We start from the raw sequence: 144,179 nt of genomic DNA on the forward strand, positions 1-144,179 counted from the left end.
TTTCTTGTTTCGGCCATATCTTCCTTGTTCGAACTCGGATTTGCGAACTGTTTGCGCCTACGAACTCGTATCGAGACGATCTACAACTTTTATTAAAATCATCAGTCCAAATTCAGACTTCATATTTCTGTAAAATTCATCAAAGTACGAGCAAGTAACATATTTCACAAGATAAAACAATTTAAGCACAAAACAATCATCCAACACTCAATTTCCTATAAAATTGACATCATATGAACACTAAAAACCATGGAAACATGAGTGCTATCACCCTCCCCTCTTCAACAGTCACAAGCTCAGAACTCCGGCGACACAGTCCCCTGCTGCACCTCCGTTGTTCTTTGCCAGCCGCCGTCACTATCGCCCACAAGCCGCCGTCACCGCCACCCCCATTTCCTTCTCTCTTCAATTTTCGGCAACAACCATCTTCTTTCGGCTTCGGCGATGACCAGTCCTTCGCTACCATCAAGCTCACCACCAACTCATGTATCTTCCATAGCACCACAATCAAGATCTTCTATGATCTCTCCGCGGCCAGCTACGAGGCCGGCCCAGAGCCCGGCTACTACGTCGCCTCGGCCCAGATTTAATTTAGACAAGAGAAGGGGGCTTGGTTTTGATAGAGGATTTGGGGTTTAGAGAGGAATAACGAGAGGAGACTGAGACGGACGGGAGGCGGCACTCCCAGCTGGGCACGACCTCGTCGAAGCCGTCCGCGGGTAGTGGCAGTTGATTCGGACAGTGGTGGGGTTGACGATTTACAGTGAATATGAAGGCAAAGCATTGGGATTTTTGGAGGAGAGATGAAGAAGAATAGGAAGAGTGACAAATGCAGTGTGGTGAGAGGGCCCTACGTAAAATGCTAAATGCTATTTAAAATTAAAACTCACGAATTGGATGTGATTAAGAAAAAAAATAAGGGAATATTTAAAAGGTTAATTTTTTGTGGATCACACTATTTATCTATCAAAAAGTGAATTTCTTAATCTCCGTGCCGAAAGCAATTGAGCCTATTGGGCTAGGACGGAGAGAGTATTTACCAAGTAAAAAGAAAAGATTCATTAGTATTTACTGTCAAACTACATAATTAGAAATTTGAAAATAATAGTTCAATAAAGACACATTTGTGGCTCCTACATTTCAAGAATTGTCGATTTTCTTCTTTATTTTCCTTGCACAATGTTGTCCTACCTTTTCCTTTTATTGTTTTTGCTTTCTTCACCCTTCTCTTATATATTCAGGTAATTATCACATTGAATAGTAAAAAAAATACAAAATAAAATCTTAACATAGTCATTTGGTATAACTCTTCATATGAAAACTTGTGAATACTTGCCTACAGAATGATCATTTTCTAACATTCAAAACACAACACAATACGGTGACATCTAAGATCTTATTTTTAAATATTCAAGAATAACATAAAAACGGTTTATGTGGCAAAAAGTTAGAGAAGAAACTCACACCAGATTCTTTCTCCACGGTTAATACAAAATGAAAATAAAATTTTATAAAAAGAAAAAGAAAAAAAAAACCTAACGAACCATTGAAAGCACAGGAAAGCAGACTAAGGGCCGAGCCTCATCAAAATCTCTTGACGAAAAACCCAATGGAAAAAATCTTCAAGAGAAAAAAGAGTGCTCGTCTATACCATGACACCAAAAGAACAAGCAATAAAAACAAAAATCACGCGATGGGGGAGTGGAGATACTTCAAGAGCTCCGGCCTAACCATCGCCCCCAAGCATCCCCGGCCTCCACCGCGCCCAAAGAGAAAACACAACGAACCCAAAACAAAACGTTGTCCCGTCTCCCATTCTTCCCGAAGTCCAAAATTTGCCAAGCGTGAGCCATCAAAATAAACTCGTCGTCGATCTCATTATGCCAGATGTCCAAAATCTACCAAGCATGAGCCATCAAAAGAAACTCGACGTCGATTGGGGTCGACAACCCCCCAACCACGGAGCAACCAGAAGGGTTCGTCCTCCAGAGTCTCATCCCCGAGCGCACCCATAAGCAGCAAAATAACCCTAGAGTCACCCCATCTCTAACCACCTTGATCTGAACCATGACAACCAGCCCGCCAACTGAAACCCAAAAACTATACAAGCATCGCCGAGAACAAGACCCAGCCAAGCCTAGCAGCCCGATCGCTTCAATCTCCCTCATCCCGAAGAAAAGCCGCAGCCTCTGCTCAGAAACGAAGCTATGATGAGCAACAAGCGAGTTCCCAATATGCACAGTAGGCAAAACTGCACCAACGATGATAAACAAAACCAACCCCCACCTGTTCGAAGAAATGCCCCACCCAGAAAAAAAGGCGCAAAGAAAGCCACCAATATCAGAGGACAGATACAAGATATAAGCCATCCCCTAGAAATAACCACATCCATGACCATCCAGGAAGGAATAAAATCCAACGCCAAAGGCCAGATCATCAAATGGCGCCAAGTAATAGACACACGCACTCAACGCCAATTGTTCGAAGCTCGATGCTTCCTCCAATTCCGGAGCAACCAACGGAACCTGACCCTCCGAGGCCCAGCCAATAGCTCACCAGTAGACTGAAAAAGACCCCAATGAACGTTCCAAACAACTACACCGGTCCACTCCAGAGGCCAACCCTCTAACCAGCTATGCCTCCAAAACCATGCAAGCTCCGTACCGCCGAAGCTAAGTAACCATGCGAATATGACTGTGAGTAGACATGTCAAGACGAGCAACATTTTTTATAACGTCAATTTCATGAGGCCACTAGCCTTCAGTTTGGTCATGATTAGCCATAATAATATTAGCCACTTATTCCCCTCTCTATATATGTGAGTAACATGCAGGTGAAAATTTTGAAGCAGATCAAAGACACTCTTCCAAAGAGCAATGAACCTCCACGGAACACTCTTGGAACGAGATTGAAGTAAACTTACAATATAAGTCGAATCAGACTCAATTCATAAAGAAGTCCAGCCCCTCACAAACGCAATCTTCGCAGCCATGATTACCGCTAACAGTTCAGCTTCAAAGGCATATCTTAAACCACCTTTATAATGAAAACATCTACGAATTGATTTATGCTTAATTTACTCTATTTTTTAGGGTTTATACGTGCGTGTTTAAAGATAATCTTCTGGAATTTGGTGCGTTTATGGTGTATTCTATGCTTTGCAGGAGATTTAGGCTTTCAAGATGAAAGGATGCAATTTTGGAGAACTTTGGATGAATTTGGCGTTTTCTAGGTGTTCTGGTCTTCAGAGAAGAGAAATCACCATTCCTCTGGCGTCAGAGGAATCGACGCGCCAGAGGAATCAAAAGCCAGTCCAGAGAAATCCGCGAATACCAGAGGAGCCGACATCTCCAGAGCAGAGAAGTCATGCCAGAGTAGTCGCGCCAGAGAAATCAACATGTCAGAGAAGTCGCGCCAGAGAAATCAACATGCCAGCGAAGTCATCACCAGAGGATTCACTTCCCCGCTGCCAGAGCGGAGAGAGGCCAGAGCGGAAGACATTCCGCTGGCGACCCATTCCGCTGACGAAGTACCAGAGATATCACTCATTCCTCTGGCGATACCATTCCTCTGGCGATAGCAGAGAATTCACTGTTCCTCTGGCGAATGCCAGAGAGATCATCATTCAACTGGCAAACCATTTCTCTGGCGAGGTCAGGGAAATCATCCATTCCTCTGACGAGAGCTGCGAAGTTGGCGAGAGTAGGAGTGTTTTCCAGAAGCGCGCATCCAGCTGGAGAGTTGCCTTATTTCACACGATTCTATTACCTTCAGAATTCTACTTTGCATGGCAACTTCCATGGTGATCCAAAGGAAATTTGAAGCTTATAAATAGGTCCTCTTTTGACCTATTCGACAGACCCTAACACCCGAACATTCATATTTTAGTTTTATAGTTTTAGAATAGTTTAGCTTTCCAATTTTCAAGGCTTGGATCAAGATTGAAGATTCAAGCCGCTATTTCAGTTTTTATTCGGTTTTTATATAATTCAGTTTTTACAATTGCATTCTCTTTAATTATGTTTATGTTTTATTTTATTATGTCTGGCTAGTTTACTTTAGCTAATTCTAGGGTTTGTAAATAGTTGATTGAATTTATGTGATTTATTTGTTAATACCTTTGTGCCTTCCAGTTTATGATTCATAATTCCTGGTGCTTAATTTCTTGTGAATTATCTGATCAATAGTTTGCATGTTTAGCTATTCGGTTTGAGACCTAGCGGAGATAACTGTTTAGCGGATTCAGGAATGTATGATATGATTTTAACCTTGAGACCTAGCGGAGATAGGTGGATCATAGGGAGCTATTCTTAGGAGCTATTGGGAGTTAGTAGATTTTCTTGAGACCTAACGGAGATAGGGAATTTACTAATCTACGATCGTTGCTGCTCTAGCGAGAGTAATTGATTAATTAAGTGATTTCTCATCATAACTGGATTAAACTGGTACATAGGATTAATAGATTTATTGCGTAGATTTAATTGATGAATTTACTACCCTAGGATCAGTTGTCTTTTAATACTTGAATTTTCCTACGTGATTTTAATTATTGTTATTAGTGTTTTAGTTTAAGTTAATTAAACTTTCCTTCTTTCGTTTGCCTGAATATTACTAGAGTTTAATTAGGATTACTTAGAGTGATTCGTTATAATAGTCCCTGTGGATACGATACTCGGTTACTTGTTATTTGTGCTACAATTGCACCGTGTTAGTTGCGGTAATTTGTTGCTAATAATTTAGTGATCAACTTTTTGGCGCTGTTGCCGGGGAAGTGTTTCTATGCCAGATTTCTGGTGGTCTTCATGTTCCAGCGCGGCCGTTTTCCTCGCTGCACTTTTCCACGCTGCACATGTCCAGCGGAGCCACTCACTTCGCTGCCCCGTTAAGCGCTGCTCTGCCAGCGATATACTTATCCGCGCTGCTCTGCCAGCGATACACTCACTTCGCTGCTCTGTTCAGCGCAGCCACTCTTTACTCTGCCGAGGCCGCAAAAACACAAACCTCATTTCGCCACCTCTCACGATGGTTCAGTGTTCCAATGCCAATAATCAGGGACGTTTTCTATACTCTTTGTATTTCTTTTATGCCCTGAGGACATGGCATACTTTAAGTGTGGGGGGGTGTTTTGGAGCTTATATTTTTCAAAATTGGGCGAAATTGATTTTTCTATGCTTAGTTTTTGGTCTCGAATCTTGCTAATTTTTATAAATTTGTGGAAGAGAGGATGGTTTTCGATGTGAATTTCGGGTTTGTGAATGAATGGGGGATATTCTTATTTTACTTTTAATATATGCTTCTTGATTGTGCAAAGAACGATGAGTTTTGTTGCAATACTTTTGTAAGTTAGTAAAACGTGATTTGTCCGGTAGATGCTAGAAGGAGTGTTGTCATTGTGATTGCCTACGATCGTATCTTATCTGTGAAAATGTTGGACGAATTGCCAACTCTAAAAATTGCCAGCTCTGAAACATCTGGCCTGTTCTGAAATGTGATAGCTCTGAGTCTCTGCTCCTCTAGTCTAACTATGAGCATGGGAAACCACATGAAAAGACTTTGGATTACATCCAAATGGTTTTATTTCATGAATTATGGCTCAACTGTCGAAATCTCAAGCACACAAAGTGTGAAAATTGGTGATATTGATTATAAAGGCGATCACATTAGGGAATTCACTTCTAGCGGAGAATTGGGTCTGATCGATTTACTTGCATTACTCTTTTGTTGCTTCTTAAACTTTGAGTTACTTGCATGATTGAGAGATGTGTGTTGACTGTAAAGTTTTGAATTGACTTTGTGAATGTTTGGATGGAAATTTACATTGTTGAAATCAATTTCTTCCTAGGATTCATATAGATTTTGCTTGAGGACAAGCAAAAGACTAAGTGTGGGGGAGTTGATTTATGCTTAATTTACTCTATTTTTGAGGGTTTATACGTGCGTGTTTAAAGATAATCTTCTGGAATTTGGTGCGTTTATGGTGTATTCTATGCTTTGCAGGAGATTTAGGCTTTTAAGATGAAAGGATGCAATTTTGGAGAACTTTGGATGAATTTGGCGTTTTCTAGGTGTTCTGGTCTTCAGAGAAGAGAAATCACCATTCCTCTGGCGTCAGAGGAATCGACGCGCCAGAGGAATCAAAAGCCAGTCCAGAGAAATCCGCGAATACCAGAGGAGCCGACATCTCCAGAGCAGAGAAGTCATGCCAGAGTAGTCGCGCCAGAGAAATTAACATGTCAGAGAAGTCGCGCCAGAGAAATCAACATGCCAGCGAAGTCATCACCAGAGGATTCACTTCCCCGCTGCCAGAGCGGAGGGAGGCCAGAGCGGAAGACATTCCGCTGGCGACCCATTCCGCTGACGAAGTACCAGAGATATCACTCATTCCTCTGGCGATACCATTCCTCTGGCGATAGCAGAGAATTCACTATTCCTCTGGCGAATGCCAGAGAGATCATCATTCAGCTGGCAAACCATTTCTCTGGCGAGGTCAGGGAAATCATCCATTCCTCTGACGAGAGCTGCGAAGTTGGCGAGAGTAGGAGTGTTTTCCAGAAGCGCGCATCCAGCTGGAGAGTTGCCTTATTTCACACGATTCTATTACCTTTAGAATTCTACTTTGCATGGCAACTTCCATGGTGATCCAAAGGAAATTTGAAGCTTATAAATAGGTCCTCTTTTGACCTATTCGACAGACCCTAACACCCGAACATTCATATTTTAGTTTTATAGTTTTAGAATAGTTTAGCTTTCCAATTTTCAAGGCTTGGATCAAGATTGAAGATTCAAGCCGCTATTTCAGTTTTTATTCGGTTTTTATATAATTCAGTTTTTACAATTGCATTCTCTTTAATTATGTTTATGTTTTATTTTATTATGTCTGGCTAGTTTACTTTAGCTAATTCTAGGGTTTGTAAATAGTTGATTGAATTTATGTGATTTATTTGTTAATACCTTTGTGCCTTCCAGTTTATGATTCATAATTCCTGGTGCTTAATTTCTTGTGAATTATCTGATCAATAGTTTGCATGTTTAGCTATTCGGTTTGAGACCTAGCGGAGATAACTGTTTAGCGGATTCAGGAATGTATGATATGATTTTAACCTTGAGACCTAGCGGAGATAGGTGGATCATAGGGAGCTATTCTTAGGAGCTATTGGGAGTTAGTAGATTTTCTTGAGACCTAACGGAGATAGGGAATTTACTAATCTACGATCGTTGCTGCTCTAGCGAGAGTAATTGATTAATTAAGTGATTTCTCATCATAACTGGATTAAACTGGTACATAGGATTAATAGATTTATTGCGTAGATTTAATTGATGAATTTACTACCCTAGGATCAGTTGTCTTTTAATACTTGAATTTTCCTACGTGATTTTAATTATTGTTATTAGTGTTTTAGTTTAAGTTAATTAAACTTTCCTTCTTTCGTTTGCCTGAATATTACTAGAGTTTAATTAGGATTACTTAGAGTGATTCGTTATAATAGTCCCTGTGGATACGATACTCGGTTACTTGTTATTTGTGCTACAATTGCACCGTGTTAGTTGCGGTAATTTGTTGCTAATAATTTAGTGATCACGAATCCAACTCCAATGATCTCTAAACACCCCACCGGCAGCAATAAGACCATGAGCCCCCAAGGCCGACCCGTCCGTATTAACTTTAATCCAGGGAGCCGGAGGAGACCACCAATGAACCGAAATAAAATCAGGAGGAGGTGCAACTATCCCCTTAACACCAATTGCCTGCAAGATGGTGTAATCCGACCACACATTGTGCATGTGGCCAAGATGCTTGAAATTGGCATCCATCTCCAAAAACGCCGCCTTGACCGTATGAAGAACCTGCTTATAATAAAAATTCTTGTTATAAAAAATGCAACTATTACGTTGCTTCCAGATTGTCCATATCATGGTAATCACCCCCCGTCTTCCAAAAATGACTAAGCTGAAAGTTCAGATCATAATTCCAGGCAGCAACCAAGAAACTATGAATATCCAAGTTGTCACTAGCATGCGAGAAACCGAACCAACCGGAAAATTTGGCCTAGGCCAAATGCACCACACGACACAACCAAAAAACATGGTCCGCGATTTTTGCCGCATTCCAACAAATAGGGCAAAAATTAGGCATCACCAAACCCTGCCTAATAAGGCGATCATAAGTGGGCATACGATTATGAAGCACACGCCAGCAAACCAGAGAGGGACGGACAGGAATGAACTGTTCCCAAATCCAAGAACCCCATAGGACTTTTGGGAAACTAAGGCAATTTGATGAGCAAAAGTAAGAGCCGAATAGACCATACCCTGAGGCAAAGGCTTCCAGAAACGTGTATCAGAGTCAACACCAATAGGAAGCAGTAAAATATCACAGACCACCATCGGGTAAGAGTTGACGAAGTCCTAAGTAAAGTGCCAAATACCGTCAAAGAAATAATCAGCCACAGTCTGGTCAAGAGAACCCGCTATGTAAAAAGGAACCCCACACTTGTCCACCAAATGATATCCAAGCCAGTCATCTAACCAGAAGAGAGTACAAGAGCCAGCTCCAATGTAACTGTAAGAGTTCAACAAAAGCTCCCCAATTTCCTCACGCAGGCCAAGCCAAACCGAAGAGGGAGCATCACAATTATTTCCCATACAACACTGAGTAAGATATCTGTTCTTCATAAGACTATAGCCAAAATCCTTCCCCTCAATGATTTTCCAAGCCATCTTCATGAGAAAGCACTTATTCATAATAGTAAAAGAGCAAACACCTAGACCACCCTCAGCCTTAATAGCACAGGTTCTAGCCCAACTAACAAAGCATGACGACTTTTTGCCAATATCGCCCATCCAACGGAAATTACGACATTTAGAATTGACTCAACCTAAACACTACTCTAGATTGACTCGCAATAGTACGAGATCTATTGTAACGTGTAAGCTAACCCAAGTCGATCTCACAAGGAAAGTCTTTAAGGGATTTTAATTGTATCGTACGAAAAAGCAATAAAAGAAAGCAGTAAAGAGTTTGATTATTAATCTAGAACTGAAACTTAAAAACTGAATTAAAACCGAATTGTAAAATTACTAGGCGAATTAAATTATTATCCCTAGGCAAAATTTAAACAACTTAAATTAAACCTAACTTAAGAAATTAAATACTTGTAAATTAAAAACCAACTAATCTAGGCATAAAACTAAAGTGCATAATTTAAATTGCATAATAAAAAAGGAAGCATAAACGTGAACTAAAAACGTAAACATGATTAAACAAAAGAAATTGAATTGAAATATGAAATACCGTAAACGTCTTGAATGTGTAATTGTGTCACGCAATCACAATCCAAGAATAAAAACTAAACAAAACTAAATTAAAACCTAATTAAAAACAATGAAAATCGACAACTATGAAAGCAAGTAAATCCTAAGTTTTCGGCTGCCAAGGGAAAGATGATCTCAAGGAAGGACGAAAATTAGGGCAAGGAAGAAGTGTTTTCAATGAAAAACTAAGCCCTATTTATAAACTTCAAATCCTTCTTGATCACCATGAAAGTTGCCATGCAAAGTAGAACTCTAAAGGCAACAAAATCGTGCAAGATAAGGCAACTCTCCAGCTGGATGCGGCTCTGGAAAACACTCCTACTCTTGCCGAATTCGCAGCTCTGAAAAAGGGCAGTGCAGAGCTGATAGTCAGCTCTGGCAGTCAAGGCAGAGCTGGAAGTCAGCTCTGGAAATTAGCTCTGGCGAGAGTAACTCAGCTCTGGAAGGCGAACTCTGGTGCGTCAGCTCGGGAAAGGTAGTCAGCTCTGGCGAGATGGGCAGAGCTGAAAAGTCCAGAGCTGAAAAGTCAGCTCTGGCGAGAATGGGCAGAGCTGAAAAGTCAGCTCTGGAGTGTTTACTCTGGAATTTTAGCGATGGAGCGTTGACTCTGGAAATTCAGCTCTAGCATAGCTGGCGTTGACTCTGGCAGTACAGAGCTGAAAAGTCAGCTCTGGCACTTAGCTCTACTCTGCTCAGGAGATGTCTGCTCTGCTATGGAGATGTATGCTCTGGAGATGTTGGCTCTGCTCTGGCGAGCGGGCCTTCAGCTCTGGCGAGCGGGCCTTCAACTCTGGCGCGGGCTTTTAGCTCTGCAGTCCAGAGTATGCACATAAACACGATTCTTAGCCCAAAATCTCCAAAATTTGTACTCTTCCATCTATAAAACTTAAATCTCCTGCAAAGCATCAAACAAACCATAAAACGCACCAATTTCCAGAAGATTATCTTAAAATAAGCTCATACAAACCCCAAAATTTAGAACAATTAAGCATAAATCAAGAATCTAGCTCTTTCAACAGCGAACAAGGCCAACGATAAACCATCGTAGAATGGTGAGAGAACTACGAATCACCGAATTGATAAGGCAGAGCCGCCCAGCCATGGAAAGTTGCATACCTTTCCATCTAGCAAATTTGTTGATAATGCGATCATGAGTAGTGCGAAGATGAAGAGCTCTAACCTTGCCACGAAAAATGGGCACACCAAGATAAGTGAAGGGCAGGGACCCATTCGAAAGAGGCAATACACAAGCAACTTGACTCTTCACATTCGTCGGACTGAATATCTTACCCGAAATAAAGCCATAGTACTCCGGAATATTGTGAATAGTCTAAGCATTAGATCCTGTGGATTTACAGAAAATTAAAATGTCATTTGTATAAAATAAGTGTGTGGGAAAAGGATCTCTCTGCTAATCTGCATCGAAACCAAATGCCCAGAGCTAACACAATTATAACTAACAGAGCACTCAGCGCATCCTCCGCAATCCCAAAAAGAATGAGGGATAGCGGATCACCTTGATGTTGGATTTGTATACTGAAAGCAAGAACTTTTATGCTTGTATACAATGATTCCTGAGTTCACTATCTAATATCCTATCTAAATTGTTCATAATTGCATATGTATGTCCAATTATCTCTATATAAGTAGATTATATGGTGTGTTGTAGATCACAGAAGACCATATAATTGGAATAACCTTATAAGATATAAAATTGATCACAACCGAGATGACTCTAGGACGAGTTTTTGGTTTAGGCTGCAGTATAGATGGAAGTAGTTTGTCTTGGCTACTTGTCTATACTGGTGCGTGTAAACGTATTGATAGGATCACAGTGAGATGTATTATTCTGTCTGACCTAAGTGAAGAATCAAGATCTCGGTGACTTAATGAGACCTAAATCCTAATAAGATTTCAGGTGTATACATGAATTTGTGTATCACTTTGACTTACTGTGGGTGAGAGTTACATATTAACTTGAGTACTCTGTATCTTGGGTAATAACAATTTATATATGAAATTTGGTAATCTGTATTAGGTGATCGTATCTGGTATAGGATGATAACATCCCCTTAAGGAGCTCAAAATGTTTATTACACTAAACCCTGCAGGTTGATTAAGTTCAGGTGCAATAATAAGGTTGAGTGGTACTACTTAAGGATTAATAAGAAATTAAGTAATATAAGATATCAGAAGCTTTAATTAATTAATGGATGTTGGATATCTTAAATACGGGGGTTCGATAAGTCTAAATACAAGCCCCGACTCATCATTGGCGATAAAGGGGTAAGTCAATATTGATTCTCTAGTGGAATGAATTAATATTTATGAATTAATTGCGATCTGGGCTGATCATAAGAATTAATTCATTTGAGGCCCATCTTTATTCATTGTATTTGATCCATGGGCTGGCCCAAAGACTCCTGAGCCCAGAAGGAAAAAAATAGCCTAACTTATAAGTCTGGCCCGTATCCTGTATTTATAATTATAAATACACAGCAACTCTTAGAACAGAATAAGATTTACGTAATTTCAGATTACAAAAATTAGGTTTTCTGTGAGAGTTGAGCGGGGACTATTGAGTGGGTGTTTTCTCCAGGGAATCCTCGAAGATCGCCGTCCATCCGACGTCGGGAATTGAGCGGGATATAGTCCAAAAGATCAGAGCTGAGAGTCAGATTATCGCAGGAAATCAAGTTCTGGCAGTCTCCGAAAAAAAATCATAACTTCCTGTACATAGCTCGGATTAAGGCAAAATAGATGTCCACGGAAAGCTCTCTCAAAGACGAAGAAGTCGTAGTTCTGGGAAAAATACGATTGGAGGACGTTTGAGGCTTCAAACGAAGGGCTGAAATTGGCTGACCTGTTCAGCGACGAATTGATAAATTGTTAGGAATTCTTCAGGTATTTCTAAACTCCTCGGTGCAGTATTTAAATTAATAGGAGCATGCTAGGTTTAATCGATGTATGGTGAATTAAGATAATCCAAGAGACGATCCTCGGGCGAATTGAGTATTAATTAAGTTTAATATTCCTACACTTGACGCATCCCTTTGGAACACTCAAAATAGCCATAGAGAGCTCCATTGTAGAGAATGGAAAGTCTAGCAAACTTAAGAATCACGTCAATCAACGGGGGCTATAGCCACTCACAGAAAGCACATTAATCAAGAAGTCCTAACGCAAAGTATCAAAGGCTTTGGTGATATCAATCTTACAAGCCATATTCTTACCCCCGCTAGTCCATCTCATGCAATTAACACCTTCAGAACCTAACATGATGTAGTCGTGAATCGAGCGCCCACTAATAAACTCAAATTGATTGGGTGACATATACTGAACGGCCACGATACTAAGCCGTGTAGCAATAACTTTCGAAATAATCTTGAAAAGAAAATTCGAAAGAACAGTCGGGCGAAGATTAGCGACAGTGACAACCACCTTCTTCTTCGCAATGAGAATAAGCGTTTTAGAATTACAACCCATAGGGAGATAAGAACGCACAAAGAACGTTGTCATAGCCCTCCAAATATCTTTCTTGATAATAGCCCAACAATTTTGAAAAAACTTGCCAGAGAAAACCATCACGACCAGGAGAATTGTGCGGCTCCATCTGAAAAATAGCTGCAGTAATTTTTTCCTCATCCAGGATGCGGGACAGCATAGCGTTAGAATGATCCGAAACAACATGATCGAGAACCGCCTCAACAACAGCAATACCGACCTGAGAGTGATTGGAATCCGTGAACAGAGACGTAAAGTAGTCCACAATATGGCTACCAATGACATCCAGATCAAAACTCGTCTCGCCATCAATGTCCAGATGCAAAATAATATACGGCTTCTTCTTATACTTGAGCATATTATGGAAGAAAGTAGAATTCCTATCACCATCATGAAGCCAAGTCACGCGGCTCTTCTGCTGCAAAAGCGCCCTTTTACGAGGCCATATTAAACTTGGCATGTGTCAGCACCTCTCTGTCAAACAAATCATCCGTGTAACCCTCCGAGGTAATCTCCTATTGAATATCCAAAAGCTCTTGCTGCGAATCGATGATCAAAGAATCCACATTACCAGAAGTATCTTTATTACAGCTACGAATATCCTTTCTCAGTCTCTTAAGCTAAGCCATCACCATGTAAATCGGACAGGAAAAAAGAGCCTCCATCGACCAAGAACTCTCCACCATACTCTGGAAATCTGGATGCATCGTCCACATATCCAGAAATCTATAAAAATGACTCCCATTATGGGGAGCAAGCTTGCAAACCAAAACAATAGGACAATGATCCGACGTTAATCTGGGCAACACCTGAGTATAAACCAAATGCCAAAAGGAGGCAAACCTCTCTGAAAAAAGAGCACGATCTAGCCTGGATTTCACATGAGAAGGCATGAAACGCCGGCTAGACCAAGTATAAAAAAGTTCCATAGTGGGAGACTCAATGCAACTGGTGGCATCAATGAAATCACAAAACTCTTGTCAAGTAGAAGAGTTGGGAAGATAATCACTGCTTCGCTCGTGCGCGCGCTTCACCGCATTAAAATCTCCCATGATCATATAATTGCTCGCATAATCATTAATAATAGGCTGCGGCGCGATAAATGATAGATCGAACCATGCACCACATCGACACGGAAAGTATAGTGCCACCAAGCTCAATTGACAATAGCAACCTGGTCCGAATCAAAGACAACATAGTATTAACGTCAGGGTGGGTAAAAATCCAACTGTTTGAACAGATATTGATTCTCTTAATCTGAAAACAAGAAATAAGAGTAAGGGACTTCCAAAAACTCGCCGGAGTTTTATGAAAGGCAGACTTAGGCTCAATGATACCAATAACTAAAGGAGAGAAGGCGCGACAATGCTCCTTCAAAATGCTTTAGACTCGTCCGTAAGACCACGGACGTTCCAAACAAAAAAATTCATCACAATAAACATCGTTTTGTGGCTGGGGTGTACCCAAGCTCCACTTCGTCCGCCTAACTCTTAGTAGCAATCTTAGACATCACCCGAGCACTCGAAGAACCATCATTGGAAATGAGATAATCCTGCGGGTTTTGACCCTCTTCTCATGCCTGATAGAGGCGCTCTTTAATCACTTCCACATAATTTAGATTTGGTTCATGGCCTAGAGATCTACGTTGCACGACATAAGCGCCCTTGATGCTGTCGTCTCCTTGAACCATCGACTTGCGGCCTTGTTCTGTCTTAGGAGGACGTCCTCTTTTTTTTTAGCATGAGGCACCACCTCCTTACCTTTATTGCTCACAATATTAATTGCTCGTTGCACCTTGATCGAATTTTACATACGGTTAGCTCTCAAATATAACTTATCTGCCGAAGTATTAACTCCCTTAGTATCGCTTCTCTGCTGTGTCTCTGAAACACTAGGAGTTTCGTGATATTCCCTTTTTTTAACAACATCAGAGCGGGTCTACGTTCCTGTAGACTCGTGTTTTAAAAGAAAATTTGCTTTCAAAAAATTAAATGATCCTAGTCATTCGAAACTCATGTGCTGCATCGACTCCAGGTATGTGTTTTAATCGTTCAAGTATATGGCAGTTATGATGTACTACATGACATATTTTGTTTTATGCTTTTATGTTCTAGTACTATTATGTTTAGCTTCGTTAGAAATATGTGTAATTGTGAATTGATTAGATGGCACGAATGAGGTATGATTAGAAATTTCGAGGACGAAAATATTTTTAAGTGGGATAGGTTGTAACACCCCAAATATTTAGATTTATTATAGAGAGTTAATTTCTAGTATTTTCTTTTATAGCTTATTTTTTTTCTTAATAATTACATGATACATATAGATATGCACCATTAATTTTATTATTATTATTATTATTATTATTATTATTATTATTATTATTATTATTATTATTATTATTATTATTATTATTATTATTATTATTAATGATTCCTAATAGGACTAGAACTCTTTAAAAACTAGTATAAATATGAAATCTATTTTTCAAACCCTAAAAAAAACACACACACACACACGCACGCAAGAATTTTCGGCAGAAGCAATTTTTTTCTTTGAAGTTCTTTTCCACTAATCTGTCGCTTGATTCAGGTAATAGTTTTTGCTGCTTTTCATTTTATTTTACTTAGGTAGAAAGTTTTATTTTTATGAATTACGTAATGACAAATTAGATTTAATTATTTAGTTTAGTTAGTGCTTTTGTTCTATTTATTTATAGTTCTTTTTGACTTTGTCGGTAATAGTTAGTATAGGATTGTTTATAGTTTTTTAAAACTTATTACATTTCTTTAACTATAAAAGTTGATCAGAATAACTTTTAAATTTTTTTGTTTTGTCGTGTTCAAAGTTTATTAACTATTTTTTTTACTAAAGGAAATATTTTAGTTGCTTTTAATCTATGAATTAGATTAATAGTCTTCAATACACTGAGTCAGACGATTTTTCTAACTATTAGTTTAGTTTTAAAACTTTGACATGTTTATTGCTTTGGTTAGTTTTTTTTAAGATTTTATTCATTTATTTCATTTGTTAATTAAAATTTTAATAAAGAATTTTAGTTTAAGTTATTATAGGATTTTATTGAAACCTTTTATCTATTTAATTAGGTGCGGTGTAACAAGGATCCTTATTCCGATTTTGATTGAATTTATAAGCTTCGACATTAAGGTGAGGGATTATATGCTTGTTGTTATATTCATGTATGTTTGAATATGCTTTTAGTTCATGTTTGATTATACTTGCCCCGCCATGTAGAAATACATGTTCAGAATATCATGTTCAAGTACATGATCAGAAACGCAGAATATCATGTTCAAGTACATGATCAGAACGTAGAATATCATGTTCAAGTACATGATCAGAAATTCAGAATATCATGTTCAAGTACATGATCAGAAACACTCAGAATTTAGAATATGTGTATGACAATGTGAATTATTTGCATGTTTATGCGTACGTGAATATTTGCATGGTTTCTCACTGAGTATATTTTCAATATGCTCACCCCTTATCTTTTCAGTTTTGCAGTTTTGGAGTTGAGGCGGCCATGGAAGTCGAGAATGACTAGAGATTTAGTATTTTCATAGAAATTTAAGTTGAACATGTCACTTTCTTTTAGTTTATCTTTTTCTTTCATGTTACTACTTTAGTTTTGACAAGTTGAATTTAAATTGGTTTAAACTTTTATAATTCAAGAAATTTTATTTTATCTATTAGTTTTTCAAGGATTTTATATTGAAAAGTTTATGAAAATTGGGGTGTTACATAGTGGTCACAATACCTAAATCTTCCTCTCCCGATTCAAAATCCGATTTGCCATCTGCTACTTGCCCATCCGAGAGGAGCCCCTCATCGTCCACCCTCTCTACCACCGGAACAGTGATGGCCTAAAGGAGATCTGGCCCCAAAAGCTCTTGATTATCTAGTTCATCATTAGAGTCCAGATTGGCCAAAACACCAAAAGCATTTTCCTGGAATTAAACTTTTTTTAAGTGTGCTATCAAGATTTCCTTAATCAAATTTAATTTCAACTAATCCTAAAATATCTACTTTATTATTCAAGATGTGATCCAATAAAGTCCTTTGTTTCTTGACCTTGTAAATCCATACCATGTCATTTAATTTTTTTAATAAATTATATATATAAATAAAGAAATTGTAAAGATCACACCTAATTAACTCGAACCTAAAATCTCAGGTCTTAAATATCAACCACCTACAACTATATAGCCTATATCAAGTTACGCGTAACACATCAGTTAATTTTTATTTATTTTTGATAAATTACATAAATAAATAAAGAAATTCAAAGACCGCACATCAACAAACACTCGAACCCAAAACCTTTGCCTCGAATGTTAACACCTTACCGTTTGGCCAATACATGCACACACAGTACATCGTTTAATTTCGATGTCAGCTTCGAAAAGACTAGTTCTTTTGAAATCCAAGCCAACATAAAAATTCACTCCACAACGGGAAAAGAAAAAAAAAATGGGCGGTGAAGAAAATGTACAACCACCGCACAACCGGGGCGGCGGTGGTCACCACTTCCCGGTGGGTTCCATAGTCGAAGTACGGGTCAACGAGGAAAACATGGGATGCGTCTATTTCTCCGCCACCGTGGTCCCGCCGCCACTCTTCTCCAGAAAAAGCAGCACCAAAAATCCGGGGGAAACACTATACGTCAAATACCAAAATTCCGTGGCCCGCAAAAACGGGTCGGATCCGCTACACGAGTACGTCGACGTCTCGTCCGTGCGGCCCGCGCTGCCGCTGCTGCAGAAGGCCGCCGCCAAGCGTTTAGAGCTCAACGACGTCGTCGACGCGTTCCACAACAACAGGTGGTGTGAGGGCGTCGTCAGCCGCGTGGTGGGCGGCGGCGAGAGGTTCGTGGTGATGTTCGAAAACCCTTCCGACGAGCTCGAGTTCGGGCCCTCCGCGCTGCGGGCCCACTGGGACTGGGCTGATGGGGTTTGGGCCGGGCCGAAGAGAAAGGGTAAAATTGGAAATCCGGCGTTTGAGGCTGGTGCGAAGGTGGAGATTTGGCTTAAGGGTGCTTGGTTTCCGGCGGCGGTTGTTCGGGATTTGGGGAATGGAGCTTATTTGGTGGAATTCAAGGATATAAATGGCGGGAGCGTTGAAGCTGAAGTCGATTCTCTGCACGTTAGGCCTTGCCCTCCCAATTTTAGAGAAAGAAAGTTTGAGAATGGGGAAAAAGTGGGTGGGTTCTTCGATTGTGGGTGGTGGAGTGGATTGATCAAGGAGAAGGTTGATAGGAATGCATACATTGTGTTTTTTGAGCACACGAATTTGAATAGACTGTTGCGACTGCCGGAACTGAGGCCGCATATGGATTGGAGGGATGGCAAATGGTTCGTCGGCACATCGAAATCAGAGGGTGCTCTGGAAAAGCAAAATCCCCAAATCGAACATGCAAATCAAGAAACTGAATTACAAATTGTTGAAGATGATGTTGTTGATCAAGAGCGGCGCTCGAACCAGAAAGAGGATCATATACGGCGGAGGACTCCATCGCCCATTGATGACTTAACTCTGCGGCAATTTACATCAAACTCTAAAAGAAGAAGAAAATCGCGTGCTCTGAAAAAGCACAAGCCCCCAAGTGATGATGCAAATCATGAAATTGAGCAGAGTATCAAGCCCCCAAATGAGAATGCGAATCAAGAAATTGAAAAGGTTATTAGCAGCCATGAATTTGATCAAGAATCGATCAATGAGAATGCAAATCAAGAGATTGAAAAGATTATTGGCAGCCATCCAAATGTGACTGCTAATCAAGATATTGAAAAGATTATCGGCAGCCAAGAATTGAATCAAGTATCGAGCGAGCAGCAGGGATGGCCCTTTACGAAGCGCAGCGTAGTTTGGGAATTCGTGGACTCGATGGAAGTGTTCAGAAAGATGCCGCAGAGGCCACATTTTGAGCCCCTGCGCTCGTGCAAGGAGCACGAGCGCGAGGGGCGGGCCATAGGCTGCATGGTGACCTTCTCCAACTTGGTCGAGACGGCTCGTAGCTTGAAGTTGAGCGACCCCAAAAGCCTCGTGGACGAGCTATATGAGACGCTGCTCGACCTGGAGGGGCAGGGCTTTGAAGCAGGGGCGGTGCGGGAGCTTGTGGTGAAGCTCGTGGCGGCCAAGGAGGAGGAGCAGAGGCTTGTGGATCAGGCAAAGAGGATCAAGGATGAGATTGAGGAGCGCCGGTGCAGGAAGAGCAAGATCGAGGGCGAGATGCGGGAGATCAACGAGCATATCAGGAAGCTGCGGGAGAAGCTCGGGCTCTCGGAAACCGCGAGAGCCAAGGAGGTTGAAGGGATTGCGGATCTGCAGGCTGGACTGGAGGAGTCTCAGCAGAAGATTGAGTGTTTGAGGTGTGGTATTGAAGGCGTGGCTGCTTCTGTTTTTCACTTGTAATAGATAGGGAGTGGGTGTTTTTTGGCTTGGTTTAGAATAGTTCGAAAACTCCTATGTTGCCGTAAGCTGGAGATGTGGCGTTTTTGGATGTCATTTGCCTTATGAAACCAAGCTTTGTTCTAACAAGTTAGATTATGTTTAGCATCTGTGTTTGGATATAGTGTAACTAATAAAAGAGTCGGTCTACTGTGAGATCGGTCTTAACCATGAGACCGGATGAGATGGAGAGGGCATGATTGCCAGCAATAGGGCACCGGTGCGGCACAGGGTATGGGACCGACCGCAGCCCATGGTGGCCGTGCTTGACAGCGCGATCGCAGCTTTGGCGAAGCCGTGACCACGGCCCAGGGCGCCGCCGCAGGGTGCGGAGAATTGTGGCACAAATTGTCGTGAAAAAAGATAATATAAAAATATTATTTTTATTCATATCAATTACTTTTTTCTTATGACAATAATTAGTTGAGCAAATAAACTAAAAGTACAAGTTTTTGTGGAAAAAAAGAAAAAATTACGGTGAAAAAAGGTTAAGTTTGACACACATTATCTATCCTTATATCGATTCTTATTTTTTTTTCAGCATAACAATAAATATTTTAAATTATCTGTATTTTTCAACTAGTATGTGGCTCGCGCTTAGCCTCCGACCCGCTTTGACCGTCTAACTCATACACTAAGTCTAACTCAAGTTTTTGTCTAAATAAAATTATCGTAAATAATAATATAGTAAATAATAGGGTTAATAGCCGGAAAATACACGAACTATTTTCAAATTTGCATATTGCACATCACCTTTAAAATTAGATCCAGAATACACCACCTTTTAGTTTTGTTGCAAATTGCACACGGCGAAAATTTTGGCAACTCTTAAGTTTGACCGACGATGACATGGACAACCGCGTGGCTTTTTTTACACGCTGGCAAGCCACGTAAGCAAAACGACGTCCTTTTGATAATTTGAACAATTAAAAAAAATAAAAAAAAAATCTTTGCTTTTTCGGCGAGCCACTCCAAAATCCGGCGAGCCATTCCACCACCACAAGCCATTCCAGAATCCGGCGAGCCACTCCAGAAACCACCGCAAACACCGTTTTTCCCCAAATTTACAGTACCCATCATTCATCATCCCCAAATTCAGAGCTTATTCCCAGTACCCATCATTCATCATCCTCAAATCTAAATCAGCGGCGGCACGGAAATAGCAGTGCAGCGGCGAAGGCTAGCCTCGATGGTAATCGGTGTGCGCGCGTCTTGTGGTGAGGAGGGCGGAGGCGAGCGGCGACGAACTGGAGTGGTGGTGGTGAACTAAGGCAGGTGGTGAACCCTAGTTCGCGCGCCGCCTCCACCCAGTTCGCGCCGCCTCACCTCCGCCATAACCACCACCACAAATCTCTAGATTTCCAAATAACTACCACCAAATCAACAACTCAAGCGCCCACCTAGTCTCCCTCCCCCCTGCAATTCTAATTTGGGGGTCCGACAGAGCCCAAATTTTCCCAAACGGAGCTCAAAATAGAGCCCCAAAATCGAAATCGATGGTGGTCGGTGTGCGCACGTCTTGTGGTGAGGAGGGCAGAGGCGAGCGGCGGCCGACGAGGAGGGAGGCGCTGGAGTGGTGGAGGTGAACTGAGGGAGGCGGCGCTGGAGTGAGGGAGTTGGCGACGAGGAGGCAGTGCTGAAGTGAGGGAGGCGCTGGAGTGAGGGAGGAAGCGCTGGAGTAAGGGAAAAGATGAATTAGGGCTGACTCACTCAAAACGATTTTTCCTTTTTTTTTTTAATTGATACTCACTCAAAACGACGTCGTTTTGAATGCCGGAGAGTCCACGTTTGAAAATTCCGGTGCCACGTCAACACCGATCAAGGTGATGGTCAACGCGTGTGCAATTTGCAACAAAATTAAAAGGTGATGTATTCTGGATCTAATTTTAAAGGTGATGTGCAATATGCAAATTTGAAAATAGTTCGTGTATTTTCCGGCTATTAACCCTAAATAATAATATAGGAAATGTGAGATTGGTTATCCATTTAGGTGTTTGATATGTAAGATAAAATTTTAAGATAATTAATATTTTTATTTGGTAAAAAGATATAACTATAAATTAAATAAGAAAATTACAATCTATATATAAATTTTAATAGTAAATTATTTAAAAAACAGAAAAGTTTTGTCATCTCTTTAATATTCAAGTTATTATAGACAAGCTCGGATGATTAAATTGATACAAATGAAATTGGTATGATAGATTTAATAAGTTTTAAAGTTTAAAGGAAAATCGATCAAATAAATAAAGATTGATATATATATATATATATATATATAGGGAGAGGTTTAAATAAGAACCACTAAATAAAATTAGAACGGAGAACCATTTTAAGCCATTCGATCATCAAGATCTACGGTGGATGCATCATCTTGGTGGATGAATGCAGATCCTGGGTTCGAATCATGAGGGGAGCAAAATTTTTATTATTTTCGGATGCATTAAATTGAATAGCGAATGCATTAATTTATAGAGTGAATTTTTAAAATGGCCACTTTCATATTGTAAAGATAAAAAATGTCCACTAAAATAAAAAACTTAAAAAATGTCCACTGTTACCAAAATACCCTTCCACATTAAAAATTAAAAAAATGTCCACTTTACATCACCCCTTTAAAAAATCCCGCAATTCACAACCAGTGTGAATTCACAACCAAAAAAGTTTGGTTGTGAATTCACACTGGTTGTGAATTGAGAATTCACAACCAGTCGAATTCACAACCAGAATTTTTTGTTTGTGAATTCACAACTAGTGGAATTCACAGCCAAAATTTAATTCACAACCAGTCGAATTCACAACTAGAATTTTTTGGTTGTGAATTCACAACAAACGAATTAACAGCCAAAATTTAATTCACAACCATATCTATGTTGGTTGTGAATTCACAATCAGTCGAATTCACAACCAGAATTTAATTCACAACTAGAATTTATTTTGGTTGTGAATTCAAGTAGTTGTGAATTTGAGTTTTTAAAGTTTGAATTCACAACTAAAATTAGAATTTATTTTGATTGTGAATTCGAGTTTTAGTTGTGAATTAATAGACGTGGTTGTGAATTCATAGATGTGGTTGTGAATTTATAGATTTGATTGTGAATTTAAAAATATCAAGTTATAAATTCATAGATCTAAATGTGAATTCAAAAACATTAAAATGTGAATTCAAGAAATTATCAATAAATATCATATCACAATATCATATCTCTGATATGGCTTATGCTGCCGTGAATTCTATTCTCTATACAACAGACCACCTTTTAACCATGAAAAGTGGAGGGTGCCCACTATCAACCAACATTAACATAAAAAAGTAAAAATAATCGAGTGCTATTTTTATGAATAAGATTGATGAAGCACGCAACAATATTGAATCTCTCTAATTCATATTATCTCAATCTTCAACCAACGAATCAGAGACGAAGCACGCAACACTGAATCACAATCTCTCTAATTCATATTCATCTAGATCTGCTGCCCTTTTCCAGTGATGATCTCTGCCAACAGCTCCATGATTCGCAGATGCCTTGGCCACACTCTCCAGAGGGAAATTCAGATGTGTTTTTGGACCTATGATTCACAAAGCCGCCTTATTATATGCCAACGCTGCTTCCTCCGCCGTTTCAAACGTCCCCAGCCAAACCCTCGCTCCTTTCCTACTCGAATCCCTTATCTCCGCCGCGTACTTTCCCCCACGGCCGTCGTCTTACGCCTCTGTAATCCCTATTTGAAAGCCACGGTGGCTCCGACGAAACCCTAGCTCCGGTAGCGAGGACAACGCCACTTCAGATCTAGGGTTTCCGCAGCAAAACCCCCTAGCTCCGTCGCCTCCGGTGTCCCTTCTCTTCCGAAGTCCGACAAGGCCCGCCACCTGGGTGCCGACGGAGAGAATCGATCGGCGCGTCGGTAGCTCGAGCAGCGGCAGGCTCGCTCACGCCGATTCCCACACCGCCTGTGATTTCCTCTTTGAGAAATCTCAAGAGCAGCAATGGCGGTTTCCAGATTAGGCGGAGGAGCGGTGGCGCAGATGAAGATCTCGTAGGCGGTGGCGCGGAGGTCGGCATTGAGAGTGTGGCGGCGGGGTGAAGTAGGAGGTGGCGGAGGAAGGGAGAGGTGACGGCGGTGGCGGATCCGATATCTGCATCCGGAACCGCCTCGTCAAGCAGGCGGCGTAGGCGTACCTCCAGCCGATGTCCACCTCCCCCGGCTCTGCCGACGGTGGCTTTCTCCGCCGCATCTGCCCGCGCCTCGCCGCCTTGTTTGACCTGCTCCGCCGCAGCGTCGCTCGAGAAAGAGAGATGAGATAGAGTGGAGAGAGAGATGAGAGAGAAGAGAATGGGGGAGAGAATGCGTAGAGAGAGAAAGATGAGAGAGAGAATGAGAGAAAAATGGTTAATTTTTATGTTTTTAATGTTAAGGGTATTTCCGTCTTTTCAATCAAAAAGTGGACAGTTTTTATTATTTTTATCTTAGTGGACAATTTTTATCTTTACAATATGAAAGTGGATAGTTTTATATATTAACTCTAATTTATATAGCAGATGCATTGATTTTAATGGTTCTTATGTTCTCACGATAAGTGTGGTTCTCATTATAACCACACCCTATATATATATATATATAGGGTGTGGTTATAATGAGAACCACACTTATCGTGAGAACATAAGAACCATTAAAATCAATGCATCTGCTATATAAATTAATGCATTCGCTATTCAATTTAATGCATCCGAAAATAATAAAAATTTTGCTCCCTTCAGGATTCGAACCCAGGATCTGCATTCATCCACCAAGATGATGCATCCACCGTAGATCTTGATGATCGAATGGCTTAAAATGGTTCTCCGTTCTAATTTTATTTAGTGGTTCTTATTTGAACCTCTCCCTATATATAGGGTGTGGTTATAATGAGAACCACACTTATCGTGAGAACATAAGAACCATTAAAATCAATGCATCTGCTATATAAATTAATGCATTCGCTATTCAATTTAATGCATCCGAAAATAATAAAAATTTTATGTTATATATATATATATATAACATTCGAATTATTTGAAATTCTGCTGAGGTTCTTTTTTTTTTCTTTTTATTTAAGTGGGGGCAATGCATAACACGCGCCTCCCTTTTTTTTGGATGTTTGATGTTTGGTGGACGAAGGCAGTATAATTCACGTGTCTGCGTAGAATCTCATACATTATATATTTGAATTTATCTTAAATACTACTCCCTCCGTCCCATTAATAAAGACATAGGTCTTTTGGGCACGGAGATTAAGACGAGGTAGTTTAAGGAATTAAGTGTTGTGGTGTGTATTTGATTAGGGCCTTAACTCTCAACTCTCTCTCTCTCATTTCTCGGACTGGGTTTGCCCACCACCACCGACCACCGACCACCACCGCCGCCGCCGCCGCCCACCCCCACCACCACCGATTCCCTATGCTATGCTGCCGAAAATGGAGCCCAGAAAATCAAACTAGAAATTGCAAATTTTCCAAAAAAAATTAGCACAAAAAACTGATTCAAAATTAGCATCAAAACAACACAACCAAAAAAACCAGAAATTGCGAATCCATGAAAATCGAACGACGCCTCCGCCGCCTCACCGCTACGGCCGCCGGAGAAGGAGAAGAGAGGGGGATGGGCGGCGGTTTCAGACGCGCACGCATCTCGAGTGACGTCTCCGCCGCCTCAGAACCAGATCTGCGACTCTCTTCCTCTCTCAAATCGAACCTAGAAATTGAGGGTAGTGGTTTGGCGGATCTGGGTTTTTGAAAGGAGACCAGAGCCGCGTGGTGGTGGCTGTTCGGTCGGAGAAGGCGGCAGAGGTCGAGAGAGAGATGAGCCAGAGACCGAGAGGGGAAGAGAGAGGAGTCGGACAGAGAGAGATGCGAGGGGAAGAAGAAAGGCGGTCGCGGCGCGGCCCCAGAGCCGCCGTCGGCTGGAGAAGGAGAAGCAGGCGGCGGCGGAGAAGGAGAAGAGAGGGGGAGGGGTGCCGCGCTGTTCGGCGGGGCTAGGGCTAGGTCTCGGCCTTCTGCCCCCGTCAGTGGTCGGAGAGGCGAGGGGTGCTCGGCGGTGGTCGGAGGCTCGCCGGAGAAGCTGGATTGAGAGAGAGAGAGACGAGAGAGTGAGAGAGGCGGAGAGGCGGATTGTGAGAGAGAGAGAGAGACGAGAGAGTGAGAGAGGCGGTGAGAGAGTGCAATTAATTAGTGTATCTTATGCCCTAATTATTTCCTTTTTTGGAAGTGAGTCTTTATTATTGGGACACCCCAATAAGGAAAGTGGGTCTTCAATAATGGGACGGAGGGAGTAATTTTTTTCAATTCTTATTCATATATTTTAATTTTTATTTATTTATAATTCTCAAACTTTCTTTAATTAATTTAAGAGTACAGACTTTTTCTTTTTGAAATCTCACATTTTTTTTTCTTATGAAATTTTATAGATTGGAAACCAAAACAAAAATATATTTATGTGTTTAAATAATTAACGAGTATTTGATGTGGAGTAAAGAACATTTCAGCGCTGATTATTTTATTTACTCTCGAATATTAAATTAAATCTGATTATAACGAAATAATGATAATCAAGATCTAAAGAGCATGTGAATCCAAGATACATCTTTATTCTTTAATATAGGCAAATGTGAAAGAGAAGAATTTAGGGTGTTTTGGTTGAGGTGACAGTGAAGAAGTTAAGGTATCATGGCATAGGCGAGAAGAGGGGAGAGTCTACACTACACCAAGTTTTTTACACTCCATACTAAGATGATGACACGTGTTTTGTTCAAGCAAACCCATTTTATTTTTATTTCTTTTACTCATTCAGACCGGTTTTATAAAGTAGCCGGTTTTTTTATTTTTGTTTTGTATACCACTCTTCACAATACCCAAAGTTGTATTTAGATTGTCCAATAAAAATCAAACACGCAAATATACTACTGTTGCATGCATTGTTTAAGCCTTTTTGACATGATTAATTAATTTATTTTTTGAATGTATGAATTTTGAATTTTAATTTACAGTTTGATTACACTACATTCATTTCTTTAACTTCATACACCTATGAAGTTAAAGAAATTGTAATTTATAATAAACTTTATTTATAATGTTGGTTATTTTATAATAAAGTTCGTTATTAATAAAAATATATATTTATTATTAAGAAAAATGTTTTACTTAATTTTAAGAAAAACCAAAAGTAATATTTGATATGACAAAAATAATAGTACTTTTTATTCGAATAAGTTATATTTCTATTAAGTAATATTTGATATTTATTACTCCCTCCGTCCACGAAATGAGTACCCATTTGAGGGTGGCACGGGTTTTAAGAAATTGATTAAGTGTGTGTAAGTGGAATAAGGGACCCACTTTTATTGTGAGTGAGATGTGTGGGGTACACTTACCAAAAAAGGAAATGGGTACTCATTTGGTGGACGGACCAAAAAGGAAATATGGGTACTCATTTCGTGGACGGAGGGAGTATTTGATATGAGCAAAAGTAATATTTGATACGAGCAAAAGTAATTTGTTGTTAAAAAACTCATATTTCTGTTAAATAATACTCCGATATGAGCAAAATTAATATTTTATATGAGCAAATATAATATTTGTTACTCCCTCCGTCCCGCGAGTCTTGACACGTTTGGGTTCGGCACGGGAATTAAAGAGTTGTAGATTAGTGTTTTAAGTGTGTAATTAATAAAGTATAAAATTGATAAAGTATGAGAGAGAAAGTAATAAAAGTGATAAAGTATGGGAGAGAATATAATAAATGTGATAAAGTAGGAGAGAGAAGGTAATAATTATTACCAAAAAAGGAAACGTGTCAAGATTCGTGAGACGGAGGGAGTATTAGATAAGTTAATTTTCGATTCGTTTACAACCCTAAGCAGGAGGAGGGCACCAATAAGGGGAAACAATTGAACAAATGATAAATGTGGCAAGTGAGGGAAAACCGAAGGAGAAGGGATGATTTATGTGATGAAAAATGAAGGAGGGAGAAATGAGGGAAAATTGAGCAAAAAAGTAAGAGGGATTTTTTTCGTTTAGGGCGGGAAGTGATTTCCTTAAGGGGGAAACGAACTTTTTCATGTCATCATGAGTTTTTGTACCTCGACTATTTGAAAAAAAATTCACCGAAAACGATAATTATAGAGATATTATATGATACAAAACATTAGTGGAAAATATTAATGATATAATATATTAAAATAATCTATCAATAAAAAATAAAAAATATTGTCAGGTAATATATTAATAAAAAATATTAGTAAAAATATTAATGGTGTGATATTAAGATAATATATTAATTAAATAATTAATGCAAAATATTTTCAGATAATATATTAATAGGAGTAATAAATATTAGTGAAAAATATTATGATACTAGTGCAAATACAAATGAAATAAGATTAGTGCAAATAGGGCTGTCGATCGGTTCGGGTTCGGTTACCCGTACCCGAATTTTCGGTTACCCGAACCCGAAATTGCAAAATTTCAATAACCGTTCCCGAACCGTTTTAGGTGTTCGGTTACCCAATAACCGCTTCGGTTAACCAATTGGGTTATTTGGATATCCGAAATACCCATTTAAAAAATCCAAAACAAATCCAAAGCAATTCCAAAGCAATTAGTTCGTTTCAGATAAGCAATTCAGTCAAATTAAAGATATATGGACTATATAATAATATTGGTTGGATTAGCTCCATCATGTTGTTTATAATTTAGTCTAAGAGACGGAAATTGAGAACAAATAAAAAACAAAATTTTCCTTGGTATAATCATTTGTGTCCTATGTTGCTTCATTTAGCTCCATCGGAATAATTCTTTTCTGAACTATAGAATAGAAGTAATAAACCATAGAAAAATGTTCACAAGAATCACAACATAACTACATATCTACATACAAAAGGAAGCATTAAATTGGGCTTTAATTGGGCGTTAATTAGCTGATACAAGATGAAGACTTATCGGGCGGCGGACGGACAGCAAAGTGGCTGGCGGCGTGGCGGAGCAGCGGTCATGTGACATCTACACAGTTAATTCATCTTAATTCTTAGTTATATAATATGAGAATCGTACTTTAAAATAAGATTAGTGCATGGGAATGCAAGTGGGATTTTGAAACCGAAATAAGATTAGTGCAAATGCAATTGGAGTTTATGAAATCAAAGTTCGATTATTGGGAAATCAATTGAAGATTACTAAATTATAGTAAATATTAGTTGGAGATCAATTGGGAGTTTTGAAATCGAAGTAAGATTAGTGGGAAATCAATTAGGGATTATGAAATCGAAGTAAGATTAGTGCAAATATAATTGTGTGTGCAATCGTGTATGGTACTGTGTAGTCAACTGTGTAAGTTATTGTGTCCCCTACCGTGTATGTCTCGTATAGTTGTTTTGACTCGTTTATTCGAGTCCCAAATGTATGGTCGGACACTAATTAGTATTAATTTTATATAAATATAAAAATAAACACGGGATGCAAATGCTAGTTGGTCTCATAATCAACAATAAATAATTATATTTTCTTAAGTAATCTTTTAAAAATGTAAGCCAAATGTGATAATATTTTAAAATACTAAATTAATTATTAAAACTAACTAAATATATAATCATAATAAATACAAAATGACTAATTTGACCCAATTAATTATGACCATTTAGCACTACAATTCTGTAAAATGTGTCTGACAGAGAGAATTTATATATGGGCGGTCATATAATGCTCCTTTTCTGACGGTCGGACAGGTGTCCTTGCATGTTTTCATTTCGTAATTTTCGGTTTAATTGATAAGTACAAATCCGACCGTGAGAATTTTCTCTAAAATGTGTCCGACCGAAAGATTTTATAGATGGGCGCACAAATCATGCTCCAATATTTTGTGCGGTCATACTGGTCTTATTTAAGTGGTAAACACTATTAACTAAGAGGAGATATATAAAGTTTTATAATAATAGTATTTTATTTGTTTGTGAATGAACCATGTATTTTTTTATTATTATGCGAATACGAGAAACTCCTATTACATTTCAAATTAACTATATCAAATGTGATAATCTCCTATTCCATTTCAAAATAATAAATCAAATGTGATAATCTCCTATTCGATTTCAAATTAACTAACTCAAATGTGCTAGTCTCCTATTCCATTTCAAAATAATAAATCAAATGTGATAATCTCCTATTCGATTTCAAAAGTACTAACTCAAATGTGCTAGCCTCCTATTCGATTTCAAAAGAACTAACTCAAATGTGATAATCTCCTATTTGATTCTTAGGATTCTCACTTGAATTAGTGGAATATTAGATTGATTCTTAGGATTCTCACTTGAATTAGTGGAATATTAGATTGGTTCTTAGTATTCTCACTTGAATTAGTGGAATATTAGATTGATTCTTAGGATTCTCACTTGAATTAGTGGAATATTAGATTGATTCTTCTTAGGATTCTCACTTGAATTAGTGGAATATTAGATTGATTCTTAGTATTCTTAGTTAATTGGCTTAAATTTAACTCTTTAAATCATTCATTTCTTTTTCCACATTTTCTACTTGACCCTATGATAACACTCATGTTTCCATGATTTTTAGTGTTCATATTATGTTAATTTTATAGGGAATTGAGTGTTTGATGATTGTTTTGTGCTTAAATTGCTTTATCTTGTGAATTATGTTACTTGCTCGAACTTTGATGGATTTTACAGGATTTTCTAGATGGAATTTGGAAATATTGTCAGAAATGGAAGTTGTAGTTCGTCTCAAGAGGAGTTCGTGAGCGCAAACGGTTCATAAATCGGAGTTCGAACGAGAAAGTTATGGCCAAAACAAGAAAGTCGCGCGCAGTAGTGAATAGTGTCCGACGGGAATTTCCGAATTTTCGGGAATTTTCGGAATTTTCGGATTTTGTCAGTATTTTTTAGTTCTACACTGTATTTATCTCATGTGCTTATATATAGGTCCTTTCCCTGACCTATTAGACACATCTCTTTACCTCTTTTCTCCATCTTTTCAGTTTTAGACTTAGACTTTTATTGTTTTCATAGATTAGCTTTATTTTCCTACAAGATTCAAGCTGTCATTCAACATTCTTTCGGATTTTATCTATTTTATTTATTTTAATTGCTTTCTTTTTATTTATGTTTATGATTTATTTTAGTATGTCTAGCTAGTTCGTTAATATGAACCTAAGGTTTGTACATAGCTGATTAATTATGTGTTTATGATTTATTGATATCAATTTGCCTTCCAACTTGTGATTCATGATTTATGGTGCTTATTTTCTTGTGAATTATTTGGCCAATAATTTACATGTTTAGCTGTTCAGTTTGAGTCTTGAATGCGATAATTGTTCAGCCGATTCAGGAATGCATGATATAGTGTTAGCCTTAAGTGATATAGTTTGATTTTCTTTGATGATTTGAGCATAATTGGAACTAATTTGCATAATTCTAGAGTGATTTTAACCTTGACTTTTGGACGTTGAATAAAACTGTGAGATTTTGAGCCATAACTGTTTATCATACACAGTTTATTCTTTGTTGTGAGTTTTGTCATGCATATGTAGTGATCTTCTAGAACTTGCCATGGTTTCTGTGTCGAGGTTGCTGTTGTGCCCAGGATTAGGAGATGATTTTAGGCCATCTTTTGTGTTTTGGCCATAACTTTCTCGTCCGAACTCTGATTTACGAACCGTTTGCGCTCACGAACTCGTATCGAGACGAACTACAACTTCTATTTCAGACAAGTTTTCCAAATTCGAACTCAATATTTCTGTAAAAATCATCAAAGTACGACCAAGTAACATATTTCACAAGATAAAGCAATTTAAGCACAAAACAATCATCCAACACTCAATTTCCTATAAAATTAACATCATATGAACATTAAAAACCATGGAAACATGAGTGTTATCAGTAAGTAAATGATTCACTAGTTATTTCAAGAATATCAAATTATAAATATAAGTTTTAAACTTATATTTGAGATGTAAGTAAGTGCTTCACTTGTTATTTCAAGTATGATTAGGGTAAATTAAATTGAGATTCTCAAATTCGAGTATGATTAGTGGAAATTCAATTGGGGATTCTCAAATTCAAGTATGATTAGTTGAAATTCAATAGGGGATTCTCAAATTCAAGTATGATTAGAAGAATTTCAATTGGGGATTCTCAAATTCAAGTATAATTAGTGGAAATTCAATTGGGGATTCTCAAATTCAAGTATGATTAGTTGAAATTCAATTAAGGATTCTCAAATTCAAGTATGATTAGTGAAAATTCAATTGGGGATTCTCAAAATCAAGTATGATTAGTGGAAATTCAATTGGGGATTCTCAAATTGAAGTGTGATTCTCTATTGGATTCTCCACTAATCAAGTTCAAATTTTAGATTCTCTATTGGATTATCCACTAATCAAGTTCAAATTTGTGATTCTCAACTAGATTCTCCACTAATCAAGTTCAAATTTGAGATTCTCAACTAGATTCTCCACTAATCAAGTTCAAATTTGAGATTCTCTATTGGATTCTCCACTAATCAAGTTCAAATTTGAGATTCTCTATTGGATTCTCCATTAATCAAGTTCAAATTGAGAACCCCCAATTGAAGTTCAACTAATCATTCTAATTAGTTACACAATTGACTACACGGTTAGGTGACATCTACACAGTTAGTTACACGGTTATGTCATTCTACTGTGTAAGATATTGTGTCCCCTACTGTGTATGTTCCGTATAGCTGTTTGATTCGTTTGAGCAATTGACGTGGATGGATACCCTAAAATAATTATAAGTATACATCGTTAAAGTTGATGATTACGATAAACAATTACAAGTATGAATTGTGCATCAATTATTAATAATTATACTATTACCTATATCTCCACTAATATATTGAAGATATTTATTGAAGCAAGATTAACTCTTTCAAATACTTACAACTTCAAATTAAAGTATAATACGTGTTTATTACTACATTATGGTTAATAGTCTCGGGGCATAGATATGAGATTTCCCCCAATTAGATGGCAAAATAAGGAAATTATTAAAGTCCACAAAAAAATCATTATTCATAAATGATTTTTAAAAACATATTAAGTGCCTAGAAGATGTAAAATACCTTCTATCTAATTTACACCCATTATTACCTTCTATGTCCTACTTTATCGCTTTATTGTTTTCTCTCTAATTGCGTGTTCTCAACTCAAAAGATGGGGACCGACCGTCGATGGATCAATGCAAAAATTGATTGTCTGCAGTTTTATAGGTAACAACTTAAGGAAAAATTATCACTTATTAAAATATAAACTTTTAATATATTAAAATTTTAAATTATTACATCTTGCTTATTTAATTTTTCTTTTTTGTATATTATACATCAAATTAAAGGTAATTTCATGATCTTTTATTCAAGATGTATATTGCAGATTTTATCTAAAATATAATTTCATGAAAATGAGAAAATATGCTTTATCAAAAAAATGAAAGAAATCAAAAATTTAAACCGAATTTACAAAAATAGCAACTAAAGTTGGGCGATTTTTCCCCTTGAATCACAATTTTTGGTAGTTTATTTGACATGGATTATACATAATTTTTTTTAATTTTCAACTATATCTTTCTAATTGAATTAAATTATATTTACTTTGCTTTTTTTATATATAAAGATTATTTTTTATTTTATTCAACTTTGTTGAGTGTCGGGGTGATGGGCGTCAACACTCCTTATAAGGTGTCAACACTCCTTATAAGGTGGTGGGCGTCCCTTGTTGTAATGAGTGATACTATTCTCACAATTATATCTATTTATATAAATTTTTAATATTTATTTTCAATCTCACTATTAACTTATACGTACTCCCTCCGCCCCGTAGAGTTTGTGGCGTTTTTTTTTAGCACGGGAATTAAGAAGTTGTAGATTAGTGTTTTAAGTGGTAGTATAAAAGTGATAAAGTAGGAGATAGAATGTAATAAGGGTGCAATTAATTTTATAAATTAGTGCTTTAAATTACTTAATTTTTATTAAAAAATGAAATGACTTAAGTTCGGTGGGACAATCTAAAAATGAATACACCTTAAATTTGATGGGGACGGAGGGAGTAATTATTTTTGCACTATACTATAGTTCATGCAATTTCGTCTGTAAAGTGAAAAGCTTTCATATCAAGATACACAAATACATTGCGTAACACAAAATAAATTTCTTATTTGAAAAGGTTGTTCAAAAATTAAAATTAGGTGTGTAAGAATGATTTACAGTACATACAGTCATTCTAGATTTTCGTGTAAAGATGTTATTGGCCGGACAAGCAACATACCACTTTGATTATTGTGAAGAGTGGTATGCAAAACAAACAATCAAAAAAACCGGCTGAACTATAAAACCGGACCGAGTTAGTACATAATTCAAAAAAGTGATGGTTTGGTCAACCAGGACACGTGTAGTAATCCTAACATGGGAGTGTAAAAAACTGGGTGTAGGATAGACTTTCCCCGAGAGGAGCTAGGATAAGATGTCAAGACAATGATCGATTGGTCCGCATCAGGACACCGCTGACGTTAGAGGCGAGAGACACACATAGATTAACAAGCCAGCTCTGATGGAGATGCGGACAAAAGTAGTTAGTCAGTTAGCAAAAGTAATTTAGTTAGATTGATAGTGACATGAAGAAATTCATGCATTGTGATTTTTAGAGATTTCCTATTTTATCCCCTTTGTGTTTCGCTATATATAGCTCAATCATTTAATATGTAAGGTTACGCTATCATAAATACACAAAAAATACTCTCTTTCAACAATTCTTGAGGATTTTTATGAAGTTTACTGCACATAGGTCATCTACGTTTCTTAATTTATAAATATTAAAGTTGAGCGTTGGTAGTTAACACCAATTGGCGTTGTCTGCGAGAAATAATGAGTTAAAGCGTTAGTATTTGGGTGATTTATATGTTCTTATAGATTCGATTACATGATTGCTGGTGTTATTTTTCTTATGCCTTATTTATGTGCTTCTTAGCTCTTTCTTCTTTCTAGAATTTACCCTTCACTTATGGAATAAGTGTGTTATACCTAGTCGATTAGCTTTTCATTTAGGGATTGAACATAATCTGTTTTTGTTACCTGAAATGTAGATGTTTAAGTGGATATTTTCTAAACTATGTCTTAATATGTATTTGTGATTTCATAATCATGTTTTTCTTTGAAAGCCACACGCTTAATATAGCTTCTAATTGAGAATCTTCACACTTGGTATGTATTTTTTTTAGCGGATCTTATGTTGATTATAATGTTTGCAGTTACCATCTGGGTTTTTTGGATTCAGAGATATCACGGTACATTTGCTTTTTCTGGGTTTATTTTCCAATAAACAGGGTATATTCCATGAAGTTCTTATTATCGGATTTTAGGCGTGTGGGAGAACAAAGAAGTCCGTACTTTTAATCGAAATCATTTTTTTTATTCGTGTTTATGGATTTCTCCACGTGTTTAAATGTTCATGGGGAATCTCCATAAACTTCAATATGTCTTCGGGGCTGCGGTCATAAGTGTTATTCCATAATTTTAATTAGAGGGAAGTGAGATGGAGTGTACCAATATCAATCGGGACTTGGCAAAAGATTTCAAGAAAGAAATATCGAACTTGAACGACAGAGCTGCTTCAATGTCTATGACCTCTAATGTGATCACATAAGAGGTTCCCTAATCTTAAGGCACATGAATTATGCAGTTCTGAATCTCTTGGTTAATAGAGTTTTAATTCTGCTACAAGGATTTCTTCCCTCATTGTGAGGTCTTGCTTTTGTAATTTTGCCACTATTGGAAGTATTTAATCATTGTTTCTTGTATTATATTCTGAAGATGTTTCTTGCAGTTTCTATTGTGTTCTTATGTACTAATGATTGCTTCTTACTATGTATTCCTTTTTTTTTTTTTTTTTTTTTTTTAAATAATAGTGAATATGTTCTAATTTGTTTGTAGAGTACACGTATGAATAGGATTGAATTAGTATTGTCTATCTTTTGAACATGCTTTTCAAGTTTTGCAAAAAAGAAGCATTAGAAGAGAATTTCTACCAAGAAATAAGGCGTTTTGATCAAGGCATGTATGCATCTTTGAATCCGGCCTCAGAGAGGTAACTTTGCCTTTCCATTCATTCCTGCATCTTGAACTATATCTCCTTGAGGCCAAATGGTACACAAGTCTGTTCGTTCTTGTGCTACTCGTCTGAGGAGACTATTTTACCGGCAGAGCACATTTCATCTATCCTTGCAGCATCAATTTCAAGCGTTTCTCTACTGATCTCACTCAACTGGTCCATTTGAGGTATATAGCACTTTCTTGCAACTTCAAGATTGTACCTGCGACAGAATCCAACCTATGGAACATTCAAACTCTAGTTGTTGAGTCGTCTTCACGCACGCTTGAAATCGAAGATGACATTGAACTTTGTTTTTTTTTTTTACAATTATTTTGATACTTCATGCGTCTTCTGCAAAATCACGTTCATGAATTTTTTTTTTTGATGAAATTACATTATAAATAGGAAAAATTGCACCAAAATACACAAACTTTGCCAAAAATCCAAATTTAACGCAAACTTAGGATTTTACATTTTAATACACCAATTTAATAAGTTGTTCAATTTTGACACATTTTTCAATTCCGACGACCGGCATTCTGACGTGGACGCCGGAATGCCAATGTCGCAGCCACGTCACACACCCACTCTCTCTCACTCTCTACACGTCACCTCCCCCCCTCCCCCCGTCGGACCCTCCCCCTCCCCAGAACCGCGTCGCACCACCGCCGCCGAGCCCAGCCTCCCGCCGTCAACCACGACTTGGACTGCGACGCTGCTGGATCAGGCGACGGCGACAGTTGTTGCCAAAAGAGGCCGTGCTGGTGGCGATGGAAAATAAGTGCGGCGGAACCGAGGAAAGGCCGCAGCGGTGGTTGTTCCCGATCGGATCTGAGAGAGAAGCCTTGATGTCCTTGGAAAATCACAGAACCCTACCGGAAAAGATGCGTCCCCTCCCTGATTTCGTGGGTCTTCGATTCAGAGGTTATTCTAGCCGATTCGACGATGGAATTAGGGGATCCAGAACATGGTGCCGACGGAGACGAACTCCAATGCTAAAGCACTACGGCGGCGATTGATTCAGTGGCGGGTGATGAATCTGGAAGCGGCGATAACAGCAGTAGGGGTGATTTGATCGGACGATTGCTCCCTGAGTTTTGAATCGGGGGTTTTCGGAGCCCTCCCTTCATTTGCGTGGAGAACCCCAACAGCCGGATAAAAAGATGTCCGACTTGATTTCGAGATGTGCAGGCGTCGCGGTAGCTTGGGATGCTGCGAAATCGGTCGGATTATCGCCGGAGAATGAAAGAAGAACAACGGCCTTAGATGATTCCTTTTTCCCGATGAACAGTCACCATTCATGAACAGTCCCCATGAACAGTCACCATTCATGAAACGTGTATAGAGAGAGAGAGAGAGAGAGAGTGGGGTGTGAGAGAGAGAGAGAGTGGAGTGTGTGTGTGTGTGTGACGTGGTGATGATGTGGCATTCCGGCGTCCACGTCAGAATGCCGGTCGCCGGAATTGAAAAATGTGTCAAAATTGAACAACTTATTAAATTGGTGTATTAAAATATAAAATCCTAAGTTTGCGTTAAATTTGGATTTTCGGCAAAGTTTGTGTATTTAGGTGCAATTTTCCCTTATAAATAATACAAATCACACACACACCCCACCTAGTGGTTATTGTGGCCGAGAGTACTCGAACCTGTGACCTCTTGGACAACAGGCAACCACCCCAACCACTAGGCCATCCCAAGGGGACACGTTCATGAAATTTTGTTGGGGGCTATACTGATGGAGTTATTTATCAGTATTTTTAATAATAGATTAGGATGGGGGCTATGTGATTTATCTGTGAATTCACGTTATTAAAGATGAAGTTATTAGGGTTATTTATCAATATTTTTAATATTAGATCAGGGCTATATGATTTATCTGTATTAGATCATGATGAATGGAGGGCTATATGCTTTATCTCTAAAAAAAATATATGTAATGTACTTTCAAATTAATTTTTTTTAATTTATAATTTATTACAAATTTAAAATAGAGCTATAGGGGTAAAATAGTACAATTATAATTTTCTTTATTATTTTTTTTAAATAAGAGGCTATAGTGAGAAAATTGGGGGTTGTGTTTAAAATTACCCTTAATTCAATTATCTGGGATCATTTTAATTGACAATTGTACTATAATTCTTGGGCTCCAATATTTCTTTTGTATTTAACTAGCTATTATTCCTCGATCCATCTATTAAAATTCACATTTTAATTAAATTACTAATTTTTTTATGGGCTCTTTTGACTTAATTGTTTGGGCTCATTTGTATTAAACAAACTCCTTGTATTATATACTCCCTCCGTCCCGCCCAAGATGCTACATATTCCTTTTCGGGCCGTCCCAACGAAGATGCTACATTTCTATATTTGGCAAAAATAAGGAATTTTAAACACTTAATTAACACTAATTAAGTATTTCTTTATTACTTTCTCTCTCCTACTTTATCACTTTATTACCTTCTCTTTCTTACTTTATCACTTTATTACTTTCTCTATCCTACTTTATCACTTTATTATTACATACTTAAAACATTAATCTATAACTCATTAAATCCCGTGCCGAAAAGTAAATGTAGCGTCTTGGCCGGGACGGAGGGAATATTTATCTTGGGCTCTATTATTTCCAAAGATGATTCAATTAGTCTTATTAATTCCTTGGATTAATCTTATATTTTAATTAAATTCATATTTTATATAATTACTAATTATTTTATAAGTTTTAAATTCATTATTAATTATTTTCACTAAGTTATTAATTACTTTGGGAATTATTATTATCTATAATTAATTATCTATATTTATTCCTTTAATACGGGCAAAGTGTATCAATAATTAAAAATTCCCTATTCTTTAGAGCTTAGAACGAAACCTCGAGACCTATTTAAGAATAGATTTCTTGTAGGTTCGAGTAACCAAAGGCAGTGAAGCTTCAAGCGAGCCAAGTGTCGAATCTCCACTCTCGAGGTAGGCTTTATTTTGCTAAAATCTATCTTGAGTTATATAAGCTCTGATATTTCATGAAAATGTCTGTTTATTCAATATAAATATCTTTATGTGCGTTATGTATTGTTTAATGCTCGCATAAGCATCGATCGAGATTCTCATTTGGCCTAACATGTTAGATGAGGATTGTGTACACAAGGTTAGTGGTCCGTTGGGTTGATCGCCATCGTGCACTAACAAAGCTAAGCAGGCGTTATAAGGGTGCTCCTGGACACGTTTCAAAGAACAAATGATGATGTGTTCTGTCTGGGTAGCATCTCGGGTTCACTTAAGCGGCGGTAAGCGATCCGACGGTGGTTAAAGGCCCGGGATCATAATCAGCGAGTAACAATCGAACATTACATGGGGCCCTCAATGTGAAAAATATTTTGTCATGCTTAGAAGTGAATTTCTATTTTAAAACCTTCTGATTTATGATTGTGATATTGGATAAACTGCTTTATTTATTTCACAAAATATTTTGAAAACTCATGCCCATTGCCCAAATTCTTTTCAAATATTTTCAGGGTAGGCGGTTGGCGTACACGGAGCTAAGTTGGGGAGTGTTCCTCGTTCAATCTTCTATCTACTTTTGAATTGGTCTATCCAATATTCTTAATTATTGATTTATGCCTTCTCCCGCGAAATCCCCCATCAGATTTTTTATGATGTTTGTGTCCTCCATGACCTGTGGTAACAAAGTCAAAAATATGTAAAAGAATAAGATAAGGTAAATTCCCCAAAAAATATGTGTTCTTATTCGCAGAGATAGCAGCTCATAATCCCATGAAGAACTCCCATAAGAAGATCAATTCTCACTCGATACAGAGATCATGCAAGAAATTTCCAAGAAATCCGATGGATCTGACGAACCCCTGCCGCAAATAAAGCGATAGAAAACCCAATCCCAAAAATTCCATAGATCCGCAAACAAGATACTCCCAACACCACAAGAGAAATGAACTTAAACGAAAATAAGCGCAAGGAACAACATATAAACACGAAAGACACGTAAAATCTAAAATTATTTAATGTGCACGTAAAATTAGAATGACCCGGGCAATCACCCAACCACGGAGCCAATCAAAACACCCGAAAACACCCACAAACAAACGTATGTGCCCATCAGACCTAAATTCTCGACAAAGATATACAACTTTTGTCAAGAAATTCGGACGAGCAAAATTCATGCATGGATTTCTTCACGTCTTAAACTCGATCCGTGTTTTCCACAGACGGCGCCAGTTGATGTGCTCGGATTTTACACCCTTTAATTCACGAAGAGAGGAAATCACCTGTGGTATATGATGAATCGAGAGGAAAATTGAACATTGCTAAGGCAGGGGAAAAGAGAAATTGTATTAAGTTCAATATAGTATATGTTACATATATGACTTCATTCCCTATTTATAGACATATACAATGGGGGTAAATTAGTAATTACACGGTTGATAGTGACCCCGGCAGTTAGGAGGAATCTTCGAGGTCGTTATTGATTAATTATGCTTCCAGCGCTTCGCGAGTCTACCAGCCCTGAATCTTTCACCCTGACTATGGCAGCCCTGCCCAAGTACTAGTGTTGCCTCTTCCCTGCTTCATTCCAGATCTGACCCTTTGCCCGTTCTCCTCCTCTCTGCCACAAGCAGCCCTGACACTTATAGCGTCCGAATTCTCTCGTAATGGCCCTAAAGCTCCCGTCCTTCATGCTTTCCTCCAAAAACACTATTTGAGCTCTTTTCCTCACTTTCGTTTCCAGCGCTGATGACTTCGGTGCTATCAGGTTTACCCTATGCATATTTTACTCCTCATCAAAAGTCCAGTTAGTACTTTTCTTTTCAAGATGCCGGGAAGGAAAATCCATTCATCCAAGTATGACACTCTTTTGTGAAGTTCAATTTAAAATTTGAGTTCTTAAGACTTGACATTTTTTTCTTCTTTTGAATCGTTTTAATTTCTACCTTTAAGAGAGTTAGTTATTTATCTCATTCAGAAAATCATGTTTTGCCTAATTTTCTATATTAATAGCTTCCCTAATTTTGGGGGATTGTGTGATATGGTTTCAAAACATAATGCTGAAGTATAATATTGTTATTTTCTAATTTGGATAGACAAATTGATTTATTATAACTTAAACAAAGGAACAATAAATAATTGGCATGTCCTCATTGGTTGCTTAAGAATCTGAGTTGCATTCTTTATTTCAATGACTATTACCTCTTAGAGATAAGTACTTCATCAACATTCTTTCAATTGACTTCTAGGAGCAATGGAATGCAAGTAAGAAAATGGTCATATTTATGTCTACGTGGCATCTTAATGTATTTTTAGTTAGTACGGTAGTACCTACCCTTTCTTACTTACTAGCATTTGCAGTTACAAGTGAAGCCATAACAAATAGTACTCCCTCGGTCCATCAAAGATATGACACTTTACTTTCGGCACGGGTTTTAATAAAATGTGAGTAAATTTAATAGTGGAGTAAGGGTCCCACTTTAAATGTGAGTGGAGTTGTGTGGACCCTACTACTAAAAATGGATGTGGCATATTTTTTGTCACTATACAACACGTTGTCACTATACCAATATAGGCCAAAGGGTTTAAAAAATGTGTCTCCATTCGAATTTAGAAATATCTGCTAAAATAATGTTTGATCTATTATGCTCAGCTTCGGTTTTCTTGGGGACTTTATGTGTCTGTTGATAGTATGCGTTAATCATTAGGCCAACACACACTTCGCTTACTAATAATTTTATTTACTTACAAGTTATATCTAATATCTATATTTGTTTGTTGAAAAATATCTTTTTTAATTTGGATGATTACCGTGCATCATATGGGTGAATGTACTAGTTAAAAAGAAAAATACTATTGAAATAGAAATTATATATAAGAGGAGAAAAAAGCGAAAAAAAAAGAGAACTTAACAAACCCTTGAAAGTACAGAGACACTAAGGGTCGAGCTTATCAAAATCTTTTTTGGCAAAAATTCAACGGATAAAATATAGTAAAGAAAAGTAGTACTCAACTATTACAACTAGAAGAGAGAGAGAGAGAGAGAAAGAGAGAAGAAACAAAATCATGATAGCAAAAACGAAAAAAAGATAAAAAGTTTCTGACGAAGTAGAGAATCCACAAAAAAGAATAAAAAATATCTCCAACCAAAAGATCTTGACCTACCCATGTCCAGACCCCAAGCCAGCACACCAAAAACCAACTACCATTAGAAAGAGTAATACAATAATCTATTAAATCAATAAAAATATATAACGATCCAATAAAACAAGAAGTAAAATTATAAGGAACCTCTAAATATGTCCTGCAAACGGGATAATTGCCTCATCATACACTAATCATACACATAATTTTAAAACATACATTATCTGACTAAATAATAATTTCGTTCATTTCGACTAAAAACTCTATATATCACCATCACAATTTATTCAATGATTATCACTATTAACAATTTATATCACAAATCACAAAAATTATCCCATAAACTCTTGAAAGCAAATTAACATAGTTTAAGAACTGAGACACGATGTAAAAAATATGTACAAATAACTTTTCTTAGGATTGTTAGCCGAATAACACACCACCTTTTGCCTTATTTGTAACGTCGATAAGTATAAAGACTGCCACCTTTGCACGATAGTGAAATTAGACACCTTCCAGTAGAAGGAATTCATCGTCGAATTCTCCATTAAATACTTCATTCGTTCATAAAAAGTTTGCCACAACATCACAGATTTAATGAAATATGAGTAAAGTTGTTATTGGAGTAAGAGTCTCACCTTAAAATGTAAGTAAATTAATGAAAATCATACTATTATAAATGAAAGTGACAATTTTTTCATGAACAAATCAAAAAGAAAATTGTGACAATTTTTGCATCAACAAAGAGAGTAATGCTTTAACACGTAAATATACAATATACGAACTAACGACGACATTTTAGATTAATCTCAATAATATTTCATGTTAAAAATTTCTATAGTTAAACATTTGACAGTACAAAAATAATTTAACGTTTAAAATAATAAATATATTAATGTTTATGATTAAGCATAAAACAAGCAAAATTGAACAATTAATTAAAAATTTACTTTGAAAAATTAGCCTTGATCAATAAAAATAATAAAGTTACCTTATTTATTATTTGAGTTAATTTTACTTGATTCATATCTCATTTAAAGAGTGAGATTCAAAAATCCTATTCTTCAAAATAAAATTATCCAATCATATATCTTATTAATCATGCAAAATAAATACCTTTTCATTATGTAAAGGGATAATTGCATGAAAAAACACCAACTTTGATCAAAATCCAAATTTAACGCAAACTTAGGATTTTCCAATTTAATACACCAACTTTCATTGTTGTCCAAATTTGACACGGCTCAATTCTTAAAAATTCAAAAAATAACCCCCTTTTGAAACTAATTCCACAAAGACCCACTTATGTTATAATTTGGGACATTCTAACCCAAAGAATCTTATTTCCTTATGATGTTTTTTTAAAATTATAGATCCGCGCCAGAAATGGTATCAGAGCGGGTTTTTATTGAGGAATTATATTATATTTAATTTATTTTATAATTAACCTATGTGGGAGGAGACTCCATTAAAAATTTATGGATTCGGACGAGTGTCCGAGATGTATGGTATACAGGAATTCTCTTCAAAATTTGGAAAGAGAAACTACTCGTCTGTTGGACGAGCTCAACTGGAACAATCGAGCCCTCGTAACAAATATTCGTTGAGGAGAAGATGGAGAGATTATTCGTGATATCATCACGAGTATTCAGTTCTACCATGAACACCTTATAGGAATCGCCGAGACCAGAACAGCGATTGAACGAACAAAAGATGGTGCCCATCAGTCACACAACTAATGGAGCAGAAGGACAAAGCTGGAACAGCCTATCCAGCTTATCAAAATATCGAGCCAAACTCTTCCGACAATGTCAACTTGCGGGAGATTCAGAGAACGGTGGAATATTATGGCAACATGCTATATGACCTACCGATGGAGATGAGCCAAATATCACTCAAGCAAGATGAAATCTTAAAACTCTTGTGTGATATTCAGAAAAAGGTGGAGGATATTGAAAGGCGGAAACCATGTTCCGCAAAAATTCGGAATACATGGTCCAAAGATCCAACCTATCCACTACCACTTAATGCAGCGCCCAAGGAACTGCAGCCGGTGGACATAATCCGAATCGTGAAAGGGAAAAACCATGAATAACCCTGATCGAATCTGATTAGAGGATCTACAAGAGTTAGCGGAATCATTTGCTAACCTAAATATGGTTGATCTAAAGATAAACCAAGGAGGTGAGATGCCCAAAGCAGAACACCCACAAGAAGAATCGTCCAGGAGAAGTGAGGCTCGTGTAGAATCGAGCCATTATCAACGAACCAGAAGACGACGGCCCAAGATGCAGGACACTCCTGTAGGGAAGGCCACACTTGAACCAATCCACCCATACGGATTGACTCTCAACCTCAATGAAGCCAGCTTTAAAGATTGGGAGGTTCTCATCGATGACTGGGCTTCAGCTATGAAGGTTGTGATTGCCACGATAGAATATGATAGAAATGAATTTATCAAAATCTTCGAGGCAAGTTTTGCTGGAATGGCAAAACAATTTTGGGATAAGGCATCAACAGAGGCTAAGAATGAGTTATTCACCAAAGAATCAGCTCTAGAAATCCTTGAAAATGCCGCCCACCAGATTAAAATCCAATTTCTGGGAATGGGTTTCTTTGAAGCATCAGGAGAAGAGAAGCGCAAAAAATATCGACAAGCACTTTACAATCTAAGATTGGTAGTGCTGGAGCCAAAAGCTCTTGACGAATTCTTGCGCCTATATGCCCTATATAGCCATATGGGGTTAGTTGATGATCAGACAGCTAGGGGCCTCTTTTTCACAAAATTTCCGAGTCCATGGTGGAAAATGCTCATCAACGAGTATGTATCACCAGGAGAATATCCACTTGACAGTGCATCAAGAAGGATGTCATATGTTCACAAGAAGCTGTCCGAATGGTGCCAGAAGGCGGCGGACCAGAGAAATCTCAAAAAAATTGAGGAGGCTCAATAAAGAATCTCCATTGATGTGCAACAATCTTGACCTTCCAACAGAGATTGGGGCTAAGTTGCTGTATCAACAGAGGAGAAACAAGAAACATAGGTATCAACCCTATGAAAGAAAATCAAGAACAGGGCGGAGTACTTGGAAGCCAAGAACTATGTGGACCCGATAGAAGGCATGCTCCTACAAATCAGGCCAACGGAGCGGACCATCAAGGAGCCGATTCTCTTTTCAAAAAAAAACTCCGGCAAGGAAAACTTTCAGGCGGACCCAAGCCAAAATAAATGAAAGTTTCAAAGATTGCAACTGTTGGACGTGCGGGGCAAAATGGCATATTTCTACTAATTGCCCTGACAATGAGAAAAGAGGGATAAGGAAATTTGAATCCACACCGGATATCAAAGACGCCCTCTACAACCAAGAACTGATACCCATGTATCAGTTTGAAGATATATCCTCCGATGAGAGTATATACGAGCAGGAATAAGTCTTTAGTTCTAAAGATTCGAATATGACCGATGGATCATCCGGAGACGAGTCAGACTAAGGAGGACGAGGTTATCCACTTTCAAAAGGAGGATCAGGAGGGATATACCAGCCATTCCCTGATCCCGCAGGAAAAGGTAGTGGAAAAACTCATGACAAAACTCAAGAACAAAACCATGGATATACAAACATTCCAAGGGTTTTCAAGAGAAAGATAAGATCAAGTTCTACAAAGCTTGAGTCCATTCAAAAGGAAGCATCATGTCTTCTTCGGTACAACGAGTCGGGAGTTGGCGCTTCCAATAGAAATAACGAACAACCAAGTAGAGATCTAATTAATTTCAGCCGAAGATATGCGGAGGGATCTCTCAAAAATGAAGCCAGAAGTCGCTGGAATGATGAAATGGATTCATATTGGAGCAATCCAGTTGGTAATCAAATCCTCACTTTCACCAGGGACAGATACACCAATTGATATTGCAATTTGTGACAAGAGGATTACAAATCCAAGAGATGGAGTGCTCGGAGCCTTATCAGGCAATCTCTACGCCAAGAAGATTGTAACCGAATTATACCCACAAATCGCTTATAATCTTCAAGATTCAGCCTTCAGTCGAGCCCTGACACTCTACCAGGACTACAAGAGGAATGATCTATTGACGGGAGGAAATAGGCCGTACTCGATTACATATCAAGTATCATATGCCCTATCAAATTCCTACCACACGGATTTATTTCTGGGAAAGAATTTTATTGAAGTCTCAGAAGTATTCAAAGAAGTAGCCAAGGCAATTAGCCCTGACCGAGTTGAAATTCCCAAAATAAGGGAAATTGACATCCAAGTTGGAGATAAGCGGGTGCTGAAACATAATCAAAGTCTCAGATTGGGAGCACCAAGGCTATCATTCCAAGAAGATAGGCTGACCTGAAGGCCTTTAGAAAGAAGTTTCTCTCATTCCTACAAGAGAAAGGCGATCCAAGAAACACCAGCTCAAGGCATAAGAGTGAAACTCAAATGCCCCGAAGGATGGAGAAGTGTTTCCACAAAGTTTGATACAACCGTGAGGAAAAATCAGTTTCCTTGCAATACGTTGTACTATTTGGCAAATCCAGAAAGCAATCGATATATTAGAATTCTGGAGATTGGAGGCTTTGAGATCCAAGTCGAGGGCAAAGCTGGACAAGAAGCTGACGTCCTGATCTTAGAACGAAATTTCCTAGACAATTATCAACCATGGTCAAGGAAAGCAAGTGGGGTGGAGATCACAATCGGCGAAAAGAGGTTGCAGATCCAATGACGAGTTCATTCTCGATCTACATCTCTGTGGGAATGTTATACGAGAAGTTCAAAGCAGAATATTTTGCTGCTTATATTGATTCAGGAGCAGGAATCTGTACAGCAAAATGAGGAGTCTTTCCAACAGAAGTGGAAGAAGAACTGCCTCGAATTGCGGGAAGGGATTTCTCAAAGAAGATTTTGCTCTTATCAAAGGGAGTAAAATAGACAGAAATATTGATCGGCGGAGCAGGACAAACACCTTGGTACAAGGTTAAGACTCCACCCATCTATTTCCATGATACAAGAGCAGATTTCTTGTTCGAAAACAATTTTTTGCAAACTTTCAAAAGGTATACACAGGACAATGAAGCCAGAAGGCTTGTGTTCACAACCAATTGTGACCACAAAATCATTGTGCAAAGGCTCGAAGGAGATTTTAATCGATCGATTCCAGTCAAATTCCGCAGCAAGGTGATGATGATGGCAGACTCCGGAGACCACAAATGAAGGATCAACGAAGATTCAGAGATGTTCTGCTCAAATGCAGAGCCGAGGGATTTCTAGATCTCTCCAAGGAAGAAACACAAATCCTCAAAGTTTCCTTAATATCAAACAAAGATATTAGGGAAGAAGAATATGTGTCCATAGCCGACGTCAAAAGGAGAATTTAAAAGTGTTATCACGAGGATCCTTTGGCATGGTGGGACAAGAACCAGCTCAAAGCTACATTGAAAGTTAAAACTGGAAAGGAGCATGAGTTTGTAAGGTTCAGACCTATCCTGATGAACACTCAAGATCAGCAGGATATGAGGAGCATAATCAAGGAATACCTTGATTTGAAGTTGATCGAACCAGGGAACTCGCCTTACAGCAGTCCTGGATTTCTGGTGAGAAATCATGGGGAGATCAAACGAGGAAAGCCAAGATTGGTCATTAATTACAAAGGAATTAATGACATTCTTTAGTTCGATGGATATTTTATCCTGAGTAGAGAACAAGTGCAAAGGTATTCTCAAAGTTTGACTGCAAATCTGGATTTTACCAGATTCGAATGGAGGAGGGGAGCAAGAAGTTTACAGCATTCTCAACTCCACAAGGACACTATGTCTGGAATGTCATGCCAATGGGGCTAGCCAACGCGCCTCAGATATTCCAAAGGAAGATGGATAATCTTTTTAAAGATTATTCTTCATTCATGTTTGTTTATATTGATGATATTCTTATTGCATCAAAAGACATTCATGAACATGTCAGACATTTGGAAATCTTTACGGAGGTTTGTCAACAAGAAGGATTGATGCTGTCTGAAATGAAGGCAGTCGTGGCAACCCAGAAGATGGAGTTTCTGGGAATCGAGATCGATGAGAATGAGATAGTTCTACAAGATCATATTGTGGAAAAGGTCCAGAAATTTCCAGAGGATCTCAAGGAAAAGAAGCAGCTTCAAAGCTTTCTTGGAGTTGTTAACTTTGCAGGGATGTTCATCAAAAATCTTGCAGAGCATAGGAAAATCTTCAGTCCACTACTGAAGAAAGATGTTCCATTCGTATGGAAGGAGGAACATCGCGAGGGTATGAAAAAGCTAAAAGAAATTTGCAAAAATCTCCCAAAGTTTTCAATACCACAAGATGAGGACGAACTAGTCCTATACACCGACGCGAGTGATTTTTGGTGGGCAGCCGTGCTCACTAAAATTACCCCTTATGGAGAGGAACCATGTAGATACTGTAGCGGTCTCTTTTCCAACAGTGAGGCTGTGCGATGGCACATCAATGAGAATGAGTTCTATGCATTCAGAAAGGCATTCAAGAAATGGTCGCTATTCTTACTTGCAAAGAAATTCATTTTGAAAGTCGATAACACTAACGTTAAGGCTTTCTTAACCAAGAAAATTGAATCTAAACCTGAAAAGGCTAGACTACTTAGATGGCAAGTTGAATGTCAATATTATGATTTTGATATTGTCATTCTGAAATCTGATGATAATATTCTTGCAGATTTTCTAACAAGAGATGGAGCCAACTGAGGTTGACGCCATCATTATAAACCAGAGGCAGCTCCAAGAAAACATGGAGATGCTACAACAAGAATGGCAAGAGTGTGTACTCCATGCCAAATAAGCCGGAAGGATACAATCGGTTGATGAAACCAAAGTGTCTGACTGCATACAAGAATGTCTTAAGAAGATGATAAATCTTCATGAGGCAATCCACAAGCCGCTCTTGCGCGGGATTAGGGCTCCCCTGATCGAAGCAGGCATTACCGCACCGGCCGGATTACCGGTAGCAGAGGATTCAAGTACCTCTAGCACAAGTTCTGAGGCTAAGGTGTCACAACCAGATCCTCAAGAAAAAGGTGTTGCTAAGGTTTTACCACCTCAATCAACATGTTAACCCTCCACCTCTGGGGTAAAAGAGGGAGAGATCAATCTTAGCCCACTGACAGGCAAATCAAAGATTGATACTAACACTATTGAAATATCTCCTGTTTGGCAGATGTACCAGTCCAGATGGGAGAAACTCAATACCAGGAAGGGCATTAATCCGGGATACCGGAGCCAATCCTCAGGAGGTCAAGGAGTGGTATGAATTTGGGGCGCTAGCCTCAGTTTATACTATATCACCATCCTTCAGCGAAATCAAATGTCTACCAAGATGGATCCAAGAGACCGTTTATGATGCCTGGTCGAACAACCCGTCCCTTAATAGGGGAGACGTTCTGAAACTGTATTTTCTCAGTGCAGCACCAGAACCAACAGGAAAGGGTAATCACGAAGCTTCGGAGACTTGATACGAAGGCCTTAAACCGGATTAAGGCACCAGATCATCAAGTCTCTATTGTCGCTACTTTCTCGGAGGATCAAATCTCCACAAGGCGTGCATGGGGATTATGGGTCTGTCTCACGGAGATGGACAAAGTAAAGTATAGGTTCAACCACAAGCTTCATTTCTATCATATTCTACAGAAGCTCCACTCACCAAGAAAACAAGGCTAAGTGGAAGGAAAAACAACTGGCCCCTACCAACAATTATTTCAAAATAATAAAAAGAAGGTTCAGCTCCATGTGAAGGCACTAACTAGTGTCGGCAATCATGGCCGACAAAAGAAGGTGGCAGTCACAATCCATGAGCTGGCCTCGATGGAAAGGAATCCGAGGCCAACCACCAAGACTTATAGAGGGGATTAGACCTCTATAAAAATCCAAGCTCTGGAGAGAAGAGGATATCGAAAAATTCACAACACTTTCACACAACACACTCTCTCTCTAGTATTTATCTTTGTAATCTTAAATTTCTATTTTCAAAGTTTTTCAGTTCTAATTTTAGTTTCTTTTTATTTTATGTATACTAGTATTAACTACTAATGAGTAGCTAAACAAGTTTGTCTCCTCCCTTAGGGAGATATTATGAAATAAATTAAATATTTTATAATTCCTCTTTAAACGCTTTGTTTTGCTCAACTTTCCGATTTAGTAAAAAATTTCTTTCATTTTCCAACAAAATATTTTACGTCGGAACTTAGTGAAGGAGGAAGGTTGCAACCATCCCTTGCGAGCACGTGGTTGGACGAAGCCTTGGGGCAGACGGTCCATAAAACGCAAGAGGAACTAACTCCCGAAGAAGACCATTCGACTAAAGGTATAAAGTTGGATTATGTTTAGATTAATTTTGAAGTGATAGGGAAGCATGTTGGACCTGATAATTTGTTTTGTTTTTAACCTTATAATTTTAAGAAGCTCATAAGGATTATTTTGTATGGAGAAAGAGACATTTGGGGGTATGTGTGATATTTTATTTTAAAGAAGGGGTAGGTTTCTAATTAAAGAAAGATTGACGTGTCAAAAATGGACAACCCTCTAAATTCATGTATTTTATTGAACTTTTCTAAATTGATGTTAAAAATGAATTTTTTTTCATAGTTAGTGTATTTTCACGCAAATTTCCATAGTTAAAAATGAATATGAAGTCCGGGAGGCTGCGGGTACTATGGATCCTCTGACTCCCAATCGGGTTGCCTTCCCAGGTCTCGCCGGTGTTGCCTGTAGGTCGTGATGCGCCCAACAAAGTAACACAAGAGTTTGATGCGATTTTGCCTACAACTTCATATGCATAAAAAAATCACTAATCATGTTCATGCTGGATAAATCAAGAAGAGATCCGAAATATGATTCCACATCCATTAAGCAGCACTACCAATAGCGAGGTCAGGAATTTTCATTGGAGGAACTAACTTGTACGAAACTTCAGGAGCAATTTACTCGAATTAAATTCTTTTGACCATGTGCACAGTTCACTTTTAGTTTTCTTACATACAAGTAAATATCTTTTAGTTTTCTTACATAAAAGTAAATATAATTATTAAATTGCGGTTTTATATAAAAAGAAAGAAAAAAGAAAAAGAAAAAGAAACCCGTGAAAGCACAAAGACGCAGACTAGGGGTCCGAGACTCTCAAAAGAGCTCGTAAAAAAGAGAGAAAGAGAACGAAACTCAAAACGCTAAAAAAGCTTCAACACGCTAAACGCACAAACATCTAATATTAAGGAAAATCCATGTTTGTGTGAAGATCGTGCAACTCCATTTCATCAGACCAGCGACTGTTAGCGATATTATCCATAACCCTCATACTAGGACTTTTGCTATGATCAACAACAAAGGCCCTCGGCTTATAACCCATTTCCTCCGCATTCCTGAGGCGACTTTTTATATTATCTTCCTGAGTTTGAGTTACACGCGGACGCTCCATCCCCTTCGGGGGACGGCCCCGTCGCTTAGGCGTCGCAACGAGCAGTTGCATGCCTTGACTAACTTGCTCTTCTAACCTACTAAGACGACAAGCAAAATCTTCCGACGCAGTGGGCGAATCCTTGTCGTCCTGTGAAACCAAATCAGCTGCCACATTAGTCTGGGCAACCTCCTCTCCCTTACCAGCCTCAGTTATCTGATCGACCACTCCACCAGCCACCTCAGTCACCGAATCAACAGCCACATGAACCTCCAACGGATGCTCCGCTGCCTTATTAATAATTTCAGCATCATCAACCTTCAATTCCTCATCCACAGAACTATCAGTATCCGCATCTGCACCGCTAGATTGTTGGACATTAGCGACCTGAAGATCTTTCGGATCTCCCTGACTAGCTGCTACCTCTCTATGACCCAACAAATCACAATGATAGGTTGCCTCCCTTCCATCCATGACTGAACTGTCCTCCGCTAGAGGGCCAAAAGAGTTGATGTCCAACTCACGCCCAATAGCAGCATCCTTGTCCACAGTAACAACAACCTTGCCCGCCACCTTGCTGCTAGGAACAACCTGGTGCCACTCATGTGTCGGCCTTGGCAGCAAAGCAGACGGCTTAGTCTGCAGACATGGTTGAATAATCGGTGGCGGCTTCGGCAACACCGCACCCTCACCATTAACCTCACTCAACGCCGTTGCTTTAATCTTATGGCACTTGTCGGGAGAGTGTCCCGTGATCTTGCAACGACCACAAAAAAGTGGAAGATTTTCGAAAACGAACTCAACATGAAAAGAAAAGTCGTCCATATCAATAAGTAAAGTATTAGGTAAAGGGAGCGACATATCTATTTCAACGAGAACTCTAGCGAATTGCCCGAAATCTCTTCCAGCTGAAGCTCCATGAATCTTCAAAGGATGACCCAAGAAACGAGCAATACCAGAAATAAAAGTAAATATAATAACAACAAGGGTAAATATCATAAAAACCCTTGAACTATACCCACTATATCAAAAATACCCTGAAATTTTTGAAATATTCTCTAAACACTCAACTATCAGATTTTTATCAAATATAAACGTAATATGGCTCGTCGGATGGCACAATGTATTTTATACTCTATTTTTTTTAAATAACATGGAAAAACAACTTCGTACCATATTCTATCGTGTTTATCCCTAATTCTAGGTTTATTAGCGTGAATTTTAAACACAATAGGAGTGAATTTTAAATTTCAGAATGATTTTTTTAATGATATGGTACAAAACGACGTCGTTTTTGTCATTGCATTTTTTTTTTAAAATAGAATATAAATTATATGTGGCATTCAGCGAGTCACATCACGTTTTTTGTGACCGAAAAATAGATGCGAGATATATTTGATAAAAACCTGATAATTTGAAGATTTAGAGAACATTTTGAAAGTTTTAGGGTATTTTTGATAAAACGGGTATATTTAAGGGGTTTTCATGATATCTTCAAATTGATTTGGATGGCAATTTTGTAAATTATAGACAAATTAAAGTCATATTTTTAGCAAAATTCAAATTAACCGTTAATATCTTGTTTAATTATTCCAAAAAAATCGTCCATAAACTGTAAAACTGACATTAACTTATTCATATTCTATTTATATGCTTCCATTTAAATATAGTATGATAAGACATTAAATATAAAATTAAAAATGGGTACATTTTCAACATATTTAAATTATATCCAAATTAATATATATATATATATATATATATATATATATATATATATATATATATATATATATGGGAGGGCTACAGTGAAAACACTTCTTAAAATATAAATATAAACGTTTTTTAATGTATGAATTTTATCCAACATGGTTACGAATTCATCCAACAGGGTTACGAATTGTGAAAAATAAATTTTTGCTATCTTTGGGATTCGAACCTAGGACCACGAATTCATCCAAAAGAGTTACGAATCAACCGTAGATCTTGATGATCTAAGGGCTGAAAATTATTTATATTTTATATTTTAAGAAGTGTTTTTATTTTAGCCCTCCCCTATATATATATACTACATATAATTGCTATCAAAATTTGAAAATTTATAGTTACAGGTTCTTTACATGATTATAACATTCATATAATTCTAGGTTCATTACGCATTATATATATAATTTAAAATTTTAAAAATATAAAATATTTTTCGTGTATAACACGTAGGGAAAATCTAGAAATCAATCTATACTATATTAAAAAAGGAGTTTTCAATTACAAATTGATTTTAAATCAATTTGAAATTAATTTGAATGGCAATTTTAAAAATATATTCAACATGAAAGTTATAAATAAATTATATCCTACTCGCCCCACTATCTCACATTCTCACTTGCACATTAACTCATTCAAAAAATTCAAATAAATCCACAAATATATTATAAAAACTAACGAACAATTATTAAAACTAAATTTGAATGGCCTTTTATTTGATTTTATATGTATATCCATATCCACATATTATAAATTCAAATTGATACTCTAAATAATGCACATGCTATAGATAATTAGGTCGAAAAATTAGATTGTATATTCGAGGAAGTATTTTACTATAAAAAAGATGGGCACTTGTATTACCGTTATTCACTTATATATATTCAATGAAAATGCTTTAGATATAATATTTTTTATGGTCAAAACTATCACATAATTCATATTAGAATTTGACGATCTAATTTAGAACATTCATTTTTCTCGGAATAACCTCATTCATCATAAGTTTATGCATAAAAGACAATTCAAATGTATTTCATTATTTTTTATTACCATAATTATGAATTTAATGTGTATTATATGAAATTTGAAATATTTTTCTACCAAGAAAAAAATCAAACGAATTTAAATGGAATGATAAATTAGATCAAAGAAATGATGATGGACACTATTCTTAGTTGGCAGGCGATTACATAAATAATTTGAAATACTTTATTTGCTTTAGTTCTTATGTTAATTTATTGATTTTTATAGTATATGGTTTGTTTCATATAAAATTTATTATATTGTAACTGAGATGATAATTTTATTCATAATTTTGTTGGCCATAATATTTTTTAATTAATCATTATCAATTATCATCATAATTTGCTCTGTTAGATTAAATGAACACAATTATTTGATATTAATTCAAGCAAATGCCGAATTAGTGGATAAAAACTTTTCTTTCATAAATGGTGAATCGTTCGAAGATGGTGGACTTATTGATTTAAATATTGAAGAAATGCCTAACAAAGGTATTGCATAAACATTGCCAAAATTCTTTTTTTCTATATTTTTACTTGAATTTGTTAATCCATTTTAAACACTAATCTTGAAAATTAATGGAAAATGAGTAATTAATTTGCAAGTTTTAGATGCTAGCTGATGCCTTAACTGACATACATATTATATTAAAAAAAATGTAATTGTGGTTAGTTGAATACACTATACATTTGTCCACTCAATTTTAAAGAAATAAATTATATCGACAAAAATATTGATTCAAGGAGTCGTAGGAGAGTAATTTGTTCTTCGACATAAATATCAAAATCTGTACGATATTTATTTTTTAATTGCACTTTTTTATAACATGCAATTAAATGTAATTTTTGTATAACAGTCGATGGGGAAATAAACTTTTTCAGTACGCAAAATCTAAGTGGTATGTTTATTAGCTTAAAATTAATTTTTATTCTTTTAATGTTTGGTTTAACATTTATATAAAAATACTCTACAAAATATAAAATATTAGTGTTGTGAAAATTACATATTTTATCATATATTCTACCACAAATATTTTAATTATAAAAAGTATCTGTACTTGTAATTTTTCAAATATTTGTAACTATTATAATTGATTGGGCAAATTGCATGAAAATACCCCACTTTATTTCAAATTTGATTTTTTGACAATCTTTTTTTTTGTTGCAAAAATTTGAACGAGCTTTCAATTTGTTGTAATGTCCGTCCGGAGATACCTTCCATTCAATTTTTGGTTGCAATGTCTATCATATCACTACATGGATGCAATGAAATGAAAGCCTTACAGGAAGGTATCTCCGGACGAACATTACAACAAATTGAAAGCTCGTTCAAATTTTTGCAACAAAAAAAAAGATTGCCAAAAAATCAAATTTGAAATAAAGTGGGGTATTTTCATGCAATTTGCCCTAATTGATTTACTATTTATAATACATATACAAAATTTCGCACGAAAATACTAGTTTACCCTAACAAACAACAATTTGATTTCAATATATTATAAATAACTTAAAAATATATGAACTAATTATTTCTATTCGTGGTCAAATTAACAATAGATTTGAATCACAAATTACATTCTACCTCACACAGTGGTGGAAGAAGCCAGGCGGCCAACGGTGGTGGTGACTGCTGCCCAGCATGCTCAATGCAGCGGCTGCCCCTTGCGGTGGCCACCGCGGATATGGTAATGCAGGTGCTCGGAATGGAATTCATATATATATTAAAAAGAAAAATTAAAAATTGAGGGGAACTGTAGCCCCCCTACCCCTATCCGCCACTTCCTCGACTCAGTAAAAATCACTGGCAAATGAACCTAATAACTTGCCCCTCCTCCTTTTACCCGGGCTTGGGACCGGCTGTGGCCAAGCATGCGCCACAGGCGAAGTTACACAAGTTACTAATCTATGCGAAACTAAACAGGGAAATTGAACAAAACTCTAAACGACAAAGTGGGACCAATCAAAACGCCTACCACGGTTGGCATCACAATGTTGCAATAATCATAAAGAATCAAAAACACACCTGCTGCCATGAGGACACATCAAGATTTCCAGACAAACCGTAATTTTAACTAATCAACAAGATGAATGCAACGTGAACTGTAACAGAGCCATATCTGAGCACCAGTCTACTCCTCATTGGTAAAAAGGACCGACTACTATACAGGATAACACCGGCAAGAATAGGCATTATAACATAGACCAAAATCATAATCAAATAGTAGATCTGAAAGACTCAGAGTGTCTTCTACTGCTTCACAACTTGTTAGGACCTTTGTCTCACTTTGTAAGCACATATCTCCACCCAGAAGTACATATACCATTTAGGCTTTTAGTGCACTTTTAGCTACTATGGCACAGATAACTGGCATAAAGATATCAACCTCTCAATGCCCCTCTGTTCATTTCATAAGCAGCAGTAATTCTAAATTCAAAAAGCATTGGAGACGAAGACACCAAAAGAACTTATAACTTGAATAGGGCTGCAAATCAAAAGCTGAGAAGAACAGATAACACGAAAGAAAGCCATTGTCATGTCCTGTCGACGTATTCACTTCTTCCAGCAAATCAACTTGCAACAGCAATCAGCAAGGGATACTAAAAAAAATGAAAAGTAGACAGAAGCCTATGTAGAGTGCATGCCAACCAATCCAAATATAATCCGTGCAGGTCAAGATAGCGACTGTAATATATTCCACTCTGGTAAAAATAGTAACTTCACAGCATCCAAGCCCAGAATCCCCAACAATAGATATAAGATACACAACAAGAACATATCAGAGACGCAATGCAAAGCTTAACGAGCGACAGCAGTAATATTCCATCCACAAGCAAAACTAGTTACTCAGGCTTGAAGTACAGAACCAAAAATGGAGGACCGTCTGTAAGAATGCAAGCAAACATAACAGACAATATGTCACGATATCTCATTGCCAAAAAAAGTACTGAACACAAATTTGACCCTCCAAGAACACAATTAGGTATGAGACAGATAGCTAAAAAGTTATGGGACTATGTTTTGGTACTCTCTTTTCCATATATACATACAAGATCAAGATCAGGTTACCCTTCCCTCACGTAGTACAATATTAGCTATGCACGTTTGGCTATACAGCAATACAAAAACATATATATAATCATGCATCTTTTGAAAATTGCATTACATGCATATAAGTAACGTTAATGAATGTATGCATTGAATTCATATGAGTTTCGTGTGCAACATCATGCAGCTTTATGTTTTAAGTTAAGCTTATGCAATTAAGGATACTAAGGTGCTCCAAAGGCGCGCTTACTATGATCCCTCGCCTATATACACACTAATTATTCAAGATGAGAATAAATGACTCTCTTACTATTCTAGTGTCTTTCCAAATAGATAAATAGCTTAACGAACGGACAAAAAGCTATCTACTAATTCCATATGTTCTCCATAAACATATATTAGTGAAAAGATAGAGAATAAGTAACAATATATGCTACAAATATTCAGATAGATGAATAAGATGATCGGTCAAATAAGTGAGGAGATGGCAGCACAAGGTTCTTCATTTAATCTGCAAGACGTTAGGCTTTCATCATCCATAGCATCTCAAGCAAGAGATGAATAAGACTATTAAACCAACACCACCTCAAAAGAAAAGGAGACCAGTAACATTTTACAGAAGTGACAACGGGAACACACTAACTCCACGTAAAATAAGATCTGACAAAGAAGAACTCAATTGAAACATCTTCAATATCGACTTAAAAACCCAAAAACTAAAATGCCTTTGACCATGCCTAATTGTTAGATGTGTTCGACTAAAATTCATTTTCATGTAGTACCTTCTGTCCTACGCAAACACAGGACAGCATGATATTCAATCCAACCATGAACTCAAGACTATGCCAACAATTAGTACTCCCAACAGCTGAATCTCTTACGATAAAAATTTCCAACCAAATTTAGCACTCTGTTTTTCCAATAGGTAATCAGACGCAAATGTAACCAGTAGAAATGATCCACAACACATTGCTTGCTCTTTATTTATATGATCCTAAACAAAATATATCACCCAGATTAAGCCTAATGAGTTCTGTCCTGAATGAAGAGCCACTAAATAAGACTTCACCTAGGATAACACAAGAGGTTCAACAACATGTTGGAAGCAAAGCAATAATGGACCAAAATGTTTCAGATGGCAAAGATGAAGACAGCTCGAAAGAACATAAAAGCACAACTCAAACCCAGAAAGGTCATTTTTTGCAGAACCACCAGCAAGAGAACCCAGGAAAAGAACCACGGAATGCCCAGACCACCCAAAAAAGTCACCAACAAGGACATGCAGCAACATTTGGAAGGACAGCCTTGAGGCACCCAGTCTTCATCATTTCCCAAATATCCCACCCGTGCAAGGAGGAGCCATAGTCCACATTGAAAATCAACTCAAAACCAAAGCAGCTTTAGCAAAATCACATCTTCATTGCAGCAACATCAGCACAAGTTAAGACACAATAGCATGTTTGTTTTATAAAAATGAAACAAAGTTGGTGAGGAAAAACATAAAGATAAGGAACTCAGCTGCCCAGCCAACATGATATTTGCTTCAAATTTCTTTGCTGAAGTACACCATAAAAGAAGACCATAAGGCATATATCCTTAAAAGTGCAAATAGATCAAAAGCTGATAGGATAGAGATAACACCAGAACAGGTTACAACTCTGTATGGTTTCCCCAGCCCATGAGTGTTCAACCTTTTGATATCTTCCAGCAATATCATTCACCTTGCAAATGCAAATTCTACAAACGGGAGAATGCAGATAGGAAGATAGCGGGCTTATACAGACAAATCCAAGTAAATTGTGCTTTACAAGTTTATCAATGAAATCTTCCATTCTGGAATAATCTACCAAGAAGATACACGCAAATGCAAAATCCAGAGAGATATGAGCTTGTGCAGCACCAGCAAGCAAAGGAACCCAGGAGAGAAACCAAGAAAACCCTCCCAATTTGAAAAGAGATTAGAAATTAGAAATTAGTCCGTTCGTCAAACCTCAAGATACCCAGCCAGCCTTCATCCAGCCTCACAGTGCAACACAGTCCTAGAGAGCCATAGTGCACCATGGTCCTACATCGATTCAATCCTAATATTTGAAATTCACTATACAATGCATAATAGAACACTCGCAGATCATGTCAAAATGAGACTCTAAGATGGAAAAGAAACAATAGTGACGAAAAGATCATAACTCCAAACTCAATCCTTTCAAGGTATTAATTCACCAGAATCTTAGAATCATAAAAAACTTAAAAATATATAATAATCCCAGGTGTTGGAATTTAAAAAGATCATCATAGATAGTTTAAAAAATACTTGTGAACAACCTTTCAAAGTCAAATACAAAGTAATTAATTACAAATAACAATTAAGGCATAAAATTTCACATAAAATAATGTCCTCGTGGACTATAATAAAAGATCATACCTTAAAATCAACTACGTAGTGTTCAAATCCCGAGATACTAAATCACTGACACAATCAAACTACTGGGTAAAAATTGAAAACCAACAGCAACCAAGCACATCAAAACAACGAAACTATAGATACATACTGAACGGAGGCATAACTTTGAAGTAGATGATAAGCATGACTAGAACTGCGAGAAAAAATGAAACAGAGAAGAGGATAGTTAAAAGGGAAGGTGAAACAGAAGCAGCCAGAACTATGGGAACTACGAACTAATATAACAAGTCTCGTATTCACAAAAATCTAGTTGACATAAAAAAGAGGTAAGACTATGAATAAGAAAAAACCAAACAGCAGATGACTTTAGAACAAGACAGCAATTGGTAAATCTAAAAAAGAAAGGCAGATTAGATTCAGCAGAAGTCACCTAAAAGGAGATACTATGAACGCAAAACGGATGCAAGACTTACGAAATAGTTGAGCACGTTCTGCAAATAGAAAGGAAAAGCATAATTGTTGGGATACGTGCCTTCAGTAGGATGAACAAGATGACGGGATAAAGAGTGAAAAATATTTGAATCCATATTTGCAATGATGAATGTCGACATTTACCCGATGATCATGACGAAATCATTGAGAGCCAAGCAACTACTAGATCATAGCGAATATCGCACACAAAACGCATATAAGTCGAAAACTGCAGATGATAGTGATGCTTCTCTAATCTACAAAAACATGAACTTCCAATTTTTATCAGCCAATCTCGTGCGGAATGAAATAACGTCATCAGTCCAAAATCTCAGAATTATAGAAAATCCAACCGTTCATAGAAGAAAAACTAACATCCGCGCACGAATACGAAGAAGGCTAACAGACAGTTATCATACTAATTCAATTCCTTCTTCCACATTTATGTGAATATCGTAGAAACCCAAATCCCCTCGCACGCAGATTAACGAGGAAGAAAAACACGATCAGAAATCAAAACACAAAAATCGAAACCCAAATCCCCTCGCACGCAGACCACACACACGTATGAATGAGAAGTCGAATAGGAGGGGGGTATATATAAGAAGTTGTGGAGGAAATGGACGGATGAGATTAAGTTGATCGTAGGGTGGTAATTGATGCATATCCTTGAGAGTCAGGTCTTCCGATTGGGTTTCGATTTAAGTCGGTGCTGATGACTAAGCCAACCCTCATTGACCGCACGTTACTTACATTCCACGCGTTTTTAGAATTTTCATGCTCGATGGATTTTTACATCAATTTGAAATTAAAATTTAAATGGTCGAAACTTTCATTATAATTATAATTATAATTATAATTAGTATTGTACCCTGCGATGCACACTATCAAAATTTATAAAATTTTATATAAATAGAAATTTAATTATAAATATAAAGAAAAATATTTTAATAAATTAAATGTAATGTATGAAATAACATGCCCAAATATATTACATTATAAATTTTAAAAAAAAATTATCGTACACAATTTTTTCAATAGATGTGTCATCCTCATCATAATTACCACAAATCACAATTTTCAAATTATCAAAGATTAGTAACATTTAATCTATTTTCATACCTCGATAATTAATCACCCATGAATATATCTGGTGATTCAAGGACCAACACCTAATCTATAAAGCGATAAATATAGGCTATACCTAGTGTGAATGATCGGAGAAAGCAAAGTAGACAATCGGAAAAACTCAGAACGGGAGAAAAGTAGCTGCTGTATTCGAAAATAAGAGATAGCGTAGTTACAATGCACGAGCTCAGGCTCTATTTATAGATTACATAGGAGGGCAAAATGGTAAAATCATCTGTGGTGCATGCGCTTGGCGTGATAGAGGGGCATGTCGGTAAATTTGCCTTCACGCGGGAAATCTCCCGCGTCTCTGGCGATTCCGCTGATGAAGGTAGTTCCTCTGGCGAAGGCTGCTTCTCTGGCGAAGATGACCTCTCTGGTGAGGGTGACTTCTCTGGCGAGGGTGACTTCTCTGACGAGGGTGACTTCTCTGGTGTATAAGATGCCTTTAGTGAGTAAGATCCCTCTGGCGAGGATGATTTCCTCTGACGAGTGCGCTTCCTCTGCCATACTTATTCCGCTGGTGGAGTCGATTCCTCTGATTTGCATCATTTCCCTACTCTGCACATATCACTCCTCATCAACCACTCCCCCCTCTAGTCTGGTTGAACCGGGTATTCTTCGTGTTCAACCAGTGAAGTATTGTTAAAGCCAGCGCTGTGCTGTTTTCCCTGGTCCCTGCAAATCATGAAGATATGAGAATTCTACACTTGTAAGAAGATAAGGGTAAGCCTTGTAAATTGTTCTCTGGCGTTTTTGTTACTCCCTCCCCTGGTCTGACTAGTTCACTCTGGGACGATGCAACTAGTCAGAGGATTCGCCCGCGTGGATGACGTCATCAGCATTAAATGCCCGCCCTCTCTACAGTGCTTTTTCCGTACCCCGAGGTTACCTTTTAACTTTTGCGTCTTTTCGTCTCTCCGTAGAAATTCTTAGCCATTGATTAATTCCCGTATGCCACGCGTCATTCATCCCGTATGGTGGTAGTTGCCCGCATACATTACTTAGTCAGTTTCGAAATGTTGCTTCCCACTATTCATCTTCTCCACTTTTTCCCTAATTCCTTCATCTGCGATTTCCGGCGATTCTCTCCCTGTTCCGGCGTATTTTCCCGCGACCCCTCCGCTCCAGTTTTTACTGTCAATCTTTTCCTGACCTAGGTAACTCGCGTATCCTCTTCTCCCGATATTTTGTGTTTAGTGTAAGTAGTTTTGAAATTTGTTGGTGCTCTGATTGAGCGTGCTAGAAACCCTAGGATTAAAATTTCTGATAATGGCTTCCACTTCCGCTCCCCAGCCCTCACGTTCGCCCTCTCCCCGAGATTCTTCATCTTTCTCCCCCCAGCCTCAGGGTCTTGAAAACCCTCCTTCCCCCTCCGTCTCACGTGACTCTCAGGCTACTCCCAGTCTCCCTCATCCCAAAAAGAAAACTAAAAAGGCTCCCCAACCCCCTAAACCTGTCCCCGCTTCTCGCCTTAGCTTCACGGCGATGGAAAAGATGAGAAGCAAGTGTCGTTTCCCTGACGGTTTAAGATTCGAGGCCTTCTCTAAAGCCTCGAAACCCCCGGAACAACTTCGTGACCACAAAACAATAGCCATCTGGCAAGCCCAAATAGACGCTGGCCTAAGGCTTCCTCCTCCTCCTCTCCTGGTTGACGTCTGCAACCATTTTCACATCCCCTTTTATCAAGTTACCTCTTCTGCCATCCGAAGGTTATATGCCTTCCATATTCTCTGCCGAGCCCATGGTGTTGGGGACACCGCCAAACTGTTCTGTCAGACCCAATCTCTCTGCATGCAGGGCAGTCCCTTGTATAGCTTTGCCGGTCTTCAGAAATATCCCACCTCCTTCCTTTCCTCCTTAAATTCTTTTGACAAGAATTTTTTGTTTAATTACTGTTACGTGCGCACCCTAGTTGGTTCCTGGCGCGATTATGGCGCCTTGGAGCTGGAGTGGCATAGTCTTCGGACTACCTATAAACCAGCCTCTCAAGCTGCTCCCTCCAATTTTGACCTGGGCATCATAGCCCACCTTAATGCCATGAATAAGGCTGAGCCCCTATCCTGTAAATATCTCGCCGAGAACAATTCGGCTCTGGCGTACAATGGCTTATTTCCCCTATATCCAAAGAACTCAATAGGTAAAAAATATGAGTTAGAAAATATATTAATTTTTGTTACCCTGATTCTAACGGTGTAGAATTTTTATTTGCAGACATGTCTTGGAGGAAACAATGCGGAGCCAATTTGGCTGCCGTTGCTTCTCCCACCCGCAGCGGGGAACATGGCTCAGGGGGCTCTGCTTCCCGCACGGACCTTCCCGTTCAACCCACTGGGTCCGAGATGGTTATCACTCTCCCTGTGGCAGAGGTCGCAGAGCGAAATGTGGAAGCCTCACGCACATTTGATGCAGAGGAGGTCGATGCAGGTGGCCTTGTTCACGGGCGCAGACGCCCCAGTACTGGTGACGCATCTGGTACTGGTGGAAAAGATGTCCAAATTGTGGACATTACTGACGAGGTTCCTTCTCCCCACTCTGCCCAGGACACCGCCACTCCCGATCTCTCGAAGAAGCGGAAGAGGGGCTCTCTGATCTTCGTGGGTGAGAAGGAGAGACAAGAAAGCCTGAAGAAGGCTGGCAAGTCCGCGAATCCAGCCAAGAAGTCTGCTGGTGGTTCAAAAGTCCCTCCTTCCGCTGGGGGAAAGGGCAAGGGCAAGGCTGTGGTCCCCGCTGTTGATGAATCAGAGGATACTGTCCCTGGCCCGATTTCAAGTTTGTCGGGGCAGGGGTTTATTGATGCCTTGTCTTCTCGTGTTCATTCGAAAGACAAGGAGAAAATGGAGAACTTGACACGAGGGGCTCTGGCAAGTCTGCTTGCCCAGACGGCTCTTCAGGTATTTTGCAGCTTGTATCCTTATCTAAAAATTTAAGTTATTAACCTTTTGACTGTTCTAGTGGCCCCCGTTTCTCTGAAGAAAATCATTCCTTCAGCGAAGAGTATTTCTTTGTTCTGACATGATCCATTCTATTTCCTTGTAGGTGGAGTCTCGGCTCTGGGGAGCTATCCTGGGCATCCACGATTATGATGTGCTGGAGAAAGAGAGAGAAAAAGAGCAGGCGGACATTGCCAAGCGTGACGACGCCGTCGCTGGGGTAGTGGAGCGCCTGAGTGGAGCTGAGGCAGAGATTGCTGAGTTGAAGGCCAAACTGGCCCAAGTAGAGGTGGAAAAGTCGTCCCTGGCCTCCGAACTGACAAGGGTGACGAAGGAGAGTCATGAGAGCCTTATCAGATTCAAGGCGGGGTACGAAAAAGACTACAGGGAGTCCCGACGTAGTTGGAGGAAAACACTTGTGGAGGCCCAGAACCGTGCTTATGTCCTGGGGGCACGGGACCAGCGTCTGGAGTACTTCTTGTCCCCTCAAGGCCAACACTTCTTGGAGGTGATGTTGGAGGGCACCTTGGAGGCCTTCAAGCGGACTCCCGAGTACCTGGAAGACTTCGGGCCCCTCTTTGCTTACGTGATACAGCAATCCGCCACGAAGGCGTTGGAGATGGCAGGAGCGTCCCCGGAGCAGCTTGCCACCCTGAACCTGCTGGCCTTGATGGAGAACATCAAGGATGAAGACGTGAACAAACTGATGGGAATTCCTGCAAACTCCCCGCAGAAGCCAGTGTGGTGGTATCCAGTGCTGGAGAAGGTCCTTCCTTATTTTGCTTTTGGGGTCGGGTCTGACTCGTTGCCCTCTGCCCCCATGTATATGCCTGCCTTCTCTGCTTCCCTAGTTGGCTTTGTGAACCGGTTGCGGGATCCTACTGGCAACAGCACCCAGACCTTTGCTCAGTACAGCATGGAGCCTCCCCTGTCCTCTGATCTGGCGGCCTCAGCCTTTGACGATTCTGCTTCCTCCTCCTCCGCAGTGGATAAACTTTTTGTCTTGTACAGAGATGAGAAATCATACGTACAAGAAGCTGCGAAGCTGCTGGACGTGGATTCCCGTCTCCCGAAGATGAAGGAAGCTGGCATGCTGCCGGTGTTTACAGAGGGAGCCTCTGCTAGCCAGGTCCCCGCAATTGCCACCTCTGCTTCAGTCTCCCCTGCCCCTGCTGAAGATTCATCTGTTCCTCCTGCTTGATAACCCTGCTCTCCTTTTTGATTTGGCAAATATTTTTGTAACTTTTCAATTTCCAAAAACTTGATACTTACCTCTGATGTTCAATGTATAGCTTGCCTCTTTGGCATTCTTTGTTTGAATGAGATTGCTTTGCTATTTGTCTTGCCTTTTAAGTTTCTGTGCTGCTTCTGACTTCCTTTGTACTTCGTGTTATTTTTGTTATCCGCTGATGTTGAGTTTGCGTTCCCGGATCTCCAACTGTGGTATATATTTTTGGTGTTGATGTTGATTTCTGACTTTGTTGAAATCTGAATGACCTCTCTGCTGATTTTGACTGGCTCCTCTGGCGAGGATTTTGATGACTCCTCTGGCGAGAATTTTGATGACTCCTCTGGCGAGGATTTTGATGACTCCTCTGGCGAGAATTTTGATGACTCTTCTGGCGAGGATTTTGATGACTCCTCTGGCGAGGATTTTGATGACTCATCTGGCAAGGATTTTGATGACTTCTCTGGCGAGGATTTTGATGACTCCTCTGGTCGAGGATTTTGATGACTCCTCTGGCGAGGATTTTGATGACTCTTCTGGCAAGGATTTTGATGACTTCTCTGGCGAGAATTTTGATGACTCCTCTGGCGAGGATTTTGATGACTCCTCTGGCGAGGATTTTGCTGCTGCTTTCCGTTCAAGCCTTCCTTTGTTGCTTCCCATCCAATGCATTCCTTTGCTGCTTCCCATCCAAGCACTCCTTTGCTGCTTCCCATCCAAGCTTGAAAACTCTGCGCGGAGCATGGAAGACCCGGGGGGGCGTAACCAACTTTCGCGGCTTACGATTAAATAGTAACCCTCTGCGCGGAGCATGGAGGACCCGGGGGGTGCAACCAACTTTTGCGGCTTACGATTAAATAGTAACCCTCTGCGTGGAGCATGGAGGGCCCGGATGGCACAACCAACTTTCGCGGCTTACGATTAAATAGTAACCCTCTGCGCGGAGCATGGAGGACCCGGGGGGTGCAACCAACTTTCGCGGCTTACGATTAAATAGTAACCCTCTGCGCGGAGCATGGAGGACCCGGGGGGTGCAACCAACTTTCGCGGCTTACGATTAAATAGTAACCCTCTGCGCGGAGCATGGAGGACCCGGGGGGTGCAACCAACTTTCGCGGCTTACGATTAAATAGTAACCCTCTGCGCGGAGCATGGAGGACCCGGGGGGTGCAACCAACTTTCGCGGCTTACGATTAAATGGCTTCCCTCTGCGCGGAGCATGGAGGGCCCGGATGGCACAACCAACTTTCGCGGCTTACGAGCGCTTCCCTCCCTCTGCGCGGAGCATGGAAGGCCCGGGTGGCACAACCAACTTTCGCGGCTTACGAGCGCTTCCCTCCCTCTGCGCGGAGCATGGAAGGCCTGGGTGGCACAACCAACTTTCGCGGCTTACGAGCGCTTCTCTCTGCGCGGAGCATAGAGGGCCCGGATGGCACAACCAACTTTCGCGGCTTACGAGCGCTTCCCTCCCTCTGCGCGGAGCATGGAAGGCCCGGGTGGCACAACCAACTTTCACGGCTTACGAGCGCTTCCCTCCGCTCTGATGGCAGCGTGATTCCTCTGCTTTTCCCTTGACTTGCTGAGGAGCAATTTTTGGATTTTCGAATTTGAAAATTGGGGACTACGGGTATACACCCTACTCCCCCCCTGGTGACATGTGCAATACTCTGTTATGAACATGTTGGCCCAATTACTCCTTATTCCATCTCCGGCCCATAAACTCGCGTGAGCCCGTTACCTCTTAGCCCTTTTCTTAAGCCCAAAACCCTCTCTATATATACCCCTCCACCCTTCTTGACCTAGCTTAGAATCCCTTATCTTCTTTCCGCCGCCCCAATCTGATCTCCTCTCAAACCCTAGATCTCCCGACCCTTTGTCTCTCGTATCATGTATCCCCTCCTATCTTGGTTGTAAAGCACTCAGTCGGGGGAGTGAGTCCTGTTAAGAAAGTGCACCATGTTGAAAACTGAAAAAACAGGACTCTCCCCCGCCTGAGAGTTTTATCTCCAGGGTTCCTGAAGAAAACTTCCTCGTCATCCCTAGTTTGGTTATAAAGTACCCAATTGCGGGAAGTCCTATTCAGGGCACCCACATCTTTGAAGGCTCCGCCCTTCCCTTTGTGTTTCCGGGGTAGATCTCCGGTATTGTGGTTGCAGGGAGCAGGCTTCCGGCAATCGGGAGCATTATCATCGGCTTCCTGAGATCTGGATGTTGGTTGGTCTGTTCCTCTTCTGTACTCTTTCTTTTTGGCACTTTGACTTGTTTGTTTGTTTTTTTTTTCTTGGTGTTCTGCAGGTGTGGGGTAGATCTGGAGTAGATTTGAGAAGTGAGCATGTCTCAGCGGAGAAGAAGAGCTTGAAGTGTTGGCGCATGGAAGAGAAGTCGTCAGTCCCTGATGTTTGCTTTCCCTTTGACCTGCTAAGAAGCAGTTTTTGTATTTGTTTCTCCCTTGTCCTGCTAAGAAGCAGTTTGTATTTTGAATTTGTAAATTGTGGGCTAGGGGTATACACCCTACTCCCCCCCCTGGTGACATGTGCAATGCTCTGCATGAACATGTTAAGTAGCATATGTGATGTAAAAAAGTGATAATTTAAAGTAAATAAAACAACGCCAGGGAATTCCCTAGAACCACATATCTGTTTTATTGATATTATGGCCCCGGACCTCGTTAAAACCACTGTAGGGAAAAAGAGTATCCGGTCTACATTGGCAATAGTCCTGCTAAGTAGCAGTTATACATAGAACTTTTTGAGATTGTTAATATTCCATGGTCTAGGAAGAGCTCTGCCGTCTGGATCGACAATGTATAAGCTCCACCCCCTATGACCTCTGTGATGATAAACGGGCCTTCCCAATTAGCTTCGAACTTGCCCACTGCCTTCAATGCATCAGCCCGCTTGAGAACCAGATCCCCCTTTGACAATTTCCGCGCTCTGACCCGCTTGTCATACCCTGCCTTGATAATGCCTTTGTATTTTGCTGCTCTGACCCGGGCTTCATCCCTCTGTGCTTCCACCAAATCTAGCTCTGCTCGACGAAGTTCAGCATTGTGCTCAGTGTCGTAGGTTGTTATCCGATATGATTCCAATCTTGCCTCCGCTGGTATTACCGCATTAGATCCATACACCAGGGTAAATGGTGCTTCACCCGTGGCTGTCTTTGGGCTAGTGCGGTAGGCCCAAAGTACAGTATCCAGCTCCTCCACCCATTTGCCTTTGCTCTGAGTCAGCCTCTTCTTAATCCCTTCGCATATTGTCCTGTTGGCCAACTCCACTTGGCCATTCGCTTGCGGATGAGCTACCGAGACGAATCTTTGAGTGATGTCCATCCGATCACAGAAATCCGCGATCCTCTGCCCAGTGAACTGGGTTCCGTTGTCAGAGACGATGATCCTGGGCACGCCAAATCTGCAGCATATATTCCGCCAAATGAAGCGCTCCACAGTCACCTCATCGATTTTCCCCACAGCTTCAGCCTCTACCCACTTAGAAAAGTAATCCACTGCTACGAGCAGAAAACATTTGCCCCCGGTGCCGTGGGCAGCTTCCCGACTATGTCGATACCCCACTTGTCGAATGGACATGCAGCGTACATAACACCCATAGGCTCCCCTGGAATGTTGATTCTCCCGGCGTGTCTCTGGCAAGCCTCACACTTGCGGACGAACTCTCTGGCATCTTTGTTGATATTAGGCCAGTAGAACCCTGCCCGAATGATTTTGCGTACAAGGTCCCGGAATCCCGTGTGACCACCACAACAACCTGCATGAACTTCGTTTAAAGCAAAGTTAGCTTCCTCTGGAGATAAGAATTTTAGTAAAGGCTGGGTAAAGGATCGTTTGTATAGTTGGTCATTAAGCAAGCAATAATTTTCGTATCGGGCCCTCTGATTAGATTCCTTGTTCAACCACTCCCCTGTCTTGAGAAAGTGTAAAATAGGAGCCCGCCAGTCGTCTCTGATCTCTACGGAGAAGACCTGTGAAGTCCCCATCTCTCTGGTATCACAGAGTAAAATAATTTCAGCACTCCAGGTTTGTTCCACTGCACTAGCCATTCGCGCCAGTAGGTCTGCTTTCGTATTATCCTCTCGAGAAATCTGCTCGATTTTGAATTCCATAAACTTGTCCTTCATCTCGCTGAGCTTGCGGTGGTACGCCCTCATGCGTTCTTCTTTGACACTATAACCCCCTGAATATTGTTGGGCCACTAACTGGGAGTCTGTCTTGATGATGACACATTCGGCCTTGAATTCTGATAAAATGTGCGCCCCTCTGACCACAACTTCATACTCCGCTTCATTGTTGGACAGTCGGCAAGTGAATTTGATTGCAAACTGATATATACCATACCCCGGTGATGTGATGTATACCCCAATTCCGCATCCCTCTTTTGTCACTGATCCATCCACAAAGGCAACCCAAAATTCCGGTATGGGACGGCGAGTTGTTTCTTGGATGAAATCTGCCAATGCTTGTGCTTTGATCGCTGTTCTTGGCTCATACTCCACATCATACTCCCCCAACTCCACAGCCCACTTCACCATTCTGCCCGACAAATTCGGGCGCCCCAGCACTTGTTTAAAAGGTAAGGCAGTGCGCACCACTACCCGATGTGACAGAAAATACGGCCTCAACTTTCTCGCCGTGACCATGACCGCCAGAGCAACCTTCTCTATCTCTGTGTAATTCAATTCAAGACCCTGGATGATTCGGCTGACGAAGTAGATAGGTTTCTGGTGACTTCCCTCCTCTCTGATAAGCACAGAGCTGATTGCATCTTCCCCCACTGCTATGTACAGATACAACGTTTCTCCCGGGACCGGCTTGGTCAGAGTCGGGAGTTTTGCTAGATATACCTTGAGATCTTCAAATGCCGCTCGGCATTCCTCTGTCCATAGAAATTTAGTGCCCTTCCTTAAGATTTTGAAAAACGGCATGCTGCGCTCTGCCGACCGTGATATAAACCTGCTCAGAGCAGTGGTGCGCCCATTTAGAGTCTGCACTTCCTTGATCCCTCTGGGTGGTGTCATTTCCATGATGGCCTTGACCTTCTCTGCGTTAACCTCGATCCCTGCAGGGGTAACCTTGTAGCCCAAGAATTTGCCTGTTGTGACCCCAAAAGTACATTTTGCTGGATTCAGCATGAGCCGATGTTTTCTAACCACAGTGAAGATCTCCTCGAGATCAGAGACATGGTCCTCTGCCCTTATACTCCGCACAAACATGTCATCCACATACACAGAGATATTCTTGGAGAGCTGTTCCTTGAAGACTTTTTCCATCATCCGCTGATACGTAGCTCCCGCATTTTTTAAGCCAAATGGCATACTCCTCCAGCCGTAAACCCCGTAACAGACGGCAAAGGCCGTTTTGGCAATGTCTCCTCTGTTCATTTTAACCTGATGGTATCCCTGATACGCGTCCATCATAGATAGTAAAGCGCATCCCGAAGTGGCATCCACCAGCTGGTCAATCCTCGGCAGAGGATAGTGGTCTTTTGGGCAAGCGGCGTTCAGATCTCTGAAATCGACGCACATTCTCCACGTATTTGTTTTCTTTGGTACCATCACCGCGTTTGAAATCCACTCTGAATATTGCACTTCCACAATGTGCCCTGCTTCCAACAACCCATAGACCTGTTCCCTTATTGCAGCGTCCTTCTCGGCCCCAAAATTCCTTGTTCGTTGCTTTACTGGCTTTATTTTAGGATCCACATTGAGGCAGTGCTCTGCCAACCCTCTGTCAATTCCCTTTAAATCAGCGGTGCTGAATGCGAACACATCCGCATTTCTGCGCAAGCAAATAATGAGCTCGTCTCTGACTTGATCACTCATGGAAGACCCAATTTTGGTCTGAAAACCCTCTTTCCCTGGGAACAATTCGATCATGTTGCAAACATCACTAGTAGACACCAGCGCGGTTTTTTCTGTACTGTCCCTGTCTTTCAATACGTCTGCCAATTCCTGGCGCTCCTCTGCCGAGGCATTCACTTCGCCCACCTTCCCCTTCTTCCGTGTATCCAATCCCTCTGTCACTCTTTCCCTTTTCTGTCCCGCTGAATGTGTAAGCATTTGTACATGGCAAGCTTTCGATGCTGTTTGATCACCACAAACTTCTCCCACTCTCCCTCCCTCGATGGGGAATTTCATTTTCAGGTGAAACATAGAGATCACCGCCCTAAACGCCATCAATGCAGGCCGGCCAAGTATCACATTGTAGGAGGGCTTTGGCATGTCGACCACCAAGAACCGCACCATCCTAGTTTTGCTATTAGCAGCTGTAGTACCGAGATTTAACGGTAACTCCACATAACCCAGAGGCATGACCATTTCTCCTCCGAACCCAAACAAAGGGGCATTCGTTGGCTCAATATGAACGTCGATTCCCATGTTTTGAAGGCACTCCCAATATAAGATATTCACCGCGCTGCCTGAGTCTACGAAAACACGGTGAACGATACAGCCGGCAATATCCGCCATAATAACCAGTGCATCATCGTGCGGGTACATTAGTGTACGTAGATCCTCTGCCCCAAAGGTGATCATCGGCTCTTCTGCCGCGGTTGTAACTTCCATAACCTGCTTGTGGTAGTATCCTGACTTCACTGCTCTGACCACTTGTTTCTTAGCCCTATTTGATGTGGGCGTCCCATTCTCTCCACAAATCATATGAACTTCCCTCCGATACGGGGGAGGAGGTGCTTGTCTTTCTGGCCCTTCCCTACGATTATCCCAATTGTCATTTCTCTGATCCCTATTACTCCCATGTTCTTGTCGTTGATCCCGGTTATTTCTCTGATCCCTCTGATCTCTATGATCCCTCTGGTCCCTATGATCCCTCTGATCATTCCTCCTCTGGCCCTCATTTCCTCTGTCAATGAACTGGTCGAGGTTTCCCTGGCGCACTAGTAGCTCTAACTGATGCTTGAGATGCCCGCAATATTTTGTGTAGTATCCGAAAGAGTTGTGATACTCACACAGCTTATTATTAGGCCCCTCCTGTGGCGGCCCATCCCGGTAGGTTCCCGGAGCCCGAAAAAATGGTTGATCCTTTACCAAATGAAAGATTTCCTCCTGTGGTTTATTTAAAGGCGTGTATTCAGTAAACCGCGTGACTTCGTTCACGGTACGTTGCTGCTGGGGCGGTATTCCTCCTTGGGGTGGCAGTACCATCGGAGGTAACCCTCTGAATGGTGCTCTGTCCTGGTGTCTCTGTCTCTCTGGTGCTTCCTCAGCTCTTTTAACTTTATGTTTATCGTTTTCCGCTTTTCTCGCCATCTTGGCGTCTTCCAACTATAGATAGCCTGGCAACCTTGCCATAATATCGTCAAAATCCCTCGCTGGTCGGATCTGTAGCTCGTCAAAGAATAGCCCCGGCTTGAGCCCTCTGACGTAGGCACAATTCTTAATCTGAGATTCCGCCTCTGGCACCTCCAGAGCGGCTAAGTTAAATCTGGCAGTGTATTCTCTCAATGTTTCAGTTTGATCTTGTTTGATATCCATCAGCGACAGAGCTGACTTCCCCACCCTTCGCGAGCTTGTGAACTGTCGTAAGAAGCGGGTCTGTAAATCCTCAAAGGAGTGAATAGAATTGGGGGCAAGCGTTCCGAACCATAGCTGGGCTGGTCCAGTGAGAGTAGTGGAGAAGATGCGGCACTTGATGCCCTCAGTATACATATGCAGTGTGACCAACCCTTCAAAACGATTGAGGTGGACCTCTGGGTCGGTAGTGCCATCGTAATCTAGCGAGATGGGTTTATAGCTCCTGGGTAAAGTGTCTGCCAAAATATCATCAGAGAAAGGACTACGGTTGCTGATAGGATGAAACCTTGAAGTCTTGGCCCTCTTGTCCTCCTTATACCTTCCCTGCTCCCTTCTGTCCCTTGGCACGTCACGGTCATGACGCTTGTGAGCCCGGTGCCCTGGCCTGCCAGAGGAAAACTCCAACTCCCTTTCTTCTGCTCTTTCGGTGTACCGTGATTTCTCTGGGCGGTGGGACTTCTCTGCTCTGTACGACCGCTCTGATCTCTGTTCCCTGTCGTCCCTCCGGGATTTCTCCCTCAACGATTCTTCCAGATTCTCGAGTTGGTGTTTCAGCTGCGACACTTGCTTTTTCAACCGTGTCTTCTCCTTCGGTCTCTCTTCCTCAAACACAAGGGAGATGGATTGACTGTCAGACTCGTCAACCCTCTCCTTCCTGACAACACTGTTGAGCCTAACACGGCTCCCCTCTGGTCTAGCTAGTTCTCTGTCAGCAGCGTCCCCTTGCATTTCCCCAGGCATCACAGCCTGTTTGTTGATTGCCAACATGTTTGCCTCCTGAGCAGCGGGAGGTGGGGCCTCAGTGCCCTACGGGTTGGCCGCTCCAACCGGGGTAGCTACAGTGGGGATGACAGACAGCATCGGAGTTCCCAGTGCTTGACGCATGTTAGCATAGTTGAGTAAAGCCATCATTTGCTCTGCTAGCCTGAAGTTAAGCGATCCCCCTCCAGACGTGGGGGCCAAGTTTGGCAGATCTGAGCCCGGTGTTACCAGAGCAAACCTCTGGGCGTTGACGTTCAACCCTGTTGTCGGAGTGGCTGAGATAGCCTGAAAACCCGGTGGGACAGTGAAGGTGGGGTTACCCTGAAGGCTGTTGAGCAGTGAGGTAGGCACCTCGGTAGTGATAGCAGCAGACTCGAACTCCTTCTCCAAGTTGCGGTGAGCATCAGAGGATCCCATGGTACCTACACATAAACAGAGTGAGAAGACATCTAGAGAACAAATGGATAGATCCTCCCCTACTGATTGAAAACCCGATATGAGAAATTCCAAGCACCGGCGCAGAGGCCGTTAAAAAATTCCCTCAAGGTAACTCTATACACTGGGAAATAAACCCAGGGTATAGATTAAAATAACAGAGCCCGAACAACAGAAATATCCCCTGTAGGCTCTTATCAAGATCTGGCAGAAGAAATAGAGTGTCCAGAGAACCAAAGTAAGATATCCAGAGATGGACATAAACAGAACAACCACCAAGAAGCTTGTTAGCGCAAAACGTTAAGCATGATATATAGTAAAGAATTTGCAAGAAAACGAACATCATAACCCGAAATTACCACGATCGTGTGCTATTTTAACCACAGAAACCCAAAAACAACAGAGTTATCATGGCAATCAGCCGGATTAGTAATATAACGTGCTAAACAGGGCATATAACAAGGATTAGTCGAAGAAAATATGGAGCACACCAACAATTATCACCCTCAGTCGAAACATAGTCGTAAATTAGCAGTGCAAACCCAATCATCATAGAAACAAATCATTACCCCATAATCCACCGATAGAAAACGAAGATTAGCCACAAAAACACGAGAAATATCGATAATTATTACCCTTAAACGAAAAACATCCACAAATCAACAACACAACCCCAATCAACAACATTCTACCGAAGAGAAACCCCATAAATCGTCAACCAAAACTCAATTCAAGCAGAAACAGAGCGATACTCCACAATTCACCGGTATAAACATCAGATCTATAAATAAAATCTCGATTCTACGAAGAAACTTTGTATTCACCCATAATTAAACCGATCAATCGGTAAATAAACACATATCCCCCCAATTCATGATTTACGACTTTCGCCACCTTTCCCCATGCACCAAAAGCATAATTAAACACAGATCGTAAAGAATTAAAAGCACAGCAACCCGAGAAAACGTAATTAACAGCTCGCAATCATCTGGGTGTCCGAATTATCGGCTCAAACGGTACCGACGCGCGCAAACCCGATTGGAATTTCAGATCTGCCCGCGCCGGCGTCCATAAACTCACATCCTAACTCAGTAGCCTTCCCACAGACGGCGCCAGTTGGTGATTCAAGGACCAACACCTAATCTATAAAGCGATAAATATAGGCTATACCTAGTGTGAATGATCGGAGAAAGCAAAGTAGACAATCGGAAAAACTCAGAACGGGAGAAAAGTAGCTGTTGTATTCGAAAATAAGAGATAGCGTAGTTACAATGCACGAGCTCAGGCTCTATTTATAGATTACATAGGAGGGCAAAATGGTAAAATCATCTGTGGTGCATGCGCTTGGCGTGATAGAGGGGCATGTCGGTAAATTTGCCTTCACGCGGGAAATCTCCCACGTCTCTGGCGATTCCGCTGATGAAGGTAGTTCCTCTGGCGAAGGCTGCTTCTCTGGCGAAGATGACTTCTCTGGTGAGGGTGACTTCTCTGGCGAGGGTGACTTCTCTGACGAGGGTGACTTCTCTGGTGTATAAGATGCCTTTAGTGAGTAAGATCCCTCTGGCGAGGTCGATTCCTCTGATTTGCATCATTTCCCTACTCTGCACATATCACTCCTCATCAATATCAACATAAAGTTGACTATGAGTAAAATCAGATATTTTTTAAGTACAAATCTATATGCGAAAGAGATTGAATATGACTACTCTTGATGCTCATTGCGTATGATATAATAAGTGAAAATTGTCAATGTTAAAACTTGAATGACAATTTTGGAAGCGTAATTGATAATTAAGAACATTGTGTCCACTCAACAATCTCCCCTTAAGAACATGACTACCTAGTTCGTAATAACCAATCTCGTTCCATCACACACACTCATGAAATTATCTATATTTTTCAAAAGCATAATTAGAGTGCTAACTTTAGAAAACAATCCTCATTGAAGCGTACCAGAAAAATTATCGAGTAAATGAATTAGACCTGGACACGACTGCTATTATGTGGCGCTATCCGTCTTATGCTTAAGATGAGTAACAAATTGAATAAAGAAGCATAAGAGTTAAGTCTATATGGATTCTTATTATCTGAAGTCTATATGGTAATTTTTCTATTGTGTTTTTCTTTACCCCATCAACTAATGATTTTTGTAATATGTTAATTATCCTCACTATGTCTACAAAAAATAGTCACATTTTGTCATTTTGGGACGTCCACAACTATAAGTCCATTTCCAATTTTGAAAACATTCCATTACATGGTGAATCCTTCTTCTCAACTCACAATACAATTAATTATTAGTATTATTAATACTACTTTTTATGTGAGATTTTTTCTATGATACAAATAGTATAACTATCGAAGCACACACTCCAACGTGAGAGAAATCTAATAGGAATAAATAACAATTATTTTACGAAATCCTTTAATAATACTTATATAAATGACAGTATCATTAAATGCACTAAGTCTATGAAAACCATGTTAGTTAAATACACTTATGTATTTCTTCTGGAAAAAAAAACTACTTATGTATTTTCAATTTTAAATTTATAAACTGTGAGATGTATGAAAAGTTTATTCTTTAGTCATAATAATTAGGGATAATTGCATGAAAAAACACCAACTTTGATCAGAATCCAAATTTAACGCGAACTTAGGATTTTTCAATTTAATACACCAACTTTCATTGCTGTTCAATTTTAACACGGCTCAATTCTTGAAAAATTCAAAAACAACCCCTTTTTGAAACTAATTCTACAAAGACCCACTTATGTTATAATTTGGGACATTCTAACCCAAAGAATCTTATTTCCTTATGATGTTTTCTTTAATTATAGATCCGCGCCAGAAATGGTATCAGAGCGGGTTTTTATTGATGAATTATATTATATTTAATTTATTTTATAATTAACCTATGTGGGAGGAGACTCCATTAAAAATTTATGGATCCGGACGAGTGTCCGAGATGTATTGTATACAGGAATTCTCTTCAAAATTTGGAGAGAGAAATTACTCGTCTGTTAGACGAGCTCAACTGAAACAATCGAGCCCTCGTAACAAATATTCATCGAGGAGCAGATGGAGAAATTATTCGTGATATCATCACGGGTATTCAGTTCTACCATGAACACCTTATAGGAATCGCTGAGACCAGAATGGCGATTGAACGAACAAAGAAGGCGCCCATCAGTCACACAACTAATGGAGCAGAAGGACAAGGCGGGAGTTGCTTATCCTAGCTACCAAAAAATCGAGCCAAACTCTTTCGACATTGTCAACTTGCGGGAGATCCAAAGAACGATGGAATATTATGGCAACAAGCTATATGATCTACCGATGGAAATGAGCCAGATATCACTGAACCAAGAGGCAATCTTAAAACTCTTGCGTGATATTCAGAAAAAGGTGGAGGATATTGAAAGACGGAAACCATGTTCCGGGAAAATTCGGAATACATGGTCTAAAGATCCAACATATCCGCTACCACTTAATGCAGCGCCCAAGGAACTGCAGCCGGAGGACATAATCCGAATCGTAAAAGGGAAAAACCATGAATAACCTTGATCGAATCGGATTAGAGGATCTACAAGAGTTAGCAGAATCATTTGCTAACCTAAATATGGTTGATCTAAAAATGAACCATGGAGGTGAGGTGCCCAAAACAGAGCACCCATAAGAAGAATCGTCCAGGAAAGGTGGGGCTCGTGAAGATTCGAGCGATTATCAACGCACCAGAAGACGCCGACCCAAGATGCAGGACACTTCTGTAGGGAAGGCTACACTCGAACCAATCCACCCCTACGGATTGATTCTCAACCTCGATGCAGCCAGCTTTAAAGATTGGGAAGTTCTCATCGATGACTGGGCTTCAGCTATGAAGGTCGTGATTGCCACGATAGAATATGATAGAAATGAATTTATCAAAATCTTCGAGGCAAGTTTTGCCGGCATGGTAAAACAATTATGGGATAAGGCATCAATGGAGGCCAAGAATGAGTTGTTCACCAAAGAATCAGCTCTGGAAATCCTTGAAAATGTCGCCCACCAGATTAAAATCCATTTTCTTGGAATGAGTTTCTTTGAAGCATCAGGAGAAGAGAAGCGCAAAAAATATCGACAAGCACTTTACAATCTAAGATTGGTAGTGCTGGAGCCAAAAGCTCTTGACGAATTCTGACGCCTATATGCCCTATATGTCCATATGGGGTTAGTTGATGATCAGACAGCCAGGGACCTCTTTTTCACAAAGTTTTCGAGTCCATGGAGGGAAATGCTCATCAACGAGTACGTATCACCAGGAGAATATCCACTTGATAGTGCATCAAGAAGGATGTCATATGTTCATAAGAAGCTGTCCGAATGGTGCCAGAAGGCGACGGACCAGAGAAATCTCAAGAAATTGAGGAGGCTCAATAAAGAATCTCCATTGATGTGCAATAATCTTGACCTTCAAACAGAGATTGGGGCTGAGTTGTTGTATCAACAGAGGAGAAAGAAGAAACATAGGTATCAACCCTATGAAAGAAAGCTAAGAACAAGGCGGAGTTCTTGGAAGCCAAGAACTATGTGGACCAGACAGAAGGCCCGTTCCTACAAACTAGGTCAACGGAGAGGACCATCGAGGAGCCGATTTTCATCTCAAAAGCGAATCCCGGCGAGGAAAACTTTCAGGCATACCCAAGCCAAAACAAATGAAAGTTTCAAAGATTGCAACTGTTGGACGTGCGGTGCAAAAGGGCATATTTCTACCAATTACCCTGACAATGAGAAAAGAGAGATAAGGAAATTTGAATCCACACCGGATATCGAAGACGCCCTCTACAACCAAGAACTGATACCTGTGTATCAATTCGAAGATATATCCTCTGATGAGAGTATATACGAGCAGGAAGAAGTTTTTAGTTCTGAAGATTCGGATATGACTGATGGATCATCCAGAGACGAGTCAGACTAAGAAGGACGAGGTTATCCACTTTCAGAAGGAGGATCAGGAGGGATATACCAGCCATTCCCTGATCCCGCAAGAAAAGGTGGTGGAAAAACTCGTGACAAAACTCAAGAACAAAACCATGAATATACAAACATTCCAATGGTTTTCAAGAGGAAGATTGGATCAAGTTCTACAAAGCTTGAGTCCATTCAAAAGGAAGCATCATGTCTTCTTCGGTACAATAATTCAGAAGTTGGCACTTCCAATAGAAATAACAAACAACCAAGTAGAGATCCAATTAATTTTAGCCGAAGATGTGCCAAGGGATCTCTAAAAAATGAAGCCAGAAGTCGCTAGAACAATGAAATTGATTCATATTGGAGCACTTCAGTTGGTAATCAAGTCCGCACTTTCACCAGGGACAGATACACCAATTGAAGTTGCAATTTGTGACAAGAGGATTACAAATCCAAGAGATGCAGTGCTGGGAGCCTTCTCAGGCAATCTCTATGCCAAGAAGATTGTAACCGAATTGTACCCACATATCACTTATAATCTTCAAGATTCAGCCTTCAGTCGAGCCCTGACACTTTACCAGGACTACAAGAGGAAGGATCTATTGATGGGAGGAAATAGGCCATACTCGATTACATATCAAGTATCATATGCCCTATCAAATTCCCACCACACGGATTTATTTCTGGGGAAGAATTTTATTGAAGTCCCAGAAGTATTCAAAGAAGAAGCCAAGGCAATTAGCCCTGACCGAGTTGAAATTCCCAAAATAAGGGAAATTGACATCCAAGTTGGAGATAAGCAGGTGCTGAAACATAATCAAAGTGTCAGATTGGGAGCACTGAGGCTATCGTTCCAAGGAGATAGGCTGACCTCAAGGCCTTTAGAAAGAGGTTTCTCTCATTTCTACGAGAGAAAGACGATCCAGGAAACACCAGCTCAAGGCATAAGAGTGAAACTCAAATACCCCGAAGGATGGAGAAGTGTTTCCACAAAGTTTGATACAACCGTGAGGAAAAATCAATTTCCTTGCAATACGTTGTACTATTTGGCAAATCCAAAAAGCAATCGATATATCGGAATTCTGGAGATTGGAGGCTTTGAGATCCAAGTCGAGGGCAAAGCCGGACAAGAAGCTGATGTCCTTATCTTAGGACGAAATTTCCTTGACAATTATCAACCATGGTCAAGGAAAGCAAGTGGGTGGAGATCACAATCGGCGAAAAGAGGTTGTTGATCCAATGATGAGTCAATTCTCGATTTACATCTCTGTGGGGATGTTATACGAGAAGTTCAAAGCAGAATATTTTGCTGCTTATATTGATTAAGGAGCAGGAATCTGTACAACAAAACGAGAAGTTTTTCCAATAGAAGTTGAAGAAGAACCGCCTCGAATTGCGGGAAGGGACTTCTCAAATAAGATTTTGCTCTTATCAAAAGGAGTAAAATAGACGGAAATATTGATCGGCGGAGCAGGACAAACACCTTGGTACAAGGTTCAAACTCCACCCTGTTAGGTCCGGAGGGTCTCGAATAGATGTATGGGGAGGGAGGAATACACCTATAGGCTATTTTTCGAGGATCTCAATACAGAGATCAAAAATGAAACTACAAACACAAACTCAGACACCTGTTTACTGAAAAGAGTTTTGACCAAAACATGGTTGACGACTGATACTGAAATACTCTTCAGTAAGGAGTTATCAGTTAAGTCACAAGAATTTAACTGATGCACATAAGGCTTCAGTCGAGTTTGATAAACAGAGATGTTATAAATCTCACTGACTATCAGAGGATAGATCAGTCAAACTGATAACACACGCAGTGGAAAACTTTTGTTTCGCAATAGCCTTTTGGATTGAGCACGTTGTTAGTCTTAAGTTTCTCTTTGCAATTAATCAGTTTTCAATTGATGAGATGAAGAGCACAAGTAAGAAATTAAATACTGAAAGCTGTAAATAACACAGAGATTTTTACGTGGTTCGGAAAATACTTCCTACATCCACGGTCAGTTGATCAGACCAACAACTTCACTCTGCAAGTGCTTACGGGTGCACTGCAAACCGATGCTCGTGCTTACGGGTGCACAACAAACCGAAATGTGTGCTTGCGGGTGCACACAACCGAAACAATTGAAGATCCAATCTTCAGTACCAACAGACCTTGTTGGATTTCTCACTCCTAGCACGAACTGGTACTAGGAGCTCACGGAGACAGAGTACCTTCCTGAACTCGTTTGCAACTCAAACACTCGATTCTATCGATCGAAGGGATGTTTGAAATCTTGCCAACTAAACTTCAAAGAACAAGATCTTTGGAGTTAGTTTGACCTAGGCTTTGGATAAACAAGGTTTGCCTAAGGTCTAAGAGAATTTATGTAATCAACAGTGACTGATTTTGGGCTTTGGGATTCTCTTCTTCGATTAAGCTTTGGGGAATTTAAGCTTTGGCTGAGAAACAATTTTGGCAGAGCTTCAGCTTATGTTGTTGAATCGGTGAAGATTGAAGTGGTCCTCGAGCGCTATTTATAGGAGAAGTCTTGAATAGATCCGTTGGCGGAGAAGGTCTTCAAGATTTCTTCCGTTAGAGAGTAATTTGAACTTGGGCTGAGGCTTCAATCTTCGAGGTTCCTTGTTTGAGAACGGCTATGTTGAAGAGCAAGAGATGCGACATCTCTGATAAAGTAGTCACCAAATAGGAATGACCTCTGCAGAGAAAGGACGATCCTGAGATCTCTGCATTTAATGCGGCTGTACATCTGAAGTACGAGGCTTCCCTTGAACGTTGGAGGTTCAGTCCGAGGAAGAATGTTTAACTGATACTTGACTTTAGTATCAGTCCGCTGATTCCACGTGGCTCGCATTAAGTAATCAGTTCAAGACTGATTCGTCGACTGCTGCTTCAGTCGGCAACTTCAGTCTTTAGTCTTTAGTCCTTCGTTCTTCAGTCTTCAGTCTTTAGAATAGCAACTAAACTAGTAAAAGAACTCTAACACTTGAGTTCGAGCAGTTCTAGTCTATTACAAATGAAACCTATGGATTTTGGTATCATCAAAATAAGGATTAGGATATTTCATTAAGTTGCCAACAATTTTCCCCTTTTTGATGATGCCAAAACCACACAACAGTTCTAAGCAAGAAAAAGACTGAACTCAGAGCACAAGTTCTAAAACAGGGTGAATACTATTCCCCTTAACAATAGAACCTAAAACTTGTACTTAGAGAAAGAACACAACAGTTCAAACACAGAACAAGGACAAGACAGAAAAATATTAATTAGAGCTTGGACAAAAAGTTATTGTCTTCAGGTTGAGATCAAAAGAAGTTCTTTTCATTAAAAAAAAGTGACTGATGAGACATCAGTTTGAGTTACAGGACAGGTAAAGAGACTTTTTAGAGAAACTAAACATGAAGCTAAGGTTTCTGACCATACAAACTGAAGACTGCGTTCTTGATATTGTCATAAGCCTCTGAGCTGACATTAGTAGGCACCTTCCAAATGTTGCAGATGCTTCTGATAGAATCTCTGTTGACGCTGTTTCTGGTTCTAGGAGGACATACCGTCATCTTCAGAGAATTGGAAGTCGGAATCCCAGCATCTTTCTGAGCAGACTGCATTTTCATAACCATTGCTCTTTCAGGCCAGTTTACAAGAAAGTATTTCCAAGCTTCATTTTGGAAATCTCTGCTCCTGTCGAGATTGGCGAAAACAACCCATTTGGTATAGCATTCTTTCAGCTTTTCCCACCATTCATTCATGTCAGACGGTATCCATCGATCTTGTCGTTCACACCTATACAAATAGGATACCAAGAGGCCTTCGCTGATATATTGCAATATTCTTTGTTGTTCTCGAAGCCTCTGTGGGAAGGGTTGTGGAGTAACTTCGCTCATGGAGAGAACTTTCTTGGCCTTCGGCTCTGGGTTTCTAGAGGATGAGCTTTCTTCTCTTGATCTCTTTCTGCCGAAATCTCTTGAGACAGAAGGAGCTTGCGCAGTGATGTTGGTAGCGCCAGAGAAGATGGCTTGAGCTCTGGCAAAGTCCTGTGCCAGCTCTTTAGGAAAGGAAGGTTCCAAATACTCTTCCCCCTTTTGGCATCATCTCCAGGGAGAGAGTTGACTGTCCTTTGAAGATCCTTTATGTTAGGAAGCATCGATTGAATGAGCGATGAATTTGAAGATTCACGAATAGTGTTCAGCTCACTTTCGACTTTTGCTAGGCGAACAAGGATTGGGCGGAGTTCTTCCGCGATCATCAGTTTAGCATCTGTAGCAGTCATGAAGTCTTTCATGAACTCGATGCGCATTTTTCCAAGTTAGTTCTGGAGATCGAGAAGTTGTTGCTTGGATTTTATCTCTGCTTCCAAGACGTATTGTTGAAGCTAGTTGAGTTCCTTCTGAGCTTTTGGAAATCCTTCTTGAAGTGGAACCAGGTCCCTTTGGAGAGTGAGATGATCAATTTCTGCTTGGAGAATTCTTCTTCGGAGAAGGGTGATGCGAACATCATGATCGATCATGTCGTCTTGGGCCTGTGCTTCAACAGCAATGAGATACCTCGGGAATTTGGCGCCGTAGATGTCCTAACGTTCTCTTTCATGCTTGAGCGTCTCAAGCGCGAATTGTTGATCGGAGATGACATCCAACAGAGCATCAATTGGATTCTCAGTTTCTTCTGGGATTTTGAACTGAGTTTTGACGGGTTCTCTCCTTTTCCACTCAGTGAGGAATCCATCTGTGTCAACATCCGAGTCATATTGAATGACACCGGGTTGGCGAGAGATTTCGATGATTTTCTCTGGTTGCTCAGGAGGAGCAGGGGGTGCCTGTGCTGGACCTTGAGAGGTTGAAGCAGCATTAGTGGCTGAAGCATCAGTATGGAAAACTTCTTCATCTATGGGAGAGGAGGGAGCAAGAGTACGTCCTTTGCTGATGTTGTGGCCCTCGATTGGAGTGGGCTCATCAGTGGTGAAGATGGGCGGTGAGGAAGGTAGAGGAGTTTCTGTGATATCCTCAACACGTCCTTCCGAAGATGAGGGATCAGTGTTGTCAACTGATTTCATCTCAGCTGCAGGCGGAGAGCTCGGATGTTCAACCTTGTCTGCAGGTTGAGAGGGAATGGAAAGCAGGTGTGTTGTGCAGCGGAGTTTTCTTTTTGCCAGATTCTACAAATGCTATAAAATATGTAAAAGGCCTCATATATGTACCTCTTTTGTTGAACATGTCCGTCGCACGTCTTTTGGGCTATAAACTTATTATGTTTTGCTTAGCAATTAAACCCAAAAATATTTTGGGAGAATAGTTGTATTTTAGTCTTGTTTCCGCTAGTGCCCATGGGATGTAAATTAATCTACTCAAATTGTGTGATATCTGATTTATGCCTAATTGTTCTAATTTTAGGGGCTTTCATGAGCTTTATTTTAAGATAATCTTCTGGAAATTGGTGCATTTTATGGTGTATTTTATGCTTTGCAGGAGATTTAGGATTTCGAGATAAAGAGTGCAAATGTTGGAGAAGTTTGGGCTAAGAATTACGTTTTTGTGCATACTCTGGCGCGTCAGAGAAGCGAAGCCCCGCGCTGCAGAGAAATCCAATCGCCAGAGGAATCAATAGTCAGCGCAGAGGAATGAAAGTCTCGCCAGAGGAATCACTTCGCTGCTGAAATCACTCGCCAGAGGAATCGAAAACGCTAGAGGAATCAAAAACGCCAGAGGAATCAAAAGTGCTAGAGGAATCGAAAAGACAGAGAAATCGAAGCCAGAGCGGAAGCCGTTTCTCTGGCGAGAGCCGCGATTTCCGCCATAGTGGAGATTATTTCCAGAGCGCGCGTCACAGCTGGACTTACCTTCCTTTGCACGATTCTATTCCTTTTAGAGTCTGGCTTTGCATGGAAACTTCCATGGTGATCTAGAGGGATTTGAAGTCTATAAATAGGGCCATACTTTTCATTGTAAGATAATCATACTTTGCCCTAGTTTTAGACGCCATCTTGGAGATCTGTTGGCATCCGAAGCTCAGGATTTATTTGCTTTCTTAGTGCTTTCATAGTTTCGAGTTTTCATTGTTCTAGTTAGTTTCAATTTAGTTTTGTTTAGTTTTAATTCTTGGATTGTGATTGCGTGACACAATTACACGTTCAAGACGTTTACGGTATTTCGTATTTCAATTCAATTTATTTTGTTTAATCATGTTTACGTTTTTCATTCATGTTTATGCTTTCTTTTTAATTATGCAATTTAAATTATGCACTTTAGTTTCACGCCTAGATTAGTTGGTTTTTAATTTACAAGTATTTAATTCTTAAGTTAGGTTTAATTTAAGTTCTTTAAAATCTTGCCTAGGGTTTAATAGTTTAATTCGCCTAGTTTAATTTTAAGTTCGGTTTTTACTTAAGTTTTTAATTCTAAGTTTTAGTTTAATAATCAATCTCTTTACTGCTTTCTTTACTGTTTTTCCTGCGATACTACTAAAAGCCCTTAAAGACTTTCCTTGAGAGATGACACTGGGTCAACTTACCATCACTAGGATGTCCTTGTTCTATTGCAAGTCAACTTAGAGGTGTTTCTAGTTGAGCCAAATTTTGGCGCCGTTGCCGGGGAAAGTTTTAGGCGTTTTAGTTGTGTCGTTTTTACTTGCTTTATTTAATTTCCAGCGTTTCTCGTTCTTGTTTTTACGTTTCTTCCACTCGGTGCGTGTAATCTGTTTGTTCAGTGTTGTGCATGCAGGGACGCCGTAGTCTTAAAGGCAAATTGGTTTCTCCTTTGCATAGTACGAGCGAAGGGATTTTCAGGAAGAAGTCTGCAGGTTGAGAGGGAATGGAAAGCAGGTGTGTTGTGCAGCGGAGTTTTCTTTTTGCCAGATTCTACAAATGCTATAAAATATGTAAAAGGCCTCATATATGTACCTCTTTTGTTGAACATGTCCGTCGCACGTCTTTTGGGCTATAAACTTATTATGTTTTGCTTAGCAATTAAACCCAAATATATTTTGGGAGAATAGTTGTATTTTAGTCTTGTTTCCGCTAGTGCCCATGGGATGTAGATTAATCTACTTAAATTGTGTGATATCTATCTTCAAGCTTAATCCCTCATCGATGTTGTAATATATTCCCATGTTACCTTAGCTCGAGTTCTTGAGATTATCCATCTTCATTTCTATTCTAGTTTGTAAATCATTTGTATCTTGTAGTAAAAATAGTTAATTGTTATTCCCTGTCGATCCTAATCATAGTTCACGGTCCAAATCGATCAAGCTAATTATAATTTGCTCAACCGGGCTGTGACATTGTCAAGGTCACTGGGCTGAATATCCTCAAAGGAGGATGGCATAGAAGTTGAAGTATCTGTCAAAAACTGACTGATTGGATCAGTCATTGGCTGATCCAGAGAAGCAATACCAACTGCAGGGTCGGCTTGAGGAGCAGACTCAGATGCAGGTGCTTATTGGAAAGTGACTTCAGATTCTGGATTCTGATGAAGAGGAGGCGATGGAAGAGGCAATGGAGTAACAGAATCATGGATTGGAGTCTCTTCAATGATTCTCGATGTGGAAGTGCCAGCATTCTGGTTGAGAATCAGAGTATTCATGGAGTAGCCTAGGGATTCAAGATAATCCATGGCAAACTTGTCAAAGCCATAGATTACATCCCATACTCTGGTGAATTTGAAGATGCTGATCAGAGAGGCTTCTTCAAATTCAAATGAATCTTCAGTTTCAATGCTTTGAATATCATTGACCTGAGGGCAAGGAGGTGAGAAGTCTATGGAGATTCCGGTAGACTTCTAGAGATGTATCAAAATCACCAAGAAGATGCAGTAAGTGATTTGTTGCATCTTGTCGGGCTTCAGACTGCATTGTTGTGACTGCTTGGATTTTAGCTAAAGAACCAGTGGGAGTTGGTTCAAAAGGAGTCTGCAGTACAGCTTTGCCTTTGGATTTGGGTGAGATAGGAGTTCTTGAGACAGCTTTAGGCTTTGGTTTAGGGACATGTTTGGATGTCATTTTTGGAAGAGAGGAGCGAGGATGACGAGGTACGTTTGAGGTATCCAAAATAGGATGCTCTGAGGTGGGAGGTTCAGGTATTTCGGATTCATTTGACTCAGGGGAGGAGAGAACGATTACCTTCGCTTTTGGGGAAGGCTTAGGTCCACCTTTTGCAACTTTGAGAAGTCAATAACTGTCCGTAAATGGCAGCATTTCCGGCCAATAAACAATAGGGAGAGACTTCGTCCCTTGTATGATAATTTGGGAAACCTTGTTTCCCTGTCGGAGCAAATTTGCTGGCTTGGAGTTCTGACGCTCGCTGAAGAGGAGTTTGAGATACGCCTCTTCCCAGTTGAGGGTTCCTTCCTTCAGGAGAGCGGCCAAAATGTTCTCCTGGGGCTGAGAAGCCTTGTCTGGCATTCCCGTCGCGCCTATCCAACACTTTTGAATGATCTTGCCTAACAGAGTGTATTCAGGCTTGAGAAGAGATAGAACGAGAGTCCCTTCAGTCGACTCGTCTGGATTCTTCATTGCCGTTTTGAGGATGGCATTGGCTTCGTCATCTGAAATGGATGAGGGTGAAGATCCACTGTTCGGAAGTTTGAACAGATTTTTGACAATGTCTGTAACGTTGAGTATTTTTTCTTGTTTGTCCGAGAAATCTGGAGTTGTGAACACAGTGATTTTGGAGAAGAGTTCACCAGAATCGTGGAATCGCAAATTCTGATAAAATTGTTTAATAGCATCGGTGAGAAGATAATCAGCTTCCTTGGTCACGAAAGTCTTCCATTGATGTTGAGTCAGAATTTTTTCTACTTTAGGGTGCTCCGGTTTCTTCTGAAGAGATGGGAAATCCACCGACTGTTCGTATCTGATTCCTTTTGTGAGGCAGTCAATTTTCTTGGCACCAGACTTTTTTTCCATCGGATTTGGTCATTTTCTTGGCACCAGACTTTTTTCCATCGGATTTGGTCATTTCTGCAAAGATCTTGAAATTTTCTCACTGAGATTGAACTGTGGATTTCTCGGTGAGTTGTGAGAAAAGAAGACACTTGATTGATTTAAAACGAATGAATTCTCATAAATTGAGTAAATCTTTTGTAGAAGATGAAACGATTTTGAGGAGTATGTGGAAGATTGTGCACAAGGCGGTTTCAATGATCTTTTGAAATCCGTGCAAATGGATACGTGACACGTGGATCAGTCCGCTTGTTAGTAAAAATAGCGGGATCGTGCGAACGTGTGACAAATATATTTGGACTGGTGAGGAGCAATATGTGCAGAGTAGGGAGAGAGTACAAATCAGAGGAATCACTCCCGTCAGAGGAGCCGTATGGGTCAGACGAACCATTCTTACCAGAAGGATCTCACCCATCAAAGGAATAGCTCTTGCCAGAGGATTCGCGTTCTTCAGAGAAGTCACCCTCACCAGGGGAACTACCTTCGTCAGAGGAGTCATCCGCGCCAGAGAAGTCACCATTGCCAGAGGAGACGCCTTGCCAGAGACGACGTGTTTGCCAGAAGGGTCATCTCCACCAGAGATTACATCGCCAGAGAAGACGCTTTTTGCCAGAGGAGATATTTTCTACCAGAGGAGTTGTTAGATGCGCGGGAAGGTCTCCCGCGTATTATCGAAATTACCAGTGTACCCTTCTATCACGCAAGACGCATGCACCGCAGATGTTTTTACTATTTTACCCCTCCGTTTGTAAATCTATAAATAGGGCCCGAGCTCGTGTACTGTGACTTACGCTCTCTCATATTTTTGAATACAATAGTGATTTTCTCTCCTGCGCAAGATTTCCGATCAGCTACTTTTACCCTTTCCGATCTTCTCGACTAGGTAGAATTTACGATTTCCCTTTATAGATTTAGGTGTTGGTTACGTTAAACACCAACTGGCGCCGTCTGTGGGAAGGCTACTGAATTAAGACGTGAGGTTACGGTCGCCGGCGTACGCAGATCTGTAAATCCAATCGGATTTGCGGGCATCGGCACTGATCGGTCCGATAATCCAGACATCCAGCTGTTTTTAATCGGTTAATTGTGTTTTCTGGGTTAATATGTCGTTAATTTTCTATGATCTGCGTTGATTTGTGTTTTGGGTGCATGAGGAAAGGTGGCGACGGGCGTAAAACATGAATCAGGGAAATTTACGTTTAGTTATCGTGTGTTTGGGGTAATTATCTGTGAATAAGGGGTTCTCTTGTGGACTTGACGTTTTCTTCACCGGTCTAATGTTTTACATGAGGAAATTGTAATTGGGTGCTTTGTTCCGATTATGTTCGTCGTCTTCTTACGGATCTTCGATATCTTGGGCTTATGCTGCTTGTGTATGGGCGTTCTGCGTGTTAATATGAATATTGTGGGCGATCTTCGTGTTTTCTCCAATAATCTTAGAATTATACTAGTGATTTACGGAATGTTGCCCTGTTTTCGGTCAAGCGTGTGGTTATTACTGTTAATTCGGGGGTTTGCGTCGATAGTATGTCGATTAGTGCTTTGCTTCTGTTATGTTTGGTTTCGCGTTGTTAATCCGCGGGTTTTCTTCGTTTGAGGTTGATAATTACCGTTACTTCCTTTGCCTGGGTGATAAATCTTTGTTCTATATCGTTGGATCGGGGTTGATAATCTGTTTTTGTTACGTTGGTTCTGTCCCGGGGGTTTATAGACGTTTTTCGTTTAAGGGAGGGGGTTTATGGGTGTTTTCCATGTTTTTCGTGGTTGATCTTCGATTTCGATGATTGAATTGGAAGTTCTGTTCTGTTCCTGATATATTGGGGTTTCTTGCTGTGGATCTATGGGTTTTGTGGCTAGTCTTCGATTTCAAGGGTATTTATTGTCGTTGATGCAAGGGATTTACCTCAATAATATGATAATTAAACACTTTGTCTTAGTTGTGGTGAGATTCATATTGTTGTTTTGTGGACGATCTCCACTTATGGGAAACTTTTATTCATGTTCTCCATGTTTTCCTTGACTAATCTTCATATTATGGTAGTATTTTACATAATTCTTTTTGTTATCATGATTAATGAATCGTGCTAACATGTCTTCTGGTGGTTGCTCTGTTTGTACTTATCTCTGGGTATCTCGCGTCTGCTGGATTTTACTGAGGGCTCTGTTTTTCTCAATCTATACTCTGGGTTTATTTTCCAGAGTGTAGAATTACTCGGAACTTTTTAACGGTCTTTGCACCGGTGCTCGGGATTCTTTATTGGATTTCTTATATTGGGACTCCCATCGGTAACGGAGGGTTTGTTCTTTTGTCCTTGGGACTTTTCTCACTTTGCTTACATGTAGGTACCATGGGATCATCAGATGCTCACCGCAACCTGGAGAAAGAGTTCGACTCCTCTGCTCTCACCACGGAGGTGCCTCCTTCATTGTTTACTGGCCTACAGGGCAATGCTACCTTCACTGCCCCACCAGGGTTTCAGGCTATCTCCGCCACTCCGTTGACAGGGTTGAATGCAAGCCTTCAGAGAACTGCTCTGGTGACTCCAGGATCTGACATGCCATGCTTAACTCCCGCGTCTGGAGCGGGACAGCTCACATTTGGGTCGATGGAACAGATGATGGCGCTGCTTCACTACTCCGCTGTGCGTCAGGCACTAGGAGCTCCCATGTTGTCCACTGTTCCCACTGTAGCTCCACTGGTGGGAACGGCTACTTTGCAGGGCACTGAGGCCCCACCTCCCGCTGTTCAGGAGGTAAACACTTTGGCAATTAACAAACAGGTGGTGATGCCCTTGGAAGTGCAAGGGGATCCCATTGACAGGGAAGTGGAAAGAAGACCAGAGGGGAGCCATGTCAGGCTCAACAGCGTTGTTAGAAAGGAGAGGGTTGACGAGTCTGATAGTCAATCCGTCTCCCTTGTGTTCGAAGAAGAGAGACCAAAGGAGAAGGCACGATTGAAAAACCAAGTATCCCAGCTGAAACATCAACTCCAGGATCTGGAGGAATCTCTGAGGGAGAAATCCCGGAGAGACGACAGAGGCCAGAGATCAGAGAGGTCGAACAGAGGGGAGCGTTCGTACAGGGTAGAGAAGTCCCACCATCAGGAGAAATCCCGATATACGGAAAGATCAGAGGAGAGGGAACCAGAGTATTCCTCTGGCAGACATGAATATAGAACTCACAAGCGCCACGCTCATGACACACCCAGGGACAGAAGGGAGCAGGGGAGGCAAAAGGGGTATAAGAGGGCTAGGATTTCACGATATCATCCCATCAACAACCGTAGTCCTTTCTCTGATGATATTCTGGCAGAAACCCTACCCAGAAGTTACAAGCCCATCTCGTTGGATTACGATGGCACTACCGATCCGGAAGTGCATCTCAATCGGTTTGAGGGATTGGTCACATTGCACATGTACACTGAGGGCATTAAGTGCCGAATCTTCTCCACTACTCTTACTGGACCGGCTCAGTTATGGTTTGGGACGCTGCCCCCAAATTCCATTCACTCTTTCGAAGAATTACAGACTCGTTTTTTGCGTCAATTCGCGAGTTCACGGAGGGTAGGGAAGTCAGCCCTTTCGCTGATGGATATTAAGCAGGAGCAGGGAGAAACGCTACGGGAGTACACAGCGAGGTTTAACCTTGCCGCTCTGGAGGTGCCAGAGGCAGAATCGCAAATTAAAAACTGCGCCTATGTCAGAGGACTCAGGCCGGGGATCTTTTTTGACGAATTACAAATTCGACCAGCAAGGGATTTTGATGACATCATGGCAAGGCTGCCGGGTTATCTACAGTTGGAGGATGCCAAAATGGCGAGGAAGGTGGAAAATGAGAAACACAGGGTCAAGAAAGCTGAGGAAGCACCCGAAAGACAGAGACATCAAGATAGGGCCCCGTTCAGAGGGTTGCCTCCGAGAGTACTCCCACCCCAGGGAGGAATGCCGCCCCAACAACAGCGCACTGTGAATGAGGTTACGCGGTTCACTGAGTACACGCCCCTGAATAAACCACAGGACGAAATTTTTCACTTGATAAAGGATCAACCATTCTTTCGGGCACCGGGAACCTACCGGACTGGGCCGCCACAGGAGGGGCCTAATAATAAGTTGTGCGAATAGCACAACTCCTTCGGGCATTACATGAAATATTGTGGACATCTTAAACATCAATTGGAGTTACTGGTACGTCAGGGATACCTCGACCAGTTCATTGATAGAAGAAATGAGGGTCAGAGGCGGAATGATCAGAGGGATCAAAGAGATCAGAGGAATCAGCGAGATCAGAGGGATCAAAGGAATAACCGTGATCACCGACAAGAGCAGGGGAACAACAGGGATCGCAGAGCGGATGATAACCGCGATAATCGCAGAGAGGGGGCAGATAGGCAAGTGCCTCCTCCTCCCCCGTATAGAAGGGAAGTTCACATGATTTGTGGAGAGAACGGGATGCCCACATCAAATAGGGCTAAAAAGCAAGTCGTCAGGGCAGTTAAAACAGGGTATTATCCTAAAAGGGTCATGGAAGTCACCAGCGCGGCAGAGGAGCCGGCGATTACTTTTGGGACAGAAGATATACGCACACTAATGTACCCGCATGATGATGCGCTGGTCATAACGGCAGACATCGCCGGTTGCATTATCCACCGTATTTTTGTGGATTCGGGCAGCGCTGTAAACATCTTGTATAAGGAATGTCTCCAAAATATGGGAATTAACGCTCATGTTGAGCCGACAAATGCTCCTCTGTTTGGGTTCGGGGGAGAAATGGTCATGCCTCTAGGATATGTAGAGCTGCCATTGATTCTTGGCAATACAGTTGCGGGCAACAAAACAAGGATGGTACGTTTCTTAGTGGTGGATATGCCCAAACCCTCGTACAATGTCATACTCGGCCGGCCTGCCTTGACGGCGTTCAGAGCAGTTATTTCTTTGTTTCACCTGAAAATGAAATTTCCCATCGAGGGAGGGAGAGTGGGAGAAGTCTGTGGCGATCAAACGACATCAAAAGCATGCCATGTACAAATGCTGACACAGTCAGCGGGGCAGAAAAGGGAAAGACTGACAGAGGGGGCGGATAGTCGGAAGAAGGGGAAGGTAGGTGAAGTGCATGCCCCAGCCGAGGAGCGCCAAGAATTGACAGATTTACTGCAAAACAGAGACTCCACAGGAAAAACCGCGCTGGTGTCCACCAGTGATGTGTGCAACATGATCGAGTTATTTCCGGGGAAAGAGGGTTTCCAGACTAAGATTGGATCGGCCATGAGTGATCAGGTCAGAGAGGAGCTCATTGGTTGTCTTCGGCGAAATGCGGATGTGTTCGCTTTCAGCACCGCAGATTTGAAGGGAATCGATAGAAGGTTGGCGGAGCATTGCCTCAACGTGGACCCTAAGGTCAAGCCGGTAAAGCAACGGACAAGGAATTTTGGGGCTGAAAAGGACGCTGCCATCAGAGAGCAAGTCTATGAACTATTGAAAGCTGGACATATTGTGGAGGTGCAATATCCAGAGTGGATTTCAAACGCGGTAATGGTACCTAAGAAAACAAACACCTGGAGGATGTGTGTGGATTTCAGAGATCTAAATGCTGCCTGCCCAAAGGATCACTATCCTCTGCCGAGGATCGATCAGCTAGTGGATACCACTTCAGGGTGTGCTTTATTGTCCATGATGGACGCATATCAGGGATACCATCAGGTCAAGATGAATAAGGGAGACATCGCCAAAACAGCATTTGCCGTCTGTTGTGGAGTATATGGATGGAGAAGTATGCCTTTCGGCTTAAAAAATGCGGGAGCTACATATCAGCGGATGATGGAGAAAATTTTCAAAGAGCAATTGTCGAAGAACATTTCAGTTTACGTGGATGATATGCTTGTGCGAAGTGTCAGGGCAGAGGATCATGTTTCCGATCTGGAAGAAATCTTCACAGTAGTCAGAGATCACCGACTCATGTTAAACCCAGCCAAGTGCACCTTTGGGGTCACAACAGGGAAGTTTTTGGGATATAAGGTCACGCCTGCAGGGATTGAGGTCAATGCCGAAAAGGTCAAAGCCATTTTGGAAATGACACCGCCCAGAGGAATCAAGGAGGTACAGACTCTGAATGGACGCATCACTGCCCTGAGCAGATTCATATCACGCTCGGCAGAACGCAGCATGCCGTTTTTCAAAGTTCTAAGGAAGGGAACTAAATTTTTGTGGACAGAGGAATGCCGAGCGGCATTTGAGGATCTTAAGGTATATCTGGCAAAGCTACCGACTCTGACCAAGCCGGTCCCGGGAGAAACGTTGTATCTGTATATAGCGGTAGGGGAGGATGCGATCAGCTCTGTGCTTATCAGGGAAGAGGGGAGTCATCAGAAGCCCATCTATTTCGTCAGCCGAATTATTCAAGGTTCTGAATTGAATTATACAGAGATTGAGAAGGCTGCTCTGGTAGTCATGGTCACAACGAGAAAGTTGAGGCCTTACTTTCTATCACATCGGGTGGTGGTGCGCACTGCTCTACCTTTCAAGCAAGTTTTGGGACGCCCGGATTTGTCGGGGAGAATGGTTAAATGGGCTGTGGAGTTGGGAGAGTATGATGTGGACTATGAGCCGAGAACGGCGATCAAAGCGCAAGCATTGGCAGACTTCATACAAGAAACGACCCGTCGTCCTGTACCGGAATTTTGGGTGGCTTTCGTGGATGGATCCATAACAAAAGAAGGGTGCGGGATCGGGGTTTATATCACTTCACCAGGTTATGGGACATACCAGTTCGCCATCAAGTTCACTTGTCGGTTATCCAACAATGAAGCGGAATATGAGGCCGTGGTCAAAGGGGCTCACATCTTGTCAGAGCTTAAAGCCGAGTGTGTCATCATAAAAACAGACTCCCAGTTGGTTGCACAACAGTTCTCAGGAGGTTACAATATCAAAGATCAGAGGATGAAAGCGTATCATACCAAAATCAGTGAGATGAAAGAAAAGTTCATGGAATTCAAGCTCGAGCAAATTTCTCGGGAAGAGAATACGAAGGCAGACCTACTGGCACGCATGGCTAGTGCGGTAGAACAAACTTGGAGTGATGAAATTATTCTACTCTGTGATACCAGAGAGATGGAGACTTCGCAGGTGTTCTCGGTAGAGATCAGAGATGATTGGCGGGCTCCGATCATACACTTTCTAAAGACAGGGGAACGACTAAGCAAAGAATCCAACCAGAGGGCCCGCTATGAGAATTACTGCCTAATCAACGATCAACTCTTCAAACGATCTTTTACTCAACCTCTGTTAAAATGTTTGTCGCCAGATGAAGCTAACTTTGCTCTGAAAGAAATTCATGCAGGTTGCTGCGGTGGGCATACGGGATTTCGGGACCTTGTACGCAAGATCATTCGGGCAGGGTTCTACTGGCCTCATATCAACAAGGAAGCCAGAGAGTTCGTCCGCAAGTGTGAAGCCTGCCAGAGGCACGCCGGGAAAATCAACATACCAGGGGAGCCCATGGGGGTTATGTACGCTGCTTGTCCGTTTGACAAATGGGGCATTGATATAGTCGGGAAGTTGCCTACAGCACCTGGAGGGAAATGCTTTCTCATTGTGGCAGTAGATTATTTTTCTAAGTGGGTCGAGGCAGAGGCTGTGAGCAAGATCGATGAAATTACAGTGGAACGCTTTATCTGGAGGAACATCTGTTGCAGATTCGGGGTACCGAGAATCATTGTATCTGATAACGGGACTCAGTTCACAGGGCAAAGGATCGCGGATTTCTGCGACCGAATGGACATCACACAGCGGTTCGTCTCGGTGGCCCACCCACAAGCCAATGGACAAGTGGAATTAGCTAATAGGACCATATGTGAGGGAATAAAGAAGAGGCTGACGCAGAGTAGAGGGAAGTGGGTGGAGGAGCTTGACACCGTTCTTTGGGCCTACCAAACTAGTCCAAAGACGGCAACAGGGGAGGCACCATTCACGCTGGTGTATGGATCCAATGCGGTGATACCAGCAAAGGCACGACTAGAATCATACCGGATTACCACGTATGACACTGAGCACAATGAGGAGCTCCGCCGAGCAGAGCTGGACTTGGTGGAAGCACAGAGGGAGGAAGCCCGTGTCAGAGCGGCCAAGTACAAAGGCATTATCAAAGCGGGATATGACAAGCGAGTCAGAGTGAGGAAATTGTCAAAGGGAGATTTGGTTCTCAAGCGAGCTGATGCGTTAAAGGCGGTGGGCAAGTTCGAAGCCAATTGGGAAGGGCCATATATCGTCACAGAGGTTTTGGAAGGCGGCGCGTACATATTGTCGGATTCAGACGGCAGAGCTCTCCCCAGACCATGGAATATAAACACGCTTAAAAAGTTCTATGTGTAACTGCTGCCTAGCAAGAATGATCATTTGTAGACCGGATACTCTTTTTCCCCACAGGGGTTTTAACGAGGTCCGGGGCCATAATATCAATAAAACAGATATGTGGTTCTAGGTATTTCCTTGGTGTCGTTTTATTTACTTTATTTATCGTTTTCTTACATTACAAATGCTACTTAACATGTTCATGCAGAGCACTGCACATGTCACCAGAGGGGGGAGTAGGGTGTATACCCGTAATCCTCAATTTACAAATTCAAACTACAAACTGCTTCTTAGCAGGTCAGGGGCAAAATAAATACAAAAACTGCTTCTTAGCAGGTCAAGGGGAAAACAAACAGTCGGGATGGACACCTCTTTTCCTCCACGATCCAACACTCCGAGTCCCTTTTCGTCGCTGGGATATGCTCATCTCTCAGATCTACCTCAGCCCCACTCCGCGTCTGCAAAATACCCAAGTCCAAATGCCAAAAAGAAAGAATATAGCAGAGGAACAAACCAAGGCCCAGATCCGAGAAACCAACGCTCAGATCCGGAGACCCAACGTCCAGATCTGGGATATCAACGTCTAGATCTGGGAAGCCTGGCTATAATACACTCAAGCAAGGGAAGTCCACTCATTACAACCACAAAGTTTGAGATCTACACCAGAAGCACAGGGGAAGAGGCGGAGCCCTCAGGGACGTGAGTGTTCAGAGGGGAACTTCCCTTACTTGAGTGCCTTACAACCGATCTAGGGAGGCAAAATGTCGGCAGAATCCAGGGTTTGAGAGATCAGAAAGGGCAACGAGAAAATTTTCTTCAGGGATCCTGGAGATAAAACCCTCAGACGGAGGAGAGTCCTGTTTTCTCAGCCACCAACGGGAGCCAGTGTACTTTCTCAAAAAGGACTGACTCCTCCGACTGAGGGCGTTACAACCAGGATGAGGAGGCAGCTGGCACCAAGGGAGCAGGAGATTTAGGGTTGGAAAAGAAAGCAGTGTGGGGCGGCGAAAAAGAAATGAGGGAATTATAACCTAAATCGCGAAGAGTGGGGGATATATATAGAGGCAATACTGGGCTTAGGAAATGGGCTAAGAGATAATGGGCCTACGCGAGTTTATGGGCCAAGGAAGGAGTAGGAAATAATGGAACCAACATGTTCATAACGGAGTATTGCACATGTCACCAGAGGGGGGAGTAGGGTGTATACCCGTAGGTCCCAATTTTTAAATTCAAAAATTGCTTCTCAGCAAGACAAGGGAAAAACAGAGGGATTATGATTCACCAGAGCAGAGGGGTCACACCCAACCAGAACAGAGGGTGTTCCTGACAATCGTAAGCCGCGAAAGTTGGTTGTGCCACCCGGGCCCTCCATGCTCCGCGCAGAGGTTCCTGACAATCGTAAGCCGCGAAAGTTGGTCGTGCCATCCGGGCCTTCCATGCTCCGCGCAGAGATAGCACTTAATCGTAAGCCGCGAAAGTTGGTTGCACCCCCCGGGTTTTCCATGCTCCGCGCAGAGGTTGCTTTAACCGTAAGTCACGAAAGCTGGTTACACCCCCTGGGTTTTCCATGCTCCGTGCAGGGTGTTCCTGACAATCGTAAGCCGCGAAAGTTGGTTGTGCCACCCGGGCCCTCCATGCTCCGCGCAGAGGTTCCTGACAATCGTAAGCCGCGAAAGTTGGTCGTGCCATCCGGGCCTTCCATGCTCCGCGCAGAGATAGCACTTAATCGTAAGCCGCGAAAGTTGGTTGCACCCCCCGGGTTTTCCATGCTCCGCGCAGAGGTTGCTTTAACCGTAAGTCACGAAAGCTGGTTACACCCCCTGGGTTTTCCATGCTCCGTGCAGGGTGTTCCTGACAATCGTAAGCCGCGAAAGTTGGTTGTGCCACCCGGGCCCTCCATGCTCCGCGCAGAGGTTCCTGACAATCGTAAGCCGCGAAAGTTGGTCGTGCCATCCGGGCCTTCCATGCACCGCGCAGAGATAGCACTTAATCGTAAGCCGCGAAAGTTGGTTGCACCCCCCGGGTTTTCCATGCTCCGCGCAGAGGTTGCTTTAACCGTAAGTCACGAAAGCTGGTTACACCCCCTGGGTTTTCCATGCTCCGTGCAGGGTGTTCCTGACAATCGTAAGCCGCGAAAGTTGGTTGTGCCACCCGGGCCCTCCATGCTCCGCGCAGAGGTTCCTGACAATCGTAAGCCGCGAAAGTTGGTCGTGCCATCCGGGCCTTCCATGCTCCGCGCAGAGATAGCACTTAATCGTAAGCCGCGAAAGTTGGTTGCACCCCCCGGGTTTTCCATGCTCCGCGCAGAGGTTGCTTTAACCGTAAGTCACGAAAGCTGGTTACACCCCCTGGGTTTTCCATGCTCCGTGCAGGGTGTTCCTGACAATCGTAAGCCGCGAAAGTTGGTCGTGCCATCCGGGCCTTCCATGCTCCGCGCAGAGGTTCCTGACAATCGTAAGCCGCGAAAGTTGGTCGTGCCATCCGGGCCTTCCATGCTCCGCGCAGAGGTTCCTGACAATCGTAAGCCGCGAAAGTTGGTCGTGCCATCCGGGCCTTCCATGCTCCGCGCAGAGGTTCCTGACAATCGTAAGCCGCGAAAGTTGGTTGTGCCACCCGGGCCCTCCATGCTCCGCGCAGAGGTTCCTGACAATCGTAAGCCGCGAAAGTTGGTCGTGCCATCCGGGCCTTCCATGCTCCTCGCCAGAGGAGTCATCAGAATCCTCGACAGAGGAGTCATCAGAATCCTCGACAGAGGAGTCCTCAGAATCCTCGCCAGAGGAGTCATCAGAATCCTCGACAGAGGAGTCATCAGAATCCTCAACAGAGGAGTCATCAGAATCCTCGCCAGAGGAGTCCTCAGAATCCTCGCCAGAGGAGTCCTCAGAATCCTCGCCAGAGGAGTCATCAGAATCCTCGCCAGAGGAGTCATCAGAATCCTCGACAGAGGAGTCATTAGAATCCTCAACAGAGGAGTCATCAGAATCCGCGCCAGGGGAGTCGTCCAAATCCTCGCCAGAGGAGTCAACGGATCCTCATAGCAGAAATTAAAGAAACTCCAAGGGAGGGGATCAGAGAAGCATCAACAACAATCATAACAAGTCAACTCAAATCAACAGGGGAAAGACGGAAATACAAACCCCACCTCAACAAGCAGCGAAAACAACACAAATAACAGAGATAAAAGAAGCAAGGATGGGAAAGAAATTTCATTAAAGCATGCCCAAGAAGTAAAGCTGTACATCAAAAACCGGCGGTAAGTATTCAGTTGGTACAAATTAAAGAGTTACAAAATTTTCTTTTGATAAAGTCTGGAGAGAAAGGGGGAACATCAAGAGGGAGGAACAGAAGCAGCTTGAGCAACAGTAGAGGAGACAGGAGCAGAGGCAGATGAAACTAGGGGAGGAACACCACTGGCAGAAGCATGGCCAGAAACGGCTCTCTCTGTGAACACGGGCAACATGCCTGCTTCCTTCACTGGGGGAAGACGAGTCCCCAAATCCAACAGCTTCACAGCCTCCTGCACATATAGGTTCTCATCTCGATACAGCTCAAACAGCTGGTCCACCGCGGCAGAGGAGGAGGCAGAGTCAGAGAAAGCTGAGGGTGCCAAGTCAGAAGGCAGGGGAGGCTCCATGCTGAATTGAGAAAATGTCCGGGTGCTCTTGCCAGTAGGATCCCGCAGCCGGTTCACAAAGCGCGCTAGGGAAGCAGAGAAAGCAGGCATGTACATGGGCGCGGAGGGCAATGAGTCAGATCCAATCCCAAAAGTAAAGTAGGGAATGGCCTTCTCCAGCACTGGGTACCACCATTCCGGTTTCCTGGGAGAATTCGCAGGGATCCCCATCAATGCATTTATCTCTTCATCCTTGAGGTTATCCATCAGGGCTCGGAAATTCAAGGAAGCAAGTTGCTCCGGGGTAGCTTTCGCCATCTCCAAGGTTTTTGAGGCCGTATGCTCTATCACGTAAGCGAAGAGGGGCCCAAAATCCTCCAGGTATTCGGGAGTCCTTTTGAAAGCCTCCAGAGTGCCTTCCAGCATTACCCCTAGGAAGTGTTGACCCTGCGGAGACAAGAAATACTCCAGGCGTTGATCTCGCGCCCCCAGGACATAAGCACGGTTCTGCGCTTCTACGAGCGTCTTCTTCCAATCACGCCGAGTTGCCTTGTAGGCTTCTTCATATCCAGCCTTGAACCGGGCCAAGTTCTCATGGCCTTCCTTGGTCGTCCTGGTTAGTTCAGAAAACAGGGAAGACTTTTCCACATCTGCTTGAGCCAGCTGAGCTTTAAAGTCAGCAATCTCCGCTTCAGCTTTACTCAGGCGTTCCACCACCCCAGCGACAGCATCATCACGCTTGGCAACGTCCGCTTGTTCCTTCTCTCTCTCTTTCTCTGCCACCTCGTAGTCATGGATGCATTTAACAGCCCCCCACATCCCCGACTCCACCTGCAAGAAAATAAAATGGGTTCCAACAAAACAATAAAAAGGTTAGTAATTTAAAATTTTTTTAACAAAGAGTATAAGATGACAGGATACCTGAAGAGCTAACCGGCAGAGCTGAGTAGCTAAAGCCGGTCGGGACAGATTCTCCATTTTCTCTTGGTCCTTTGAGTGGACACGAGCAATCAAGGCATCAATCAATTCCTGCCCCGATAAACTCGAAATTGGCCCAGGGACCAGATCCTCCGATTCATCAGCAGGGGGTACCACAGCTTTGCCCTTACCCTTTCCACCGGCCGAGGGGAGAACCTTAGAACCACCAGCTGTCTTCTTAGCTGGTCCCTTGCCCTTGTTCCCAGCAGAGGGGAGAATCTTCACACCACCAGCAGACTTCCTTGCTGGCTTCGAAGATTTGCCGGCCTTTTTCAGGCCCTCCTGTTTCTCCTTCTCACCCACAGAGATTAGGGAGCCCCTCTTCCTTTTCTTCGAAAGCTCGGCAAGGGTGGCACCGGGAGCTGAATCGGGTGAAGGAACCTCATCAGTAATATCCACGATTTGGATATCTTCTTCACAGGTGCCAGCGACATCACCAGCGCTGGAGCGTCTACCCCTATGAACAAGGGCTCCCGCATCAACTTCCTCTGCGTCAAATGTGCGAGAAGCCTCTACATCCCCCTCCGGGACCTCAACCACAGGAGGAGCGGCGATCAGATCAGCTCCAACTGGCTGATCCGAAGGGTTTGTTCCGGAAACAGAGCCACTTGTGCCATGTTCCCCGCTGCCAGCGAGAGAAGTAATGGCAGGCAAATTGCTCCCACATTTCTGCCTCCAAGACATATCTGCAAATCAAACTTGTACATCGTTAAAATCAGGGTAACAAAAGCTAATGTGTTTTTTAATTTATATCTTTTACCTATCGATTTCTCTGGATACAGGGGGAATAGGCCATTGAATGCCAGAGACGAAGGGTTTTCAGCAAGGTACCTACAGTCTAAGGTCTGGGCTTTATTCATAGCATTCAGTTGGGCAATAACGCCTAGGTCAAAGTTCGAGGGAGGTTCTAAAGAAGCTGGCCTATAGGTAGTGCGGGAACCATGCCATTCTAGCTCCGAAACTCCGTAAGCACGCCAACTACCGACAAGGGTGCGCACATAGCAATACTTGGATAAAAAGCCTTTATCAAAAGAATTTAAGGAGGAAAGAAAAGAGGTGGAATGACTTGGGTGGCCAGCAAAACTATATAAAGGACTACCCTGCATACGAAGAGTCTGGGTCTGGCAAAATAATTTGCCAGTATCCCCAACACCATGGGCGCGGCAAAGAACATGGAAAGCGTATAACCTCCGGATGGCGGAGGGGGCGATCTGGTAAAAGGGAATATGGTAATGGTTACAGACACGGACTAAAAGAGCAGGAGGAGGAAGCCTGAGACCGGCATTTATCTGAGCTTGCCAGATCACCACGGTTTTGTGATTTCGAAGTTCTTCTGGGGGTGTTGTGGCTTTGGAGAAGGCAATGAATTTTAAACCCTCAGGATTACGACATTGGCGTTGCATCTTCTCCATCTCTGCGATACTAAGGCAGGATGCAGGAACACGCTTCGGGGGTTGGGGTGTCTTTTTGGTTCTCTTCTTCGGTAAAGAGGGACTGGGAACAGTTTCAGAGTTATGAGAGACAGAGGGGGAAGGAAGATTTTCGAGATCTTGGAGTTGAGGAGATGAAGATGAAGAAGCTTGGGGGGAGGGGGAAGGCGATCGCGAGGGTTGTGGAACGGATGTAGAAGCCATTATTAGAAATCCCAATCCTAGGGTTTCTAACACGCTCAATCAGAGCACCAACAGGTATACCACTACGCTACGATTAAACACAAAATTGCAGTGAAGAGGATGCGCGAGTTACCTAGGCCAGAGAAAGATAGACGGTAAAACCTGGAGCGGAAAGGTCGCGGGAGGACGCCGGAACAGTGAGGAAATCGCCGGAAAATGCAGAAAAATCGTTCGGAAAACTTGGAGAAGAAGAATAGTGAAAAAATGGGAGTTCGAATCGGCTAAGTAAGATTGTACGCGGGTAACCACCAACACGCGGGATGAACGGCACGTGGCATACGGAAAAAATCAACGGATGAGAATTTCTACGGAAAGGCGAAAGGACGCAAAGGTTAAAAAGTAACCTCGGGGTACGAGGAAAACACTGTAGACTGGGCAGGCATTTAATGCAGATGACGTCATCCACGCGGGCGAGTCCTCTGGCTAGTTGCACCACTCCAGAGTGAACTAGCCAGACCAGGAGGTGGGAGCAACAGAAACGCCAGAGAACAATTTACAGGGCTTATCTTTACTCTTTCATAACCTCAAAATGCTTATGTCTTTATGATTTACAGGGATCAAGGAAAACAACAAAGTGTTGATGCTAATAATACACCACTGGTTGAACACGAAGAATACCCGGTTCAACCAGACTAGAGGGGGGAGTGGTTGGTGAGGAGCAATATGTGCAGAGTAGGGAGAGAGTACAAATCAGAGGAATCACTCCCGTCAGAGGAGCCGTATGGGTCAGACGAACCATTCTTACCAGAAGGATCTCACCCATCAAAGGAATAGCTCTTGCCAGAGGATTCACGTTCTTCAGAGAAGTCACCCTCACCAGGGGAACTACCTTCGTCAGAGGAGTCATCCGCGCCAGAGAAGTCACCATTGCCAGAGGAGACGCCTTGCCAGAGATGACGTGTTTGCCAGAAGGGTCATCTCCATCAGAGATTACATCGCTAGAGAAGACGCTTTTTGCCAGAGGAGATATTTTCTACCAGAGGAGTTGTTAGATGCGCGGGAAGGTCTCCCGCGTATTATCGAAATTACCAGTGTACCCTTCTATCACGCAAGACGCATGCACCGCAGATGTTTTTACTATTTTACCCCTCCGTTTGTAAATATATAAATAGGGCCCGAGCTCGTGTACTGTGACTTACGCTCTCTCATATTTTTGAATACAATAGTGATTTTCTCTCCTGCGCAAGATTTCCGATCAGCTACTTTTACCCTTTCCGATCTTCTCGACTAGGTAGAATTTACGATTTCCCTTTATAGATTTAGGTGTTGGTTACGTTAAACACCATGGATGAAAATTCTAAGTGTCATTGAGAAAAAGGAAAAGATATTTATCATGACAAATCAACCTTGTAACAGTTTTTAGTGGAGAGATGTAAAAGAAGATAGTCATTAAAACTTATGAGCTTATTGAGATAAACTTACACGTCAACCAATATTGAATTTAGACGTTGAGAGTAGTGGAAGTTCCTCCTTAATAGATGACTGATTCTTCTTTGGCCACTCCGGTGTTGACTGTTACTGCACCTTCTTCTATTGTTTCATCTTTCTTCTGGTCTGAAGTGTTGCTTTATGAATCACTTCTTCAAATATTTCTGATTTCTTCAAGACGTGGCAGAAGTTCTTGTTTCTGAGACTGAAGAAGTTTCAGTCTGTTGATCAGTCTGCGCTCTTGAACATTTCTTCTATCAGCTTCGTCTTCGTCTGAGACATACCGCATGACAATCCTTTGAGCATCTTGCACATAGAGAATTTCTCTTATGATTTGCCTGTGCTCCCTAAGGAGATTTTTGAATCTCATTCTTAGGTCTTGATACTCTTGTTGAACTTGATCATATCTGCAACTTCCTCCTGACTGTGAGTAGGTCGGACTCTGGTTTTCTTCTGGAAAGATAAATCTATCGTTGAGGTCAGAAACCAATGGCCCAATCTCGAGTCCGTTGACTCCTCGAAAGTGTGTTTTGATATAGTCGCTGGAGGAGTCTTTCTTGATCCTGTTCATGAGAAAAGAAAAGAAAACACACAAGAGCCAAGAGAAGAACACAGAACATGCAACTACAAAAAGGAAAAAACTTGAGAAGTTTTTGATCGAAGAAAATAACCCTCAGAAGGATCTAGTTCAGTTAGAACCTAATCAAAATAGAATTGTTCTTGCGAACAACCTGCTTTGATACCAATTGTTAGGTCCGGAGGGTCTCGAATAGGTGTATGGGGGGGGAATACACCTATGGAGGGTCTCGAATAGGTGTATGGGGGGAATACACCTATAGGCTATTTTTCGAGGATCTCAATACAGATATAAAAAATGAAACTACAAACACAAACTCAGACACCTGTTTACTGAAAGAGTTTTGACCAAAACATGGTTGACGACTGATACTAAAAGACTCTTCAGTAAGGAGTTATCAGTTAAGTCACAAGAACTTAACTGATGCACGTAAGGTTTCAGTCGAGTTTGATAAACAGAGATGTTATAAATCTCACTGACTATCAGATGATAGATCAGTCAGACTGATAACATACGCAGCGGAAAACTTTTATTTCGCAATAGCCTTTTGGGTTAAGCACGTTGTTAGTCTTAAGTTTCTCTTTGCAGTTAATCAGTTTTCAGTTGATGAGAGGAAGAGCACAAGTAAAAATTAAATACTGAAAGCTGTAAATAACACAGAGATTTTCACGTGGTTCGAAAAACACTTCCTACATCCACGATCGGTTGATCAGACCAACAACTTCACTCTGCAAGTGCTTACGGGTGCACTACAAACCGATGCTCGTGCTTACGGGTGCACAGCAAACCGAAACGTGTGCTTGCGGGTGCACACAATCGAAACAACGGAAGATCCAATCTTCAGTACCAACATACCTTGTTGGATTTCTCACTCCTAGCACGAACTGGCACTAGGACCTCACCGAGATAGAGTACCTTCCTGAACTCGTTTGCAACTCAAACACTCGATTCTATCGGTCGAAGGGAGGTTTGAAATCTTGCCAACTAAATTTCAGAGAACAAGTTCTTTGGAGTTAGTTTGATCTAGGCTTTGGATAAACAAGGTTTGCCTAAGGTCTAAGAGAATTTATGTAATCAGTAGTGACTGATTTTGGGCTTTGGGATTCTCTTCTTTGATTCAAGCTTTGGAGAATTTAAGCTTTGGCTGAGAAATAATTTTGGCAGAGCTTCAGCTTATATTGTTAAATCGGTGAAGATTGAAGTGGTCCTCGAGCGCTATTTATAGGAGAAGTCTTGAATAGATCCGTTGGCGGAGAAGGTCTTCAAGATTTCTTCCGTTAGAGAGTAATTTGAACTTGGGCTGAGGCTTCAATCTTCGAGGTTCCTTGTTTGGTGAGAACGGCTGTGTTCAAGAGCAAGAGATGCGACGTCTCTGATAAAGTAGTCAACTAATAGGAATGACCTCTGCAGAGAAAGGACGATCTTGAGATCTCTGCATTTAATGCGGCTGTACTTCTGGAGTACGTGGCTTCCCTTGAACGTTGGAGGTTCAGTCCGAGGAAGAATGTTTAACTGATACTTGACTTTAGTATCAGTCCGCTGATTCCACGTGGCTCGCATTAAGTAATCAGTTCAAGACTGATTCTTCGACTGCTGCTTCAGTCGGCAACTTCAGTCTTTAGTCTTCAGTCCTTCGTTCTTCAGTCTTCAGTCTTTAGAACAGCAACTAAACTAGAAAAAGAACTCTAACACTTGAGTTCTAGCAGTTCTAGTCTATTACAAATGAAACCTATGGATTTTGGTATCATCAAAACAAGGATTAGGATATTCCATTAAGTTCCCAACACACCCATCTATTTCCATGATACAGGAGCAGATATTTTGTTCGGAAACAATTTTCTGCAAACCTTCAAAATGTATATATATACAGGACAATGAAGCCAGAAGGCTTATGTTCACAACCAATTGTGACCACAAAATCATTGTGCAAAGGCTCGAAGGAGCTTGATATATCTCACATTTTGAAGCTTTCGTCCCCTGCAGTGACGGCGGACGTGAATTTTTCTTCAAAAACATTTTAAGCACAGTTTTTGAAAAACCTTTCATCTTCTTACTTGGTAAAATTTGTCTTTTTATACCATGATGTCTTCAATAGTTTTCTGCATGCACTAACAAATCTCCACAGCATTCACTGTGAGAAAATTTTCCAACCTTTTCAATGTTTGCAGAGAAAATTTTGTTCCGACATAGGAGAATTCAATGACTGCAAAGTTATGGAGTGGGAGAATGACGCTTACATACTTGGTCTTCACCGGACCCTTCCACTGGATCTCAACGTCTCTCCGACGTCAAAGCTTGCGCTGTTCTCACTTGTATCCATCGACGCGAGCGTCTTCCATCCTCATGCCCGGACCATATGGTTTGTAGTACCTGTCTCAAGAAGACAGACTACACCTGGTTCTCAGGATAGCTTTGCATCTTTTGTAAAGTTTCCATGTGGTGCAACAACAATGAGCAGGAGCTCGTTGTCAGCCGGCGCAACATCGACAGTGCTAGTCCTTACGACTACCACTGATTCGATATTTCTTCCTCACATCCACCCCCTTCATGTATGACGAGCCGACCTTTGCATTACTTCTTTCACCAAAAGCTCGTCATGCATTTCTTTCATCTCTCGCCTCACCTCTACCACTCCTCTTCCCCATCACTTCTTGTCTCTCGCCCTTTCTCTCAGGTTCGTATGCATAGCCGCATTACATGAATATCTTCAAAATGCTATGCATACTTTCCTTTCCTTCACTTCTCCGTCTCCCTTCTCATCCCTCTCTCTCTCCACTGGCGTCCTCCTCCTTCCACAACTCGGGACCCCTCCTGTTCTCAAGTCCTCCCACGAGTGCTTGAGAGTCGGAGTTGAAGTTCCATCCGATCATAACTTCCATCATCAGCTCTCTTTTTTATGTTGCCAAAAAAAGGGAAAGTAGGAAGTCAGAGAAAAACCTTCTCAAAGGTTTTTCCTGCATCTTCTTTCTTGACTGAAGATGGGACAACAAAAGGATCACTAGAAGCAGTAAGGATGACGTTCCAGTAAAGACCTCAAGTCAAAGGAAAACAAGTGAGAGTGGAACAAGCTTAGGAACACGAAGACAGAAGATGAAGATCAAGAAGTTCAAGGCGCAGCAATGCAGACTGCTGGAGTCCATGGGTTTCCCATGATGTTTTTGTTTTTTCCTTTTTACTCCAATGTAAGTCTTGCTCTGTACCTCGACTGATGGCTTATCAGTCTTTCTTTCATGAAAAGAACTTCTGTTGATCTCAACCTGAAGACAATGACTATTTGTCCAGGCTCTGATTATGGTTTTATGTCTTTTTCCTCGTTCTTGTTTTGAACTGTTGTGTTCATAACTCTAAGTACAAGTTATTAGATTCTATTGTTAAGGGGGAACTGTTTTCACCCTGTTTTAGAACTTGTACTATGAGTTCAGTCTTTGTTTTGCTCAGAACTGTTGTAAGGTCTTGGCATCATCAAAAAGGGGGAAATTGTTGGGAACCCCATGAAATATCATGTCTTGTTTTGATGATACCAAAATCCTTAGGTTTAATTTGTAATAGACTAGAACTGTTTTGAACTCAAGTGTTAGAGTTCGTTTCTAGTTTAGGTTGCGGTTCTGAAGACTGAAGACTGAAGACTGAAGTTACCAACTGAAGTATCAGTTGAAGAATCAGTTCGGAACTGATTACTTAATGCGTGCTCCGTGGACTCAGCGAACTGATACTAAAGTCAAGTATCAGTTAAACATTCTTCCTCGGACTGAACTTCCAACGTTCAAAGGAAGCCACGTGCTCACATAGTACAACCGCATTAAATGCAGAGATCTCAGGATCATCCCTCTCTGCAGAGGTCATTCCTATTTGGTGGCTACTTTATCAGAGACGTCGCATCTCCTGTTCATCAAGATAGCCGTTCCCACCAAACAAGGAACTTCGAATATTGAAGCCTCAGCCCAAATTCAAAAAGCTCTCCAACGGAAGAAATCTTGAAGACATTCTCCGCCAACGGATCTATTCAAGATCTCTCCTATAAGTAGCGCTCGAGGATCAACTTCAATCTTCACCGATTCAACAACATAAGCTGAAGCTCTGCCAAAATTGCTACTCAGCCCCAAGCTTAAACTCCCCAAAGCTTGAATCGAAGAAGAGAATTCCAAAGCCAAAATCAGTCACTGCTGATTACACACATTCTCTTAGACCTTAGGCATATATTTGTTTACCCAGAAGCCCAGGTCAAAACTTGCTCCAAAGAACTTGTTCTTTGAAGTCTAGTTGGCAAGTTTTTCAAACCTCCTTTCGAGAGAAAGAAATCGAGTGTTTGAGTGAAAAAGGAGTTCAGGAAGGTACTCTGACTCCGTGAGATCCTAGTGCAAGGTCGTGCTAGGAGTGAGAAATCCGATACGAGTGAAGTGTGGGTCTGAAGAGTGGACTCTTCAGTGAAACGGTTGTGTGCACCCGGCAAGCACACGGTTTGGTTTGCAGTGCACCAGTTAAGCACTTGCAGAGTGGATTGTTGGCCTGATCAACCGACCGTGGATGTAGGAAAGTGTTTTCCGAACCACGTAAAAGTTTTTGTGTTATTTACAGCTGTCAGTCTTTACATACTTATCTGTGTTCTTACTCTTGATAAACTGAATGTTGAATAACTGCAAAGCGAAACCTAAGACTAACAACGTGCTCAACCGAGGCTATTACGAAATAAAGTTATTTCGCTGCGTGTGATATCAGTCTGACTGATCTATCCTCTGATAGTCATGAAGACTTATATCATCTCTGTTTTAGCAAACTCGACTGAAGCCCTTAGGTGCATCAGTTAAGTTCTAGCAACTTAACTGATAACTCCTTACTGAAGAGTTTTCAGTATCAGTCGTCAACCCTGTTTGGTCAAAACTGTTTTCAGTCAATAGGTGTCATAGTTTGCGTGTAAAGTTTCGTTTTGATCTCTATCTTGAGATCCCTCTATTTTTAGAGGAAAGAAAAGAAAAATAGCCCATAGGTGTATCCCCCCTATACACCTATTCGAAACCCTCCGGACCTAACAAATACATAACTGTGATCATCTACGCTTATATACTCCATGCTGAATACCACTTAGATAATTTGTGCTGAAAATAACTTAGATAGTCTGCGTTGAAGATGACCCAAACAATCTGCGCCGACTGAGATAACTGAGATAGCTGCACAGGCTGAGATAACTGAGATAGTTGCGCAGGCTGAGAGAACTGAGATAGCTGCGCAGGCTGAGATAACTGAGATAGCTGCACTATCAACTTACTTTCATAGGATATTAACCTGACTGCGCCGTATCACTTATACTCCATTTTTATCATAATGGTGTTGCTCCTATTGAAACCATGATGTTACTCCCTTTGGAATAATGACATTTCTCCCTTTGGAACAATGGTGTTACTCCCATTGGAACAATGGTATTACTCCCTCCGCAGCGCGGCTAAGTTGCCACTTAAGGCATTTCCCTACGCTACGCGGCTAAGTTACCACTTAAGGCGTTTTCCTCCGCTATGCGGCTAAGTTACCATTTAAGGCATTTTCCTTCGCAACACGGCTGTGCTGCCATTTAAAGCTCAAATATCCGCATCTACAGCTGAGTTGCCATTAAGGCTCAAATATCTGCAACACGGCTGATAATTCTGCAACGTAGTTGACAATTCTGGGATACAACTAATAACTCTGCAGCGTGGCTTAATAGCTCTGGAGCACATCTTTCAATTCTGCAGCGCAGCTTAATAATTTTTGGAGCGCAACTAGTAACTCTGTAGCGCAGCTAATAATTTCTGCAGCACAGCTTAGGAAATTCTGCAGCGTAGCTTTAATAAGTCTACAGCACACATCGCAGCTTTAGTAATTCTGCAGCACAACTTAGTATTTATTCGGTCATCATCTTCAACTAAGAAATTTTATGTTTTGTGACCTGTCTTCGAGTCTGCTATTCTTTCAATTGTCATTCTGCTCTGAATTTTTTTCAAATAAATGCAAATAAAGGTATATACCCTACTCCATCCCCTAGTGACATGTGTATGATCAAACTAAACATGTTATGTCTGTGTATTTCTTTGTGAAAATTATGCTAGAGTTGATTGATTAAAAACTATAAATATATGAACATATCTAAGTTAAGAAACCTGATAAGTAATTTTTTGGATTTTTAAGTAAATTGCTAATGTCCCCATATAATAATTATGACTATGTAAAAATATTATCAAAGAGAAAATGTAAGTCAACGCTGTCTTTTAAAATTTAGAAAAAAAAAAGTAGGCAGCGCCGTTTTAAAATGTCTAGATAATTCACCTTTTTTTTTGGAGACGAAATTAATAAGATGTTGAGTGTAGTGGACAAAATTCGTCAACTTGGCTCAAGCCCAATTACCATTCCAAGCTCGACCAATGAGCCAAACAACCCGGTCAGTCCAGCCCGATAAACTTCAAACCAACTTGAATTGATAACGAGGCTGGCTCAATTACTTAAGAAAAATTGTTCGCCCTGCCCGATAAGTCAAGTTATACTTTTTGCAAGACCAACCTGGATCGACCTAGGTTGACTATCCCACTTCAAATCCAACTTGTCTAAACAGTCAGGCTGAATAATTCGCTCTCAGCCTAAGCCCATCAAGCTAGTTCGCCAATCCGGCACGACCCTAAAAAGCCCAATTAGTCAAACAGATTGGTCCATCTAGCTCGAAAAGCTATAGATCAACTTGAATCCACAACCAAGCTGGATATATCGCATGCGGTCCAAGGGTTATTGTCAACCTAGATTGACGAAGTTACAAGACTCAGCCGTCAAAACCCTAAAAGATATCCCCCATCCGTCAAACCCTAGAAGACATCTCCTACCAAGCTAACGGAGTCAGAAAGTAAATCTTTATGATCCCGTCCAAATCGCAACAACCTGGAATATAAGGGTTTTGACGAGGCCAGACCGTAGAAACCCTAGCGACTGGATGACCTCTATATAAACATCCAGACTAGGTCATAAAGAGGGGAGACAGAAATTCTACTTACTCTCTACTTCTTGAACTCTCTCTACTCTGCCGCCACGTTGATTACTCTTCCAAGTCGGAAATAGCCAACTTGGTCGCCGTCCACCTTTCACTATCACAACCTGCCGTCACCGTTCCCACCCTTCGAATGCCATCGACACCTTGGAATAACCACTAATTCCAACCTATTTTTCTCTCTTATTTCGGTCTGTTTGTCATTCTATTTTGCTATTCTGTTACTGATTTGAGCGTCGAAGGCTCTACGGTCGACACCCCCTCCCGGTGCTCAACCTAGGGCTCTTATGTGTTCTTGTGTTGACAGGTTGCTAGTGCCCAATCTATCCGGACGTGCAGACGTCAACTTCAATTATAGATTTTAGCCTCTACATTGAGTAATTCAAACAAACGAATATAGGCTGAGGTAGTCACTAAGACTGAACCATCTGTACTGCCCATCAAAGCCATACCAATAAACTATAATCTAACGTTAATCACAACCACTGAACAAAATGTCAATGAACAAACACAAGAGCAAAAATTCAAAGCCAATCCCCTGCAAATAAGGTGCTAATTTATTTCTAGTGCTGCTCATGAACCGAAATATGAGGATATCAGCGCTACCCTTAACCATAAAGAGACCCCATAATCCCAAGAAACGAGTGTAATACTATAGCAGATGCTGACTGCGCTGTTAATCGTATTAAGCTACTTCTCCCTCTAGTGCGTCCCTCACCTTGAATACTTGTCGGTTATATTAGTTGCGCTGAATCTTCTTTGCGAACCTGCGCTGCCGTATTATGTATCTTCATGAACCTGCACTGCCCATCACTCAAAGTAGCTGCGCTGCCCTTTTGTGTATCTTCGAACCTGCGCTTCCCTTCACTCAAAGTAGCTGCGCTGCCCTTTTTGTGTATCCTGAACCTGCCCATTTGGTCTCCTTTGTGACATGCGCTGCCCTCAAAATTGGGTGGTAGCAGAGTTTCTAGCAAGTAAATGTTGAAACACCCCTCTTGTGTGTTCTCGTGATCCTGCGCTGCCCTCTAATACTACCGTACTGTGCTGCCCTTGAGGACTACCGCCCTCATCGGCGGTAATGGCTGCCAAATTCCCACTCTCTGATGCTTCTATTCCCCGACCCTTCACAATTCAATCAATTCAAATAGCCAAGTCCCTAGGAGCAGCAAAGATCACCTACTACAATTAGTGTTTAATCTCTTCCTCCCCCACAAATCATAATACAAATGAATTTTCTTCCCACCGGTTTCAATCCATGTCATCTTCACCCAGACCTTGATCTCACATAATCAGGACAAGGATAGAGTTAGAGAGCCCCAGAGAATTTAATTTTGATAATAAAAGAAATTTAAAATGAGAAGGCTGATATAGAGTGATCTATGGGATGTTTCTCCCTTATAGCCGTGTTACTATGATGGCTCGAACCAACACCATTAGATGAATCGTGTCTGACAGCACTGTAATATCAAAATTAAGAATTTTGTATGGCTGAGAACAAGCCTCTTCAAAAGGAAAGTCTCATGTAAGATTATGATACAAAGTATTGGCAGCAGTGCTACAGTTTGAAAAATGACCCTGTGCTGGCCATATATAGAGGGATATAATAGCTTGAAAAAATGACCCTGCGCTGGCAGCATTTATAATAATAAAATGACCCTGCGTATAATAATAAAATGACCCTGTGCAGGCAGCATATAATTCAGAAATTCAACAAGCCCCCATTTCCCACATCAACTCGGCTTTTTTGCAGATATTTCTTGAAAAATGATCCTGCGCTGGAATTACATAGAAAGATATGGCCGCGCTTCTCAAAGAAATCTTGTATTTAGTCCACTCTTTCGATCTTCATCGTTGGAGTTCAAGATTCCTGCAAACAAGACGCAATGTTGTCATATAGCTCTCGTCAGTTCCAAAATCCCAAGAGTCAGCACAGGGCTGTTGTATAGCCCCATCCGCTTAAAAATTTCAGAAGCAGCGTAGGAAAATGATAAATATAAGACAACGTCACTCAGGGCAGATCACCACACGATCACCACACGATCAGTGGATAACTCGTTTTCTCAAACCCACCACATTTAACACCACAATATACATACACCTATACCGATATGCAGGTATAATGCTGGCACTGACTAGAATAGCAGCAGGAGGTATCTGGTTCATCAAGAATTAATGTAGTAAAAAAAAGGGTTAATAGCCAGAAAATACACGAACTTTCATCGGAATTGCATATTGCACACGACCTTCAAAAATAGCCAGAAAATACACCACCTTTTATTTTAGTCGCAAATTGCATCACGATTGGGTACTTCAAAGGTGCAATTTGCGACTAAATTAAAAGGTGGTGTATTTTCTGGCTATTTTTGAAGGTCGTGTGCAATATGCAATTCCGATGAAAGTTCGTGTATTTTCTGGCTATTAACCCTAAAAAAAATAACTTAGCCTCTCCTTGAAGACCACCGCCTGCGCTGCCCTCTTAATGCTCTAATTTCCCTTGAAGACTGCCGCCTGCGCTGCCCTCTTGATGCTCCAATTTCCCTTGAAGACCACCACCTGCTCATCAAGAAGTCATCCAGGCTCTGAGAAAACCATAAGTGTGTAAGTCTCTGGTTGCATTAGTTCGGAAATAACCCAAATTCATAGCAAAATCAGAATGAAATCATCTCGACATTCGCCAATAGTCCATTTAGCATTTTAACAATGTTCGAAACGTGTTTTACAAATTCAAAGGCAATCAAAGGCATATGCGATCTAGTTTTCCCAAATAAGAATAACAATACAAATGCTACACCAATACCCACTAAGATAGCAGCCGAATAACATAACCCAATTTCCCCGATCAATTCCAAAGTAGGTTAAATTTAAAGAGAAAAGCAGAGATAACTTAGCTTCTTCGTGTGGAGATATTCATCCCTGATTCAAAGTCTTATTGTATTTCCCAAAATCTTGCTCTAAGAGTGTTAGATAAACTGATTTCATCGAATCAAGATAACAAAGATAAGGTACAAGGTAGAACAATAGCTAATGATCGGATCACACAATAATTGACCCAAAAGTTGAAATCTCAACACCAGGTTCTCACACAGATTCAATAGACACCCAACAATTATATCCTAATTATTTAAATGCAATGCCCATGCCTTAGCCAATTAAAGTTAGCACTCAAATGGTTAAATCAACACCAACTTTGATAGTAGTAAAAGAAGCATGACTGATTCCAACAAAACAAAAGAACAGTGAAGCACTTAGCTCTTGTTGGAAGAGGGTTCACTGCCCTGTTTAGTCGAGACTGCTCGCCGGGGAAACGAAGCAGCCAAGCCAGAGAAGGCTTTGAGAAATTGAGACTGAGCTGAGGCGACACCGCCGAATCGCGAATGCCCAATAGTGGCTTCCCCACATATCTTTGATTTGACTGTGATTTCTTTCTTTTTGACATGATGAAGCCCAACCAAGCATTTCCATTCTAGCAATTACAAGCTAAACGAACAAAAAGAAGAAGAAATCAGAATCCCCAAAATTTCTATAAGTAATTGAAATAATAGCTGAATGAAAAGAAGCAGATAGCGTCGATTGCTATCAATAGACGCGATTCTCCAGGCTGGCAAGAAGTTGCCGTTTGGTGGCGATAAACCCAGATCGGAGCTGTGGCAGCTAGGGGTGAGCAAAAAGATTCAAAACCGAATAACCGAACCGATCCAAACCAAAATTTTAAAATATGGTTTGACTTTTTCGATTTTTCGGTTCGGTTCGGATTTTTTTTTTCATAAAATTTGGGTTTTTCGGTTCGGTTCGATTCGATTCGGTTCGGATTTTTTAAAACCGAAAACTAAATTATATTTAATATATATATATATATATATATATATATATAATATAATATAATATTTTAATTATAATTTTATACTATCTAACTTCTAATATATTTTTGAATTTTATAGTTTTTTTCCGATTTTTTTTCAAAATTTTTGTTTTTTTTTTTTCAAAATTTTCAGTTTCTTTTTTTATTTTTTTGGATTAATTCAGTTTTTGAGTATGTGGAACGGTGTTTGGCTTGTCAACAGGTGAAAGCCGAGTATCAAAGACCCTCTGATTTATTGAAACCATTGGAAATACCGGAATGGAAGTGGGAACACATCACTATGGATTTTGTGGTTAGACTCCCTAAGACTTTGAGAGGTAATGATGCAGTTTGGGTGATTGTTGACCGTTTGACGAAATCAGCACATTTCGTACCAGTGCGGATGACCTTGTCGATGGATAAGTTTGCTCAGCTATATGTTCAGGAGATTGTACGACTTCACGGAGTACCAACATCCATCGTATCTGATAGAGACCACGATTCACCTCAAAGTTCTGGCGCAACCTTCATCATGCTTTGGGTACAAAATTGAAGTTTTCAACAGCATATCATCCACAAACAGATGGACAGTCCGAGAGAACGATTAAAATCTTGAAGGATATGTTAAGGACTTGTGTTTTGGATATTGGGGGAAGTTGGGAGTCACACATGCCATTGATAGAGTTTGCTTATAACAATAGTTACCATTCTAGCATTGGTATGGCTCCATATGAAGCACTTTATGGAAGGAAGTGTAGATCGCCCGTTTATTGGGACGAAGTTGGGGAGAAGAAAATCTTGGGTCCCAAGATGGTGGAAAGAAGAAAATCCGAGATAGAATCAAAGTTGCTCAGGATCGACAGAAGTTATATGCGAACAAAAGAAGAAAGGATTTACATTTCGAAGTTGGTGATAAGGTATTCTTGAAAGTAGCACCAATGAAGGGAGTTTTGAGTTTTGGCAAGAAATGGAAGTGGAGACCCCGTTTCATTGGACCTTTTGAAATTCTTGAAAGGATTGGAGATGTCGCTTATCGTTTAACATTAACACCTAAGCTGTCATTGATGCACAATATCTTTCACGTCTTGATGCTGAGGAAGTATATGTATGACCCGAGTCATGTGGTGTCATATGGTGGGATATCGCTAATAAAGACTTGAGCTACGAGGAAGAACCTGTTGCGATTCTAGAGCGAAAAATCCACGAGTTAAGGAACCGACGAGTAACACTAGTCAAAATACAATGAAGTCGTCATGGTCCCGAGGAAGGGACTTGGGAGCGGGAAGATGAAATCCTAGCTAAATACCCGACCCTTATAGCTCCTAGTAAGACAAATTTCGAGGACAAAATTTTTGTTAAGTGGGTAGGGTTGTAACGCCCCGCTTTTTACTTGTGTTAAATTATTTATTTTTGGTGATTTTAAATAGGGGTTTTTGCAAATAAAATCACGAACAATTTTGAATTTGCAATTTTAACGCGACTTTTGAAGTGTGGCGAATTAAATCATAACCTTTTCAATTTTTGCAATTTCGTCCCCTCAATTTTTTCCGGCCACCGGAGTGATGAGTTGGAGCTTATGTGGATTATTTTCTTTCCACGTAACTAATTTCTGACTAAGATTAAATTGCTTACTAAGATTAAAATAAAATCAAAGCCTAATTCTTTTATTTTTCTTCTTTTTTGTCGAACTTATTTCAGTATCCCCCATTTTCCTTAAACTAGTACGCCCTCCCGTGCGATGCACGGCCATGATATATTTATTTATTTTTAAAATTTGAAATTATGTAAAAATATTATTATTTATGAATCAAATTAATTAATAACAAAAAATATATTAATTTAAATATTAGTATTTGATTTAAAATAGTGTATAGTAATAATTTTATCAACTTAATGAGTAGGAGTATAATATTAAGTTCAATGAGTATTGTATAATAATAATTAAATTTACCGAAAGTTTTTTGTTGTTGATTATTCTTTTCTATTAAAATTAAAATTAAAAAATACTTTTACAATATTGTCTCGATATTTGTTGATAATTGTGCAATATATTTTTTAATTAATATTTTTAATTTAAATATTTTTATGTATGCTTTGATAAAATAATTCAACAAATAAATATTATATTTTTTTAATCAAAAGAGAAGAGAAGATATATAAATTTTGTAGGAGAAAGAGATACAAATAGAAATAATATATTAACAAAATAAGGAGAAAGAGAAAAAATAAAGAATATTGTAAAAGAGATAGGAGAGAGAAAAATAATCGCTTTAAAATTTTAAATAATAATAAATTATTTATTTCAAATTCATATTTAATGAATTTTAAATCAAACTGAAGATCTCGTCATGATCTTTAACTTAAGATACACATCAAATATATTTTTATAAAAGTCGAAAAAGAAGTAAAATAAAAGAATTGGGTTTTGATTTTGTTTTAATCTTAGTCAGCAATTTAATCTTAGTTAGAAATTAATTATGTGGAAAAAAAATAATCCACATAAGCTCCAACTCATCATTCCGGTGGCCGGAAAAAATTGAAGGGACGAAATTGCAAAAATTGAAAAGGTTATGATTTAATTCGCCACACTTCAAAAGTCACGTTAAAATTGCAAATTTAAAATTGTTCGTGATTTTATTTGCAAAAACCCCTTTTAAATATGATATTGTCATGTTTGATTTTATAATCTTGGACTTGAGGAAGACCATAATTGCGCCCCTAGTTAGGGATGGCAATGGATCCTGGACCCGGTCCAGATCCGTTTTTACGGATCTGGATCTCATTTTTTTGGATCCGCGGATCTGGATCTGGATCTGGATCTCAATTTTGAAAACGGATCTGAATCTGGATCTTGAAATTTGAGATCCGGATCCGACCCAGATCCGACCCGTAGATCCGTTTTATTATTTATTATTTAATATATATTATTTATTTTTTATATTTATTTTATTAATAGTATTAAATATATTAAAAATTAAAAATATTACACAAATTAAAATTAATTTACAAACCCTAGTTTCTAAATTCTTTCTCCAACATCTCACTTCCCTTCTCGTTCCCTCACTCCCTCTCCATTCTCTAGTCTCACTCGCCGCCCTCAGCCCATCATCCTCTCCAGTTCGCCTGCTGCCGCCTCTCCAGTTCGCCGGTGAAGGCGAAGACAAAAATATAGCCTGAACCCTGCTCATTTCCAGTTCTCCAGTTCGCCTGCCCGCCGCCCTCAGCCCATCTCCCTCCCTCCAGTTGGGCGCTTGAACCCTGCTCATTTCCCTCTCGATCCAGTTCGCCGGTGAAGGCGGGGGACAACAGTACAGCACACGTCCATCCTCCTCTCCACTTCGCTCGCCCCTCTCTCTCCTTTACAGCCTCACGAGACTCCGCGTGCTGCCCATCTCCATCTCCGGTCGCCGCCTACCATTTCCACCGTTCGCTGCCAAATTCCACCACCGCTGCCGGATCTGGATCTCAATTTTGGACTGATTTTAATTTCTTGATTTGGTCAGCCATTTATGAATGAAATTTTGCATTTTAATTTCTTGATTTGGTCAGCCATTGATAGATTTGATTTGGAATTTTGGACTGATTCTGTTAGCTTCTATAAGTTGGACTGATTATTGTTAGATCCATGGATTGATTCGAAGCTTATTGTTAGATTATGTTAGTCTATAAGTTGTTAGATGTTGTTGATTTTGTGATTTTTTTCATGATGAAAATTAGATGTTGATTTTGTGATTTTTTTCATGATGAAAATTAAATGTTGTTGATTTTGTGATTTTTTTTTTAATTTAATTTAAAAATAGTAGATCCATGGATCTGGACCCGCGGATCCGCGGATCTGACGGATCTGGATTTGGATCCAAAATTTTCAGATCCGCGGATCTGGATCTTATAGATAAAAACGAATCTGGATCTGGTATTGATGAGATCCGGTCCAAATCCGGCCCGTTGTCATCCCTACCCCTAGTTAAAAGTCAAATAGAAATTTTTATATTTGGGTTGTGGAATTTTATAGTAAATAGAAAATTTTCCTTTAATTTGGGCTTTTGAAGAAGTTGGGCTAAGAGATATAAAATTTGTAAATCTCAATTTGAAGTCACAGTATTTTATTTCATTTTTGTATCTGTGATAATCGATGAAATTAACATTATTATTATTAAGAAGAATTATAGAAGAAATAAGAACTAGTTGGGTTATAACTTATACCCATAAATCATGTAAATATATTTTTGCCAACACGCACTCTTTTACGGCATTCACAAAATTCCAAACTCTTTCAATCGTCTTCTTCTCACGTCTCTTTCAACTGTGGTATGCATTCTGAAAATTTGGACTAAACACCATTCTTTTCAAATAGTTTGCTTCAGGTAAAGTCTCGATTTTAATTTTATTTGGTGCGTGAGTTTTTCTCAAATTCGGTTACTTTGCTTTGCTCCTAGTGGTTTTAAACAAAATTATTATATGAATCATTATGATGGTTTAGTTTTTTTTTTATTATTGTTTTGTAACTTTTTTTTTATTATCGTCTGTAAAAAAAAATCTCAAGGAAGTAAATTAAAAATTTGTATAGCTTGCGATTGTTATTATTATTATCATTATTAATTTTTTTTTCCTTCTTCTGATTTGGAACGACCGACGGAGAGAAACATATTAGATAAGCAATGTTATTTTTCCTAGTAGTAATTTAGGAATTGAAAGTTGGTACAGAGCTTTAATTAGCAAAAGAAGAATAAAATAAAATAATTTAAGTTGTTTGTGCCTAATTCAGCTATTTCCAATTACAAAAGGTTTACTGATTTGTTCAACCAACTATTAATACTTATTTGTTCACTCATGATTTGACTTTATATGTGGCGTAGTTAATTAAACTTTATAAATATTTTATTATCTCAATTGAAAGTAGGGTCTTGTGCACGGTTGAGCCAGTCGATTATTATTATTCTATACTTGTGTGGCTGCAATTATTATTCTATACCTGTGTGGCTGAATTATTTGCATGTGTGGCAATGTTGTGAATTGTTCCATGCCTGAGTGGCTGGATTATTTGCCTGTATGGAAATGTTGTGAATGGTTCCATGCCTGTGTGGCTGGATTATTTGCCGGTGAGGTAAGGTGTGTTATTTGTGCTGTGATGGTGAGGCAGGTTGCGAATAAGTATCATTTTCCACAATTTAATACATGTTTGGATAAATCATATTCTCTTATTGTTTCCCACCACTGGGTACGTTTTTGTACTCACCCCCTTTCATTAAAATATTTTTTCGGTCAGTGATTTTGGAGCGGCATGGCGGAGTGGGTGTGGTGGAGTTGATTTCGTACTTTTGGTTCCGCTTTGAACGTTAGACTTTAAATTCGTTAAATTCCTTTGACTTGTTTTGGGGTTAAGCTTGTTTTGTTCATGAAGGTTTTTGGTAATTAGTTTAATTTTATTGGTGAATGATGAACTTGACGTAGAAGTATTTGGTCGTTTAAGGCTTGGCGGATGATTTTCTGAAACTGAACCTATTTTGTTGATTAGGTGTTTAGATCGGTTAAAACAAAGTCGTATTTTGGTTCAATTATCTTTCTGTTAACTTCAAAATTTAAAGAAACATATTATTTTTATTTTAGATTTTTGGGTGTTACAGATTTCCTCTGCAGCAATTTAGAGAAGGTGTCTTTGAGCTCCCTCCTCTCTTTGTAGTATGGTTTTTTTCTGTCTTTTATATTACTATTAGTTTCGCAAACTAATTTCTTATAACGCTAGTGTCTTCTTTCTAATCTCTTCTTCTCAATGTTAGCCGTCGTTGGTTTTGTGCGGGGTGAATAGAACTGGACGAAGGGCGATTGTTGGTAAAATTTAAATCTGATGAGAAGAGCAGCTATGATGGTCAATTGATTGCAAATTTGCATCATATTTATAGAGTAACAATGACTTTTACATACTCCACACTGGATAAAAGATTGTTACATATTGCACACTGGATAAAACATTGGAGTTTATTGGCAGGAAAATGACCAAACTTGGATGCACTTGGCTTTTACATGGATATATTGATTGTAGCCAGCTTTCCAGTGCATGAATTTGAAATAATATGATGCGTGCAATTCGTTGTCTGGGCTGCAGGCATACCCAGGCATACCCTGTCTCATCCTGGTCCCCCCAAAATACCACAAAATAATGAAAAAAGATTGGAAAGTAGTATAAATTGTTTTAGACCTGATAAAAGATTAGTGATAGGCGACACACTTTTTCTGTCGCAATCTTTTTTTCTTTTCTTTTTTAATTCTCCTCTTCTTTTGTGTGTGTGAACTTGAGCAGGCTTTGATGGGCCTTGGAACATGTAGGTGAAGCTACTCATACATCGCCAACAATTTTATCATAATTGTGGTTCACTAAGACTTTGGCAGAGGACACAACTGCTTGTCAAAATTCACTAAGATTAATATTCTCCCTAAATTTCGTATTTTCGCTCGCTTTTTATGTATTATCTCCCAACATTTAATCATTTGCAGATTCTTGCTTGTTCTTGATCAGAAACCTGACAAGAAATTACTTACTTTGGCAAAAGAGAAAATAATGAATAATCTGACTTGTAAAGTGGGGATTTATGAGATGGCACCCTTTTCCTTTTGTTATTTATTTATTTACAAGTCTGCAACGGCAGCAGAAACCGAAAGGGAAAGAAGTCGGCGAAAGAATCCAGAGAGATAAAGTCACCACAAATAATAAGCCGAAAAGCTTAACCTGCTTTTCTTTTCATCCAAGTATATCAAGATTCGGTTTCTTGATTCCTACATTTTTTTTTTTTTTTTTTTGATGAAATTACATTATAAATAATACAAACCACACACACACCCCACCTAGTGGTTATTGTGGCCGAGAGTACTCGAACCTGTGACCTCTTGGACAACAGGCAACCACCCCAACCACTAGGTCATCCCAAGGGGACACTTGATTCCTACATTTCTATATGGATCCAATTGATCAACCAATACCTTGGAGCTCCTTCTTTTGCATCCGAAACGGATGCTACTTAACTTTTTTCTTTTCTTTCTTGTATTTTGAAGAAAATATATAGTAGTAAATAAAAGGGTTCTGATCGAAAATTTCGTTATAAATTTAAGTACAAAACAACACCTAAAATCATAGTAATTAATTATGGTAATTCATCGCGATTTATTAGACATAAATAGTGGATATGGTATCTGCGTTTTGAATACATAAATTTAATATATTCATTAATTAATTTTTGAATTAAGATTAATGAGTTATTAATGTCTAAAGTTCATTACTTGAAACATAGAAAATAGAAGAGTGGATTTTGAAAATAGCCACTTTGGAATAGTAAAATTAAAAAATATCCACTAAAATAAAATAAAAAATTGAAAAACTACCCACATTTACCATTTTACCTTTACATATAAAAATTTTAAAAATACCCACAGTTCACTGGTTGTGAATTCAAGCTTTAAAACTCGAATTCACAACTGAATTCAAGTATTGGTTGTGAATAACAAATGATGGTTGTGAATTCGCGTTAATTCACAACCAACACTATTTCAAGTTGTGAATTCACAACCAATAAAACTTGAATTCACAATCAATACTATTTCTAGTTGTGAATTTACAACCAACGCTGATAAGAGCATTGGCAACGCCTTACACGATAGCACCTACTTGTGTAAGGTGTTACTCGTGTAAGGCGTTGCAAGGAAGCCTTACACGAGGGCTACACGATAGATCGTGTATGCCCGATAGCGTTATTTTTTTGGCGCGTGTTTTACACGCGCCTTATTTAAAAAAAAAATATTATATTGAAATTCGATTTTAGTTATGTTTTTAATTATTTTTTCATTTTAGTTATGTTTTAAATTTTTAATTATGTTTTTAATTTTAATTTTGTCGTAATTTTAATTATGTTTTTAATTTTTTTATGTAATTTTTAAGTTTTTTATTTTAATAGAATTTTAATTATTTGTAAAATGTGTTATTTAAATTTGAGCAATTAAATTTAAGTGAAAAGCATAAAAATCAAAACTAAAAAAATCATGTAGGTTGTCATGTAATCCCAATGCAGCCTCCTTATACAATGTGGTCCCCCCTCATCAAGTAAGCTATCATGTAGGCTATCATGTAACCCCAATGTGGATGCTCTAAATCAGTTGCGATTTTCATCAATTTCTTCGTTACTTATATTTTTTTCGATTAAATTCAAATTGAATTTGACTTTTCCTCAAATTTCTCTTCTAAGTGGCATACTTTCTTAAAGTAATTAAATAAGAACAATCCCCAAAATCTAAAATCTCTAAATCCTTCTCAATCTCTCTCTGCACCATCGCCAATCCTCAATCTATAGTAAAGAATAAAAACCAGGATTTCCCCCGTCGACAGCATTGACAATTCAATATCCTTTGTTGCCGATTTCGTATTTTGCTGGAGGTGCATCATTGTGGCGATTACTCTGCGATTTCAGATCGCGTTTTTCTTCTTCGCGCCTTCTTCGACTGTGTCGTCGGCGCTGTGGGAGGTTTCAGTGGCGGCGGGTGTGCATGCTGGTGACCGAAGTGTTGGCGACTGGCGAGCGGTGGCTGGGAAGTCGAGGGCGGCGGCAGAGATCTGATCGCCGGAAGAGAGAAAGAAAGGGGGAGGGAGAGAGTAGAGAGAGAGAGAAAGTGATAGGGATTAAGAGTGGGTATTTTTTTAAATTTTAATCTTATGGGTAATTTAGTCCTTTAACATAAAAAGTGAGTATTTTTTTAAGTTTTTATTTGAGTGGATAAAATTTATTTTTGCTATATGAAAGTGGGTATTCTTATATATAAACTCTAGAAAATATGTATTTCACATTGGAAACTTAACCGAGTTTCAAGCTATTTACAAAGAGATTCTCATTAAAAAGGAATAATTAAGTATGCACTACTATGGTGCACCTTATTGGATTTCTAAGTTACCATTTTATGGCTAGCCCAAGTGCTTACGATATGAGCATGTGCATCTCAAACTTGTCGCAATGAACGCACTTTGCACGTGCGTATCATCCCGAGGAGCTTAAAGTTTTGACAACGTGACTTGTGAAAGTAGCTCGGTGTTTGAGCATTTGGTTTGAACCATATGGCTATGCGGTTCGGTGCAATGACTCAGACATGTTGTTCACATGCAGACGCACATTATGGCGCATATGCCTGCTGTATTTGGACGCGTGGCACGACAGTTGGCATGATTGGACCTTGGTTCAGGTTGGCATGGGCCATTGATTAATCCACCTGTTCGGGCTGGTGGTTAGGCTTGATGGGGCACCTACGGGCTATAAACTATAGCCCCATAAATGGATGAATATCACTCATTTGGCACACAGTCAAGTCATTTTATATCATACACATAATCCGAGTCCTGTGACAAATACTTAGCCTCGAGTATCAAGTACTCCCTCCGTCCATCAAAGATATGCCATAATTTTGCTTTTTCATCCGTCCACAAAAAATATGCCATATCCATTTATAGTAGTAGGGTCCACACCATTCCACTTAAATTTAAAGTGAGACCCTTATTCCACTACTAACTTCACTCACATTTTATTAAAACTCGTGCCGAAAGTAAAGTGACATATCTTTGGTGGACGGAGGGAGTAGTGTTTTTGAAACGTCGAGGCATAGTGTACACCGCTTTAAGTCCAATTGAATCGTTGTAATTTTGAAATTGTTTACAACAGTCCGCGTGCACAATACAACGATGTAATACTCCCTCCTAGGGATGGCAATGGATCCTGGACCCGGTCCAGATCCGCAGATCCAGATCCTTTTTACAGGATCTGGACCTTGTAAAAAATGGATCCAATGGATCTGGACCGGATCTGGATTACTCTTAAGATTTGCGGATCTGGATCTGGAGCAAAAGTTTTGAGACCCAGATCCGGTCCAGATCCGGCCCACGGATCCGGTTATATATAAAAAATATATATTTTATTTTATTTTTATCAAACTCTACCTTAAAGATCTATTACTAATCTAAACATCTATTTTCATAAATAATGTATATAATTCTATTAAAAATAATATTTTATTTTATCTTAATTTAAATTTTAGTTGTTGTTGTTATTATTATTATTATTATTATTATTATATCTTTTATTTATATTGATAATATTGTTTTTTTTTTCAATGTAAAAATGGAAGACACATTGTTCCACTGTTACTGATATGATAATTAATTTTTCATGCCTTTTTATATATACAATTAAAATAAGTGTGTATCTACTAATATATTATTTAATACTTGAATATCATATTCTTACTTATTATGAAATTTTATACTAATATTTTTATATAGGTTATGATTTAATATTTATTTTTAAATAATTGTTGATACTCTAGATAAAATTCGATTTTTTTTAGTTAATTCAAAATTTATAAATGCTTTAAAAGAGTAAAAAGTATGGATCTGGATCTGGACCCGAGACCCTATGGATCTAATGGATCTGGGTCTGGATCTTATTTTTTTGGATCCAATGGATCTGGACCGGATCTGGACCTAAGTAAGAAAATTCGGATCTGGATCTGGACCAAGCAGGATCCGGTCCAGATCCGGCCCATTGCCATCCCTACTCCCTCCGTCCCTGAAATGGCTTCCTCTTTGGGGACGGCACGAGTTTTAATAAAAAGTTGTAAAGTGTATTGATAGTGGAGAAAAAATGATATAATTATTATTGGAAGTTGTGAAAAGTGTTATAATTAGTATTGGAAGTGGTGAAAAATGAAAAGTAAGAATAAATAAAGTATTATTAGTGGTGGGGTAGGTTTCCAAAAATGGAAAGAAAGAAATAGGAAGTTATTTGGGGGACGTCCCAAAATGGAAAAAGAGGAAGTTATTTTAGGGACGGAGGGAGTATTATCTTGCAAAGATAGTGTCCAACACTAGTTTTAGTTCTTTTACGTTTTCTTTTTCCATTTTACTTTGTCCATTTTCTACACCCCATACATAACAAATTTCTAGCTCGAATAAAACTTTGCTCGATTTGAATAGGAACACCAAGTGAGTTAACCCAATTAATCAAAAATTGCCTTATTATTTTGTCGAACCTCATTATTTTTCTTCTGAATTTATGATAAGATATTTGCCAAACAATTTGTAAGTTGAAGTTAATATGGTATACTTATTTGTGCATTTAATATGAGCTTATTTTTTCATTACAAAAATATACTCCCTCCATTCCACTCTAATAGACTCGTTTTTCATTTTAGGTTGTCCCACTCCAATAGGTCTAGTCTTAATATGGAAATGTTCAGGACTTTATTAAGTAACAATAAGGAAGTACTATTTAGTCTTTTCATAAGGGAGTACTCTAGGCGTGTTTGATATTGGCTAATACACTGTATTAGCTAATTTAGTACAGATCAGTCTAGTGTTTGATATTATTTAGTAATAATGCATATGACCCGGTTTAATCCCACGACCCAGTATTATTAAACCAGATTTTTTAGGATTAATAATACCACCTCCCCCTAGGATTAACTTAAACCAGGATATTCTGTATTTAGCCATAATAGCAAACACCAACTCAGTATTAATAATCTGTTATTATCCACGCTAAATATCCTGGTTACAAATTATCCTACATAATCCTTTGCTGAAAATCAAACCAGCCCTAATTAAAAGGTTAATGTTTGGTGGATCACACACCATTTAACTACCAAAAAGTGAGTCTCTTAATTTCCGTGCCGAAAAGAAATGAACCTATTGACTTGAAACAAGGGAGTAATTGCCAATAAAATACATGTTAAAAAAAATTACCATAAATTTTCTACCCCGACATACTAGTCTGGGAACCGAAAATTTAGAGTTAGGATCCAAAAGCATTTGATCTAATTAAACTGAATCGAAATAGTTTGAGCTTTATTAAAATTGTTTCGAAATTCATTGTTTGGATCGATTGATGTTCCTTTAAACAGGGATAGAATGTGGTGTAGATGAGCATGATGTGATGATGTGTTGGCAGTTTTGATGATTGGCTTTGCTTGTGGACTACACATTAAAAAGTGTGGATCTCGGCAGGCATCCCATTTCTTTAAGCATAATGCTAATAGCATCCGTAATGGGGCTCCTTGATAGCCTATTTGATAGTGGTTGTGTTATTGAGTAGGTAGTGCTGTATTGAGGTTCCTTGATAGCCTACTTGATAACATTAGTTTTGATTTTTATGTTTTTCCTTTAAATTTATTTGCATAATTTAAATAACATATTTTTGTAATAACATTAATTAAATACGCCATTAAACATAAAATTTAAAAACACCTAAAACATAAAAAAAATTTATCAATTTTTCCTTTTTTTTTTTTTTTAATTAGGGCGCGTGCATTGCACGCGCCTTCCCTCTCCCCTCTTCGAGCATACTCGAAGACTCGAGTATTACTCGAGTACCTCCCCCCGCAACGCGTTACCCGAGTGCAACGCACTACTCGAGGAGGCAGCGCCTCCTCGAGTAGATGCGTTGCAGGTGCTCTAAGGCCCATGATTTTCATTCTTCATTTTGATAATGTTTTTCTTTTTAAGTAGGGCGGTTGCAAATTCTTGCGCATGAGAATCTGCTTTTTGTGAATGGATACGCTATCTTATTCCATTGCACTTAACCCTTTCATGGACTAACCTCTTATTTAGTTTTAGCTATTTTATAGTATGATGTAATTGAGTTTCCTGACTAAAAAAAAGTTGCATGGACGCTATTTTTTCCACTACCAATTTACAATTAAGTTCGTATACTACTGTGGGAACTTAGTTAAATATTCTTGTCCTAGTTTTGATGATACCAAAATTGTTAAATTTTCTTTGTAATAAACTAGAACCTTTCGAACTCAAGTGTTGAGTTCTTTTTCTAGTTTAGTTTGTATTCTGAAGACTGAAGACTGAAGACAGGAGAACTCAACTGATATAGCTATTAAAGGCAAAGTCAGATACTGATGTTTAACTAAACACGTTTCTCAACTGAAGGATCAGTTATGACTGATTCACTAATGCAGGCCACGTGGATTTAGCGGACTGATACTAAATTCAAGTATCAGTTAAACTTCTTCCTCGGACTGAATCTCCAGAGTTAAAAGGAAGCAACGCACTCCCAAGTACAACCGCATTAAATGCAGAGATTCAGAGGATCGTCCTTTCTCTGCAGAGCATTCTTTTTTGGTGATTACCTTTCAGAGACGTCGAATCTCCTGTTCCTAAGTAGCCGTTTATCACCAAACAAGGAACCTCGAAGATTGAAGCCTCAGCCAAGTTCGAATTTCTCTCTAACGGATGAATTCTTGAAAACCATCTCCTCCAACAGATCTATTCAAGGCATCTCCTATAAATAGAGCTCGATGAACCAGTGGCGGATGCAGAGTGGGGCAAAGGGGGTACAACTGTACCCCCAAAATTTTTGTGTTTCTAGTAGTATTATATATTAAAATATTAATTTTTATAAGTAATATTCACTTCATGACCCATTAAAAGAGACTCCATTTCACTTTTAGCCCATTCATTCTTGGGCTTTGGGCTTATCTTTCTTCAAATCAAATTATAAAGAAAAGATATGTTCAATTTTTTTTAAAAGAAAAGAATAACGGAGACAAGAAATTAAAAGAACAAAACAATTGAATATGTAAGTAATTAGAAGAAGAACAAAAATACGCATCCCACAAGAGCAAAGCCAGAGAATTAAGTCGAGATAAAGCGCTAGAATTAGTCTTAAGTTAGTAAAATAATATGTTCTTCGTTTCAATCTCACCACATTAAATATCTTTTATATTTATCAAAATATAATTATTTTTTGCACCCCCAATTTAAAAATCCTGGATTCGCTACTGCGATGAACACTTCAATCTTCACCGATTCAAATATACAAGCTAAAACGCTGCCAAATTCGTTACTCAGCAAATCAAAGACTCCCAAAGTTTGAATCGAAGAAGAGAATCTCAAAGCCAAAATCAGTCTACTACTGATTACATATATTCTCTTAGAACCTTAGGCAAATATTGTATATCCAAAGCCTAAATAACTGATTAGAGAGCCTGTTCTCTGTGATCTAGTTGACAAGTTTTCGAACCTCTTTTCAACTTTCCGAAAAGAGTGTTTGAACCGAGAGGAGTTCAGACCAGTGTTCTGACTCCGTGAGATTTTAGCAGTCGCAGAGTAGACATAGCTTTGTCTCAGCGAGCTAAGAGTGAGCGAGAAATCCAATCCAGTGTGTTGGTACTGGAAATTTGATTTTCAGTTGTTAAGGTTTGTTGTGCACCCGTAAGCACAAGCCCAGAGTGTTTGTCAGTGTGATCAACTGACTGTGGACGTAGGAATTGGATTCCGAACCACGTAAAAATCCCTTTGTCGTTTATTGCTTTCAGTTCTTACTTTCTTATGTGTGCAAAATTTTTTTGTTAACTGAAACTGATTAATTGCAAAGTGAAACTAAATCTTGACAATGTGTTAATTCACAAAGGCTATTTCAAAAGATAAGTTTTTCGCTGCCAGTGTTATTTGTCTGACAGATATATCCTTGGATAGTCAGGAGGATTCTTAACACTAATCTGTTTTACAAACCAGACTGAAGCCTAACGCATATCAGTTAAAGTCTTGTACTTAACTGATATATCTTTACTGCAGAGAGATTCAGTATCAGTCTACAACCTTTGCTCTAAAGTTTTGTTTAACTCTTTCACTATCAAAAGGTTGTTGTTTGTTTTTGTTAAAATAGCTTATAGGTGTATTCCCCCTCCCCCCTCCTCCATATACCTATTCCAGACCTTCCGGGACCTAACAACTACCAATTCTAAATCAAGGTGCATTTTATATAAATTATGCTCTTATGCAATATTATGTGATCAAAGAGTTAATTTGCTTTGTTGATGCTTTATTATTCAGAGAGTTATTCTGAGTAGATTTTGTAATTCATACTTGCATCATATAAATTTGATGTATTTTATGGAATGTAGTTTTTATTTGTGACAAATTTGAAGAGTCAAGTTTTTAAATGTAACAAGAGCATAGTTTTACACATAAGTAATTGTTTATACAAGATTGATATAAAACTATACGTTAAAATTCAGATGAGAGTTTCCAAAATTTTTAACCAAATTTACGCATCACACGCTGAAAATAGCAATTGTAAATTTTCACCAAATAAAAAAAACTGAGCAAAAGTTGCACAAATTGATCATAAAACTTTAAAATAAGAAGAAAAAAAAATGAATTTCACCAAATAAAAAACTGAGCAAAAATTGCACACATTGATCGTAAAACATTAAAATAAGAAAAAAGATATTTGAATTTAGGGGAAGACAATTGTCAATCTAAATTATTCTAGCTAATTATCTCTTTTTTCAAATAAATAATTAGAGAGATTGAGACTCGTATACTAATCACTTATGTTTACAAATATGTGGAGAAGTACTTCTATTTTACTGTGTTCACAAATTGGAAGACTTCGATTTGTTCTGTTTTCATGATCGGAGAAAATTTCAAATACACCATAAAATAATAAAATTGGTTAAATCAAAATATGGCCATTAATTAGGTGGTATGACTAATTTGTCCTTCTTACTCGGTCGCTGGGGTGATTGCTCGGCCGTTGGAGGCTTATGGGTGAGCTGCGCGCTCGCGGGGAAAAGTCAGCTCCCGCTGCGCGTATGGCACTAATAGTGCCATACACATCATTTTATTACTTGGTTTTATTTTGGATTTTCGTTGGCACTTATGGCACTATTAGTGCCATAAGTGTCAAAAGGACCATTTTAAACACTTCCCCGTAGGGTTTAGATGTTCCATTTAGGATTTAGATTATCCATTTATGATTTCTTGATTCTATTATTGTTGTTTCTATTGCATGTATGACATTTATGACACTACTAGTGCCATAAGTGCCAAAATGACTATTTTACTTGGTTTTATTTTGGATTTCCGTTGGCACTGGTGCCAACGGAAATCCAAAATAAAACCAAAGTAAAATCTTGGCACTTATGACACTAATAGTGCCATAAGTGCCTAACCCGACCCGGCACGCGACCCGCTTGCCTGATCCTACCCGGTCCGCCTCATTAAGGGTAAAAACGTCCAAATTAATAAAAATGGCCAAATTTTATGTTTTTTCAATGTGTGGCTATAAATTGTGTTTTATGCTTCATTTTGGCTACTTCAAAATTTTACTCTTATTATAATCACAATTCGCCACCAAATTTTAAAATTAATTTCCAATTGAAAATTGTATTTTTCATATGTTATAGATTAAAGTGGATTGGTGAGTGTCAAATGTGAGGTATGTATTGCTTAGAGTCGCACTAATTATGTTTTTTTTTTTTTTTTTTTGACATTTTAGAGGAAGGAGAACGGTGGTGTTTAAATCCTGAACCTCACTGTTCGTAAATAAGATCGCATGACTTCGTGCCCCCTTCAAAACAGTCGCACTAATTATGTTATAGTACTACTTTTGTAGTTTTTTTCTTGATCTAGTTTTACTTTTAATATTAGCTGGAGTCAAGTGGGTGCATTATTCGTTGTGATAACCAATTCTGAAGCATGCCTCAAGGAGAAAATAGGAAAAATTGGGCGGCCTATATCTATACATAAAAAAATAGGCAAGTGCGCGTGACGTTAATGATGTATTTATGTTACAAGTGGATATAAGTTTCACTAATATTTAAGTACTATTTTTTAGATCATATTTAAATAAGTATCTTACATGGGCTTAAATTGGTAAAGTTCTCAAACATTATCATAAAACAAATTGGTCTAAGTTCTCAAAAATATATCTTAAAATAACTAATTCGGCATTTCACGTTAACAAGTGATTAAAAATTATTATTTTCGTCCATAAAAAATATACAATAATAATTCAATTTAACACTTACAAATACTGGTATATTACTTTTCTTCTTTAGACATGATTTAATTTTCTCTTTTTAATCGTAACCATTCATTTTTATATGATCTTAATTACACTCAATTCAACCACATTTACTTATTTTTTTATATAATGGAACCCTTTATCTACTCACCAGAACTTTTTCATTTGTAACGATTATACATTTAATTAAAACATGAAAACAATATGTTTGTGTAGTTCGAATATAAATTGACAAAATCTCTAAAATTAATCATTAAGCTTTTAAAGTGGGAAAAGGATGTGATCAAATAAAAAATTCTCTTAGAGCATATCCAGTGGGGGGCTCTAATTGGTGGTCCCCACCTTAGAACCCACCTCTCCAATGCGTTGACTCTATAAGGGTCTCTAATTTCTCCATTTGAATTTTATACTCCATCCGTCAACGAACTGTAGTTTTAATTTGTCATTTTGGTCTGTCCACAAAAAATTGTCATAATCTATTTTTAGTAAATTTGTGGGTCCCTTTCTACACTCACTAACATGTGGGCTCCATTCTCCACTCACTAACCTAATTATTTTTTTTTCACTTTTTTCAAGTTGTGGGCCTATTTCTCCACTAACTAGATAAACAACACAGATTTTCTTAAAACTCGTGTCTTCTTCCTTTAGCACAACATTTCGTGGACGGAGGGAGTATCATTTTTACTCTTCAATTTAAAAATTTAAGATTTCATTAAAATTAAATTTAAACATTACATTAATTAAAATAAATACAATAATTTAAATAAATAAAATTTGAAATTAGGGTTAAGTACCAAATACCCCCCCAACGTTGGGGCCCCTATCGCGTATAGGACCATATAGTCAGGGTCCGCGCTGTTTACTACCTCAACGTGGCTAAACCTAAGCAAATCCCCCCCTCAAATACCAAATACCCCCCTGCATTAAGTCACCGATGGGGGGGTATTTGGTACTTAATACCTGACTATAGGGTCCTATACGCGATAGGGGCCCAACGTTCGGGGGGGGGGGGATTTGCTTAGGTTTAGCCACGTTAAGGTAGTAAACAGCGCGGACCCTGGCTATAGGGTCCTATACGCGATAGGGGCCCCAACGTTGGGGGGGTATTTGGTACTTAACCCTTTAAAAAAATTACAATAATTTAAATCTAAACTACATTAATTCTCTATGCCTGAGTACTTCTACGAGCATGCTGTTGTGCAATGTCAATTGTGCTTGCGACAGATTCGAAGTGTCGAGATCCTCCCTTTTCACCTAGGCAGCTTTAGTTCTTGCTTCGGCAACTTTATTTCTTGCTTCGGCAGCTTTATTCTTAGCTTCGGTGACTTCCTTTGTGAGAGATGCTAAATACCTCGATGCCTTTGGCGACACGTTCCAGCGCGTCTTAGTATTAAGCCTTGTCAATTTAAGACTCCACTTTCTTTCCCTTGCCTTTGTTGTGTTTGGCTGCTTTCTGGCATTTGGACCTCGTCGTGATATTTGGCTCGGAAGATGTTGTCATGGCCTGCCCTTTCAATCTCTTCGACTTCTTCGACAAGTGCACATCCTCGCCTTGGGACACGAACCACTGACATTCGCGCAAAATCATCTAAGCTTTGAAGTGCTTGAATCTACTCCATGGTTGGCCTCGTAGATCTCCTACACCTGTTCAATGATTTGTTCATCACTCATTCCACTAGCTTAGTTGGATCTACATTTCTCGTAGATCGCCTCCCACAACTTGACATATTTTTAGACTTGTTGAAAGTGAGATTTGACCTGCTTGTTGTCACGAGAATGAATCCCGTCAAGCCTAGCATAGTTGTATCTCCGGGTGATATCTCCCCAATATTGGAGAGTTTTTTGGCCTGTACCCTAGTTTGAGTTGTGGGTAGCCTCCGCCTATAACATATAAACAAGCTTCGTCTCTGCAGTGGTGTATGTAATGCGATTCTTTAATGTCTTTGACTTCGGTACTTCGACGATGTCGTTTTAAACGGCACGAGCTGGGTTCATCGTGGTTGGTTGGGAGCCCATTGGATAAGATATTCGAGCCTTGAGAGAGGCGTGAACCCCGTCATCAGGGAGAACTAGAACCCCCGGGGAAGAAGGAGGAACACCCGAGCCTTGAGCTATAATTTTTTCGTATAGTCGTTAAATTGGCCTTCCATTTTTTAATAGTAATTTTGAGAGATGAAGATGAATAAATGAGAGAAGATGCCTCGCACCCTTATAGCGCCGTCCGCCTCCAGCGCGCTTTATCGGTCTGGCTCAGTCACCCCTACTAGAGATGCTCTTAAAGTATAAACTATCAACCATTAATACTACTCTATAAAATAATTGCACCTATAAAATATCTACACTTTTGTGGTCCTAGTTTTGAATCCCAAATGGAGCGTGTTTTACCTCATTTCTGAGCGTCATTTATGTATGTTTTAGTACACTTTCGAGCATACTCTGCGCTTTTTAGTATCTTTTTATAATTGCTCGATTGTTTTTCGTGCACTTGGGCGTCACTTGCAGGTTGTCAGGTTCTCGGGCAATTTTTGGAAGTATTGGAGGCCTTTTTGAAGTTTTTCGGAGCAGTCACCGCCGCCTCAGCGCCGCCCGCCTGCTTACGATTGGAGATGGACCGCGAAGGGGGTAAGCGGCGGCGCCGTAGGGAGGCGGCCGCCGCTCACGTAAAAATGGCAGTTACGGAAATTTGGTTTAAAACCCATTTTTAGGGTTTTCTTGCTCTGGCTGGAGTCCAGCAGCCTCCGAGGCGATTTTCACCCTTGTTTTCCTAGTTTTTGAGTAATTTAAACTTCATCAAACATCTTTTGGATCGGTTGGATTGAAGATCATGTTAGTTTACACTACGTTGGATTGAAGTTTTGGATCGTACTCATTGTAAGAACTCAATTGATTTCTTATTTTAATTTATTTGAGTTCCATTGGATTTTCTTGGTTGTTTATTTGCTTTGATGAATGAGAGTTTTTAGGTAAGTATACTTGACGTGATTGATCCTTGATATTCGTCGTTTGATGTGCTTGCTGAATTTCCTTTTGATTGTGTGCGTTAAGAATCTCTCTAATGGCGGTTAATGTTCTCATTGAATTTGATGCTTGACCTTTTTTTTCCCTCATGCCTAGATAGTGGTTGATCGATGTTTATGATTTCATATTCGTTTTTTAGGAGTGTTAGATTACAACCCTAGTTCTTAATGCTTTATCACTACGTTCTTAGTTGCTACTTATCTATCGCGTAGTTAACGTTATATGCTTCCTTTCAATTACGTTTTAGTGAACAAGAGAGCGAGATAGTGTCAGACCCAACTTTTGATTAGAGTGTTTAGGATTTATCGTTTTTTGTGAGTAGCACGATTGAAGCCCTGCTTAGCCTTCCTAGAGAGACGACTTGGGTTAGCTTACAACGCTAGGACGACCTCGTACGATTGCGAGTCAATCCCTTAGGTGTTTGGGTTGAGTCAAATTTGGGCGCCGTTGCTGGGAGGGCTTTAGGCATTTGATTGTGTTGCATTTATTTTCTGTGTTTAATTTGTTTCTTTCTTTTAACTCGGTTATTTTCTCCCTCCGGTGCGTTTGATTTGTTTGTTAGTGTTGTGTATGAAAGGACGCAGAAGCTTGAAGAGAAAGCTAGCACCTTACTACGACAACATCCATTGACCTCGTGAGGTTTTGTCTAGCGTGGAGGAGGAGTCCGAGTTCAGTTCGAGAGAAGTTGTGGAAACAGTGATCCATGATCGAGTCTGTGAGGAGAAGGTTGAATCCAACTCCATTCTGGAGGACTTTGAGGATTCACGCTCGGTTAACTTAGAAGACCCGTTAGAGAACGGTGAAGAGCGTGAACAAGAAGAGGAAGAAGAACAATCTATTCACGACGAAGAAGTCATGGCTAACGAGAATGTGCAGTACATGGGAGACTTCACCCGGCCCGTCATTGGGGCCACAAATACCTCGGCCATAGTTCTCCCAACTGCCGTCAACTTGAAGCCTAATGACTCAAGTTTGCTACCTCTTTTCTACGGGATGCCTAGTGAGGATGCCTTGCAGTTTATTCGCGACTTTTGCACCCAAGTGAAAACCTTCCCATAGCTGGATCTCACTGAAGTTTGAGTATATTTTGCTTGCCGTTGATTATGTGTCCAAGTGGGTTGAGGCCATTCCCACAAGAACATGTGATGCTAATGTAGTCTTGAAGTTTGTACAGGAGAACATTTTGTGTAGGTTTGGGTTCCCCAAGGCTATCATTAGCGATGGAGGCAAACACTTTTGCAACAGGCTTTTCGAGAAACTTATGAGGAAAAATGGCATTACTCACAAGGTTGCCACACCTTATCATCCTTAGACTTCGGGGCAAGCCGAAACAAGTAATCGGCAAATCAAGGGCATACTCGAGAAGACGGTCCAACCATCCCGTAAGGATTGGTCTTTAAAGCTCAATGACGCCTTGTGGGCATATCGCACCGCCTTCAAGGGAGTCATAGGAATGAGTCCCTACCGCCTTGTCTATGGTAAGGCATGCCATTTCCCGGTGGAGGTTGAGCACCAAGCCTATTGGGCCATTAAGGCCACAAATTGTGACCTTGCAACCGCGGGAAATCATAGAGCCTTTCAAATGGAAGAACTTGATGAGTTGCGCAATAAGGCGTACGAGAATGCGAGGATTTACAAAGACAAAATCAAGAGGTTGCATGATAGTCGTATTGTGCCCAAGAATCTCCAACCCGGAATGAAAGTTCTTTTGTTCAACTCAAGGTTGAAACTCTTCCCGGGCAAGCTCAAATCTCGTTGGAGTGGTCCTTTCATCCGTAGGGAGATTCTCCCTCATGGCGCCGTGATTTTAAGCAAGGAGAACACCGAAGAGCAATTCACAGTGAATGGGCACAGGGTGAAGCCCTACTTGGAGCATGGTTCTTCTTCTGTTGTGGTAGAAAGCCAAGCACTCCATGATCCAATTTTTTAACCGACCTATCTCATGTCGAGCTCTCGACCCTAACTAGAGCGCTCTTGTGGGAGGCAACCCACTTCTTTCCCTTTCTTTTATTTTTCTTTTCTTTCTTTTATCGCTTTGTGGAACGTGTTTGTTCGTTTGTTTTGTGGGTGTTTCAGACCGTGGTGACTTGTTTATATTGTGGTGCAGGTTTTATGTTTTAGTGCATCAGAAAAATGGGCGAGAAAATTGGACGCCCAGGGGCGGCCACCGCCGCCTGGCGGTGCCCGCCGGTCAACAGCTCCCGCTTGCCCGCCCCTTGCGATGACCCTAGTGGGCGTCACCGGCTACTCGGCCACCGCCGCCTTGTGGGCGGCCGCCGCCTTGTGGGCGGCCGCCGCCTACTCCACATCAGCCCAGCCCGCAACAATCCCTAGCCCGACCTGTTTTGCCCTTTTTCAACAAACCCTAGCCCCACTCTTCCCCTCCCCCCTAGCCGCCTCCCTCTTTTCTCTCTCCCTTTCTCTCCCTCCAACTTCCCCTCCACCGCCAACCACCACCGTCCGTCACCACCACCGTCCACCACCTCTCACCGCCACCAAACCACTACCACTCCCTACCTTTCACCGTCCGTAACCACTACCGGCACCCACCGCTCCCCACAGTCCCCACCACCGGCCACCACCATCTTCCTCACACCTCCACAGCCGCCGCTACCGAGCCGTTCGCCGCCTGCAACACCGCGGCCACCGCCGCCTTCCTACGGCCGCCGCCGCCTGCCTGCGGTCGCCGCCTCTTTCAAGCAGCAACTGCCGCCTTTCGCTGCCCCGCCGAAGCCGCCGCCAGTTGCCTACCGCCGCCGCCTCTGCTCAGTATCCAGCCACTACCACTATGTCCCGTAGTAATAAGCGTCGGGCAGTCGTTGCCTCTGAGTCCGACACCGACGATCGGGACACCTCTTCGCCTATTCCTCTCCCTCCTACACCACGGGAGGACGTTCGGCACCTCTATGGTGCCCTCTTCGCCATCTTTGAGGCGTGGGAAGGTACGAGGTATGAGTCACTCAAGAACAAGACCATTCATCAACCCCGCTTTTTGCAATGGCCCTTTTTGCGAACTTTGAAGGTGGACAGGAAACTTGAGAAATATCTTCAGCAGCTATGCATCCTCACTTATGCCAAAATGTCTCATCCCGGACTTGAGCCGTTGACCCTGGAGTTCCTTTTCACTTTGAACCTCACTGCCGACAGAACAGAGCTCCATTGTCGCCTTCTCGATCGGCCCATCATCCTTACTTACCGGGTGATGAAGGAGATTTTTGGCTTTCATCTTTCGCCATTGAAGAATAAGCCCGCGACTTGGGTCGCTCGGGAAGCCTGGCGTGAGCTTACTGGGTTTGATAACTGGACCACTCAAGGCGCTCGAAGTGGTTTTCTGAAGGATGCTGAGCTGGGCATTTTGCATAAGTTCTTTGCCTTTTCCATATTCGGGAAGGAACAGGCGAACAAGTTCAACTCTTCGAAGGTGTACTTGTTGTGGTGTGCGTTGCACAAGAAGAAGATTGGCGCCACCACTTTCATTTGGAATCAGATGGACCTCATGGCTCGGCGTGACAGTTTCATGTCTTCTCTCAGTCCCGTTGTCACGGCCGTAGCCCTGCACTTCTCTCTTTTCCCTACAACAGCTGTTCCAGCCTCTCAGCATATCATCGTGCCCCGACCTATTGATCGTACCGAGCTTAAAGTGTCCATGCTTACCTGCAGACCCAAACTTTGGGAGTGAGCTCTTCTCGGTCTCGCGCTGTGCCCGATGATGACACTGAGGAGGAGGAGGTAGCTTATGAGGATGAGCTGATGCCGCAGCCCTCTTTCACGTATGATCCTGCTGCTGGTCCCTTTGACGTTTTTGCCTAGTTTCATGCTCACTTTGATACATCATTTTTGGCCAGTTTCGCCAAGATGTCTTTCAGCGCTTTGATGAAGTGCAGGATACCATGTCTGGGCTCTATGGCCGGATGGATGACTTCTATGGTCATATAGACACTCTTGAGGGCCATGTCTACCCGATGCAATCACAGATGGGCCACATGTATGGCCAAGTTAACTCTTTATCTGGGGAGATGTCGCATCTGCGTGCCCAAGTGTTCACCTATGACGCCCGCATGGCTTTATGACAATCAGCACCTGGCTGATAATGATGACAGTCTACAGGCACTCCAAGCGCAGTGGGATGCCTTCTCTTTGCAGCATCGTGACCAGTTCCACCACTCCCCGCCCCCGCATTCGGGGCCTTTGTGAACAGTCTTTCTTCCGCTCTCTTTGTACATATTTTTTTTTCTCGTTTAATTCTGTTGCCTTGTCGGGTTTATTTTCTGTTTTTGTGTTTCTGCTGCTCACAGTGTTGGTTCGTGTTCTCACTTTCTCCCCCGACCGCAAATTCAGTGGCTGCACTTCATTTCAGGGAAGTTATCTACCATTCATTTCTCTATTATGCCCTGAGGACAGTGCATGTTTTACGTGTGGGGGGGTGTGTGTATTTTGTTGGGGTGTTTGGGTATGCGTTGCTTGTGCACTGCTTTGGGGTGTTTGGGACGACTGGTTCCTGCGTTGTGCTTGCATGGACTGTTTGATTTTGGGCGAATGGCCCTCCTACTCTGATTATTTAATTGCCTTTGAGTGCACCCTTGTTTTTGGCGAAGAGTCCCTAGTGATCCTGGTTTTGTGTTAGTTTGGTTGTTGTCCTCGTTCACCTTGATAGATATATTCCTGAATAGTGTTATGGGTTTAACGTTTTGGATGCAACACCTTGATGAGCAATTTTTGATGTGATTTGTCCGGTAGATGCTAGGAGGAGTGTTTTCATTGTAATTGCCTAAGATCTTATCTCTTGTGAAATGATGTGAAATTTGGTTTGTTATTGAGTTCTTGATAGCTCTTGGTCTCTGCTCCTCTGAGGTTTAGTTATGAGCAAGGGAAACCATGCGAGAACCCTCTGGATCACCTCCAAATGTTGTAATCTCGTGAATTATGGCTTATCTGTCAAGAACAAAAATAACGAGACTAAAAAAAAAGAGAAAAGAGAGAAAGGAATGTGATTTGTTTGTAACGGCGATTACATTAGGAAATTCACTCCTAGCGGAGAACTGGGTCTGATCGGATTAAGTTGTATCATCTTATTGTTGCATGTTTAAGCTTTAACCTTGGACACTTTGTGGGAATGTTGAAGTCTTGAGGGATGTGGATTGGTTTGAGAATTGTTGGTGAGTAGGATCACAAGTGATTTTCGTTTGATGATTTGGGTGTTGCTTGAGGACAAGCAAATGATTAAGTGTGGGGAGGGGGTTGTTTACCTCATTTCTGAGCGTCATTTATGTATGTTTTAGTACACTTTCGAGCATACTCTGCGTTTTTTGGTATCTTTTTATAGTTGCTCGATTGTTTTTCGTGCACTTGGGTGTCACTTGGAGGTTGTCAGGTTCTCGGGCAATTTTTGGAAGTATTGGAGGCCTTTTGGAAGTTTTTCGGAGCAGCCACCGCCGCCTCACGACGGCTGCCCGCCGCCTGGCGGCGCCCACCTGCTTACGATTAGAGATGGACCGCGAAGGGGGTAAGCGGCGGCGCCGCGGGCGCCGCTCACGTAAAAACGACAGTTACGGAAATTTGGTTTAAAACCCATTTTTAGGGTTTTCTTGCTCTGGCTGGAGTCCAGCAGCCTCCGAGGCGATTTTCACCCTTGTTTTCCTAGTTTTTGAGTAATTTAAACTTCATCAAACATCTTTTGGATCGGTTGGATTGAAGATCATGTTAGTTTACACTACGTTGGATTGAAGTTTTGGATTGTACTTGATTTATGCCTAATTGTTCTAATTTTGGGGGTTTACATGTGCATGTTTTAAGTTAAATATTCTGGAAATTGGTGCGTTTTATGGTCTGTTTTATGCTTTGCAGGAGATTTAGGTTTTATAGATGGAAAAGTGTAATTTTGGAGATTTTGGGTTAAGAATGGCGTTTTTAGGCGCACTCTGATGGCAGAGCTGAAAAGCCCGCGCCAGAGCAGAAAAGCCCGCTGCAGAGCAGAGCAGAGAAGCTCGCCAGAGCAGAGCTACGAGGATAGCTCTGTAGAAGAGCAGAGCTGACTAGCAGAGTCAGAGCTGAAGTCTCCAGAGCTGAACTTCCCTAGCAGAGCTGAAATCTCCAGAGCAGAACAAACTTGTCAGAGCAGAGCTAAAGCATCAGAGCTAAACTCAACAGAGCTGACTTACGCGCCAGAATAAACTTGACAGAGCAGAACTGAAGATCGACAGAGTCAACTTGCAGGGCAGAACATTGCAGAGCTGATCATTACAGAGCTGACTTTCAGCTCTGCACTATTCGCCAGAGCTCGCTAATTACAGAGCTAACTTTTAGCTCTGCACTATACTATACAGAGCAGAACTATGCAGAGCTGACTTTCAGCTCTGCCTTTTTCAGAGCTCGCTAATGCAGAGCTGACTCGTTAGCTCTGTCATATCCTTTGCAGAGCCAATTTTCCAGAGTATACGAATTCTTGCCAGAGTTGAGATGATTTGCAGAGCACGCTGCCAGCTGGATTACCTTTGAGTTTATGATTTTATTACCTTTAGAGTCCAGCTTTGCAAGGCCGATTTTGATGCTAATTAGGGTTGAAAGAAGTCTATAAATAGGGCCATACTTTTCATTGTAAAATACACAATCCTTTTGCCTCCGGCACTTAGTTTATCTTAGTTCGATAATAATCCTTTGCCCTAATCTTTAGTTTCTGCTAGGCAGCCAAAGTTAGGTTTATTGCTTTCTTAGTCTTAGTTTCGATTTATGTTCTTAGTTAGTTTATTATAGTTCTTTCAATTCATGTTTTAGATTAGTTTCCGTTTAGAGTTGTAATTACGTGACAGATTACTTCTCGAGACGTTTTACGATATTTCTTAATCAAGTTTATTTATTTGCTTTTACTTGCGTTTCTTTAAATTCTGCAATTTAAATTATGCACTTTAAATTATGCAATTTTAATTATGCAATTTTAATTATGCTTTCCTTTAAATTATGCAATTTCGTTTCTGCTAGTTAGATTAGATTAGAAGCTTTTAATTAAAGTTATTTAAATACAACTTGCCTAGTTAATTCCTTTACTTTATTGCGTTTAATTTTGCCTAGGGTTTTATAGTTTAATTCGCCTAGATAATTTTAAGATTAAGCTTTTAATTTACAAGCATTAGTTAATAATTCCTTTTCGCCTAGTTAAGCTTAAATTTACGTTAAGTTTACTTTTTCAAGCTTTAGTTTAATAATCCTTAGTTTACAGTTTTCGTGTGACATAATTAATTTCCCTTAAAGATCTTCCTTGAGAGATGACACTGGGTCAACTTACCATCGCTAGGATGTCCTTGTTCTATTGCAAGTCAAACTAGAGGTGTTTCTAGTTGAGTCAGTACTCATTGTAAGAACTCGGTTGATTTCTTATTTTAGTTTATTTGAGTTCCATTGGATTTTCTTGGTTGTTTATTTGCTTTGATGAATGAGAGTTTTTAGATAAGTATCCTTGATGTGATTGATCCTTGATATTCGTCGTTTGATGTGCTTGCTGAATTTTCTTTTGATTGTGTGTGTTAAGGAATCTCTCTAATGGCGGTTAATGTTCTCATTGAATTTGATGCTTGACCCTTTTTTTTTCCTCATGCCTAGATAGTGGTTGATCGATGTTTATGATTTCATATTCGTTCTTTTAGGAGTATTAGATTACAACCCTAGTTCTTAATGCTTTATCACTACTTTCTTAGTTGCTACTTATCTATCGCCTAGTTAACGTTATATGCTTCCTTTCAATTACGTTTTAGTGAACAAGAGAGCGAGATAGTGTCAGACCCAACTTTTGATTAGAGTGTTTAGGATTTATCATTTTCTGTGAGTAGCACGATTGAAGCCCTGCTTAGCCTTCCTTGAGAGATGACTTGGGTTAGCTTACTACGCTAGGACGACCTCGTACGATTGCGAGTCAATCCCTTAGGTGTTTTGGGTTGAGTCAGAGCTCAGGGCAATTACATTACCACGAAAGAGCAATTACATTACATATTAAGGTACCGGATCACCTGGCTTTTAAAGTGGCTATGGAAGACCGGTGGGACCATGTTATTCTTGAGAGAGTCACATATGTCGCAGCGGATGCCTCCAAACCTTTCTTCGGTCGTATGGTTTCCTAGTTGGTGGTGTTCATCGCCTCTCGTCGGTTTTGGGCCGGTCGAGGATGTGCACGACCTCTTCGTCGTTCTTTTGGATTGTAGTGAGGCTTTTGGGGCTTGTCTCTCTTGTCGCACTTTATGCTTTCCCGGAATTCATGATGGAGGTTTTCTTCGTCATTTTTGCTAGTGCATGGATTGCTTGCACTTTGCCAAATCTATGTGGCCTTAAGCGTTTGTGGTGTGGTTTCGAAGTGGCCATTTCAAAATTTTTACAAATTTCTGGTGCGCTAGAATTTAGATCCGTTCTGGCCTGGCTCCTTTAGATTCTGTGATATTTGATTGTAGTCTATTTTATCAGTTGCTCGCTTATGCGGTTTCACTTGTTTTTTCTCTTTTTTGCTTCTCTTTTTATTGTAATAGACGAGTACTCTTTTTCCTTCACCGGTGTTATTCCCACTAGATTTTCGTTGGGAAGGTTTTTAATGAGGAGTGGCTCATTAGTTAGTGACTTGTGCTATCATCAAGTTCTTAGGGTTTTTTTCTTTTTGATAAAATTTCTAATTCAACAGCGGGGTTCATAATTTTTACGTCAAATGAAGTTCGTTCTAAAACCCAACTCAACGTGGCAGAATTGTATCTAGTGAGAATAGCTAACTTTAGTGAGAAATGAGAATAACAAATAATGTAATTTAAATCTATGAATGAGCTGTTTGTAATGCATGAATAGCCACTTTCAGTTCATGAGGTATTTCTGCCCCCTCCAGGATTCAAACTCATGTGAAATTTTATATCTCCAGTTAAATATCAACCATAAGATTTTAACATCTCACGTTTCGGATTCATTCTCATTTTCACCACATTTGCTCATCCACACTGAATCTTTTCTCGTTCTCTCTTGCTCTCTCTCTCTCTAATCAACCGTAGATCTTGATGATCTAAGAGCAGAAAATAGTTCTTATTTTATATTCTAAGATATGTTTTTATTTTAGCCCACCCCTATCCCTATATATATATATATATAGGGTGTGGTTCTAGAGAGAACTACATTATTTGTGAGAACGTGAGAACCATCAAATCTAATGCATTCACTTTTAAAATTAATGCACTAAAAAAAAAAATTGCTCCCTTCAGGATTCGAACCCAAGATCTGCATTCA

General features: G+C 40.5%; 2 protein-coding genes and 4 long non-coding RNA genes across 9 annotated transcripts; 3 read left to right on the forward strand and 3 right to left on the reverse strand.

The window, feature by feature from the left end:
- Positions 1-17,310: 17,310 nt before the first annotated feature.
- Positions 17,311-19,251, forward strand: LOC131008119 (DUF724 domain-containing protein 6-like). Its single transcript, XM_057935017.1, has one exon. The coding sequence runs from the start codon at positions 17,311-17,313 to the stop codon at positions 19,249-19,251; it is 1,941 nt and encodes a 646-aa protein (XP_057791000.1).
- Positions 19,252-28,208: 8,957 nt separating this feature from the next.
- Positions 28,209-30,416, forward strand: LOC131011542 (uncharacterized). Its single transcript, XR_009097005.1, has 2 exons — positions 28,209-28,630; positions 29,728-30,416. It is a non-coding gene; the product is annotated as an uncharacterized LOC131011542 (long non-coding RNA).
- A 3,648-nt stretch (positions 30,417-34,064) lies between these two features.
- LOC131011535 (uncharacterized) lies at positions 34,065-39,872 on the forward strand. Of its 4 annotated transcripts, none has more exons than XR_009096999.1 (4): positions 34,069-35,427; positions 35,544-35,618; positions 38,336-38,397; positions 38,556-38,900. It is a non-coding gene; the product is annotated as an uncharacterized LOC131011535 (long non-coding RNA). The 4 variants fall into 4 exon arrangements; XR_009096996.1 differs by having other exon boundaries at positions 34,069-34,722; positions 34,867-35,618; XR_009096998.1 differs by having other exon boundaries at positions 34,065-35,618.
- A 15,380-nt stretch (positions 39,873-55,252) lies between these two features.
- On the reverse strand, positions 55,253-60,273 carry LOC131011531 (uncharacterized). Its single transcript, XR_009096992.1, has 2 exons — positions 59,263-60,273; positions 55,253-58,905 (listed from the first exon to the last, which is right to left on the reverse strand). It is a non-coding gene; the product is annotated as an uncharacterized LOC131011531 (long non-coding RNA).
- Positions 60,274-67,702: 7,429 nt separating this feature from the next.
- On the reverse strand, positions 67,703-71,667 carry LOC131008120 (uncharacterized). Its single transcript, XM_057935018.1, has 5 exons — positions 71,173-71,667; positions 70,600-71,046; positions 69,965-70,410; positions 68,669-69,913; positions 67,703-68,552 (listed from the first exon to the last, which is right to left on the reverse strand). The coding sequence occupies exons 1-5, from the start codon at positions 71,665-71,667 to the stop codon at positions 67,703-67,705; spliced, it is 3,483 nt and encodes a 1,160-aa protein (XP_057791001.1).
- A 41,027-nt stretch (positions 71,668-112,694) lies between these two features.
- On the reverse strand, positions 112,695-114,901 carry LOC131011538 (uncharacterized). The gene is made up of 2 exons (XR_009097002.1): positions 113,675-114,901; positions 112,695-113,103 (listed from the first exon to the last, which is right to left on the reverse strand). It is a non-coding gene; the product is annotated as an uncharacterized LOC131011538 (long non-coding RNA).
- Positions 114,902-144,179: the final 29,278 nt, after the last annotated feature.

Source organism: Salvia miltiorrhiza, chromosome 2 (genome assembly GCF_028751815.1).
Source record: "Salvia miltiorrhiza cultivar Shanhuang (shh) chromosome 2, IMPLAD_Smil_shh, whole genome shotgun sequence".
In the NCBI taxonomy this organism is placed as follows: domain Eukaryota; kingdom Viridiplantae; phylum Streptophyta; class Magnoliopsida; order Lamiales; family Lamiaceae; genus Salvia; species Salvia miltiorrhiza.

Bases quoted from the DNA above. Each gene is read 5' to 3' on its own strand.
- LOC131008119 (XM_057935017.1), top strand. From the start codon at position 17,311: ATGGGCGGTGAAGAAAATGTACAACCACCGCACAACCGGGGCGGCGGT.
- LOC131008120 (XM_057935018.1), bottom strand. From the start codon at position 71,667: ATGATTTGTGGAGAGAATGGGACGCCCACATCAAATAGGGCTAAGAAA. The intron at 71,047-71,172 runs GTGATCTCTATG...TCAGCGGGACAG, and splicing joins CATTGATGGCGTTTAGGGCG to AAAAGGGAAAGAGTGACAGA. The intron at 68,553-68,668 runs GTTCGTCCGCAA...GTATCGACATAG, and splicing joins ATCAACAAAGATGCCAGAGA to TCGGGAAGCTGCCCACGGCA.